We start from the raw sequence: 138,132 nt of genomic DNA on the forward strand, positions 1-138,132 counted from the left end.
ATGTTTTCTTGTGAAAGCTTTCAAGATTGTTATACCCAGATCCGCGTTCACAGCGACTACTTACATGTACAATGTATTAAATTCTTAACACTGTAAGCTTGTATTGTTTGTTGCTTAACGTCCCTCTTGAGATTTTCCCTCATATTACGTCGTTGGATAGCTACACATTTTGTCATATACTCGGCACTAAGGGCTATTGAGTAAGGAGGAATCCTTTTCGAGCCAGCATCTACTGCGACACGAGACCTCAGTTCATACGGTCTCATTCGAACAACCGGTTTCCAAGCCCCACAGTGGGATTGGAACCCGCGACGTAAGGGCGTTAGAGATTATGAAAGTGAAGTCAATTTACAATAGGCCTAGTAAAATTTAAAATCTATAAACATATTAATCGATCCGTTAGTCAGTTGTAACTTGTATGTAACGTATTGCTATTTGTCGATCCATTAAAAAGCGAGTAATCTGTATGTTGCTTTTTGTTATTGGTCGATCCGTTACTTAGACAGTAAGCTGTTTGTTACTTAATGTTATTAAATTATTATTATAATGGTATTTTTTCGATTACTGGAATTACTTACATGGAAATCGCCTACTTTGTTCACGTTAGCAAGTGGCTGTACAATTGATCCTTTTTCCTGCATTTGGCTGTCCATTTGCCGTTCATCCAATGGCAGTTGTAACTGGTCTTTTGGATGCTCAAAAGGATGTTTACGTCGCTCCACCAATAGTTGCTCTACCACATGCTGCTTTTGCTTTATTTCGGGTGTCATGAGTGTTTGTTCTTGTCGAGGTCGCTGTATTGGGATACCACGGGCTTCCTGTAACATAAAGTCCGCCATTTTGATGTTTCGTCCAACGGTGCACGCTATCATCATTAGACTTGTAAGAACTGCTCCTATGTCCATCCTTTTAAAAAACCCAAATATTTCGAAGTTAAAAGTAATAGAAAACATAGAAGTAAAGGTAAACAAATTATGGTAGAATTTCATTTTTTCCCAAAACAGGAAATATTTCTCAACGTAAATATTTATTATTTATTTATACAATCAAATATTATTTAAGAGAATATGTTGATTTACTATTGAAATAATTATTCACTTTATAGCCGTAGAGTCGGATGCTAAACATCATTTAGTCAATCAATTAATAAATGCACATTGACAATCTTTTTTATTCACACAAATATAAAATACTTTGAAGATTACCTTTCAACACAAGTAATGTTTCCATTTTTCAATTTATTTTTTCATTATATAGGCATGATGCATATTTTATTTATACCTCAAAACTTCACTTTTTTAATGAAGATTCTACGAAGCATCATTCGGGAATCGATAATGATTCAATCTAAATAGAAACGCAATATAGAGATAATGAACAGTACTTAAACATGTTAAACTCAAAAGTCAATTTAAACAAGAAACATTAAAAAAAATAACTGAATGTTAGGTTGATTTTGCTGACAAGATAATTTAAATAGTGAAGAGATATGGTGACCTTTAATAATTGATATCCTTGTCGCTTGTCTTGTTTTAAAATTGTTCTTGCAGAGAACATGCTACTGCGTATCGAATCAAGGTTAAATGCCCAAATCTATGGTGTCCTGTTAGGGCTATTTGCTAAAGCTCAATAACGCGTTCAGGAAAATGCGCTGTCGCGCTAACACACAACTCGCTGTCTATCACAACATTGAACAATATGTTCTTACTCTAACACGAGTTCGCACAACACGTTGTCATTCTAACACACAACACGATGTCACGATAACACAAGTTCGCACAACACGCTTTTGCGCTGTTTCAAATCGTGTTGGCGCGATGGAGTATTGTGATAGCGCAACATTCTGTTGTGCTCACTCTTGATAGCGTAACATAATGTTGCGTGTTAGCGCGACGGCGTGTTGTGCGAATTCCTTTTAGCGTGACAACATGCTTCGTGTTTTCGTAAGAGCGTGTTGTTCAGTGTTGTGATAACGCGACGGGTAGTCGTGTGTTGGTGTGACGGCGTGTTTTTCTGCACACGCTGTTCAGCTTTTAGTAAATGGCCGTATCCGGACACCAAATATACTCCATCTGTAGGTGTATGCATAATTTACTAAATATGTAAAAGAAAAATTATGTTTTTTTTGAAAAGTGTACTTTTTGTTTTCCTATTTGTCGATTTTAAAAATCTTTTTCGACCATCATTTGTTTTAAAAAAAAGGATTTGAAATGGTCTTTAAAGAATAAAATACTATTCATTTTCATTCTGCATGAGCTTAAAGAAAAGGAAATATATTATTAGTAGAATGTATTCAATAAAGTTTTAATATTTAGATACACTGAGAAAATTGTAGTCAATTTTATCTTACCTGAATTGTATGATATATCCCTAGAATTAATTGTGTTGTACAGTTCGGTAACAGGAGCTTGTGACTTTTTATATTGTGTGTCTCTGGGAATTTTTTTTTAAAATTACATCAAATATCAATTAGCAAATTTAAATAAATCCAAAAATGAGCCGTATAAAGTAAGGCAATATACAGGAGTCGGGGATATATATTTTGTGTGTGTGTGGAAATTTTTTTTCCAAATGTCCATCAGATGATATCAATCAACAGTTTTTCCCAAGCATAACAAATCTTTTTACTTTTTTTTTATATCTAATTAATTCCACAATTCCAGTTTTTCGCTCATTCGTTTAACGAATGACCTGCGTGTAATTTTTCAAAATTCCTATTTAATCTTATGTAATGTCTTTTTTTTCATTTAGAAAACGATCAAATTAAAATTCCGTCTAATATACCTAATCTGAGGATTTTTTTGTGTGAAAAGGATTTTTTTACAACAGAAATTCATTCCACAAAATATGCATGTAAATAAATTTAAAGCAATATGAACTGCAACTTTAATGTTGGAAAAATATGTTATATTTTTGTAATTTAGTATTACGATATCATGATAAAGAACATATACGAGGGTTTGTCGAAAAGTTCGTGGATGATGACAATCTTCATTATACCGGTCATACTTTGAAGAAATTTTGAATAAGCTCAATATCCTGTGTAAAAATATTTGTTTTGTTGATGTTTAAAGTTTCATTTCATTCGATTCAATAGAAATCTATTTACTTCAATTTAAAATCAACATTTTTGTATCAGCGGCGCACACTTAAAGACAAATGCTAATGGGTATATGTAAATCCCAGGGGAAATGTTATTGATAAAGTTCCGTTGTTTGAAGTAATTAAATTTAAAAATATTTATATTTTTTTTAATCATGGGACACTTATATTTTCAATTTAAATCAACATAAGAATTTACAAACAACTCTTTTTAGCATGTTTTATGGTGGATTGATTGATTGATTGTATACTGTTTAACGTCCCTCTCCAGAATATTTCACTGTTATGGAGACGTCACCATTGCCGGTGAAGGGCTGCAAATTTAGGCCTATGCTCGGCACTTATGGCCTTTGAGCAGGGAGGGATCTTTATCGTGCCACACCTGCTGTGACACTGGGCCTCGGTTTATACGGTCTCATCCGAAAGACCGCCCCATTTAGTCGCCTTTTACGACAAGCAAGGGGGGTACTGAGGACCTATTCTAACCCGGATCCCCACGGGGCTTTTATGGTGGATGATAAAGCCTTATTATGATTACGATAAACCTATATTTTTAAAAAATGAAATGTAGTTTACACGGCTTTCTTTTCATTAAAAAGATTGGATCTTAGGGATGAATGGATCAAGTTGTATTTGGTTGTTACAGGATTTTTATTTTAATTAACACATACACAAACATCTAAAATAATCTTTATTTTAATATTTGAATTTATAGTTTGATATAATACTTTTTGAATGGGTTGATACGGTTTCAAATATTCAAAAATAAATCAATATAACTAATTAAAAATTCTCTCAAAATCCACAACACACATAAAGTTTGGGATATATCACTCTGTTGTTACGAGATTTTTTTAAATTAACACATACACAAACATCTAAAATAATCTTTATTTTAATATTTGGTATTTGTGTGCATGAATATTGTTGTTTTACTCTGTTAAATTGAACAAAGGGATTGTCGAAATGGGGAAAAAGGCTCCACGAGTTGTAATGTATTTTTGCTTCAAAATATGGGAATCATCACTAGCGACATTTTCGTTAATCAATCAGACTTACAGAATAAAGAATGTAGATAAGAGACATCTTAATAGATGGTTTCAGCAAATATTGGTCACTGAAAAATAAATAGGTGAATATAATTTACGTTGTCAAAAAAACCTTAATTTTACTACAAGAAAAAAAAATTAAAAATTCTCTAAAAAACATTGAAAAATCCATATGACGTTATAACACACATAAAGTTTTTAAAATCGGATATTTTAAAAAGTATACATTATATTCTTTTGAATTTTTCAGGTCTGATTTAAATTAAATAAAGCTTTTATCATGTTTAATTTTGTTGCTTTACGTCGATTTGCAGCAATTTTATCAACGTTGTGACATAACTTTTGGACCAACCCTCGTATATGGATTAGGGGACAGATGACAACGGGTAGACTGCTAGCCCGCAAGGCATTCACACCTGTACAAAATAAGCCCCTCCCGCACCTGGAATTTACCACCCGGTAAAAAATCTCTGCCTTTAAGGCCGATGTAACGTCAAAAAATAGCGTCAAAAATGTCTTAAAAGTACTATCCCTGTATATTTGAATAGTTTAGTTTATTAATTATTATTAATTAGTTTATTAATCACTTATTAAACATCATTTTGTCTAACAATTGTTCTCGTCGTACCTTTTTTTTTTTACATTTTATAATTTTTCCTCTTATAATTGATTATTATTTTGGTAATCTTTAATGTTAATTTAGCGCCCTTCAAAACTGGTATGCTTTATAGATCTAGGAGCTGTTTGTAAAGTTGCAAAGTTAAACATCGCAAACGAGCATTGCGAAGAAAAAAGTGACAAATCATCAACGCACATTTGTTGCATTTTTACGTTAATTCAACAGGGTAAATTTTTTTTTTTTTGAAATTATATCAAAAAAATGTTCATTTTGGTGTTCCTAGAGTATTGAAAAATGCATTTAGTTCCTACTGTGTATTCTAACGCGCGGTGACAAGCTTTGCATGTGTTACAGAGATTTGAACGTCGTGGCTTTTAAATGAATAACATAAAGAAAAGTACACTGAATGTAAATATTCTGGATTATAGTTTTGATATTCTTTCAATATTTCCAGATAAACGATTTTTTATGCATCGTATTTCCTTTTAAAATGCTTTAGCAAGATACATGTATAGGTCATGGTGTACAGAAAGTCTGAGAACATATTGACTTCGTCTTTTAATTTATTTCCTCGCCCCTTTTAGTCAGATACTGACATACTTTGTTCATTGAAAATGTTCAGTTAATCTATCGATCCGGGGCGTATATTGTTTTTGTCCTGTTTTTCTGTTTATCTGTCTGTCGCCAACTTTAACCTTCGTAATAACTTTTTAACCTTGAGAGACAGAGACTTCATATTCGGTAGACATACTTCACTGATCAAACAGTTTAAATAGCACCAAGTTCATTGACCCTGCTACCTTGGCTGTGACCTTTTTTCTAAAAGATAGATTTTTTGAACTTTGTCCATAACATTTGAACCATAGGAGATAGAGACTTCGTATTTAATGTGCATACTCCAAGAATTAAGTTCAATCAAATGGCAACAAGGTCAATAACCTTTTGACATTGACTGTGACATATCTGCTTAAAATAGAATTTTTAGAACTTTGTCGCCGGGCGCATAGTGTTTCACAAAAAATCTTGTTAAACTCTAAACTGTCGACGGATTTTTGCGTTATTTCCCGATCCTGACAATAAACACTGGGCGATTGTGACCAGGTGGCAGATGGTTACTTTTTCATGGTACCTGATACGAGCTGTGATGATTCGGAGGTCTTTATTTGCTCTTCTCTTTCTTTACACGATTTGAATGGACTTTTGCAAAAATCAAATCTTGATTGCTTTATGTGTTGTGGATCCGCTTTCAGAAATTGGACTAAGGTTTGGAATAACCTAGAGCATAATTGTTCTTTTACTAGCTCTTGCTCAATACAAATTCTCAAAATTTTCATAGTTGTGGCGTTAAGAAAACACCTATATCTCGGAATATATTTTTACCTGATAAAAGACATATTTTGTATGTATATTTGTTAGTTTGTTTAGCGTTCCCTTCGAGATCTTTTGACTAACCTAGACACTACTAATTGCCGGTGGAGAAGAACAAATTAAGTTCAAGACTATGGCACGCACGGTCAGTGAACAGCGAGGGATCTCATTTCTGCGAGCACATACAGAGCCTAGGTTTATACATGTATAATCACTTCCAAAGAGCCGACTCTCTTGTCCCCTTGTAGGATTCTACTCTACTCCACAATAAAAAGAGCAACTTCGTAAGTCAATAGCAAACTATCTTACAACATGAAATCTGAGAAACTATTGGTTTTGTAAATTAAAACGAATGTTTGTTTAATATTTAAAAAAAAATAATTAAGTCTTGCAAAGATATATCTTCTTTGTTTGTATTTTCACTCTATAATACATCAAACGGCTTTAAATTTTGATTTTCAAATTCTAAGTTTGAATTTTACGAACTTCAAGACAAAATATCATTATACAATATTCATGTACATTTTGTTTTATTAAATATCGTTTCGGTATGCATTGAGACTAGCTTGAAGGAGGGCTTGGCGGTATCTTAACCACTCAAGAAGGAATGTTCTTGTGTCTATTTGTTGCCTTTGTCTTGGTTTTGCAGATCTTATGACGTCAGTTCTGACGTCAGACATCATTGATCTCTGGGTAGATTCCCCGGGAAAGGGAGAGGCTTTGTTGTTTATTACTGCACTCCTCGGTCGGCTTTTTGTTATGAAGTTCTCCAAATCAAGTGTAATTACCTGTCAGAAGTATACATATAACCATAGATTAAATGTCTCTCAATTAACAATAAAGTTAAGCGGCTTTTTATAAACACTAGTTTATTATTATATATTAAGATGAAAAAGGACGAAATGTTTAATCTAGAAAATCGTACATTTAATGTCACTAGGCATTCTAGTACTTTTTTAAATTATTGATAAATTCAGTCTGAATTTGACTGTGTATTTCAAAAATGGAATAAAATGGATGAGATAACAAATATACGAGGGCCCTTCAAAACTTACACTGACTTGTTGCACAGAAAAAATATTTGACGACATTATAGGGCCAAATGTAACACATAATTTAAAAGAATTATTACTTATATGGCATTTAAAATTTCATATCAAAATGTTGTGAATTGGTATCAATTTTGAGTGATTTATCAGGACATATCATTGAGTCACGGAGCAGCAAAATCTTCGACGTCACAGTCAATATAAAATATGATTGAGCTTTCATTTTCTCAACATTTTCCAAGAGTACCTGTACAGTGTGAGCTACCTTATCTACTCAACACAAAATCTACGAAACAAGTAAAGAATATTCTTTTTTTGTTTTAAAGACAAAAACTGCAGGTATTTATGAGATATAGTGTGATATTGGTGACTCTCAATCACGGTCTTTACAGTCCGGATAAAGTTTTCGTCGATAATCTTCTTCCCGTCCTCCCGTAGAGCTTTTTACAGAAGACTAACGGTCTAAAATTTCATTTTGCTATTTGTGGTCGAATGTCACGAATAAAAAGTTTTAAACATGTTTTATTATGCATATTTTGGATCTATGTTGGCGATATCTCGAGCATTACACATAATTCAACAAAAGCGTGGTGCGCCGTCAATTCAGGAGACGTCATTTTCACAGTCGTTTTGACGACAATTGCATCGGAGAAAAATCACTATATTTTTGTTAGTACTTAAAATATCATGTCAAAAAAATCTAAATACATGATTATAGATCAATTTAAAGATATATCTGAGAAAATTGTTGATAAGTATCGCCAATTTTAGAAAACTGATTAGTTAAAGTTTGGACTCCGCATGCTTTTGCTTCAATTTTTTTTTTGTCATGCTCCGTACCTCTCCATCAGCAATATCAACATACCGATAATTTTCGCAGAATTTTTCTAAGATACAGATATTTTGCCCAAAATTTATTTGAATCTTAAAGATACATATTTCTGTGGTTTTCAAACAAATTTTGCCCTGTGAATTTCTAAAAAATGAAACTGGTGTAAAAGTTGAAAGCTTATGCTTTTTAAATAATTTAAATTCAATGCAGAAAAATCATACTAGTCATTTTTCTCACATGTGTTTTTAAATGCTAATTATGAATTCATTAACGTGTATTTTCCCGTATTTTCTTTAAAAGTTGCAGAAGACACCAATTTTCAATGGAATTTTCTTTCAGATAACATTGTCCACAGGCATCGCCTGATCTTGAGATATGTGATTGTTTATTGAATTTTGCACGAAATATCAAATAATTAACGTAGGCGACGGCTGTGAACACTATTTTCTAAACGAAAATTACCCTTGAAATTGGCTTATTTGAGGCTTTTTCTGTAATAAAATACAGACATGCATCAAATTTATGACGTCATATTTGCAGAATGGTAATCCTTTTAGCCATATTCTTTCCTGATTTATCAAAGTCATAAACTTAACTAATATTTAAGACAGTTTCAAAACTTTTTGATGATATTACATTTTTAGGGCACAATAAAGCTAAAACCATACCTTCTTCTTTCATAACTATATGACGTCTGTAAGATTAAATAATAGCACAGTCCGCGTAATTTTTGAACGGCCCTCGTATTGAATATAAAGCATATTTATCTCTATAGAAATAAATTGTGCTTTTAGTTATTTATGAAAACATTCGTTTAAAGGTATCAAAAGTTATTGAATGGCTGAATTGCAGAACTGTTTCATTTAAAAGTCATATTCATATGAAGCCGGTTTTATTCAATATTTTGCATGTGAAGAACACTTACTGTGGTATTTTACCTGACATTTAGATATATTAATTGCGTAATACCCATTACCAATAATTTTGGACACAATCAATTCAAGTGGGCTAGCCTAAAATTAAAGATGCCACATAGTCTAACACATCTGTATCATAATTGAATATTTTACTACAATAATACTTAATGGTAACCAATCAAACAAGCTTTATGACAAAAATGATGACTTTAATTTTTCAATAGTCAACCTCCCTTACCTATGTTGCAATATTTATGTTTCAAATTGTTTTCGTTTTGAAAAAGTTTTGAGAATTAAATTTCTTGATAATTCAACCTGATTGTAAATTTGGGCTGGTAAATGTATAGTGTTTGATATACATGTCAGTCTTAACTGTGTGTATTGTGTTTGACATACGTGTCAGTCTTGTGTGTGACATACGTTTCAGTCTATTGTGTGTATTACATGTATATAATAAAGGAGTTATTGAACTTAAATTGGTGAATATTGGCACTCTTTGGCTGTACAGTTGCACTCGCAAGCCAACTTGTATTCACTAATACAAGTTCAGTAACCCTATAATATATGTATATTAATATAAATGATAATTTGTAAATGATGCTTTTACACCTTTTAGCTTTTCATCCTAGTTTAAAAGTAAGGCGTCAATTGTAAACGTCAACGTTTCTATCAATAATCCAATAGTCAGCGTTCCTTGCAATAGTCTACTAGTCAGCGCTCCTTACAATAACTTACTAGTCAGTGTTCCTTGTAATAGTCCATTAGTCAGCGTTCCTTGCAACAGTCAAATAGTCAGCATTCCTTGCAATAGTCTACTAGTCAGCGCTCCTTGCAATAGTCTACTAGTCGGCGCTCCTTGTAATAGTCCGTTAGGAACTATTAAGACATTTTTTGGATACCTTATTCCATAAGCTTTATTTGGTTTATTTGTATGACCCTAATTTACCTCTTGAGCTCCGATATCATTGTGTCTCGTTTTAGTTATGGTGGCTTCTTCTCCTTGTGCGTATTTTTTCAGCATCTGTCTGATTTCTTCCGTTGCGATATCGTACGTTTTCATCAGGTTCCTGAGTTCCTCATTAACGACTACCTCTGAATAAGGAATTTTAAAACAAATGTTTGTTGCAAAAATTGCTCCTCTTTTCCTCAGCTGAGGTAAGATTAAGCTATTTTAGGGGGGGGGGGCTTAAAAAATGTTTAAGTTTCCATATGCATTAAGCTACCTTAGAGGTGTCTTCTAGAGAAAACTTTCAACATAGTTGTACACAGATCCGCGTTCACAGCGACTAATTACAGTGTATCAATTTCTTAACACTGTATGATTGTATTTTGTATTGTTTAACGTCCCTCTCGAGATTTTCCCTCCCATAATGCGACGTTAGGACGTTAGAAATTATATACACAATAATAGAAGTGATGAAGAAAGTGAAGTCAATTTACGATAGGCCTAGTAAAAGTCAAAATCTATAAACATATTAATCGATCCGTTAGTCATTTTTAGCTTGTATATAACGTATTGTTAATTGTCGATCCATTAAATAGCGAGTAATCTGTATGTTGCTTTTTGTTATTGGTCTATTCATTACTTAGAAAGTAACCTGTTTGTTACTTATTTTCAGTGGTCTATTCGAGAGTTACTTATTGCTACTGGGCAATCCATCAGTTAGACCGTTACCTGCATGTTACATGTACTTGTTTTTATTCGATTATCCGCTAATTTGATGAAATTATTTGTGAATTTGTGATTTTGTTAAATTATTGCATCTCATTTGCTATTTCGATCCGTTTGTTAGTTAAAAACTACCTGTTTTGAAAAGTTAGAAAATGCTATCTTATTCTTTTGATTACTTGGCTTTACCTACTTGGAAATTTCCTACTTTAATCACGTCAGCAAATGGCTGTACAGTTGAACCATGTTGCTGCAGTTGTCTATCCATTTGTGTTGTCTTTAACATAATGTCCGGCATTTGGACGTTTCGTCCAATTTGGCCATTAACCGTGCATGATATCATCAATAAAATTGTAAGAACTGCTCTTCTGTTCATTCTGAAAACAACAAACATTCCGCAGTTAAAATCAATTTAAAAAATAATAAAAGTAAACGTATAGAATATTATGGTAGAATTTTTTTCACAAACATGAGATATTTCTCCGTAGATATTTATCAGATACAACATCAAATATGATGAAGAGAATATGTTGATTTACTTTTGATATTCATTTTATAGACAGAGTTGGATGCTAAACATCATTTAGTCATTAAAATCATATAGGCCAATTGACTCTCTTTTTTTTATTCATACAAATATAAAATAATTGGAGGATTACCTTTCAACACAAGTAATGTTTCCTTTTTTCAATTTATGTTTTATTAAACGGGCATAATACACATTTTATATATCGAATAATAAAAATTTTTAATGAGGATTTTATAGACATAATTCAGGAATCGATAATTATTCAATCTGAATAGGAATACAATATACTGAACAGTACTCAAACTCAAAAGTCAATTTAAACAAGACGAATTAAAAATTTTAACTGAATGTTAGGTTGATTTAATGACAAAATAATTTGATTGGTGAAGAGAAAAAGAAATGATGACCTTCAATACCGTATATCCTTTTTTCGCGTGTTGGAACCTTTGCGAAATGGGGTAGATTTGTAAAGTTTTTTGCGTTTAAAAGTGATTTTTTTACGATTAATGATATTTTTTTGTTTGAAAAATGATAATGTTTTTATGTCATATTATGCTGACATAATATCTGTGTGTTTTATATTTTGCGAATATAAAAATGATCTAAGAAAAAGCGAAAAAAGCATAGCCAGAAAACATGCAAATTCAAAGAATTATAGTTACCTGCTTTCGGTATCTTTCTTTAGATGCAAATTAAGTATATTTATACCTGAAATACGGTCTTCTCACAAAAAATACAACTGTAAAATACGAAATTTGTAGCATCACCTCTTCAAAAGTTTTAATTGCCCTAGCCCTTACCATTAAAAATTCCAAGGTTAAATTTTATTTTATAACTACGAAATTTCCAAGGTTAGGATCAAAAGGTCAAAGTCGTTGGTTTCAAATGATAGATCTTACCACAAATAATACAAATGTGAAATATAAAAGTCCTGATATCTACAATTCAAAAGTTTTGGCCAAGGTTAAAGTATTTAAAAAGTAGGTCAAACTCTTAAGTCAAGTTCAAAGGGTCAAAGTTCTATCCAATGAAAGGTTCAGCCACAAGGATTAAATGTGTTAAGTATAAATGCTCAATGGCCCTGACCCTTCAAAATTAATGATCAAGTAGGTCAAGGTCAACTCTAAAGTCAAGGTCAAAGGGTCAAAGTTCTTTGTATCAGATGAAATGTCTTTTCACAAGAATTACATATGTGAAGTACGAAAGTCCTAGTTTTTACCGTTCAAGAGTTATGGCCAAGGTTAAAGATTTTCATAAAGACGGAAATCTCCAAGGTCCAGGTCAAAAGGTCAGAGTGCTTGTCAACCAATGAAGATCTTGCCACAAAAAATGCATAAATGAAATATGAAAGTCCTAGTGTCTACAGTTCAAAACTTATGGTCAAAGTAAAAGTTCTGAATGTTTGTGTAAAAGTTGGTCAAACTCCAAGGGCAAGATCAAAAGGTCAAATTTGAGGTACCCAAAGAAAGGTCTTGTCAGAAGGATTACACATGTGAAGCATGAAAGCCATAGCTCCACTTAATCAAAAGTTATAGGCAAGGTTAAAGTTTATGTGACGGACGGACAGCTGGACAGACTGACGAACAGACGGAGAGACAGACAGACGAATGAGATTAAATGTCCCCTCGCTTTCGCTAAAGCAGGGGACAAAACACGGATATTCAAAAATTGTTGCTTTTTCTTTATTGTTTTGTTTTAGAATTGTTCTTGCATAAAACATGCTAAATCTTAAAGTGTTCGGATAGGGCCATTTGCTAAAGCTCAACAGTGGGTTTAGAAAAACACGACGTCGCGCAATCAGAAGATTGAAAAATACGCTGTTACTCTAACACGAGTTTGCATAACACGCTTTCGCCCTAACACACAACATGCTGTTGATCACGCTAACACGAGTTCGCACAATACGCTGTTGTTCTAACAAAAAACAAGATGTCACAATAACACAAGTTAGCAATACAGGCCTTTGTGCTGATTCAATGCGAGTTCGCGCGACGGCGTGTTGTGCGAACTCTTGTTCGCGTGACAGCATGTTGTGTGTAAGCGCGACAGTATATTGTGTTAGCACAACAGTGTGTTGAGCAAACTCTTTTAGCGTGACACCATGTTCTGTGTTAGCGTGTCAGCCTGTTGATGGAACTTATATTAGCAAAACAGAGTGTTGTTCAATGTTGTGACAGCAAGTTGTGTGTTAGCGTGACGGCGGGTTTGAAGAACGCGTTGTTGAGCTTTTAGTAAAGGCCCTATCCGGACACCATATGAACTCCAAATGTCATTTTTTTTTCTTATTCGCGCATCGTTTGTTAAAAAAGAGAGGATTTAAGATCTTTTAAGAATAAATTTCTATTCAGTTTCATTCTTCATGAGCTTATAGAAAAGAAAATATTTTAAGATTTAGAAACAATGAGAAAATTGTAGTCAATGTTATCTTACCTGAATTGAATGATATATCCCTGGAAATAATTGTTCAGTACCGTCGGAAAACTGAGCCTTTGACTTTTTATTGTATGTGTCTCTGGGGTTTTTGTTTTCAAATTCCCTTCACATGATATCAATCAACAGTTTTAAATAAAAAAATGAGCCGTATATATTTAGTAAGTAAACAGGAGTCGGTATATTATTTTTGTGGAAATTTTGCTTTCAAATTTCCATCAAATGCTTTCAATCAACAGTTTTGAATAAATTTAACAATGAGCCGTATATAATAAGCAAATAAACAGGAGTCGATGAATATACATTTTGTGTATGTGTGTGGAAATTTTGCTTTCAAATTTTCCTCAAATAATACCAATTAACAGTATTTCCAAACATAACAAATCTTTGTAATTTTCTTTTGGAGATTTTCGCTCATTCATTTAACGAATGAGCTGCAAGTAATTTTTCAAAATTACTCTTTAATCTTATGTACTGTCTCTTTTCGACATTTAGAAAACGGTCAGGTCAAAATTCAGGATGATGTTTGGGGGTTTTTTGTGGGAAAAGGATTTTCTTTTAAGGCAGAAATTCATCCCACAAAATTTGCATTTGAATTAATTTAAAGCAATATGAGCTGCAACTTTGATGCCGGGAATTTTTGTTATAATATTGTTATTTATTATTACAATATCATTAAAAAAGAACATTAATAAATTTTAGTCGTTCCTATACATATTTGCAGTACAAGAACTACTTAAATTCTAAATGAAAGCAAAATTACATTATTAATATTGTCATCATGCACAATATCAATTCCGTATATAAAATATTGTAATATTACATATTCCATTGTAGAGGTTTATTTTCTGCAGAAAAAAATTTATAGTTTGCATCAAAATGTTAAAACCAGTTAATTGTTACAAAACGAATCTGAATTATGTACTTCAGACAATAAAGTCAAGACAAAGGAGAAAATTTGGTGCTTTTCGAACATCAATTTTCCTTAATTTGTTATTTATGTAAAAATAAATGGTAAACTCTTGCGTAAGTGTGATGTTAACGTCTTCCAACCTTTTACTTTCATATAAGAGCTAGCCCTTAATTTGATAATTTTTTATGAGCTGGGTACTGACAGGTAAGTTGAAGTTACAGGGATTTCAACAAACTCAATAAAATTCGAAATGCTTCGTAATAAAAAAAATGGCTTATCATGACTTTCTTGTATTTGAAAAGAAAAAGAGGTATTCTTTATTACAAAAGATTTGACCTATATGTACATGTATAGGGTAGAATCAATTTCCGGAGAAAGTCACATTTGAAGTCAGTTCTTCAGTTGTTTTTCATCGTATTATTGTCTAATTTTTTTTTAAATGCATTTCAACGCAATTTTTCTTTATTTCAATTTTACAACTAACCATCAAAGTTCGTCAAAGCAGCATTTTTGTTCGTTTAATCATTGATTTTTGGTGAATTTGATGGCTTAGAATTCCTTCAGGGCAGGCTTGTCACTTTTTGAAAATACGAATCTTTGATATTTTTGTTTTAAGGAATAAAAAGACTTATTTTAAGGGCACTCCTGCCCTAGGGTCGAAATTCGTTAACAAAAATACAATATTGCGAAAACCTATTTCTATCATATAGGTCTTTGTTTAAGACATAGGTTTCCAGGATCAATATAGCTCAGAAGAATGGTCCACATACTCTTATCATAAAATTTGAGTGTCCTGGTTCGAATCCAACTGTTTGCACACTTCATTTTTTCAAACCGATATCGGTAATACGTGTCAATGCATATAGTTTCCTAGAATTGTTCCTTTTTATGATATATTCTTTTGACCGTCTGGTGCTTCAGTTGATGTCATTGTTGGGGTAGATTTACTTTCCTCTACCTGAAAATGCTTCTGAATAAATTTGAACAATCTCTGTTGTTCTTGAGAAAAAACATACAAAGCATTTTTCATTTGCATTTTTATCGCATATTGTGGGCGCAATATTGTGGGGAAAAAGATTGAGGCGGTCACAAGATAAATTCCTAGGAAAGCTGAAAGAGTTGATACATGTAACAACCAATCAAATAAATCTTTAAGCTTTATTTTGCATTTGTTTATCCAATTTTGAACTAAATAACAAGATCTTAATAAATATATATTAGGACCCATCGTGCATGCTTTATGATATTTTTTTAATGTTTTATATAATAATGAAATGATTTTTATCTTTTGTTTATAATAGGAAATTCATGTATGTATTTAAAACTAGTGACGAATAACGTTTGTGTTTAGCAAATATTTTTTTTTCAAAAGGAAAAAAGTTGTTAATTTTAATTGCGCAGTTCTAGGAATCGTGTAGCAGAACAAAGACTAGATTGCAGGTATTTTATTTGCAACAAATGGCTTGCTAAGCTATACATGTATACAGAGTTGAGGTGAAATGAAGAATGTCATGAACTTATTCCGGTCCGTGGATAAAGGTTTGTTTACATAACACGCATTCGAGGATCTTGTATCATACCGCCATTAACACTTCCAGATAACGTGCGTCGACCATTGAAAGAAGGTCCTCCGCCATTAAAAGTAATCCGTCTGTTTAACGTCGGCCGCCTGGTCAGACTGCTACTCGAGATCGGTAATCGACCTCTGTTTACCAGCTGAGAGTATCTTGATGATAACAATCTCAAACGTCTTAAAATGTCCATTTCCCTGGCTCGTATTCTCAAGAGTTCTTCTCGAAGCAATCCGTATGGCGGGCGCCCGGTAGCAAAGCGATCCGAATCCAAATCATTTCGCATTGAATTTCCCAATTCTCTTCGGGTAGGTTCATTCATTAAACTTCTTCGTTGCAGATCCCGAAGGCGCATTAATAAACGTCTGTTTTCTTCCTCAATACGACGAATATTGTTTTCCATTCTTCTAGAGGGTCCATCGCCTGGGAATGCAGTTTCTTGAAACGGTCGCATTCGGCTGATATCATTCCCAGGCTGTCGAGGGCCAAAATCCCTATCCCCCGGCCGATCTGTGGGTCGCAAATTTCCTTCCATTGGGCCTATAGGTCCATCAGGTCCCGGGACCTCTCTTGGCGGCAGTACTCTCCGGCCTTGAGGTGTCATCCGGCTGATTTCCTGCTGGATCGTCCTGAGGTCTCTCTCTGCCTCTCGTCGCTCCTGTCTGTTTGTGATGGCGTTCTCGTTTCTGGTCATTCTCGTCAGCTGCCCTGTTTAAAGTATAAGAATATAAGTCTTAAAGAAAGATCTTACTACTTTTTTATACATCACAATTTCTCAAACTTTTTATTTTGTAATGTTTACAAAATTGTTTTTTTTTTCAAAGAAATAAATCATCGTATTTATTTTTGATTAATGTTAATTATAATTTAGAGGTTTATACTAATAATGAAAAAAAAACATTTTATTCGTGATCGGTTGCTCGTTCTAGTTTAACTTTCTCTCTCTCTCTCTCTCTCTCTCTCTCTCTCTCTGTCTGTCTGTCTGTCTGTCTGTCTCTCTATGTCTCTCTCTCTCGCAGTCTCCCTCTCTTTCTCTCTTTTCTTTTTAAAACAAATTACCATTTCTGTAAGCACTGTCTAGAGCTAGTAATTGAGCATCGAGATCCATGATCTTCTGCTTCAGAAATGATTCCGCGTCCATTAGCTGCTCCAGCCTCGGTTCTGCTGGGCTGGTGACGTCAGGACCATCTCCTGGTTTTAATAATGGTTCTGGTTGTCCCCCGGGGAGTGGACCGGCGTCAGGGGTTATTATAGGAACCTGCGTGCCTCCAGGTCGATTTGTAAACTGCTCAAAGTCTAAAGTGACTACCTGTCGGAGAAATATAAATTATGATTAAAGTAATAATTGATAAGTTAAACTGCTTGTTTGCTTAATATGTAATAATGATAACACTCATGTGTGCATTCACTTATTTGAACGTTTTATTATTGTTTGGATCTTTAAATCTTAGGGTTAATTTCTTATCTTTAGCCTCAACCTAGATAATTCCTGGATTATTTTTGAGTAATATGAAAATATACTTTTAGCAGTTGGGAAATATGTTTTTGAACGTTTTAAAAAGAGGTAAAACTATACTCTACGATAAGATTAATAATATAAAATACTCTTTTACATTTCTTTTTATGCATATTTTCAGCTCGTGTAACATCCGTTGATCAATGTTTAAAAACTAATGTTTTACGTTTGTCGCAATATATTTAATGTACACACCAGAAAATATATTACTACATGTACTTTGAAATGATTGTAATTAATAGTAAGCAAATCATAAAAATCCTAAATTAAATTCTGTCTTCTTAACTTGTTAAGCGTAAATAAGTTTATTTTATACCTAATGTGTATCACTCAATTTTACTGCTGATTTTACGCAATCACGTGACGTTGTGATCCGCGCCTGTCAACTCCACGTGATACGACCCTTCGGATCAAGTTACTGTTATAATAACATATATTTACCTCCTGAGCCCCTGTGTCGGGATTCCTCCGGGTCTTGGTAATGGTTGCACTCCCCCCTCTTGCGTACATCTCCAGCATCTTCCTGATCTCCTCCACTGTGATGTCATACGTCCTCATCATGTTCCTCAGCTCGTCATTATAAACCACCTGTCAAAATATAATAAGTTTATCAGAGGTGAATGTGTTCTCTTTGAAATAGTTCACACTTATTATACCTGTCCGCTTATCACAACGGTTGGAATTTCATTTTCATTTTGAAAAAGAGGATTTGATTAAAATGATATTTTTCCAATATTGAATTTTTTGCAATTATTGTTTTTAGCAGCCTATGTATTCTTACATGTATATTACCTGCTTTTATAAGTATACAATCTTACCTAAATGTATACTGTTGTTATTGGTCTGTCTGTTGGTAGTACATTTTTACCTTAATGTTTCCTGCTGATATCGGTGTTCCTGATGGTAGTACATTTTTACCTTAATGTTTCCTGCTGATATCGGTGTTCCTGATGGTAGTACATTTTTACCTTAATGTTTCCTGCTGATATCGGTGTGTCTGTTGGTAGTAAATTTTTACCTATAATGTTTCGGTGTGTCTGTTGCTGATACCTGTAAGTTTCCTGCAGTTATCGGTGTGTCTGTTTGTAGTAAATTTTTACCTGTAAGTTTCCTGCTGATATCGGTGTGTCTGTTGGTAGTAAATTTTTACCTGTAAGTTTCCTGCTGATATCGGTGTGTCTGTTGGTAGTACATTTTTACCTGTAAGTTTCTTGCTGATATCGGTGTGTCTGTTGATAGTAAATTTTTACCTATATGTTTCCTGCTGTTATCGGTGTGTCTGTTGGTAGTACATTTTTACCTATATGTTTCCTTCTGTTATCGGTGTGTCTGTTGGTAGTACATTTTTACCTGTAAGTTTCCTGCAGTTATCGGTGTGTCTGTTGGTAGTACATTTTTACCTGTAAGTTTCCTGCTGTTATCGGTGTGTCTGTTGGTAGTACATTTTTACCTGTAAGTTACCTGCGGTTATCGGTGTGTCTGTTGGTAGTACATTTTTTTTACCTGTATGTTTCCTGCTGTTATCGGTGTGTCTGTTGGTAGTACATTTGAGCCTCTTTGCTCTCTACGTTGATTAATCAGTTGTTGCTCTATCAGACGCTGTTGATCTCTTCGCTGTTGTCCTTCCACGATTTGTTGCTGAGCAATTTGTTGTTCCTGAAGCTCTCTCTGCTGATCTATAATCTGTTGTTGCGCTTCTGCTTGTTGTTGCTGCATTATTCGTTGATCCTGCGTTAATTTTTGTATTTGTTGTTGCTGCACCATTTGCTGTTCCTGTTGTATTTGTTGAACTTGTTGTTGCTGTCTTATTTGTTCATCCTGTTGTCTTTGTTGCATTTGTTGTGCTTGTTGTTGCTGCCTTAGTTGTTCATCCTGTTGTCTTTGTTGTATTTGTTGTCTTTGTTGTTGATCAATTATTTGTTGATCCTGTTGTCTAAGCTGTTCTTGTCGTCGTTGTATTTTTTGGACGTCTTCTATCATGATGTCGTTTACGTTTGGTAAGCCTGGCATTTGGTTGTTTTCTCCCACTTGTCCATACACTGAATATGCTAAACTTACCAAAGCTATGAAGAGATGCTTTGGACCCATCCTACAAAAATACATTATAGACTCTAAACGTTTTGTTTATATGTTGTTTACCTTCACTCTCGATAATTTTTCACCCATACGTAGAGGCCATAATTTGATGTTTGAAAGCGGCAAATTATGTCCTATGCTCGGCATTCAAGGCCATTGAGCAGTGTGGAATCTTTTCCGTGCGAGCACATACTGTGACACGGAACCTCGGGTTATACGGTCTCATCACAAGGAACCGTCCTCATGTTCCAAAGTGGGCGATGTAAGAATCAAATCCTTATTTCGTGACTTTAGAGCAGACTCTCTAACCAATGCGCCACAAGACCGACTGTTCTAAAGGTTAAACTGGGCGATTAAATATAAATTTACTGGGAATGGGGTAGAGGGTAGTACAATTTTACAAAATAAAAGAAGATAAGGTCATTTGTGGTTGCATAGAGGGAGTAACTCCAAAATAAATAATTTCTTATTCTTTGTCAGCAAATACAGTTAATGAGTGAATCAAATGCTGATTGAGGTTTTTCATACTGATTGTTAGCCATTATTTACACTCTGAATTTACGACAGATTTTCCCGTTATTTCCTGATCATGACAAGGAACACACGCTGGATATGACCGGTCGGCAGGGGATGCTCATTCCTACATGACACCTGATCCCACCTTTGATGTGTGGAGGACCGTGATTGCTCTGTCCCTGAATTATATTGTTTTATAAACTTTTGAGCTGGAATTCTGTTTGTTGTTTCAATATATTACAGCTTTAATTCGCAATCTGTGCAACCTTCCGATTCCTATCTGGTATATGTAATAGTATTAAATGGTAAATTGAGAATATCTTCTACATGTGCATGCACTTATCTTCTATATATCCTCTCAATATGAAGATTTAAAAGAGAAGTACCTTCAAAAAACCTTTTTCCGTATAAACTCATTTTTGTTTCGAGGCATTTAAACGTGAAATTTACCCAAGAGAAAAAAAAGTCAAACAAAAGTTTACTTTCTTTCTATCAGCATATGTTTGTATTCTACGGAATTTTTTTTTCTAAAAAATTGCCTATATCAGTGCCCTCTTTTTTTTCTTCTCGAAAAAGTTACAATGGAGTTATTTATATCCTGATAGAGTTCTTTTCTTTCTTTATCTATTGGCTAATTTTACAGTTATTGTTTTAGTAGCCCGCGTGGTCCAGTGGTAAAATATTTACTCTAAAGTCGCGGAGGAATGAGTTGACCCTTACGTCACGGGTTGGAATTCCACTGCTGGGCGTGAAAGCCGATATTTCGGACGACTGTTAAAACAGAGGTCCCGCGTAGAAAGTGGTACAACGAAAAAAATCATTTACTTTTCAACTGTCCTGATTTCAGAGAAAATATTTGAATTTGTAGCTCTACGTCGTCAGATGGTGGCGTGTGCATATGAATGAAAAATTGTTGAGAGGGATTTAAAGCAACAAATTAACAAGCAAACAATGATTCTTTTCATATACTGTACTTGTACTAAATTTGGCGTTTTTAAAATTTAGCGGAATCACTAAATATGGAGTTCTTGATGTAATAATTAATTAGCGCTATGCATTATCGTACCATGCATTGTATTTATAAATAAAGATGAAGCTGTATTCATGAATTAGCGCATTAATGTCCACGACAAATCCGCTATAATATGAAGCCCGCTTTTTTAGTGCACATACAATATGTTTAGTTAAATTCGTAAATAAGCAACATATATGGCATGCTTTGTCCAAGAAAGAAAATATAATGAAAAAATACAAATCATATAAACTAATAAAAGTCGCTATCCTCAAACCTTAATGATGTGATAAGTCCCGAAATGAATTGTCCAGTACAATTAATGGACAAGATGTGTTCTATGTGTATTTATTGGGTTTTGTTCACTTTTCAATCATTGATATCAATCAATAGTGTCCCACTACATTCCAAATAGTTCATCATTTGTTAGTTCCGTTCAATTAAATTCCTCTTATTTACGCATTCTTACCATTATGAATGTTAACAGAAAACATGTGTAGACGACAATACTAGTTTGTAAAAAGACTAATACAGAACCTTGTACTAAGATTTTCTTTTTATGATTTTAAGAAATTTCATTTGTTTCTATCTCCGTGTTTCCTTATTTACTTGATTTCGTTCTTTGTATTTTCTTTACTTTCTAATTATACCAGAAAGAAACATTCGACCTCTGAACACATCAATGAATTATAAATTATTTTATATCACGTTACAAGGAGAACTTCCTATGATATATATATAACGTATGATTCAAATTTAAGAAGGGCGAGGTGAATATTTCTTCGAAGATGGCTAAATCATTATATTGACCGAAAAAAACAGCAATAATTGTTTTATTATATGATTCACTGATAAAATGATACAGCTCATTACTTGTTTGCATTTAATTAAGTCCTAGCCAAATACAAGAGAGAAGACTTAAAATATAGATAAACCTAACAGTCGTTCAATTTGAAATGTTTTTTTTTTTTTTTTATCAATTTTAGTTACCATAATATATATATATATATATATATATATATATATATATATATATATATATATATATATATATATATATATATATATATATATATATATATATATATATATATATATATATATATATATTGTCAGTCTTTTTTATAGTATAGATTTTTAAAGAAAGGAGTATTATTAGGGAAAACTGACTGCCAAAAAGCAAAAATTGTTGTTCAGTAAAAGTGTTGGAGGGTGGTCCTGCATCCCGTCTTACCACCCTAATCCGAAAAAATATATTCGCTTATGTTGTGTTCACATGTAAAAAAAAAAAAGTCATAGTCGTTTAAATAGCTTTCCAAAACAATTTGTATCAATTTGGAATTTCCCGATCTATTTTTAGATCAATGTAAAAATAAATCCGTTTATGTCACGTGCAGGTCAATACAAAGTAGTATTTTTCTAACATAGTTTGATCTCAGCCAATCAGAGAGATGGAAATCATTCAATCATATAATAAAACGTATGATTCAAATTTAAGAATGTTCTTATGATATGTTTGGTACAGCGTACGGTATAGACAATTGCAAAACTTTTTTGTCTTTGTCTTGGAAAGTACTAACAGTAAGACTATAATCAAAATGTACTAATGTTTGAATTTCTATTGGCTTCAAAGGAGATTTTTTTTTCATTTTTGTATAATAAGAATAACCGTTTATGCTGCGTTTATGATCTAAAATTAGATGATGATTTTTATCACAAACACAAATAATATGCCCGAAGTTTAATAATGTAGGAGCGAATATATTATTACGTTGATTCAACCATTTACTTATTTGATAATAAAACCCAATGACCTGTGCATACGAAATTTTTCAAATAGGTCATAGATTGTTACAATTTAGAATATTTTTTTTAAACAGAAGGCATTTGACATAGATATTGAGAAAAACATTGTGCCTCTTTATTCTGGAAAATTTTACGTATCGTGTATCTTGTGTCATTTATCATGCATCTTATCAACCCTTTTCCTAATCAAGCATATATTCTGAATATAAAGTAAAGCTCTTAATGAACGAAAGAAGAGTATTTTCCGAATAAGACATAATATTTTGTACATTTGACCTTTAAATCAATAGAAAATTTACAATGATTTTCGTTTTATATATTACTTTAGACTTTGACTTTAAAGCAATTTATTCTTATGATATTGATTGAAATATTTGTTTTAATTTTCCAATATTGTTTTTTTTTCTAAAAATGACTCGGAACATGGACTCGATAAAGGTGATCAGCTTCTGTAGGATATGCATTATTCTATGGTTAAAGATTTTTATAACGGATCTGAGAAAACGTCATTAAATACAGTTTTTGTTGAATATATATGGATTATTAACATTCCCAAATGACTTATTCAGCAAACAGAAAACTAAGCTGACAGGAATTTATCATAAGCAAGAGCAATCCAAAGATTAACATGTGTTTCGAAAGAAGACCTTTACCTACGTTACATTTTTATGTGTTTACCTATATATTTATTAATACATGTACCTATAAAAGTGATTTTTCCTTCTTATTGTACATGTTGTACACTAATCACAGACTGCTTTTGATTGATTTTACCGATATTAAAAAAAATATTCAAGGATTTCTGTGAGAGGGAGGCTTACACTAGGACTTCACTTCCGGCATACAATCTTAATGTGTCATCTCCCGAGGGAGATGACAATAAGAACATGTGTTTGAGAATCGTTTATGTGTTTACTTCTCTAGACTTTTCCCTGATTCTTTTTTAAAAAATATTATCCATCCAAAAAATCGATGCATAACTTTTAAAGTAGAAAGAAACTTCAAAAAATTTATTCAAATCAAAAGTTTTTTTTCAGTTTTTGTAAAAAAAAATTTATACACAATTTACACAACAATTGGACTCCAGAACATTCCCTGATGGCACAAATAAAGTTTATGAACTACATGCACAAATTGTGTTCAATTAATTTAGACTGCGCAAGCGTATGAATACATCAGTGCGTAGTAATCGGTCAAGAGATCTGTCACAATTAGTCCGTATTGGCTGACGTCTCGACAGGTGCGACAGTGCTATTAGAGACAGATTGACATTTTCTGTATTTGCACGGAAGGATCTGTAAGCTAATTAATTATTTCTACTGTAATCGAAAGGCAGTTCTATTTGTGAAGACACACACTCACTTCAGTAATTAGAACAGGCCTGCATTTAACTTGTTTAAGAATGGTTATTTATAAAGCATTTAATTAACTCGAGGTTATTTTAGTTCATCTAAATTCTTCTTTGAAACTTTTATTGAACTCGGATGGACTTAAGTTAACTTATTATTCTATTCTTTTTTTAAACTTAGTTTACTTATTCTAGATCTTTATACTTAAACTTAACTTATTCTAATTAAAAAAAAATAAAATAAGTTAACTTAATAGACCCTATGCTTATAATTATATATGATATGAAGTCCATCCGAGTTCAATAAAAGCTTCAAAGAAGAATTTAAATGAACTTAAATGACCTCGAGCTAATTAAATGCTTTATAAATAACGCTTCTTAAACAAATTAAATGCAGGCCTGTTCTAATTACTACAGTGAGTGTATGTCTTCACAAATAGAACAGCCTTAAAATTACAGTAGAAATAATTAATTCTCATGTAACACTCAAGTTCATCAATAACTATAAAAACATAATGGTCACTATAAAGAAACTGGAAGACGCAGGAAAAAAACGTAAAGGTAACTGAAAAATAATTAAATCGACGCCATTAAATGTCGAGTCAAATGGACATTCAATTCACTTTATTACGTAAGACATATATCTTATTGTATACAATGTAAATTTATAACATGTAAACAGTAAAGCATAGCGCGGGTATTTTTTTTAACAGTCAGCATAATAATTCTACAATCAGTATTATGATGATGGAGAATGTACAAACCATTTTTTAAAATTTGTTTATAAAGCAGTATGACATTCATTACGTAAGTTAAAAGCATGGTACAAATACTTTCCCAAATTACAAAGGTCCTTAACATTATGTGCACATAACAAATGTATAAACAAGGATGGTTTTTCCCAGTAGAATTTTTTAATATATTTTACTCGTAAACCCTTGTATCGTGGAAACTTTAAAACAAAATGGAATTCGTCTTCAATTTCAGAACTACAGACTTCACATATTCGGTTTTCGCGCAAAATATTTCTATGGCGTCCACTTTCAATAGCTATATTATGTGATGACAATCTTATCTTGCTAATTTGATTTTGATGGAATAGGTTTTACCAAATAATATTGCAGTGTGAAGTGGTCAATAATGTACTTAAATAACATACATCTAGATGAACTATTGATATCAGCAAGGAGATTTTGTACATAATTGTCAATAATTCTTTGCTTTATAATTGAGAAATGGCTGTTAAAACTAATTCTTTCTTGGTCCGTCCACATATATTCTAGACCAATTTCGAATAATTTATCTTTAATATTAGAAGCCCAGTTCGTGATCTTGTTCATTGGTTGTTCAATTTCCTCTAACAGTTTCTCATAACATGATCTCAAAATACAGTTCTTACTTTGTAATATTTTGAACCAAAATTTAAAAATTCGGAAAAGTCGTATAGTCTTCATAGGCAGTCTACCTGTTTTGAAATATATCATAGACGTATTTGTGTTTTTTCGAACATATAAAACATTCTTAATGAATTCTAAATGTATCTTCTCAATATCACATGCATTGTGGCTTTCCCAAACTTCACAACCATAGTTCAGTATGCTACTGACATATGTATCAAAAAGTGAGAACATTGTTTCAGTATTTAAACTCAATTGACTAACCTTAGATTTTAGCCAGAACATTGCTTTTCTACCTTGACAGGTCAATTGTTTTTGAGTTACATTAAAATTTCCATTGTAGTTCAATAATAATAAATTCGTCTACAACTTCTATTTGCTCATTATGTATATGCCACTTTTCATTATCATGCACTTTCCCCCTATTTCTAAAAACAACAATTTAAGTTTTATCAAAATTAATGGTCAGGTCCCATTTCGAAGCATAATCATACAAAGTATTCAACATTTGTTGTAGTTCTTGTACAGATTCAGCAAAACAGACCATGTCATCTGCATACATCAAGGTAAAAAGATTCAATTCTTGCAGTTCAAGGGGATCATTACCGTTTTTTATGAACTCAAGCCAGGCCAAAAAACAGGAGGTTGTCGCGCATACTACGACACTGCAAATCAGGCATTGTTTTTTCAATGTCTTTCTGTGTTTTTTCTAAGCTCTGGATATGACACAACACATCCTCGTTGACATTGGTAGAACGTGATCGATCTATATCCTGAACTCGATCTCTGTTTTCAAGCCTTTTGGTACGCATAACAATAGAGTCAATTGTTTGTGCCAGTTTATCTATGTCGACTTTGTGGACTCCAAGTTCAAGGTCAATATCTGCCTTTATTGCCTTAAATTTCTCGTCTATACTAGCTATAAAGTCATTTTTGAATTTATCTAATTTACTTTCAACCATGGATTGCAAGGGATTGTTGACCTACTTGCAGTTTTTGGACGGCCTCCGCAATGACAGTTATTTTGTCCACCATATCATCTAAAGTAGTGTCCGCCATTTTCACAGTCTTTATTGATGGTTTTGGGATATTCCCATCAGAAGATTGTCGACGCTTTCCGTCGGGTTTGTCCGTTTTAGGCATCAATGCAATACAGAGATATTGAAATATCTAAACATACCTGCTTTTCCAAGCTTTACACTTTAAAGTAGTACCAAATTACTCACAAAAATTACTGCTAAAATTCACACGTCCATGTCTACCCACGCAGGCGCAACGAATTTTTCGTAAATTCGACATAAATCTTGACTTAAAAGGTCACTGTAAGGCACATTCCATTAAAAGACTGAATTGTCACTGAACAGCCCGTTATCTTAAGTTTTAAAAAACTTTTTTCATGTGGATATAAAAGTTATTTTAAAAATTCAAAATTTAGAGTTATGATTTAATTCATGATTTCTTTTCTTTTGTTTTGTACATGTAAATAAAATAAATCAATGATCAAATGTACGTCTACATGAACATGTATGAGGTGTGCACGGATCATGGATTTTGAGTTTTAATTTGTTTATGTCCGGAAAAGGTATATTTTCATGTAGAATGATACTTTGATAGTGTGATTGATATTATTGAGATGCCGGAAGTGAAGATGTTTGACTACTTGAGCAATGTGTAAAGTTTCCAAATCAGCTGCGGATATTTAAAAACTCTAGAGAACCATAATACACTTTTAAATCGTGTTTTTGTCAAATATCAATGACATCAAAACTTTCCTTTTTTCTACACTTTAAACATCAATTTCTCAGGATAAATTTAAACTCTAGATTTTTAATATCGTTAATGTTTGCTTATTCAATGAAAAGGGAATTTGGAAATTTTCCTATTTTGTGATTTGTTTTCAACAAATTTGCTTTGTTAAAAGCTATTGAAATTGTAAACAAGGTACCCTGAATGTGAAATAAAAAGGATGCTTAAGTTACTCATTTGAGAACATTTATATCGTCTTCGAACAGACTTTTGATGTTGTGAGGGGACATTGATTGATCTTTTTTATGGGCTGACCCGTTTTTTTTTTAAGGTTCCATTATATAACACTTTATGACAAGGAGCACACGGGAGATATAACCGGTATGCAGGGGATGCTCACTTCTCCATGGCATCTGATCTCACCTCAGATGTTTTGGAGGTCCATGTTTGCTCTGCTCCTATTTTTTATAGTTTTATTGACTTTGATATTGAATACTGATGCTCGTTATATACATATCCTTCATTGATATCTTCGTCAATGCGACCTTCTGATATATCAAGCTATCAATAGATAATAGTTATTTTCATGTTTACATAATCCAAGAGAAGTTGAAATTAAAAACAACATAGATTTCTATTTTGTCACATCTATTTCATACATGTTTTACTGAATATTGACGACGATGGTCTTCCAACAACGAAGTTGACAACAAAATGGATTCTTTCCATTTTCTCCATCTTCAGCTTTCCTAAATCATTTATTTTGTAATATTGCACTATCACCTACTTAGTGTGATTACATGTATGTTTCCAATCTTACTGGCTACTAAAAACCTTGATAATGAGAATAATTAATTTTTGAAGCGAGGCATGTTACACACTGATAAGATGTTGTAGGGAATTCAACAACCTCGTTTAAATCAGCTCTTTGGAAATTCTATGGTCGTTATAACGATTCTGTTAGTAAATATGACCTATCACTGAATCGTATTTTCGCTGTCTTGATTCATTTGAATTATTAGCTAAAATTAAAAGCTGACTTGGGTTTTTCATACCAATTCTTATCGATCATGACAAGGAATACAGAGGGATGTGATTGGTAAGAAGGGAATTCTCACTCCTCCATGGCACCTGACCCCACCTCTGATGTTTCGGAGGTCCGTGTTTGCTCTGCTCTTGTTTTGTATTGTTTTATGGACTTTTAATCTTGAAAACTGTTTGTTTTTCTCCATATGTTTCACCTTGTTTTTTATACTAAAAGTGAAAACGGATTGATCCGTCTGATAATTAGAAAGAACTCAGGGCGGCTGTGAACGGTCAATAGCAGATGTTTTTCTTCTCTAAGGCTCCTGATCCAATCTCTGGAATTCTAGTCATTCGTGTTTTAAGCCTTCTTTACATATTTGAATTTTTTATACATTTTTGAGATCGTTCATTGTCATTTTTAAATCTAACCTCCCACAATATTTAGAACAGATTAAAATGATCAACAAACCGAGCAGTGATCTATGACGTATTTTTTACATGTACTTAATCATGATTCATGATAATTGATGTAAATATTTTAGTACTGTTCACACACAGAACTCAGATTTACTGTTACACTTGAAAGTTTTCCTAAGTTTATTTTCTTAAAATTATGTTGAGCTATAGAAGGGAAGTTATTATTCATATTAGAAGCAATTATATCTCCTCTGGTTTTTAGATTGCTGAGAATTAAGCATTCGCGGTTTATAAAGCGTAAACTGCCCCAAGTTATGTTATATCGTATAACATAAGTTGAAATTAGCTTCATTCCTTATAGAATAATTTCAATTTAGAGAATGAGACAATTTTTTCCATTTTTTCCTCGGAAAAAGGCTTCAAATATAGCATATTTCAAAAGTTAACGTCAAGCGGAGTAATATGTTTTTGACTTAACTCATTGTGACGTAGGCAAGTTATGTCATACAAAATGGATAAAACCAATCATATGACGTGTTACAAATAAAATTAAATTATTTACTAAATAGACATAAAAATGAAAAGAAAATATGTTAAAGGTCACGATACATTGGAACATTGATTCATCTAAAAAAAAAAATCAATAAACAACACATGTTACGAGAGCATGAAACAAGGACTGTCGGAAATTCCAGGGGTAGGGTCAGGTGTTTAGGAATATGAATCTTTAATCAGAAATTTTTTTATTTTAGAAGCATTGTCACAATTCTTTCTTTAACCTAATTGTAACACATGTTAATAAGTGTAAAAAGACAGCACGCGATTCAAAAAAGAAATTCTACAAACTTTTAAAGAACTAGTTTATAAAGTCAATTTTTTGTCAGCTTAGAAAGAAAACATTCAAACAAAAATAAGACATAGTTCTTTATATCTCATTACATTTTTTTCATTTTTCTATCCTAATAAATGTGTACAATGTATTTTATCTTAAGTTTTTTTTTCATATCAGATATAAAACATGTGAAAACACCTTTTGATGTTTTCATGTAAAATCATTTTAACACATAGTTTTTTTTCAAGGAGAACATCTTTCTTAAAAAAAATATTTCTAAAAAAAAAAAAATTCTTGACTCAACTTATTTGCGCAGTCTATTGCACATTGAGGTAATAATTGTGGATATGCTAGACACAAATGCTGCTTCTTTAATGTGTTCAATTGATACAAACATCTATAGTCCACTTAGTAAAGGAATATTACAGACATTTGAAAAATTACACTCTTTATTTCATATAGTTTCTCATATATAGCAAAACAACAAGGTAATTTAAGTCAATAGATAATAAAAAAAAAACGATAAACAATACGAAAAATTACAATATGGATTTTCTATTTGAATAACAACTGAAAATAAACTGGAGTCATTAATGATATTTTTCTATTAGTATCTTCGACACAAAGGTGTATATGTTGGTTCGATATATACTCCAGTATTACATTTGCAAACATTGAAGATTCGTAAGAAGATATTATTGATTATTTTTGTGTTTAAAACTTTGTTATGTGATAAACATCTTCAGTAAGTTGGAAAAATTTTTCTCCTGGACACATACAAGTATGAACAATTGTTTTTCAGCCCATTACAAAGTTTTTTATAGTCTTAACATATCATATTAATAAACAAATACGATGTGTTCTTGATGACGTCACAGTTACTGCTACACGCGTTGCATTGCATTTCCTTAGGAACATCGAGAATATGTCTCAAAATATCAGTAATAAAGTTTTGTAACCACCGTAAACTTGAGCCCATTTCAAGAAACATATAACCTTTTGTCAGTGAAAAAAGATAGTTATATGCAAATTATTCTCTTTTCACAGTATCATCACATGTACAATTAAAATATTCGCGTCGAAAATGAGGTTCTCCTTTGTGGTCTGAAAAACCGTACTGTTCGTCGATTTCCAATATTGCCAACAGGCAGAGTTCTGAATGTTTCTGGGAAATCATCGCTTGGAAAGTTTCTAAAGGAAACAGAACCAAATCCTGTTGCCCCCCTCATGAGTTGAGCAACTTGTCTATTGAAGTCTGGAAAATCTTCATAAGTTTGGGCTACAAATCCTTGGGGTTCTCGTCCTCGATTTCTGATTTCCAGAGACTGTGTGTCACCAACTTGTCCTGGAGGGGCATCGTCATCGAGATCCACTGGTGATGAAGGCAATGGCGTTCTGTCGAATCTAGGAGGTAAACGAGTCCTCAAAAACGAAGAAGTAGTCGTGGAAAATGGTGCTATTTGTCTTGTTCCACGAGGAGATTGCAACAAATTCTGTCTAGCCCGAGATCTATCAATACTCGATTCCCGTAAATCATCAGATATGAATGAGCGTTCTAAAGCATTTGGTTCATTAAAACTCAGGGAAGTAGGTGCACTAGACGGTAATGTATCGACAAAACTATTTCTGAAGTCAATAGACAAAGGAGTCGCCCTTTGTGTGTCACCAACAACAGGCCCGATTCTGGTATTTGTCAAGCTAGATAATCGACGGCGGTTTTGGAATCCAAGAACACGAGGATCTATATCGTCAATTTCGGAGAAAGTATCAGTAGTCACTCTTCTAGGAATTTGTATATTTCTTGTTTGTGAAGATGGAATGGTTCTTCTGGTGTTTTGTTGTCTAAGACGACCTAACCCCAATAAAGGAAAGGAACCATCATCAGTGGATGATCCTATAATACGTCCACCTCCCTCGATAGTTGTTCCCTGTGGAGATCTTAACGGGTTCCTGCCTTCGTTTAATTCAAAGTTTAGCAATCTTCCTGGTAGTCGATTATCATCATCACCGGTGCCTGTAAGTCTTGTGTTTCGAGGCGTTGGAAGGATACCTCGAATATCTCCAATTGATTGAATGTCATCATTACTTAATCTAGAGAGCTGATCTTGTAGCAATTGTCTTTGTGCCAGTAATGCATTCAATTCTTGCTGCTGTGAGGAAGACAGAATACCATCGTTCCGCGTTTGCCGAGATGTATCAGTCATTAAACCTTGCCCCGGCATTATATATGGATCATTCCTCAGTGCTTCTGCAATTCGTGCTGAAGCACTATTTACTTGAGTTCGAGTTGCTATTTCTGTTGAAGGTGGAGGAATCCTAATTCCGTCATCATCCGTAAATCTCTGACGAATATTGTCGGGGGCATTTACTCGTCCGGCTTGCGCAAGCGCATCAAAGATCCGGTTATTTTGTAAACTCTCAGAATCAGTTATGATATCACGACCAACACCAATGCTGTTACCAATGAGTGGGGAGCTAACTGAAGAAATATCGTCAATAGAATTTCCAAATTCATCGAAGAAATTCATCTGTCCTCTTGCAGCGCGGTTGATGTTTCTGAAAGGTGCTCTCCTTGTAGTTAGTGGATTTGGAGCAGGAGAATTCAAAGTAATCTGTTCCTGCTCTCTCAGACGTCGCTGCAGTTCACGCCTCTGCTCTAATAAAGTCGCCAGCCGTTTAGCTTGATCACTGTCAAATCCATCGTCAAGAGAAGTGCCGCTCACAGTCGATATGAACTCGTCTCCTAAATCAGAGGGAGGAGTGTCTACCTGTAAGTTCCCCTCTAAATCACGAATCACGGCTGAAACAGAATTCAGATTATTAGCTGGAGGTAATGTTGGTTGTCTTAGATCTGGTAATTGGGTTTCTGCCGATGTTCTTAGGAAATCTTCCTCTAATGTGTTGAGTTCCTTGTTAAGTTCGGTTGTATCAAATGAAGGAAAATCGGAAAAGGGGGTCTCTGGTGTAGGTTCAATGCTGTTAACAGTTGGAACTGGGACATCGGGACTAGGTATGGGTATGTCTACTATTGGAGCCGAGGCATCGGGAGTAGGTATAGGTGTTTCAGTTAATTGATTTCGTTCCCTATCAGCATTATTCTGAATGCCTTCTAATAACCTATCAATCTGCTGATCTATTGATCCACTCTCTGGCACTCCAAATGTACTGTCTGGTATTTGATTTATCCTTGAATCTGGGACAACGTCTTCAAAAGGAGTTCCAGGATTGGAAGTTGGAGGTATAGGAAGGTTATCCATAAAGGGACCTTCTTTAGCCACTGTGTTTAAGAATTTGTCAAGAAGAGAATTTAGTTTTTCTGGTTCCACATTTGCCAAAGAGCTAAGATCAATGTTACTATCGACAAGTTTTCGTGCAATGAGCTCATTCGGTAAGCCCGGGTCAGCAATAGGCGGTGGAAGCGGTGGGGGTGGTGAATCAATAATTGGATCTTCATCCACGATGATGATAGTTTGGCCCTGTGGAGAAACTATATCAGAAGGAGGGATATCTGTACGAATGTCTGATGGCCTCTCAATTGGCAGGTCAGGTGTATCACAATTAACCGAAAATGCGCACAATACACAAGTCATCAGGAAGAGAAGTTTCATCTTTTAAGCCCTTTCAACCCTTCACCTACAAAACAGAATTCAGAGATATAATATTAATTATCTACATGTATTTATTTTCTTTGGGAAAAAAGAGGACATCTTACAAAATTATGAAATAATTTGCTTAATCCACGGTAAAGTAAAACGTACAAAAACATGCAAATACATCATGTTTTACGAATTTTATCAATAGTTTGATCATTTTACAAAAGAAAAACTAATAATAGAATTTGAAAAGACAATTCATGGGCTCTTTAAAACAATGAAAGAAAAATAAGGAAAGAAAAATGACAGATGCGTCTTTCTTTCACTACATAGCATCTATATTATATCGGGTTTGTATTTCATCAATTGATCCCTAAGCCCGTGCTATTCATACCATTCAATTTATAGTCTTTTTAAGTTCTCAACCTTTAAAATAATGCATAGATATGTCATTTTCTCTTAGTTTTATCAATTATTTATCTCAAAAATGACCAAATGCTAACAATTCGGTTGCGACGACCGTTGCAATATATACAACGATCTATGTAATGCATTCAACTATCACCAAACAGTAACTTCTGTGTCCACTATAAATCCTATGACACCACTAATTTGGGCACTTTTCGCATTACATCACTGTCTCTATTTAGATGGGGACTTCATTAAACATCTAGGATGTTTAAGAAATGACTCTAATTGTTGGTCAAGTTATCGATTAAAACCTGGTTTGGGTCATTTTACGCTTTATAATCTGCGAAGCGGATTATAAAAAAACGTAAACTGACCTAAAACAGGCAATACTCAATAATTTGGCCAAGATTTAGAGTCATTCCTTATAATTTAATTTTGAAATAATTAAACAACTGTATATGTAAAATTGTGTGGCTTTTTATGAGTTCAAATTCTCTGTTCAATAATACAACCGTTGTAACGGAAATGATGGGTAGCGAGGGGAGGTAATAACTGATACGATAAATAACTTTTTATTCGCGAAAACTTTATTTAGCGTAATTACGCGAGACAATGCGTTCGTGAAAATTTAATTCTCGCGTATAAAAGAATTCCTTATGATTATATAGAGGAATAACAACTATTCGTGAAAATTATGTCTCGCTTACAAAGAGTCAATGACAAATCGCAAAAAGTTTACCGATCTACAGTACATACACCTAGCAGCCATGATATTTGTTTACACAAGGTAAGATCGAGCTACTGTTTGAAGTTTAAGATACATTTATTAAATCTGGAATTTTCCATGAATCCGGAGGACTGGGAATGAGGGGATTGATGGATACGGATGATTAAAGTACAATGATACTCTGATAAGAGAGATAACTCTTAATGACACAAATATCTATTATTCCTTTATAAATTTGTCAAGTTTAAGTGCCTTTTTGTCAAATTTTGCCTCGCAAGCCATGCTATAATTGTTTGTATTTTATTCAGCATATACATTTCCTTTGAAAAATCATAAAAGTTAAAGAAAAATTTCATATGAGTGAGCAGAGGGTTTATGAACCTTAAGCTAGTTGTCAAGGAGATATGTCCCCATATCAAACCAGATTATACACAACGATCTCTATTAATGTATCTACAATACCTGGCCATAATTCGGTCATAAAAATGGCTGCCGAAATACAAAACTCAGGAAAAAAGCTTTTTTTTCATTTGCATCGGAAAATAAATCACTCTAGACTTGCCACTATTGCAAAGTTCCTTTCCTAAGAGTCAATACATTTATTTAATGACGTCATTTTATGAAAGTTATATTTTATCTGTCAAAGTAGAAAGAATGTAAACAAATGGTAACCCTATAAAAAAAATAACTATGTCTGAGAGTGGAGGGGATATACGAAGCTAGACATTGCTTTTATTTTTTCCGTAAACCATTATGGGATTTCTAACTTTCTTAAGCAATACAAGACTTGCAGATTCAGTTACCATTCCACTGTGGAATTCGAACCTGCGATATAAGGATCAACGCCTTGCTTTGCGCTAACTACTGAACCATGCAATCGACGTTTGTATTGCTGGTATGAACTTATTTTTTTGAATACCGTTTTTTTTTTCCACTCTTGAGGCATTCCATCCTTAATAGCAACAGATTTAATGAAATGTGTAGGTGTTGAAGTAAACTTCAGTATATTTAGACATATTTTCCATTTATTACTTTTATCACGTAAGGGTGGGGATGTATCCTAATTTGTGACCTTGAATTTTGGGACAAGTTATATCCCTGTGTCTTAATGAATAAAAAAAATCTAAATTTTTCAATCGTCATTCTATTTTGTTTAAATGCATCATTTCAACCGTCTTTTAATGATATTCTTATCATCTGAATTTTTATATTTGAAAAATCACTTTTCCCTATACGCTCAATTGCAATCTTTGTTACTTATCTACTGCTTAGTTTAATACATTTTTAAAACTTCCTTTCTGTTGATCTTTTTCTATTATAAAATGCTTTACCTTTAATATCAGAGTATAATGTATTTAATTGATATATTAGAATAGAGTGTTTGACCCTGTAAGAATGAATAGCATGCCATACTTATTAAATGTTGCGCCACACCTAATGATGCATTAATGTTATATACACACACTCATCTTAAATTTTCTTTCTAACCTAGCGTCTAAAAGTGCTCGCAATGCAGCTAAAGTACCCATCAGACAAAAGAAGATTTAAATAGATCTGTAGGGCAAATATTAGGTATGATGAAAGTCCATGGAATTAAAAAATATGTTTTAAAGATAAACCAATTCATCATTACACATTTTAGCCTTAATTATACTTATTCGTCTTTGTTCTAAGATAAATTACACACATCTTAAATAAAGAAGTCAATGTTTACATACAATGAATCATTTATGCTTGGCTTATTTTCATCATTTTTGAGATTTTCGGGAATATTCTGTCTGTTTTGATCACTTAACATTTTAGATATTTTATTTCTTAATTAGGATTGGTAGTTTTAACCTTACGCTTGTTGTTTAACAATCTAGTTTTTGAATACTGTATAGCACTTTTAAAAAAATAAGAGAAAGTCTGCATCTCTCTCTCTCTCTCTCTCTGTCTCTCTCTCTCTCTCTCTCTCTCTCTCTCTCTTCTAGGCTATGGTAATCAGTGACCATAATTTGATATTAGTTGACTGATGTAAAAGATGGCCAGTCAGAATTAATTTACAATTGTAATGATGTCTTTTTTAAAAAATGAATAATCCCTTTTTATCGTCTTATAGTATAAAATATTAAACAAGAGGCATAGTTAGATTAGGAAAAGTTGTTTTCACTAGTTTTTTTTTCATAATAATAACAAAATCTTAAAACAACAAATATTTATGATTTGTTTGCTCAAAAATTATTTTATATTTAAAAATTTACAATTTGAAAACTATTTTTTACCATTTTTTTTTATTTATAAAAACATTTGAACATTCTGACATATATGTATTCCATAAAATTTTCATATATTACGCAACCTTTTATTCAAAATGATAATTTGTTTTCATCTGCCTCTCTTTGTTCATTCCTTAAAAAGCTAAATAAGCTTAACATGTATTTCGCATGGTCCAGTTTCATTTGGAATGTTTGTATTAGTTTGTACCAGCGCGATAAAATGGTTAAAAAGGTAGGATCAAAGGGGAAGATTCAAACTTTATGGATATAAATCTTATGTATATGGGGAGACATTCTTTGATTGGAATTGCATAAATAGAAGATTCCTGTCGATAGAATTGCTGCGACATGTCTTTTACTGTACAGTGAAAAGAAGATGGGAGTAATACTTAACTGTTCAGTGAACGAAGAAGAAGTGAGTACAGTTTTCACCCTCCAGTAAAAATTTTTCAAAATAGACGTTAAGCCAAAAATTAATAAAAAAAAACTATAACAAAAGTTGTTGAATTGAAAACAAACAAAAGTTAACGAATTACAAACAAGAAGACTTAAACTTTTTTCAAACAAACAAACGTTTTAACGTTTCACAATATAACAAATGAGCTCTATTGTATTATATGATATGAAATTTTAAAAAGGAACACCTTCGAGAACATGTTAATGCCAGATTTGAAGCAGTTAATTTTTTTTCTTGCTTTTATTTTGAATTAATGTATAACATTTTTATTTTATCTCCTTACTACCTAATATATTCTTTAAAAGTACTTAAAAAATAATGTATAAAATGATTTTTTTTAAAATAACTTACTTAAAACAAATAGAAGTCCCTTTAGAATGTGCACAGAAATGAAAAAGAAAACGGAAATGTAATGTTTTAATTGAGTACTTTAATGGGTTCTTATAAATACATACGCAAGCCCCCATCATCCATCATTAACTTGTTTTATAAAGAGACGCCAAGCCCCACTGAATCCGGAAAAAGGCATTGTCATGTAGACTGCTTTTGTAAAAAAAAAAAGTTCTTCTAAAGAAAGCTTTTTCTGACTCAATTACATGTAAATGCAGTGTAAAACTTGCAAGACTGTAGAAAACAGTTCAAACAGACTCTTCTTCATAAACAGAGAACAGATTTCAGTCAAGATTTCAAACCAAATTAACTTTTGAAATAATTTTAGAACGAAATAAAATTTTCAGCATATCAATTGAATTCAAATGTCATACATTACAAAAACATATTAAAAATAAAAAAAAATGATAATTGAGTATGTTAAGTATTTGATCAGTTTATGATCTTGGGGTCAGATTTCATAGTCGTTTATTATACAGTTTATTTACATGTTACAGTATTTAACTTGACCATGAACGCTGATAAAAATTACCGGCATTTTTTATGCAAGCAAATTTTATCCGCATAATATGATGAAGATATTCTTCAATTATTTGGAGTGCGCTAAAAACATGTACGCATACGAACTGGGCAAATGCTAAAAGCTGCTTTGTTTATTTTATTCTTAAAATGTACAGATTTTCTTTTTTTTTTATTTTCTGCTTTGACCTGAATCAAAACGACTGTTACTACAAATTTTCTTAGCAATGCAGAAGAAAACATTAATTTTACAAGTTGCAGCTCCAAAATTACATCTTTTATGAAAGTCAAGTTTAAAATAAAGGTTCAGCCTAATAAAGGAAAAATATGAATAAAAAGTGGCGCCGAGATACAGGAGAAATATCAACAATAAGGGGATTTTAAAAATACAGGAATATAATTTGGAGTTCAAAGAAAGTCTTCAAAAATTCACAAGAAGGGTTATACGAAACAACGGTAAAATTTACATTAAGTTTCGCCAAAAGTACAAGAGAAGTATTTGAAATAAGTGCTTTTAGAACACAGGATAAATATTGACAATTAGGTTGTCCAAAAATTTCATGAGAAAGAAATTACAGTAAGGATTGTTGTAATTACAAGAGTGAAATTGGAATTACAAGAGTGAAATTCAAAAGGGTCATTATGATAGCGGTATTTAGCGTGAGAAATGCATGCCTCTGGTATTTTTTTCCCAAAAGGATTCAGTAGAAATGGAGGAGTAAATACGAAGAAATTAGATATACAGAAGTTGGCCACACATCTGCAAAAAGAAAATGTGTAAAACTAAAACGGGGCCTCTAGAAATAAAGATAAGAAATATACAAAAAAAACTTTCACTAATTATTACACGATTTTAATTTGCAGGAAGTTTTCCTACAATTACAACAACACATATTAGAAGAAGGATAGTAAAAATTTCTAGAATTACAAGAACACAGATTACAATTAGGATAGTGAAAGTTTCTAGAATTACAACAAGATGATAAAGAGAAGGGTAGTAAAAATTTCTAGAGTTAGAAGAACACAGATTACAGTTAGGATAGTGAAAGTTTCTAGAATTACAACAAGATGATAAAAAGAAGGATAGTAAAAATTTCTAGAATTGCAAGAACACAGATTACAATTAGGATAGTGAAAGTTTCTAGAATTACAACAAGATGATATAAAAATTTCAAATTTAAAGTAACAGATTACAATTAGGATAGTGAAAGGAATTACAACAAATGATAAAGAGAAGGGTGGTAAAAAAAAGAATTGCGAACACAGATTACAATTAGGATAGTGAAAAAATTACAACAAGATGATAAAGAGAAGGGGATTTTAAAAATACAGGAATATAATTTGGAGTTCAAGAAACAGACAGGATAGTGAAAGTTTCTAGAATTCAAAAATTCACAACAAGGAGGTGTACAAAAGAAAGGTAAAATTTAGAACACAGATTACAAAGATATGAAAGTTTCTAGAAAAACGAGAACACAGAAGGTATTTCTAGAATTACAACAAGATGATAAAGAGAAGTGCTTCTAGTATTACAGTTAGGATAAATATTGACAATTAGGTTGTCAAAAAATATCATGAGAAAAAATTACAATAAGGGTTGTTGGAATATTAAGAGTGAAATTGGAATTACAAGAGCGAAATTCAAAAGGGTCATTATGATACATGTAGCAGTATTTAGTGTGGTAAATGCATGAACACAGATTACAATTAGGATAGTGAAAGTTTTTTACCAAAAGGATTAGAGTAGAAATGGAGGAGTAAATAAAGAGAAGGGTGGTAAATACGAAAAAATTAGATATACAGAAGTTGGATTAACAAGAAACATAAAAAAAAAACAGGAAAAAATGTATTCGAAAGAGTAGATATTTAAATTTTCTATGTAAAACTAAAATTGCAGGGATACAATTTATAAATAGCGTCTCTAAAAATAAAGGTAAGAAATATACAAAAATTACTTTTGCTAATTATTACACTATTTTAATTTGAAGGAAGTTTTTCTACAGTTACAACAACACATATTAAAAGAAGGATAGTAAAAATTTCTAGAATTACAACAAGATTATGATAAGAAGGATAGTAAAAATTACTAGAATTACAACAGACATTACATTTGGAATAGTGAATGTTTGTAGAATTACAACAAGATTGTAACGAGAAGGATAGTAAAAGTTTCTACAATTACAACAAGATTAGTAAAAGAAGAATAGTAAAAATTTCTAGAATTACAAGAACACAGATTACAATTAGGATAGTGAAAGTTTCTAGAATTACAACAAGATGATAAAGAGAAGGGTGGTAAAAATTTCTAGAATTGCAAGAACACAGATTACAATTAGGATAGTGAAAGTTTCTAGAATTACAACAAGATGATAAAGAGAAGGGTGGTAAAAATTTCTAGAATTACAACAAGATGATAAAAAGGATAGTAAAAATTCTTTTCCCACAAAATACTGACTTCCTCTGACGTTCTTCCTTCCTTTAATATTTCCAAAAATATCTTTACCATGTCACTGTCATTTATAAATAATTTTTTCTGTTATCTATCATTCTTACGATACTGGGTCTTTAATTAAAGGTGTTTATATTTTTGTATCTGAACTGATTTGTGACAAATGATTTTATAATATATACAGTCTTTCATTTGTTCTCATTTGAATTGCATTTGACACAGCTCCTTCATTCAATGACCTAATTATAAAACGATCAATTAACTATTTGGGACTTGTCTCGCTGTATCCTTTAAAAGGAACTTGTTGAACAGTATTTCACTTGGTCACCAAACCTTTCAAATTTTCAAATTCATCCCTAGCCACGTGCGAGGGTTGCCCGTAAACTTCATGGACAAGCTGAAATTCAGAAATAGTTCATGTAACATATCAGTTATATCAAAATATTATCTGTTTTATACAAACAAACAGTTTTCAACACGTCTTGTTCTATAACATCCAGTGCAAGAAGTAAATGCTCCATTTATCTAAGGAAGACAACAATATTTAGATAGATTTTAGCATTTAACATTTCTATTTTTAGTTTCTAGAATAGCCACTTAAACCTATAATTGTTTGATAAACACAATGATATTTCTGATGCTTTAAATTTGGTGTTTAATTTCCTAGTGCTAAATCATGAAAACATATTATACATATAACATTATTTTCTGTTTTTGTGTTCGATTTTTTTTTCAATATTCCGAACAAAAGGAATTAATATTGAATGTTAAACGTTTATTGTAATATTGTTAAATGCAATTTGAAGAACATTTCCATCTCTTATGAAAATAAAAATACTAGAGAATCAACACAGTTTTCATCTACCATCTTGCAGGTAAAAGGAAGCATGAACCGTTAGCAAGCTCAGGCATTGATTGTAACATTGACTTTATGGAGATACTGTACAGTAATGAAGATCAACAGTCGATTAAACAATACAAAACACAGACCTCCAAAACATCAGAGATAGGGCTAGGTGTCATGAAGAAGTAAGCATCTCTTGTCGACCTGTCAAATTTCTGTGTACTTCTTGTTATGATCGGGGAAATAACGGGATATTCCGTCGTCAATTCAGTGTATATATAATAGACAAATAATTAGTACAATGTACAAACATCAGTTGGCATTTGACTTAATGAAGTATTGTATTTCCTGAGAGGTTATATGTATCGACCATAGAACTTAAAAAATGAAGATTTTAACGGGGACTGCTGATTTTCCTCATTCATTGACTTAAGATGCTCAAAATTATACAACTTTGTTAGTTACAATAATCTGTAAGACATCGTTAATGTGGTTTTTAATTAGAATTTTGTTTTAAAACTTAAATACAGATGTTGTTACATGTAATTGTACTGTGTTAGGCAATTATTTAAACAGAAAAATCTCGACGGATTTTCCCGTTTTTTTTTCGGATCATGACAAGGAGCTCCAGGCGGGTGTGACCGGCCAGAGGGGATCCTCCCACCTATCAGCAGAGGATCCTCCCACCTATTTGGCACTTGATCCCACCTCTGATGTTTAAGAGGTCAATGTTTGCTCTGCTGCTATTGTGTATTGTTATATGGACTTTGGGGCTTGGAAAGTATTCGTTATCTGTATATATTACAGTACAAGGAAATACTGTGTAGTCTGTGGAGTATAGCAAAAACGTCAACGACATCACTGACAGCTTAGAAACAAGGGATAATTTATGCATAACAACCATTTCCAGTTATTGTTTAGGCACTGATATACCCCATAAATATAATTCTTTAGTAACCAAGCTCAGGGCAAACAAGGGCCATAAAAATATCATAGGCTTGAGCAGAGAAGCATATGTTTTCAAAAGCACTCTTCTTTATAGTTTAATGAGTTAAATTCGTCTAACAGAGGTTGTATGTCTATGATAAAATAACTTTCATGGCTCAAATAAAAGATTCTTAAAGAAATACATATAACATCACTTTGAATCACCATGTACTATAAAAGGATACAGTGTGTATGTGTCTCAATTTATTTAAACAACATGGCAGCCATTATCCAATTTATTTTATTTCATTTTATTGCCTGATTTGATAATGAGTACAAAAGCTTGTATCAAATTGTAAATTGTGAAATATTTTTTTAATGAATTCATATTTTTGGATGTTGTCGGTCTTATAACACACGTGGCCAAACCGACTAATTGAATACTGCACGTTAGCGCTGCATGATAATTTGTTTCAATGTACTTCTGACAAGTTTGTATAATATATAATGTATATATAATGTCTAGCGCGCAGTTCCTGCACTGCTAGGAGACAGATTCCGAAGGTCGAGAGTACAACCCCGGGCTGGGGCGGAAGTGGGTATCCATGTAAAAGTGAATTTCTTTGTTCTTTCTATATTAATATTTCTTCACTTAGGGCAGTTATGTTAGTTTAAGAGTTGTTGTAAAATGTGCTTTATAAATAATAATTAGTTTCATTACAACATGTATTGGTAACAATCCTCTGTTAAAACTAATGTCCAAATAACTGTATCTCACTTCTATTCTCAATGACCGTGTAGTGTAGGGCAGCGCGGCGAGAATTCCATCGGCATCGAAAGCAAGTTTTTAGACTTGCCTAGATAGCCGAGCGGTCTAGCGCGCTGTTCCTGCACTGCTAGGAGACAGATTCCGAAGGTCGAGAGTTCAACCCCGGGCTGGGGCGGAAGTGGGTATCCATGTAAAAGTGAATTTCTTTGTGCTTTCTATATTAATATTTCTTCACTTAGGGCAGTTATGTTAGTTTAAGAGTTGTTGTAAAATGTGCTTTATAAATAATAATTAATTTCATTACAACATGTATTGGTAACAATCCTCTGTTAAAACTAATGTCCAAATAACTGTATCTCACTTCTATTCTCAATGACCGTGTAGTGTAGGGCAGTGCCGCGAGAATTCCATCGGCATCGAAAGCAAGTTTTTAGACTTGCCTAGATAGCCGAGCGGTCTAGCGCGCTGTTCCTGCACTGCTAGGAGACAGATTCCGAAGGTCGAGAGTTCAACCCCGGGCTGGGGCGGAAGTGGGTATCCATGTAAAAGTGAATTTCTTTGTGCTTTCTATATATATATATATATATATATATATATATATATATATATGTTCTTTTAACCCATGTACCGTACCTACCGTGTTTTGAGTGAATAAAATGAACTTGAACTTTTAGGCACGGCCAGGTGTGTTACATGTACATGATGTATATGACCGACTACATCCAAAAATACGAATTAAACGTTATATTTACTTTCTCTTATTTTCCAACTTTATAATTGTTTATTTCGTTAATCTTTATTGTGAATTTAGCTACCTTCAAAACTGGTGTGCTTAATAGACGTAAGAGTCGTTTGTGACGTAACAAAGTTAAATATTGCAAACAAATATTGCGAGGGAAAAAATAACAAACTAATTTTGAACGCACCTTTGTTGTAATTACACATCAGTTTAACAGGGTTATATTTTTTCATGAAATTTAGTCAAACAATGTACATTTTGGTGTTCCTAGAGTATTGGAAATGCATATAGTTCTTCCTATATATTCTAATGCGCGTTTCGAGTGTGTTATGAAGATTTGAACGTCGAAGATTTCTAACCGATTTCATAAAGAAAATAACACTGAATGTATTTAATATTTTTTATTGTGAAAATCAAATTAATTCCTAGTCATAAAGAAACCTTTTTATCTCTCTCTCTCTCTCTCTCTCTCTCTCTCTCTCTCTCTCTCTCTCTCTCTCTCTCTCTCTCTCTCTCTCTCTCTCTCTCTCTCTCTCTCTCTCTCTCTCTCTCTCTCTCTGAAATAGCACACAGACTAGAAATTTTATAATCATTCACTGAATGACTAAAATAGATGAAATAACAATGGAGTCAAGATTAATGAATCTTCTTACACCGGAATGTCCCCACATAATCCACCAATAATCTGTTTTAAAGCTCATTACAAATGATGAATGGCTCTTTATTGATTGAAACGCAATTCGGAAACGTATCCCAAATTAGGTCATTCCAGGTAAAATAAAGGTGTTTGTGTTAACACTATGAACCTTAAAAATTAACAGTCTAAGATTTATGGTTTTATTGACTCCTTTTCTATGGCTTGGTTGTTTGTTTGTTGGTCTCTGGATAGTAAATCAACGAGGTAACTAAAGAAGATTAACACGGTAATCCTCAAAAATAGTCGGTAAAACTCGGTGTTACTCGGTAGTACTCGGTAAATCACGAAGATTTGTTAGCTCTATAACTAAAGTAGAAAATGTTGGTCTATTACTGGGTTTCATTTTCCAGCATGATTTCATAATATCATAAAACCTGCAAAAAGAAAATTAAAATAATTAATTAAAAAAAAAAGCTTCCCAGACAATTTTTTTTTACAGATTTGTAAAGTATTTTATAAAAGGTAACACCACAAAATTTAAAGAAAAGAAATTGATGTGTCGATTGTCATGATCAATGCAGCCTGTCCAGGTAAAACTGTATGCATGTATTTTTTCAGTATGAAATATATTTTGAAAAAATCAACAAAAGCCATTAGGTAATTATAAGGATAAGTATATCTTTTTTCTTTTCTTTTTACAAACAATATATTAACAGACCGATGCATTTACGCTAAATATCAAGGTTTTCTATATATGAAAAATGCTAATGTCAGAAGATAAAAAAATAAATGGATTTTTTGTATAAAAATATTGAGAAAACAAAAAGTGTGCAGGTAAACTTCTTCATTTGAACTACAAAAAATTAATGAAGCAGATTATTTTTTAATATTTTTTTCAGGATCAGCACCGTAATGATTAATGATTTTGATGGAGACATCACCAAGTACTATAATTTTAAATTGTTCAAATTATGTCCTATGAAATTTAGTGGATCAATTTCCATACGTAAGTTTAGAATAAAAAAATCAAATATATTGAGATAACGAACAGCTAACGATCGGTATCTAATCTCAAAAGTCCATTAAACATTACAAAAAAAGGAGCAGAACTCGGACCTCCAAAACGTTAGACAATCAAATTATCTTCTCATAAAGAACAACAAAATTCCTACAATTAGTTTCATACATACAGACGCAGGATACGCAGTGTAAATTCATATCATATCTCCTGACCACTCAGTCTTTAGCACTGGTACATATATAGGTAACATACGTGTGAATATTCCCTCTAAAATAGTAGAGATGATACTTGTCATATATGTGAGATATTATCTTCAGGTCTTGTTGATTCAGATGTGTTAACGCCAAATGGAAAATGGGTACATTGCCGGATATAACACTGGTAACTTAAAACTAAATTTGTTCAACGTATTACGCCTGGTGTAGTGGGACGGGGTCACAATGAGCTTCCATGTCCCTCCCGAGATAAGTGGGGGATCTCTTCTCAATAATCAAATTGACGACGGATTTTCCATTATTTCCTGATCATGACAAGGAGCACATGGCGGGTACGAACAGTCAGCAGGGGATGCTTACTCCTCCCTGGCACCTGATCCCACCTCTGATGTTTTGGAGGTCCGTGTTTGTTCTTGTCTTATTTTGTATTGATTTATAGACTTTGAGATTGAATACTGTCCGTTATCAATATTTCTTTGCTTTTGATTTTAGACAAAGTGGTTGAAGGATGTGGCCTAACTACGTCTCCTTTTCTTTATAAGACGATTTTACCTGGAATCAGCGTATGTCGGCTTACGCAGACGAAACCCTTCTTTTAACAAGTCTATTAATTCTCTGTTGTTGTAGTTAATGTAAGGTAGATCACCTATAAATGAAGACAAACAATGATCACTAATGAATAAAAAAAAACAATGAAATGTACATTGAAGGTTCAAGGTAACAAAGAGAGAAAATTACCTTGAATAAAAACTTCAAAACAATCCCTTTTTATTTATGTTTATCTAAGTCAGATCACTTTTAATTACAAGTAAACGTAAAAAAATAATCAAATTTAAAAAAAAAAAGTAATAGTCTCAAAAATCTTCGATTTTTTCACCGTTTTATCGCAATCTTAACACTACTAATAGATATAATTATGGGCATATAAAAAACATAAAATAAGGGAAATGAAATAAATTGATGACTTGTTACGTTCAATTCACTTGTAAATCTGTGGGATTTGGAGACCTTTCCGTCAGATTAGAAAAGCAAGGTCCCTTGTTGCATTAGGTACTATCACGAAAAAGATCACTGAATGTCAAGCAAAGGCCTTATTTATCAGCTCCCCTCCAGCAAGAGGTGGTGTCTCCATATAATAATAAAGCGCGAGGGACGTTAAACAATAAACCAACAAATAAACAAAATCTACACAAGAACACAGTAATCAAACCAGACATACCTAATGTAAATATCTCCCATACAGTCACCCCAAACGACCACACATCGCTTTCAGTAGAATACGTATTCATCTCAGCAAGACTCTCAGGAGCAAACCACTGGATAGGCATTCTCTCCTGTGGATAGAAACCGTCAAAAAATTAGCATCGGCAGTCCCTAAAATCCTTTATAAATAATTTGAATTAAGTTTGAGATGGATACAAAAGCGCATTACTAAGACAGATAGGGTCATCATTCTCTTCAAATATCAATACCTCATCAGGATTTTGATTGAGATGGATAAAAAGACTTAAAAAAAAAAGCACGATCAACACAAAAGTAGGTCTAATGCAGATCAACAGAACAGATAATGACAAACAGGTTATTGAAATATTTGGAGAAATAAAAAGTATTCAAACAAGAATTACAATCAGAAACAAGGTTTTTTTTTATATTGCTTGGAGAAAATAAGAAACATTTTATTCCTAAGTTTTTTTATAACGTCCTTGGTTCCAGCATTCTACAGACTTATATAAATTAAGTAAAAAATAAATACTAAGTAGGCCATTCAGAGCTTTTAAATTCAGATATATACATTTTGTATAATTTCTAATGGAAACTAGCATAGAGAAAAGATCAGTAGGTTAATATGATAGTTGCTTTACAGAAAACAAAATCTAATTTTTCTAAGAATGTTACCCTTTGAAAATGATGAGAAATTTTGTCTTTGTGTCTTGGTCCAAAACATCCGACCTTTGCTTGTAAGACGCTGTTTAACAGCACATTTCTAGCAGCTAGGCGTTTATGTACTATCTGCATCATCAAAAGTGTTAATAATAAATCAATTATCCATAAATGGTTACCTTTAAAATTAATGAATGCAATCAATTAAATTTTTGTTTGCAATCCAGTACCCTAGAAGCATTTGATAATTGCACATTCCTTTGATATTATATAAATGTTACTAGCATATTCGTATACCATTTGAATTTTTGAAGAAAAACAAGAGGCCCATGGGCCACATCGCTCACCTGAGAAGCTTTGACCATTCTGTTCTTTACTAGATTTCCCCCATGTAATACATATTGTGACCCCACCCTACCCCACTGATCATAATTAAGACAATTTGAAATCTACCCTACCTCAGGATGCTTCCACATAAGTTTCAGCTTTTCTGGGCCAGTGGTTCTTGGGAAGAAGATTTTCAAAGATATTTCCTATACATTTCTATGTAAAACTTTGATTCCCCATTGAGGCCCCGCCCAATCCCCGGGGGTCATGATTTGAACAATTTAAAATCTACACTACCCAAGGATGCTTTCACAAAAGTTTCAGCTTTTCTGGCCCAGTGGTTATTAAGAAGAAGATTTTCAAAGATTTTTCCTATATATTTCTATTTAAAACTTTGATTCCCCATTGTTGCCCGCCCAATCCCCGGGGGTCATGATTTGAACAATTTAGAATCTACACTACCCAAGGATGCTTTCACATAAGTTTCAGCTTTTCTGGCCCAGTGGTTCTTGAGAAGAAGATTTTCAAAGATTTTTCCTATATATTTCTATGTAAAACTTTGATTCCCCATTGTGGCCCCGCCCAATCCCCGGGGGTCATGATTTGAACAATTTAGAATTTACACTACCACAGAATGCTTTCACTTAAGTTTCAGCTTTTCTGGCACAGTGGGTCTTGAGAAGAAGATTTTTAAAGATTTTTCCTATATATATCTATGTAAAACTTTGATTCCCCATTGTAGCCCCGCCCAATCCCCGGGGGTCATGATTTTAACAATTTAAAATCTACAATACCCCAGGATGCTTCCACATAAGTTTCAGCTTTTCTGGCCCAGTGGTTCTTGAGAAGAAGATTTTTTAATGACCCCACCCTATTTTTGTCTTTTCTTGATTATCTCCCCTTGTGAAGGGATTTGGCCCTTCATTTTAACAATTTAAATTTCCCTTTACCCAAGCATGCTTTGTACCAAGTTTGGTCAAAACTGGCCCAGTGGTTCTTGAGAGGAAGTCGAAAATGTGAAAAGTTTACGGACGGACAGACGGACGGACGGACGGACGGACGGACGGACGACGGACACAATGTGATCAGAAAAGCTCACTTGAGCCTTCGGCTCAGGTGAGCTAAAAAAAGATTACGATGCGGGTGCCATTTCACTATTATAGGAAAAAATATATTATTTTAAAGGTATTTTCCTGATCAGTAAGTAAAAAGTAACTTGCTTTTTGGTCAGAGAGATACCTCATCCCCTTCGCTATTTGGAGAGGAAATTCAGTCATCTGTAACAGGGTGTCCTTGTTCAGTGGAGCACGGCAATCCTCCAACCATTCCCTGACTGATCGTCGACAGAGTTCAAAAAGCATGCACGGTCCATCTAACAATAAACCAGAATCTTATTATAGATGTATGAAACCCTGAAAACCATTCTATAGCTATCGTCGACATGACTCAACAGGCATGCATGGGCCATCTAAATTTTAACCAGCATCTTATTATAGATATATAAAACATTCTTTAAAAGATCGACGATATAGCTCAAAAGGCATGCACGGTCCATCTTAAAATTAATCAGTATCTTATCACCTTGGAAATCATTCTCCAAAATATTGTGAATATATCTCAAAGAGCATGCTCGGTTCATTTTTAAGCCAGTATATTATCACTGATGCACATGTAAGAGACCTGTATATTTTAAAGTCAACAGGTACAAAAAATAAGTCTTTCACTTAAAGAGCGCAGTGATCAAAACTAACAGTGACTATTTTAGGGAAGGGAACCCACAAAGTAAACCTACATTTTTCATCATCCTTTATCGCACCTATGAATTTGACAACGTTCGGGTGATCCAGCTTCCTTGTTGAGAAGAAGCGAATCTTGGCATTCATCAGACGATAATCTTTATCGGAGACACCTTCTAAAAGAGAGAAAGAGAGAAGTTTAGGGTGCTGACTTAAAATTTAAATGTTTATTCATAAAAGCCATGATACTCTAACTGTTGGATTAAACAACGTTTTTTTTTTTTAAAAAAACCCTACATTTTTGCCTACAATCAATTTACTACTGCGGCTAGTCAACAACGGATGCTTTTTCCTCTTAGGCATCCGATCTTGACTAAGTTTCAGAGAGTCTATGTTTTATACTCTTCATACGTACATGTAGTTTTGTCTTGTTTTCAGTTTTAATAAGAACTATACTGTTGTTATATTGACCTTTGTTTTTTTTTTCCATTTCATGTTTGTCTTAAAATAAAAACAAATGGGGGTTAATTTTTATACTTAAATACACCAAATATTGTACGACTTGAACAGAGGATTCAGCTAAAAAAAAAAAGGCTAAATGAAACATATGGAGACAACGAACAGTATTCAAGATCAAAAGTCTATTAAATAATACAAAATAGGAGCAGAGCAAACACGTACCTCCAAATCATCAGAGGTGGGATCAGGTGCCATATATTAAATATACAATTGTCTTAATTTTTCTTGATTTTTTAATTTATATTCTTACTTACTTAGTATATCTAATTTCATCTATTTCTAATATTAGTACATACCAGAATGTTCATGTAATATGATTTATTAACAACTTCTAGAAAATTGTAGATTTATAATAATGTATAAATACCCTGTAAAGTGCAAGCATAAAAGAACATTGGCGTATATCATTTGGTTTACAAGTAAGACTGGCGTACAAAGAGAGCGGAATAGGATTCTCTCACTGGGACATAGTGTGCAGTAATTTACACTGTTTTCTTGCTGTAAGTTTGTACTTTTTAATTCGTATATGTTACTGTAAATAAATTATTGTTAAAGCTGCTTCATCCGAAACAGGCACATATTATCTTAAACAATAAAAGTATGTCATTACATAGATAATATATAAAAATTAATTATAAGATTGATTTAACAGTTTATTACAACAATCCTTACATGGAAAACATAGACTAAAAACCTTGTTCCTGACGGGAAGTTAAGATCTGTTTTGAAGTCACCTTTGAAAATAATACTTTTATCGGTTATATCTAATTATGAAGAGAATTCAAACCCGAGTATTTTTTTTTCCATTAGTAGAATCCTAAGTCATGATATATCTTCTTTTAAAAATCAAGAAATTAATTGAATATTATCCACAGTAATTTTTATATTGTTATGCATATTTACAGAATAAAGGAAAATCAGATATTTTTAAAGATTTTTTAAAAAGGGAGTATAGTAACGAGAGAGAATATTGCCCGTGTACACTTTGTTTTGGAAAAAATGCTCGGGTTTGTTCTTCATGAGTTATACATGTAAGCGATAAATTTAATTTTTCGAAGGTGATTTCACGCAATGTTAACAAATGTCAACAAAGGATTATTTTTTCTGTGACCTAACAAAAATTATTTTTTTAACTTTTGAATTTTGATATCTTTAAAAAGAAAAAGACTTTGGGGATATAATTTGACAAAAGCTGAAATAATTTATGGACAATTATTTTTCAAAAAGAAAAACGAATATATATTCTTAGAGATTAGAATCGGACGAACGGCTTTAAGTTTTAATTGTGAGATTAATCTTTGCTGGCATTTTGGGTTATTTTGACCCATAACAGAATAATTTGAAAAACTTCACCAGAAACTAAATAAAGTCTAAAAACAATGCAATATGAAAATGACATAGAACACGTATCTCCCGGAACACCCAAGCAATTGCATGTAATGTAAAATCAAAAATTTTCTTTGCGTAAAATTTATGTGGTTTGAGGGAAAAAAAATGTGATCGTGGTTATTTGATTTCTTGGATGAAGAATTATTGAGTAGCAATTTCTGTGAAAAATTACATTTCATAATGGACATAAATTCGTTGGTCTCTGCACACCTCAAAAACCACGAAAATCAACCCCAAATGAAAAGTAATGATTTCATAGTATATTACAATATTTACATGCCTTGAAGCATTTTCAGAGCGACAATCTTGGACACTCCCTCGTCCACAAGTCTAGCCTTGAAGACCCGGACTGTTCTCCCGATCTCGATGAGTTGTCCTATCTTGACGTCTTTCATTGACACCTCACTTTGTACCAGACGTTTTATAATAGACATGGGATCCATGTTGATTTGTCCGAGGGTGCCCCACTATAAAAAGTTTTATGTTTCTAATTAGTTATTGAACTGTATTTGTACACAGGCGGATTAAGAGCCCCAACCCCCCAACCCCCTTTGTGTCCAAAATATATATTCGATTTAATAAATCAATAGTTTTGGTATGGTACTCGGTCCCTACCCAGTTGCAAACCCAACTGCCCCCTCTCCTTTTTATGATTCATTGATCCGCCACTGTTGTATGCATGTCTTTCTTTCAGATTTTCGTTCTATTATTTTTATACCCGCACTTTCGAAAGAAAGTTCGGGTATATTGTTGTTACTCATGTCCGTCCGTCCGTCCGTCCGTCTGTCACACTTTTCTTCCCTGAACTCCTCCTACATTTTTCACAGTAGCTTAATCATCCTTTGGGAGATGGTAGGTGGTGTCATGTAGATGTGCAGTAAGGTTTCGGAATCTTTATTTTGCCCCGGGGGATCAAATGGGGGTCGAAAAATGACGTTTTTTTTATACAAAAAGCCCCTTCTTCCCTGAACTCCTCCTACATTTTTCACAGTAGCTTAATCATCCTTTGGGAGATGGTTGGGGGTGTCATGTAGATGTGCAGTAAGGTTTCGGAATTTTTATTTTGCCCCGGGGGATCAAATGGGGGTCGAAAAATGACGTTTTTTATACAAAAAGCCCTTTCTTCCCTGAACTCCTCCTACATTTTTCACAGTAGCTTAATCATCCTTTGGGAGATGGTTGGGGGTGTCATGTAGATGTGCAGTAAGGTTTCGGAATTTTGATTTTGCCCCGGGGGATCAAATGGGGGTCGAAAAATGACGTTTTTTATACAAAAAGCCCCTTCTTCCCTGAACTCCTCCTACATTTTTCACAGTAGCTTTATCATCCTTTGGGAGATGGTTGGGGGTGTCATGTAGATGTGCAGTAAGGTTTCGGAATTTTGATTTTGCCCCGGGGGATCAAATGGGGGTCGAAAAATGACGTTTTTTATACAAAAAGCCCCTTCTTCCCTGAACTCCTTCTACATTTTACTCAGCAGCCTAATCATCTTTTGAGAGATGGTAGGTGGTGTCATGTAGATGTGCAGTAATGTTTCGGAATTTTGATTTTGCCCCGGTGGATCAAATGGGGGTCGAAAAATGACGTTTTTTATACAAAAAGCCCCTTCTTCCCTGTACTCCTTCTACATTTTACTCAGCAGCCTAATCCTCTTTTGAGAGATGGTTGGTGATTTCATGTAGATGTGCAGTAAGGTTTCGGAATTTTGATTTTGCCCCGGGGGATCAAATGGGGGTCGAAAAATGATGTTTTTTATACAAAAAGCCCCTTCTTCCCTGAACTCCTTCTACATTTTACTCAGCAGCCTAATCATCTTTTGAGAGATGGTTGGGGGTGTCATGTAGATGTGCAGTAATGTTTCGGAATTTTGATTTTGCCCCGGGGGATCCAATGGGGGTCGAAAAATGACGTTTTTTATACAAAAAGCCCCTTCTTCCCTGAACTCCTTCTACATTTTACTCAGCAGCCTAATCCTCTTTTGAGAGATGGTTGGTGGTGTCATGTAGATGTGCAGTAAGGTTTCGGAATTTTGATTTTGCCCCGGGGGATCAAATGGGGGTCGAAAAATGATGTTTTTTATACAAAAAGCCCCTTCTTCCCTGAACTCCTTCTACATTTTACTCAGCAGCCTAATCATCTTTTGAGAGATGGTTGGGGGTGTCATGTAGATGTGCAGTAATGTTTCGGAATTTTGATTTTGCCCCGGGGGATCAAATGGGGGTCGAAAAATGACGTTTTTTATACAAAAAGCCCCTTCTTCCCTGAACTCCTTCTATATTTTACTCAGCAGCCTTATCATCTTTTGAGAGATGGTTGGTGGTGTCATGTAGATGTGCAGTAAGGTTTGGGAATTTTGATTTTGCCACGGGGGATCAAATGGGGGAATGGTTTTTTATACAAAAAGGATCTACATTTTACTCAGCAGCCTTATCATCTTTTAAGAGATGGTTGGTGGTGTTTTTATATATTTTTTTTTTTTACGAGGTAGAATTTTTATATATTTTTTTTTTACATATATTTGACATGTTTAATCACCCTGATTTCAAGAACTTCCCTAATATCTTATGCTGCAATAGCTTTAAACCATGATCATTTAGAAAATGATTGGTTTGTTTTGTGTATGTGTAAAATGGTTTCAAAATTTGAATTTTCATATGGATGGCAAAAAGGGGCTGGAAAAATATGGCACCTCCCTAACCCTGGTGGTCATGATTTGTACAAACTTGAATCTACACCTCTTGAGAATATTTCCATATTAATCATGCTCTTGGTGTTCCTGAAAAGAAGAACTTTAAAGATGTGTTTCCTTTTATTCCTAAAATGATTTGTACAAATTTGAATCTACACTACCTGAAGATGCTTCCATATAAATATGATGAATTATGGATTTGTCATTCTTGAGAAGAAGATTTTTAAAGATTTTTCCTATATATTTCTATGTAAAACTTTGGTCAGCCATTTTGGCCCCGCCCTAACCCCAGGGTCATGATTTGAACAAACTTGAATCTACACTATCTGAGGATGTTACTCCATAAGTTTCATCTTTCCTGGCACAGTGGTTCTTGAGAAGAAGATTTTTAAAGAATTTTCCAATATATTTCTATATAAAACTTTGGTCGGCCATTTTGGCCCTGCCCTATCCCCGGGGGTCATGATTTGAACACATTTGAATATTCACTACCTGAGGATGTTACAGTGGCTGGAACGTTATTGTTGACAACTTACACGAACGATCACGTTCATCGATTAACGCACGATTAAACCTGTTACACGCATCTTTCAGTGATTCTACACGTTACACGATCTTGCACGATTGTTAACGTAAACGCACGTTTCTTCCCTCAAAATAGTTCAAAATATTTAGGAATTGATATTTTCAAAACGAAATAAAGCTTAATACTTATTTAAGATTTCAAAGAATTATCAATATTATTTCATAGACTTTGAAAAAAAAATGGAAAATGATATTTCTGTAACTAAATATATGCAAGACTTAATATTTCAGATTAAGAATAATTATTTCTAAGGTAATTCCCCAAAGAAAACGGATTTTGTTCACCCAAGGATGTACATTATGTGGGTCTTATAATTTGATTGAATTGGATATCATGATATGCAGAAGAAGATTCCACAAAAAAATTGAATGACTTAAATTAAAATTACAAATTTGATCCTTATGTTTCCATTTATTCGATGTCTGATAAACTTGCTAATTATTCAACTTTTTTATTTGCAGAAATTTTAAATTAATTCGTTACAAATAAATTCAAGAGATAAACACAGATAACCAAAACTCCCGAAAATCATGCCGTGTGCATGTATATTTGTCGACTAACTGCAATGTAGCTATGTAAACACTAAAAACTAAAAAAAAATTTTTTTTGTGTGATTTAAAGTTTGATGTAAATAATAATTAAATCAGATTTTTAAACAGTTTTTTTATCAGAATTGAAATTTAAAATATAAATAAATTGCTTGTTTGGATATAGTTCGTTCTGTATTCTATTATGTAAATCGCTTTTTCAAATTATGATTTTAATAAATTTAGAAAAACATAAAAATGTTTTAAATTATTTCGATAAAAACTTACAAAACGAAATTTACACGATTCTAAAAATACATATTAAAAACGCACACGAGGGAGGTCAAGGTCACGTTAAAGGATCATGTGCAAGATCTAAGTTTTTGATGCAGCCACTGTAACCCATAAGTTTCATCTCCTGGCACACTGAGAAGAAGATTTTTACATGCCACCAAATTTTCATTAAGCTTATTATGTTTGATAAAAATATCTTCACCCAAGAATGATTGTGGCAATGAAATGGCCCAGTGGTTCTTAGACCCTCAAAAATGTGAAAAGTTTACAGACAGCTAAAGAGAAGTCAAAGGAAAGGTTGTGGTAAAAACTAAAATTTGTATTTGTGTATAAAGTTTGATGAAAATATCTTAAACAGTTTTTTTTGAATTGAAACTAAAATATAAATAAATTTTGATAAAAATATAATTAATGTATAAGTGCATGTTAAACATAAAAACACATTATTTTTAAAAAGCAAAATTCATATTAAAGAGAAAATTCAAGGAATGTGCAAAATGAAGTTTTTAATGCAATAATAGCTCTCATCAATACATATTAGCATATTATGTTTGATTAATATATCTTGAACTGTTTATTCAAAACTGATTTAGTCTAAGAGAAGTCAAAGGTAAACAAGTCAAAATGTGTTTGTGAAAGCTTACATCAGTGTGAATTTACTATTATCATATGAATTTTGATAAAAATATAATTAATGGTTTAAAAAATAAACACATTTTTAAAAAGTATTGGTCAAAGAAAATTCAAGGTCACAAGGTCAATGCAATAATAGCTCTCATTTGAATAGAAGTTTAATAATATATCTTGAACTGTTTATTCAAAACTGAAGTCTAAGACAGTGATAAACTATGGTTTTAAAAGTTATGGCCAAAAGTGTAAAAAGCTATTTTTAGCATATAGGTCACAGTCAAGGTCAAGGTTGACCATGGTGTCATTTGAAAGAATTTAATCAGTGGAGTATGCATCCTAAATATGAAGTTCCTATCTCCTATGGTTAAAAAGTAATGGCAAAAAGTGTAAAAAGCTATTTTTAGCATCTAGGTCACAGTCAAGGTCACAAGGTCATTGACCATGGTGTCATTTGAAAGAACTTAATCAGTGGAGTATGCATCCCAAATATGAGGTTCCTATCTCTTATGGTTAAAAAGTTATGGCAAAAAGTGTAAAAAGCTATTTTTAGCATCTAGGTCACAGTCAAGGTCACAAGATCATTGACCTTGTTGTCAACTGAAAGGGCTTTATTAAAGGAGTATGCATACCAAATATCAAGTCCGTATCTCCTATGGTTAAAAAGGTATGACAAACAGTGGAAAAAGCTATTTTTAGCACATAGGTCACAGTCAAGGTCACAAGGTCATTGACCTTGATGTCATTTGAAAGGACTTTAATAGTGGAGTATGCATACCAAATATGAAGTCTCTATCTCTTATTGTTCAAAAGTTATGGCCAAGGTTAAAGTTGACAACAGACAAACAGACAAACAGATAAACAGACAAACAGACAGACAGACAGGACAAAAACAATATATGCCCGGGATCTATCAATCCGGGCGCATAAAAAATATTGCCACAGTTGGATAGTTTACATCAGTATATGCATCAGCATATGAACTTTGATAAAATATCTAGAAAGTAATTTCTTTGAGCTCGATGGAAAGACAGATGGAAGGGTGGAGGACGGACATGACAAAAACTAATACATGTATTCCTAATCATGGTGTAGCATAAAAAACTTGAATATACATTATATGAGGATGTTTCCATATCAAGATTATACATGCAAATTCAAAGAATTGTGGTCCTTTGCTTTCTGTGTTTAAGTGAATGGGATGCCATAATTTATGGCAGATTGTGTATCAAATATGCATCCCTATCATATGTCACTTTATGAAAATTAGGTCAAAGGGGGGAAATCATCGCATTCTCGAAATATTTTGTTGCAGGTAAAATACATGTCAAATATGAAAGACCCATCTCTTTTCAATCAAAAGTTATATATATATATAAATATATAATAAAATATTTTTGAAAAGTAGGTTAAACTTCTAGGTCAAGATCAGAAAGTCAAAAGTCATGATATATTTAAAAAAGTCTTTTCACAAGTAATATACATGTATAATTTAAATGCCATATCTTTTCTCTTTCAAAATGATTAATTTATTAAAATGTTATTTTTTGGAAAGTAGGTAAAATTTTGTGGTCAAGGTCTCACTTGGGTTAAAAAATCATAGTACATTTAGAAAGTTTTGTGGTAATGTACATGTGAAATATGAAAGCCCTATCTCATATTATTCAAAAGTTATGATCAAGGTTAAATCTATTGTGACAGATGCACATACTGTCAAAGATGGCCAGACTGACAGACAAATAAGATTTAATGTTCCCTCCCTTTCCCCCAAAACGGGGGACAATAATGCCCTTGCTGTTCTTGAGAAGAAGATTTATGATGGAAAAAATCCCCTGCATATTTCTTAACGCAAATCAATATTGTGTTTTTATGTCATTTAATTGTTTGTTTGTTGTTAAACATCCCTCTCAGGAATTTTTCACTCAAATGGAGACACCCCCACTTGAAAAATAATGGGGACAAGTCGGATTTGAGGTCAACATTCATTTTAGGAGTTTTCAACCATTAAGACGTAAAGAGACAGGAACTCGATCCTTCCCCTCACCCCATCCCAGACCCCTGTTTATATTCATTACATGTATGCAAACTACTGCTTGTTTTACATTTTTAAAAAAATATGTTAATAGCCTATATACAAATACTTTAATGTGGTCCATCTCTTTGAATGATTTTCATTCCTAATTCTAGGAGGATAGGTAGTGAATGAAATGTCAAGCAATCTTATCATTGATGCACTTTTATTTCATTTAATGCAGTCATATTGTGAACATTTCCAGTTAGAATCATTAGGAGAGTGGGGATGACCTCCAGGGGGTTCAAAACCTTTATACCATTAAATTTACATAACATAATAACACAAAAAGCGCAAAATTATGTATGGTCTAATGGAAAAAGTTTCCCACTATTTAGGAGTCACATGATCATTTGCCATTACTGTTTACAGGGACTGGAAGTGTATCTTGAGATCGAGATCCCCCCCCCCGAATTTGCAGGACTATAATATAAAAAAGACTTTGGATGCCCTCCACCCTAGAAAACAGACACCACCATAACTTCTCCTTTTATTTGCTTCTCAGGAAATTCTTGTCTGGAAGTCCCCCCTCCCTCTCAGAAAAAAATTCTGTATTTTGTAACTGAATGTAACGTCGATAACGGGCGATAACTCTTTAGAATGTGAAATTCGTCTTATTGCAGCATCGGATGACCTTTGATCCTTTAAACTTTAACCTAACCAGTTGCATTTCAGACTATTTTACCCAAATCTATACCAAAACGTGTACTTACCGACTGCCATAGCTCCAACTTCATGAAATATAATCCAATTAAACACAAAATAATTCCAACTGACATACATGCAATGATGTGTACACAACACTAGGCCTAGTACTGCACGTGCAGTGCTATCTAAAAATGATAATGGTAAAACTAGTACTTAAGTTACGTACGTGACGCAAGCCCAATGTGATGCAGGTCTTCAGATACATTTACAGTATAAGAACAAATTTAAAATTATTATTTACAAAAGATGTTTTATCTTAACTTTGCCATCTAGGCCTATTTCCAAAAACAGGAAAATAGGGTGTGTTTGCGTGTGTGTGTGTTGATGGGAGAAGGGTGGGGGTTGACTAAATTGATTGGGTATACATGGTATATGGCAGTTTTCAAGGTGTTTCTGCATAATCAAGTATAAAAAAGTTTGTACATTTTGGAAAAAATCATCAAAAACGCTTTAAACTAATTTGAATAATATTTGTTGTTGATCTATATGAGAAAATAGATTTAAAAAGTTCCAATTATGGGCCAAAAATTTACCCCCCCCCCCTTGTTTCAAACCTAATTTACATCATTAATTGAATTCTGTTGTTTAATTTCAGACTGGTAATGAATTATGAATATGAAATACATGTACCTATAAGATCGAGGCCCATGAATCACATGTTCACTTGAGAATATTAAGCTCAATTTGATGAATACATGGAGGCCCTATTATGTTAATTATTAAATTATATTGACTTTTTCTTTGGTAAAGCCTAATTTTAGAGGAGTGTGCATTTAGAGGCAAACACCTTAGTGCGGGTATTACTGTCTCATGACAGCATTTAGTTTTTTTTGTTAGTGCAGGATATTTTTACTGCAGTATGAGATAATGAGAATGTAATATTGACAGAATTTTAAAGTATACAATAAAGTATAATACTTTGTTTAATGTTTGGCGTTAAATTGTACTACAGTGTGAATTATAGCTTTATAATTTCGTGCTAAATAATGTCGTAAGACGAATTTAAATATAAAGTTTAACATACACTCAGTTGGATGTTATGCATTTTATTACTCATAGCGCAAACTTTTCCACCTGTGAATATTCACACAAAAACCAAAACAAAATGAAATACAAAAACAAATAAATAAGAAAAATACTTTAGAATTCTTGAAACGTTCGGCTTTATACAATATCTCTATAACCGGACCGAGTTCATATAAAATTATTTACTGTAGACTCCTAAATATACTCATGGAATTAATTATCGCGTATTTCCTCGAGACGAACCACTCGCAAATTAAGATTACTCTCCTTTATTCTTATGGTGCTGAAATCTATGTACAATTTCCTAATCAACCGTCTATTTGCGAATAACTATCTCACAATTTGACGTTGAAGAGCCTAGTTGCAATAATAGTTACTTGTGAAATGTCAAACTCACCTGAACTTGGGGCTCTTCAGCATTTTCAATCTCAAATGTTGAGTCATTTGCAATAATTTTTATGTTTTCTCTCCAGATGCGAAATTTCTTCCAGGCATACAGCAATGGCACAAACAATATATAACACACAACTGTAACAAGATTTTGTTTCTAAAAACTTATCTTCTAGCATTAATATTTAAAACTTCGTGTCTATTTACATGTTACAGAAATATAGGTGTTTCCAAAATGTGTGATATATTTTTTTTTTCGTTTTGTTAAAGATGAATAAGTTACAATTACATTTACATTTAAATGTTTAGATAACACCAAAAGACAATAAATTATTAATATTTTTAGAATAAATATCTTTAAAAAGTGGCCATACTTGTACATACCTATTATTACACCAAGCTTTTCCGTTGGCGTTATGTTATCGTCTGGGTCTATAAAATTGAGATTAAAAAATACATTTAGTTAATTAGGCATCTTTAATTCTTTATGAATACAATCATAAGTGAATTCTGCATTTAGAACAATTTCAATTAAAAGACGTTGACGAGTAATAAATTGACCTTATTAATATTATTTTAAACTTGCTGACCCTGTTTGTATCGATAACAACACAGAATGAAAAATGTTAATGTAAAAGACAAAAAAAAAAAAACACTTGATACTATGCTCCGTACACAAAAAAGGGAGTAAAAACAGTTATTATATCAAGGAATCTACAACTACTGTCAAATCACTAATTTCCGTGGGTTAATTTTCGTCGTTTTCAAGGTATGCAGAGAATCAGGAAGTTACCGGGTATGTCCACCACGAAATGCAATTTTTCACATAATTTATATTACTACTTAAAAAATTTTCAACCACGAAATTAAATTCTCATGAACCGATATATATTTTCCTCAAAACCACGAAAATTTGACCCCTAAAAAATATGTGATTTTACAGTCATAGAAACCTTTTACCAGGCCTAGAACAGGAGCCCCGGAAATCCCAGAGTTAGCCCAGAGGGAGAAACATCTAATTACAATACAGACAACTCGTTATCTCTATGTATTGATTCCACAGAAACGCTGCTTCGCGATTTTTCTTTGCGTGTACCATATTCATTATGACTGATCTTATCATAAAAAAAATGTTCATTTATAGAGCTAAATAATTTTGAATTGTGATATTTCACAGAAAAGAGTAATCTAAGAGTTATTCAAACAATATCAATCTTTTTTCAATCTTAAGACAGCAACTGTTCTCTCAAGACATAAAATTAGGTAAGGACTCGTTCTGGTCATCTTTAAAATAATGTTTGCTTGCCCTCTCCCGACTAAGTGTAAAATTATTGGGTCGGAAGGTGGGTATGAAAAGTTTTTTTTCAGAAAACTTTGACATATTTTTGACGTGATGAGAAGAATAATCAGAAAAAATACTGTGTCCTGGAATGTAAAAAAAAAAGGATTTGAGTCGGGCCATTTTAGTCCGTAGGTCGGAAGAGGACAACCAAACAATCTGTAAAGGTGGCCTCATCATGAAATATTGTCTGGATTGATAAATTATTATTTGAATACATGTATAAATCCTTTGTATGTTGATCTTTTTCTTTTCTTACCTCTTGTAATGTTAAACTTATTCACTTCAGTGGTTGTGAACATGCTGTGTATCTGAGAATAAACAATTTACATTTTGAATAGAAACAGGAAAATAAATGTTATCATTTTCTATAAATTAAGATTTGATACATGTATCGGTTGAGACTAGAAGTGAAGGACGATTGTGACAAGAACATTTACAAAGATACCAAACGACAAGTATCCTCGGAGACACACTGTCTACCAGCAGAGATAATGTTCGGTGGTTAAAAATGATGGATATGGAGATAAAGAACAGTGTTCAAAATCAAAGTCATAAAACAATACTGAATAGGAGTAGAGAAAACACGGACTCCCAAAACATTAGACGCGGGATCAGGTGCCATGGAGGAGTGAACAACCCACGCCTACCGGTCACATCCACCGTGTGCTCCTTGTCATAATCGGGAAGTAAATACTTGATCCCACCTCTTATGTTTTGAAGGTCTGTGTTTGCTCAGCTTGTCATTTGTATTTTCTAATTAGATGTTTGAGCTTTACTGTATTTTGTTAGCACCATTATTTACTATAAATAGTATGAAAAAATATTAATATTTACTAATAAAAAGTTAAATTAATGCAATGCTGAGAAAAGCAAGTAAAATATGTTATTTTTGTCAATGACTTTTATCATTATCATTATATAACGAGAAGCAAAATATTAATTAAATACTTAGATGTAATTCAATGTAGCACTGAACTTTATCGCTATAATGCACCATGTCGGAGAGAAATACTTTCCATTTTACATATTATCAAATCCTTAGAAATATAATAGGTTGATGTAGGAAAACAGGTCCAACATTACTAAGTAGTTCTTCATGACACCTGAGAAACTTCAGCTCTCTCTTGAGGGGTTCAGACAAAATATTAATATCAACCGATATAAAAATATTATCCATGAAAATTAATTAGGTAATTTTATTGAATGTGTACATCAGCACGACCAGGGAATTATCCTTAAACAATAATTAATTATCGATAAAATGCTTTGAGAGGATAGAGCGACCACAGATTCAATCATCTCGCAAATGATGCCTTAAGCTTTTAACTCTGAAAATGAATCGCTGGTATCGTGTGCAATTTTTTATATCTTTCCTTTTTTGCAATGTTTTATCAAAAATTCATTTTGACCGATATCTCGTTTCGGATTCACATTTTCGTAGAAGAGAACTTGAAGACATAACTAAAGACAATGCTATTACGATTTATAAGGACATCAGTACGCTAAGTGAATGTGCTTTAAGGTCTTTATCAAACCGAGCTCCAGCTTTTTACTACAATAAGAATGAAAAACGATGCATACTGATAAAGAATTCGAACTTTCCACATGGTGAAAACATACCAGGATATAATCGATATATTTCAGATGGTAAAGGTAATGCTCAAAACTAAATATAATAATTCTTTCAAGTGGTAACAAATATAAATATCACACTTTTTGTTTGTAGTTCATACTTTTATTTTTTTAAAAATCATTAAAATTTTATCTATTTTGATGTTAATAAAATTGTTTCTTCAAGCATCTGAACTTATTTTGTCATTATATTTTCCCAAGTCTTTATATGAACATCACATGATCAAATATTCCTTAAAATATTAATTATGATTATACTTTATGAATGTATCCACGTCTCATTTGTTTGATGAATCATAAGTAACTTATTGTAAGAAATTGTAATCCATGAGTTTAACATCTATTTCCCATATAAAGCATGTTAAAGAGGCCTGGGGGGGGATCAACAAATTAACCACAAATTAACCATCAGATTTAACTTTTATATATATATACGGTATCTTAAGCTGTCAACTATCATTTGGCATAGGAAAAATTCATACATTTTAGTTTTAAAATTTGATCATTTTTGTATATTTGCATATCCACTGCTCTCTCCCACTATGAACATGCAGTTATCAACTGCGTTCATAGGACTATAGACGCAACTGCTCCTGCTATGAATGCAATTGCTCTATCACACTCGTGTAGAACAAGCTCTCCCACACTTTTAAACAGTAGAAAGTATATATATATATTTTTAAAAATAAGTTTTTAGTAATATTCTTTGGAAAAAAAGAAATTCAGAATATCTAAAATTGCTGATTTATATCTTTAAAAATTTAATTTTGGTCAATGTATTTAATTGTATCATAAAACTTTTTAAAAATTGAGAGAACTGCCAAATTTTAATTTTTTTCTCTCTCTCTCTCTCTCTCTCTCTCTCTCTCTCTCTCTCTCTCTCTCTCTCTCTCTCTCTCTCTCAGACATTATTTCAGCTATTAAAAAAATAAATAGAGAAACTAAAAAAAATCATAGAAAAGCATTCTGGAGTAATAATCATTATAAAAGCATTATCATTTTTCATCATAGTGTTAAATTATTGATTTTTGTCTGTAACGTTGATTGATGACGTCACAACTGTATCAAAACAAAAATTAAGAGAATGTGATGACGGCGCTTGTATCCAGATAATATAGGAAAATACTTTATAAATTGTTTGTGATTTATTTGAGAAAAAATTGATCAGGTGTACTGATTTCAAAGCCGTATGTTTTTCTTTACTGAAGACAAGAAGCCGTGTCCTTATGTAAGTCAGGATTTCCTCTGATATTCTTGAAAAAAAAATCAAAGTATGCAAATATAAGTAATAATTTAATTATTCACTTGAACATGGCATTATGAATAGCAATAGCTCTGCTGGCATATTTTCCATGATGCGCTAGCGCGCATCATGGAATATGTCAGCAGAGCAATTGCTATTCATAACGCCATGTTCACTGAATAACGTTGTTTATTTCTTAAATATTTTTATATGGAGCTCTTCTTTTAAAGGAGATCGAAATTGTCTGAAAATAGCCCCCCCCCCCAGCCCCTTTAAAAAGAAACATTATTTATTTTTTATGATTGTTCCTTTTCAGAAAGAAGTCCAAAACGATGCTTTTACAAACTATTGGATAAAAGTGAGAGTTATTTTACCGAGGCAAAGGTACATGTACGCTCTCTCTCTCTCTCTCTCTCTCTCTCTCTCTCTCTCTCTCTCTCTCTCTCTCTCTCTCTCACACACACACACACACACACACATCTCTCCCCGTGGGGATTTGGGTTAGAATAGGTCCTCAGTACCCCCGTGCTTGTCGTAAAAGGCGAAATGGGGCGGTTTGATCCGTATAAACCGAGGCCCCGTGTCACAGCAGGTGTGGCACGATAAAGATCCCTCCCTGCTCAAAGGCCGTAAATGCCTAAATTTTCAGCCCTTCACCGGCAATGGTGACGTCTCCATATCAGTGAAATATTCTGGAGAGGGACGTTAAACAGTATACAATCAATCAATCAATCTCTTACATCTCCTACTTATAAAAACCAAGAAATCAAGTTCAAAAGATATATTAAATGTATTTAAAAAATGAAATTGCTACGATTTCTTCAAATATAATATGAAAAGCAAAAACAATGTGGAATACATGAAATATATGAAAATAATAATGACCAGTATTCAAGCTAAAAAGTCCATTAAACAATAAAAGAAAAATTTGCTGCTAGACAAAATTCAAGTATATAGAAATTTGTCATTTTTTGCCGGTAAATTTGATTATTATATGTAAATGAATTATGCCTTAAATATTAAAGACTGCTTTATTGTGGTTATATAAATTTAATTTGTAAGCGGAAGTGTGAAATCCAAGGAGGATATGTTCTAAAAATAAACTCGGAACAAGAAGCTGAATTTGTGAAAGAAATGTTTCAAGGTAAGCATTATTATTTGGGATATTACGCCAAGTTTTTAAAGTTGAAATGTTATCTTAAATGGCATTTTTTCGAATATTTTCTACAAGTGGAAGTTTATGTCATAGTGCCAAACAAAGACGAGGGCCCTATGAGTTATTATTTAATTTTAAGATATCTGGTGAATGTGATCAACTGATGAGGAATCATCAATGCAAAAGGCGTTATATTTACTTTAAATTTCTAACATGTCTAATGCACAGTCGAATATAAAATATTTATATGAATAAATTTCATCGAAATTTGCAGGTTTCACAATTTTGGTCGGAGACGAGGTACAAAATATTACTTACCCTATGGGTCAGCAGAGTGACCTACAGCAGTATGACGGGGATTACTATGAGTCGGCCGTGGCCCCGTCCTCTCTCCACGATAACTGTGTAAACCTCACCACAAACGGAAGGATAAGTCAGCACTGCGGAGTACTTCCTTTTCATGTTCTTTGTGAATTCGACAAATGCATTTATTAATTCCGGATGACAAACATACAAGTGGAGGTGTACTAATATATATATATAACAATAATGTACATGTAAGTGTAGAAATTAATGGAAAGGTAAAAAAACAAACACAATGTCAAGAGAAGAACGTTTTTGTTCCAAGCAAAAAAAAAAATAGACTTTTACGAAAAATTGTTTAAAACAGCTTTTCACATACCATCAAGAGGCAGGCGCGTAGCCAGCATTGAAATGAAGTGTACGCAGAAAATGGTCGGGGGCCTGGGGGCCACCCTGAAGCCCCCAGTAGGTCCAGGGCGAAGCCCTGGTGGGGAGCCAGGGGGCGAAGCATCCGGAAGCTCCTGGATTTTACGAAATGTTTCAGTCATTTTTCTTTAAAAGAAATCACGCTACAGCTCTTTTCTCAAGCAAACACTTAGCTAAGTTATACTTCCATGGATACTTCAGGAAGAGAAGGATAATTTAATCAAATTAATTTACGAATATATTGGTGTTAGAAAAAAAGTTTCCAAGTGTGACAAGATTAAACAGAGAAGTTATTTAATAAGTTATCATTGGCGTTAAAGTATTTCAAAATATAAACGGGGGTTTGGATCTTTTGATAACCTTTATATAGCTTAAACAGTGTGAGAGTAGTTAAATTCTATAAACTGGTAACATCAGTAAAATAAGATATTCATAAATGATTTATATTTACTTTGTTCAATAATTTGAATTTTTTTTTTTTGTTTATCGGTATTTATTCATTACTTCAACAGTTATTCTTGTGTAGTCGTCCAAAATCCTTGTAACTTTTTCTTTAAATCAATGTCACTTAGATCGCTTTCCTTCATCAAATACATGCATTTCTCCGGAGAATCAGGATTACGCGGATTTACAGTTGAAATTTTGATACAACAATATTTTCTTACTCAAGAATTTTGGAATTCAATTTATAAAAGACTTGATTATAACAATATATTCTGAACAAAATTTGAATAGAAACAATAAGACGTAAAATAATTTGAAAGACAGATAGTGCCTCTTTTTCTCCGAATAAATCTTTCTCTTTTATTCTGTTTTCTTTCTTTCTTTTCTTTTTTTTTTTTTGAAAATGATGTGTACGCACTTGCGTACTTGCGTATAGGCAGCTACGCGCCTGAGAGGTAAACAGGTATTGTGTAAGATTTGATTACTAAGAGGTATTTGTACATGACAATCTCTTTTGATTCTTATTTTTACTTCTTTTTATATTTATAATTACATGTATTTTGTTAAATGAAGTTTCTATATTTATCTCGAAAACATTGATGATATGATTTCTTACTGACTGCAATTTCATAAAGAAGGGTTGAAAGAAGGGTTGGTTTTTTTTCTTATTTAATGTTTTTCTCGAGAATTTTTCACTCAAATGGAGACGCAACCAATTGCCTGAGAAGTGCTGTCCTATACTCAGTAATTACGGCCATTGAGCAGCGAATGATCTTTTTTCGTGCCAGAACCTACGGCGTCTCCTTCGAAGGTTCCGCAGCGGGATCCTATTTCTTGACGTAAGGATCAACTCCTTCCTCTGCGACTCTAGAGTAGACCAAATAACCACTTCGCCAGACTAAATAAATTGCTATCTATCTTTTCTATCATGAAACATATGGAAAAAGCAGGCAGTATTCAAGCTAAAAAGTTCATTAAACAAAACAGAATAGCAGCAAAGCAAACACGGATCTCCAAAACATCAGAGGTGGGATCAGGTGTAATGGAGGAGAGTGCATACCCTTCCGCTTGATCACATGCTTCGTGTGCTCCTTCTTATAAACAATTCAGTGTGTAAATAATGGTCTAACAATTTGTTTAGAAACGACAGTGAACTTTTGACATAGAGATAAATTGTGTTTGCTGACAAAGGCTTTCTATTGACCATAAAACTTAAGAAATGTTTACTTTTAACAAAACTTTTGATATTCTTGTTTCAGCAATTTATTTGTCAAAACTTTACCTTATTTGCCTCAAATCATTTATTCTTCCAGAATAAATATCTTACGTTGAAACTCTATAGGTAAAAAGGACCTGTGTTCAATTCACATTTGCTATCTCTAAAACGTAAACGACCTTTATGAATTTCACAAATTAGTGCTATCTGGGATAAAACAATGTTGTTAGTTAACTGAAAGTATGCCTTATTCATCGACAAAGAATTCAGTAAATAATCTTGTAGATCGAGGGTCATTGTGTACATTTTTTTCATTCCATCATTATTCCTTGGAGGAATGTCATTTTAAATTTTGTCAGTCATTATTTAAATTAACTGGGATTATCAAAATCATCAAAATTGAAGATTAAACCATCGTAATAATTATGTTTTATTTAACTTTCATAAAACCAGGGGAATAAGTAGTAAACAACTACAAGTAGTAATAGAAGCATCTATGTATAACACATCGATCTGTTTAATGATAACTAGATTGAAAGCATCAAAGTATTTCTTCAGGCTGATTGATCTAGATTAGCAGGAAACTTTGATGAAAAACTGTTTGTCTATGAGTCAGGTTTCATTAAGTTCTAAAAACAAATTAACTAAATCTGAATATTAAAAATAACGTTGTGGGAAATCTCTTCATTATGAAAAGTAAACATATTAACAACGTCTCATATCCATTGAACGCCTTTTACATGATGGATAAAAACTACCTGTTGTAATTTAAACAAAATGCAGTATCTAAGATAAACTGTTGTGCAGTAACTGAAGTTCTTCGACATAATGCAGTATCTGATAATCTACATAACCTTAAACATGGTGTTACATCAATCATGTCTCTATGAAGTTTATTCTCACCGAATTAGGACAGCTCTTTACGTTCGTATTCCTTCACGTGCCGAGGCCGAAGACGATGAGTACCGTCTGCTCTTTCCTCCACACATTTATAATGACGTCACCAGCGTCACCGATTGCGCAATAAGATCACTATCAATATCTGCGGCCTCTTTTTTGTACAATTTGGAGGAGAAACAGTGTGACCCTGCAGCATCGCCTTCACACGGAGTAAACACAGGATTTTATCATTACACTAAACAGGAGACAGGTAATGTACAGGTTACTTAAATGTTTAGGAATTATCAATTCACTTCATTTAAAATGAATGGAATCTAAATGTTGCTAAAAATACAAACCATCTTGTACTTTAATGTGCACCTTGATAAGCATATTATATACCTTGAATTTCTGTGCGAAAATCACACCGAGTACATGTTTATACTCAAAACTTTTGCATTTTTTATGTGTGTTTCTTACAGAAAATTTCTTCAAAGCCTGTAGATATCAACTCTCAAAGAGAAAAACTTCTTTTCAAGAGGCAAAGGTAAAGATTATTCATTTAGTTTAGATGTTTTTTGCCAAAAAAAAATAATAATAATAAAACTATCCAATAGTAGTCTTTAAGCTAGTTTAAAAGTTTGATGCTGCTTAATTTTTATTCCAATCAAATCTATTTTGAACAGAAAAGATGTGAGACAGAGGATGGATACCTGCTAAAAATAGAAACTAAAGACGAAAATGATTTTATAAAGAAACTGTTTCCAGGTATTGTTGTTTCTGAAACTAAAACCTTGATATCTTCATATCTTCATGTCATTCAAATTGACTTGCTAACTAAATTTTTATTTCGTCAAATTGATACTATATACAGGGTTATATTTCACTTGATTTATTTTTGCCCTTTCACCTTTGCAAACAATTTTGCCCTGTTTTAAATTCGCCCAGTACCAATTTTGTTAAAGAAAATATACTGTGTCCTTTGAATTCACCCTATTTTAAATACGTTTCTACGTACTGTAGTAAGTATAAAATGATTTTTAAGACCCTTTGAATGGGGTAACAATACTATTTAAACAACTAAACGTACTGTTAATTCTGTGGTCACTTATTGATACCCCCGCCTCCCATACGGTTCTTATGGCAAAGTCTGTGTTTTGTTGGCAGAGATCCGATATTAGTGTTAGAACTAAAACTTTAATTAGAGGTGCACGATAAAATTATGTATTAGAGATTGTGTAAGTCACATTCATTTAAAATCAGAGGTAAAGAGGGGTTGTGGATAAGATATAAGTATCGTAAAGCGTCATAAACGGACGTACATACAGAACGACGGACGGACATACAGCGAGACGGACAGACAGACAGATGGACGGAAGGTCATACAAGCTAGACGGACGGAAAGACGAAATGACACCATCATCACGAAACATCCCACTTCTTCAGCCGGGAGTTATAAAAACTGATTCTGACCCTGAGTGGTTTACTTATCTTATGAGGAGTAGCAGACGATGTATAGAACCTGTTAAGTTTGTAAAAATATAATTAAAGGAGGAAATATCTCTATTTCTAATGCCTATATGCTATTAATCATACAAATACCTTTCCATTGTGTAAACCACTATTTATGAATAAATTCTTATTAATTTACTTCATATCGTTCACATAATTTAAAAATTAAGCATTGTACACGCACGACTACGTGGTTTGACAAACGACATCTTATGACCAATATCTCATGATGGTTACTTTCAAATCACATATTTTCATGGCGTCAAAGATTAAACCCCCAACGAATTTTGGTGGTTTCACAGTAGTTGATTTTTATTTTTTTTAATACACCTTACATTTCCTACATGTAATTTAAAAAGTTAAATATAAGATTGGACATTTAAGATTAACAATTTGTAAAGACGAAAATTTATTCAGCAGATATGTTTTATCATTACGATTTTTTGTCTTTGGTACTATTTTAGGTAAATCTTTATGGCTGGGAGCTACAGTATCAAACAGTGGCATCACGTGGGGCGATGGTCAAGATGTACAATTCACAGACTTCGTCGCCAATGACCCTGTATTAAATGATTTTAATTTACTTAAGGTGTCTAGATGTATCATATTAACTCATGATGGTTGGAAAACTGAAAGTTGTGCAATTTTTTTCAACAATCATTTTGTGTGTGAATTTGATCAATGTATTCAATAACTTAAGTGACCTTTGTCATTACAGTGTAATATTTCTTTGTTATTCTGTTGTGCCTCTTGATTTAATGGAACTAAGCAATTATTAATGAATATGGATGCTATGATCCTTGGGATAAGTGTTCTAATGTTAATGAGGGGCTCTATTGAGTTTTTAGCTAAAATGCACTCATACCTTGAATTTTTTCTTCTCTTCTTCCAAGTATTGAAATATCTCACCAAGTTTATATATACAGTACCTGGCCATAGGCCTGTCATAAAAAATGCCGAAATATCAAAATTCAGAAAGTCATTTTTTTCTTCTTTAGCGTTGGTTAATAAATCACTCTAAACAAGCTGCTGTTAAATAGTTCTCTTTTATAGAGTGTATACAATAATTTAATGACGTCATTTTATAAAAGTGACGTATTATTTGTCAAATATTTAGCAACTGACAAGATGGCTACTAAAGGTTACCAAATGTCTATTTTCCCTATGAAACCTGAGTGTCTTGGTGTCCGTGGAAACGGAAAGTACTCGAAAAGTTTGGGGGTGTATCACTTATGAAGGAGTCGGAACATTTACATAAAAGGATGGCAATATTAATTCCTAAAAATACATAAACATTTTGGATACAAATTTGTGACCTGTTATTTTACGTCATTTCTAAAATGGTGACTATTTATTCCAGGATGATATTGCACCGTTTCACTCTAACTTCACGAAATTATGGAAAAACGGAATTAAATGTCTTACTTGACCATCACTATCTCTCGATATCAATGTAATTGAAAATGTATTGAGAACTCATGAAAATATCTCTTCGGTGGCAGAAAAACAATAAATATAATCGCGAAGACCTCAAGTTGAAAGTATTGGAAATATGGCGGTCATTGCCTCAGCATTACATTCAGAGTCTGTACGCCTCAATTCCAGGGCGAAGTCTACAAGTTATTAAATCTAAGTGTCATGCAACTAAATTCTAGAGATTGAAGGATAAGTTCTTAAAATTTTGGATTTTTTTTCATTCTGGATTTTTACATTCACGCTGTTCACGTTACATTACGGCCATTTTATGACAAACTTATGGCCAGGTACTGTAGTTATGATAAACAACTTCTGAAATTGTGAAATTCATGGCCATTTTGGTCAGAAGTGTGAATATTAAAATAAATAAATAAACAGTATTCAATCTAAAAAGTCCATAAAACATTACAAAATAGACGCAGAGGAAACATGAACCTCTAAAACATCAGAGGTGGGATCAGGTGCCATGAAGGAGTGGTATAAGGGCGGGGCTTGTTTGATATTATATACTCAAGTGTCCGTTAAAACACTTGCGACTAGCGTTTTTGGTTTCATATATACTCTTTGAATATTTACAGTTTTACGATATCTGTTTCCTTTTGTGTTCAACTTTTGTATTTTGATTTACTAAGTTCATAATTTTGTACATCGGTTCACAGTGATACTTTGATTTTCAATGACATTTTTATTTTATCTAGCTATTGTACTTTCGTAGATAATTTGTCTTTCAAGTTCTTTTTGATATTTTATTTAATTAATACTTTACTTATTTTATTTCCTGATTTGAAAATTTACATTGAACTTTAATTTGGTTTACTTTGATACTTCAGTGTATTAAATACCAAGGAATGTTTCGGTTTATTTTTAAGAGTTGTTGTCCCTACTGTATCGTATTTTGTAAACATTTTTTTCATAATTTTTGGCCTTAGTATACCGTTGAGGGATTCTGATTGAATAAAGTTAAAATTCGCACATGTATGTGCTTGTTAAATGTTGTACATATGCTTGTATATTATAATTGTAAGTAAGCACGGTAACCGTTATGATCTTCGGGAGTATTTAAATTGGTTTTTAACTAACAACGTATATTTCTGCATAAAATTTTTTTTTACCTTGTCTAACCTTATCTCTTGGGTTCGTGATTTGGTGCAACCTTGAAATTGCTTCGTGTGAGAAGGCTTTCAAAAATGTCGTGTGCCTTTTCTAGCCCAGTCGCTCTAGAAGGTTCTCTTATCACTAAAAAACTAATATCACCCTCACTTTATCTTATTGATCTTTTAAAAGAAATTTTGGTCCTTCGTTACGAATTCAATTTCCGTTAACGAAAGATATTCTGTTGCAGTTGAAGCGAAATCCAAAAAAAAGTTTCAATTTTTCAGATTGATGGACTTTCCAATGGAAGGCGGACCTCAAAAACACCAATTCGTTCAGTTTGAGGTTTGTGCAAACTAAGAATACAATCCTTCAACATAAATATCACAATGTTGGAGCTATTATAATGACTTTTGTCGAACCTTACATTAAGATAATATTATATTGTATATTTCTCTACTCCTAAAGATCAATCAGCATTGTGAGAATATTTACATGCATTGTAGATGACCATAAGTTATCGAGGATACTTTTAACAGGCCTTAAGGTCATGTAAGCAAGAAACTGCTGTAAAGCCAAGGTCGTGTCTACCGTATATCTTTGTTACCGTCTATGCCAAGGTTAGGTAAATTTCGGAGGGGGAGAGGGGTCTTGTTCATCTTTTCTCCGCTCGAGTACAGAAAAGAAGATTGACTGATTGTTATGTCATTCACAAAATACTTCACTCATAGACAGACGTCACCGTTTACACTTAAAAGTGAGAATTACTTGGCTATTTTTATCGAATTAAACCTAACACTTTCAAGAACTGTACATTTGCATGTGCCATACAAAGCAAAAATCTTTGTCTTTTTCCTATAATTTTGCTTCAAAGTGAATCTTTTATAGATGTGCATTAAAGCCAAACCTCAATATGTCGAGCAGCCAAGTCGCTAGAGCGGCTCATTCAGTGATCGTAAAGTCGTTTGTTCGAATCACAACAGCGACTGTCAAAAGTCGATAAAAAACGAGGAAGCAACTGCTCCTTCGCCAAGCGCTGGACACTTTAAAATAAAAACTGTGGGTTTTTTTGGAGAGATACCTTAAAAACGAAACCCCGTGTCACGGAAGGCGTTGGCACGATAAAAAAAAACCGACATCGCCATGATACTGATTGGTGAGTTGTCACCGCTCTAATCGGTATAGGATGGTCTCTACATGGATGAAAAATTCTGGGATGGGACGTAAAACATCAATTTATATGCCGACTTACAGAAAATTGAGGTACCAGTTGCAGACAATAAAAAAAACATATACCACTACAAAGTATTGTCATAGATTTAATAAAAGAAAATTTCGAGATCATATGAATTTTGAAAAAAAAACAGATAACAAAATGTTACAAAACATGACATCAAAATACAGACAAAATTAACATCATTTAAATATATTCAAAAATAGACAACATCAAGAGATATTTTCATACTTTTTTTTCTAAATTTTCTAATTTCTAAATTTCTAAATTTTTTCTAAAACGAAAACATCAACAAAAATTTTAATAATTTTTTCTAAATTCAAAAACAATATTTTAATTGATGCAAATGATTTTGTAATTTTCACTCCAAAGAAGCAGTCATATTTTTAAGGTTGCTCAGCAAATACAAGATCAAACCGACACATAAAGATATGAAGACAATACACAAATGTTCATATTAACTAGTATTGCCTTTGTATGTTGTGTAAAGAAAAAGAGTTCAGTTTGTATTTTTTTTATCAGATTTTCAGCTTGAATTTGGCGCACAATCAAACAATATTTATTGAAGTATGCACTTAATCATTAATTAAAACACGGTTATGGTTATTTCTTGGGTAACACTTCAATATTTTGGATAATACTCATGATGTAGAAATTTACAAGACATTAAAATCTTTTTGACATAAAGAAAGTAAGACTGAGGCATCATTAAAGAGAATGTCTGCAATAGATACGGAATCGGTCTTTCAGACAAAAAAAAAAAAAACATGCAGTTCGTTTAACATCCGGAATTTTTCTCATTTCCGGGTCATTTCTGTGTATCGTAGTAGTACAAGTCCCCGGATGATTGACGAAACAGAGATTCAATCTGTTTGTTGATTTCCGAAAAAGATGGCCTCGCAGCCGGCTCCATAGCCCAACATTTTTTCATGATCTCATAATGCCTAAAAGAAAAAAATAAAATAATCAAAACAATTATCTCTTGAAAAGATAGACTCAGACTTGGAAAATGTAAACAATAAAGTCTTCTAAATTCGATTGTTTAATAAACGATATGCCAGATATGTATCGTGTTTATATATACATGTAGAGTAAAACAAAAAGCCAAAAAAAAAGAATAATCAAAACGTTTAGACTTAAATGTAAACGGTAAAATTTTCTAATTTCGAGTATCATTGTGTTTATATACACAGTATGAAGAGTTAAAAATAAAGTAGAATTGGAACGCAAACTGATTTGTCCTTTGAGAAAACCAATAAATGATGCCCAATTATTTTTTTGATTATAGATCTGATTGCTTTAAAGAAAACCAGATTGTTAAAGTAATGTATGGGCATGTGAAAGACATTTGAAATCATTTTATATTTACTAACTACCACAAAAATCATTTTCCAAAAAAATTCAATTTATATAAGACAGTTATAATCTCCTACGTAAACTGCGAAACTTTAAATGTTTATGACTAAATATATTCTTTTGATTTGACAACCTTATGAAGAAACAGGACTTGTGACTATGATTGAGATTTCGCAAATGCAAGTCAAACTTCAAAGGTCAAAGTTAAAAGATCAAAATTGTTAGCATCCACGGAAAGTTCTTGTAAAAAGGAATAAATCTGTGAAATACATGCACGAAAACCTTTGTACTAAGTGTTCAAAAGTTATGGCAAAGATTAAAGTATTTCAAAACTTGGTCGGGGTCAAAGGTAAAAAAAAATATTTATAACCTCTAAAAGTTTTTGTTTCAATGAATACAAATGTAGCGCATGAAGGCCTTAGCACCTACTGTTCAAAAGTTATGGCCCTCATTAAAACTAAATCAAGGTCAAGGGGACAAATTTTATTGTACTTTTAAAAAAGATCTTGTCACAGGGAATAAACCTGTGGAATATGAAAGTTATAACCCTTTTCTCTCAAAACGGACCAGAAAAAAGTTTTTGCGAAAAACAGAAACAGTCGGACGAACATGGCAAAAGCTATAGACACCCCAGAGTTTTTTTGATTACGGGTTATAAAAATTAACATTTATATCATGCTAAATGAAACTTGAGGAGTTTTGAAAAGGTGAAACTTTAACGTACAAATCATCCGAATATTCCGGTTTACTTAGTCGGTTCCCTTGCTTCAGCCATTTTGGAAGGTCTTTACTACGTACGTTGTCATATGGGCTTCCACCTGAAAAGAGATTTGAAATATGATTTCGCCGCGTCAAGGTAAAATTACTTTATGTACGATTTCAGTTAAATTTTGGGAGCAGTCGAAATTCAAAGAATAATTATGGTTGATTTAAAATATTTTACATGGTACGTGATGAATGATAAAAAATTCTCTAGAATTCAGGATATAAAGATTTAGTTTTATACGCAAGTTTCTATTTTCGGAAAATCTTCATATTTTAATGAGAGTTTTTCATCTTTTTTTAGGATCTAGTTCACTCAGTATTTTTCATTAAAAATCGCTCAGAAAATGTTCTGAACACCTTCTGAACGCCAATGTGGTTAAATTGAGAAAAAAAGCACACTTTGTAGATTTCCCATTAGATCACTGTAATAAATGATACAAATATTAATGATGAAGATTTCTGTGTGATTCCGTGTGATTGTGATTTGCCACAATACCAGTTTTTATATTTAACCATGGTAAAGACTTCCAATACAGAGATACCATATGACAATTCCAGTTTATATATTTACCCATGGTAAAGGTATTCCATGCAGTGATACAATATATGATCTAGATTTACCCATGGTAAAGACTTCCCATACAGTGATTCCATATGACCAGACGTCACTTTTCTCGGATGCAGTGCCAGACTTATTCAAACATTCGGGAGCCATCCATTTCACTGGTATTCTTTCCTATAAATGAGTTAAAATCTTTTTTTGTGTTTCGTTTAGATGTAATACGCTTCGGGTGATAGACCAAGGCAAAAGTGGCTAAGTACATGTTCTGAATTTTAATTTGAACCAAGATATTATAATTATTTTCCATATGTCTGAATCCAAAGCACGTATTTCCACATTCAAATTAAAAAGTACATATTTAAAGACGATATTATTAAATTATCCTACAAGTAGTACATTTTTTTTTTGAATTTGAAATTTTAAAATACGTTTAATATTCCTAGTTTTTCAACCTGTTACAAATTCATTCATATGAAATTAGAAAAATTGAAACAAAGGTACTTCGAGAAACGGTGGATCACATACGGTAGTTGATTACAAAAAAGCCATAGAAGTTAAGGTGAGTTTAGAAGTGATAATAGTGAAAAAGAGATGTTTACATATTCATTCTGACCTTTCTAGATGACTCGTCCTCTTCGTCGCCTTGTCGTGGTCCAAAGCCTGCTACCTTAGCACTCAGGTTCTTACTGAGAAACACGTTCCTAGCTGCAAGTCTCATGTGAATAATCTGAGGATGTACAAGGTTATCGTTATATATTGACGATCGATAGATGTACAATGATATCGTTATATATGGATGATTTATGGATGTACAATAATATTGTTATATGTGCATGTTCTATAGATTTATAATGTCATCTTTATACGTGGATGATTCATACATGTTCAATTTTATTGTGATGTGTTGATGATCTATTGATGTACAATGATATCGTTATACGTGGATGTACAGTTTTATCGTTATATATATGTTGATGATCTATGGATGTTCAATGTTTACGTTATATGTGGATGATCCATAGATGTATAATGTTAGAGTTATATGTGTATAATCTACAAACATTCAAAGTTATCATTATATATGGATAATTTATAGATGTACAATCATATCGTTACATATGGATGATGTATTGGTTATGAATTTTATAATTATATATGTAGAAGATCTATGGATGTACAATGTAATCGTTATATGTGGAGGATTTTTGAATGTACCACGTTGTGTGCAGAGTATCTATACGACTATAGATGGACAATGATATAATACAATGTGGATGATCTATCGATGTACAATGTTATCCTTATATGTGGATGATCTGTGTATGTACAATGTTATTGTAATGTGGATGATATATTGGTGATCAATGCTTTCTTTATGTGTGGATGTTATAGTTATATAGCATTATCGTTATGTATGGATAGATATCATCAATATATCAGGTTTGATAATTAGAGAGGTTTAGCAAGCTCACTTGTACGTGTACATGTACGTGTAAACTACAAGTTAGAGTTACACGCACACGTCAACATTTTTTTCTTGTTTAGCAAAGTATAATATACTTGCTAAGTTTTTAAATGTAAAAGTGGTTTACATTTAAAAATCATCCGCAAAAGCAATAATTTTAATTTATGTTCTACATAAATATATGCATACTTATGAGAAAAAGATTGTACAGAGTTCTTATATTTTTAATCGGTCAAAGTCTTTTTCGAAAATCTAGATGTTGTAATTTTAACTCCTTATAAATTAATATTTTTCAATACTGACGTTCAGTTCTTATATCAGTATTTGCATTAAATATTCAGGTTTCAGAAAAACGCACACTTTTTGTAAAATTTAAAGAATTATAAGCTACAAGAACTTACGTGTATTTGGCAATGTGCACGTAATTTGCGTAAGAAGATACGTGTAGAAATTCGTCATTAGCAAAAGTGATGACGTAATGCGCAGATTTCTGGTGCTACACGTACACGTACGCGTACACGTTGGTTTGCTAAACCTCTCTATTAATTGGAATTTAACTTGTAAGAAATATATAAATTTTTATGTTATATCGGGAACCACCTTTTCATAATGTTAATTATTCTCTCCCAACTCAATATTTTTTTTAAAAAGAGAATTTGTTTTAGGAGATTATTTTTACTTCAAAATCACTCGCAGATGAAAAGATAGAATAGTTTTATTGAGATGAGAAAACTTCTGAATAGAGAAAAAATATATAAGGGAGGTTATTACATGCTTGTGTTGGGCCATGTTTTGTCAATCGTTTGGGAAGTGACAAACAAACATATATCGTAAATGAGAAAAGAAAAAAAAACCCTCTTTGTTTATTACCTCTTTACTTGCTAAGAACATCATCCCTCTAGATATGTCGTAGGAAAACCGGAAGAGATTCTCAATGACGTCATCAGAGACCGAACTCTGTCGATCCACCAACCAGTCCTTCAGAGTCCCATTCTCACAATATTCCAAAAGCATAAATGGGCCAACTAAAAAATAGTTTAATTCAAATATAACTTTTACTTTTTTTGTCCTTTTTCATTTTCTAAGAAATCTATATGTTTACTTAAGACAACCATCTTTTCTCCGCGATTCATGATTCTGTGGGATAACAATTTCGGTTTATTTTTTTTAGTAATGATGTACTGGTATACGTGGATTTTTTGGACGATATAAAATTAAAATGCACCTTATGAACGCTATGACAAATTCCTGACTGCATGTTAGTAATATAATAGCTCCAATGCATTATATTACTAGACTGGCCTTTCTGAAATTTTAAGGTTTCTCTATACAAGTTTTATATCTTACTAGACTGCTCTGCTGTCACTGCTCCTATAAACCCGAGGATACACGGATGATCCCCAACCTTTGTTCCGAAAAAATTAATCTTCGCCATCATCAGCACTTTGTCCTCGTCAGTGTAACCATCTGTCAAAACATTCTTAAAATGCGTCAACTAATTATGTTATATTATTTTAAAAAAATATCTTGCTCAATAAACTCACATTGAAAATTGTAAACAAACCACGTGATGATTTACTGGGAAGTTATTGGTTTCTTACAGTAGAAATGTTTATTTTGGAAGAAAACAATTTCATTTTTAATTTTATGCCATTAAGAATATCCGAGTGCTTGAAATCAAAACTACATGAACTATTCTTTAAATTAAAATATATTTAGAACAAAAAAGACAAATTGAAAACAATATTAAACCTTTAAGTGTTTTTGCTACGCATTCCTTTGGTTTTCCATTCTTGTACACCGTGGCTTTATAAATCATGGCGAACCTCCCGGTCTTAAGCAGGGCACCTAACGACACGTCCTCCATCTTATAATGCCAGTCTGGCTCCTTCTCAAACGTGAGTCCCCCGTATAAATAAATGTCCTCCTCTTCATATCCCCCCGTCTAATTAATGTAATCATGTTATTAATGTAATCATATAATAAATGTAATAAAGTTATTAATGTTAGTATCTAATTATTGTAATATTACTATCTCTATCTTGTAGAGCCAGTCTGACTCCTTCCCAACGTGAGTCCCCCATATAAATAAATGTCTTCCTCTTCATATCCCCAAGTCTAATTAATATAATAATGTAATGAATATTTGTATATAATTATTGTAATCATGTTATTACTGTAATCATGTGACTTTTTTTAAGTATCGTATTAATGTAGTCATATAATTTATGTTAGCATGTATTAAATGTTATCATGTAATTAATGTTAATATCTAATTACCATACTAATATAATCTCTATCTTGAAGTGTCAGTCTGGTTCCTTCTGAAAAGTTAGTCCCCCGTATGAATTAATGGCCTCCTCTTTATATCATTAGGTCTTATTAGTGTAATTAATGTAATTGTGTAATTTATGTACTCGTCAATGAAATGTTATCATGCTATCAATGATATCATATAATTAATGTTATAATGTTTAATTATTAAAACATATGTAAAAAATACAATCATGTGTTTAATATAATCATGTAAATAAATGTACTGGTGTACATCAATGTAAATATGTAATAAATGGTTTCCTTTCGTTCATGTTATTGTTTGAGAAATGTTATCAAGTTTACAATTCTTTCGTGTAATATAAATTCATAAAATTATAGTAGCTGTGAAAATAAAGCAACTGTGTTTTGTTTTTACTCTGTTTCTTATTATTATTATTTTTTTTTTCTTCTTCTTCCTGGGAAAATCTTTTCCGCGAGTGATCTAATTGTGTTGTGTAATTATTAAGTATCATATAATTAATATGATATGATTTAAAAAATATATTTTTTATATAATAAATCCAATCGTGTAATTATTCTAAACTTAAAATTAACTCACCCATGGAATTGATGTATTTTAACGCTACTACTAAATACAAGAAATCATATTCCCTTAAGGCCAGTTAATGCAGTTAATATATCCGTTTGTAATTAGTGTAATTTCTGCTATTGAAACAATACGAAAAAAATTCCAGTAAAAATGATAAAGTTTTGTTTTCATGTATACATGATGATAATGCATTCTTTTAATTGATACTGTTAAGTAATTAATGACATTGTGTAATTGAAACAATAAAAATAAAACACAGTTCGTTGTCAATCAATTGATATTGAGATCAAAAAATCTTTCAACAATATAATCGGTAAATCTTACTTAACATTAAATGATGGTAAAAGACATTACAAAAACTTTATTTCTTATGAATATATTGTTTTACTGCATTTAGGGATGCACGAATTTATTAAATAAAACAGTAAAACATATTTGATTTCAATTTCTTTATTTGACAATAGTAAGAAAATGTAGAGAGGGAAATTCTTATAAAATTGTATTAAGCTATAATAATATTATCATCAAAGGGAACGTTAAGAGTAACGATACAAATGATGTAAAGTTATTTTGGTCTATTAGATATCCATCCATATTACTTATATTTATATTTATAAAGCAAATAAAATTATCCAATAACATGAAAGGATTATAAGAAAGTATTTCCTTCGTGGAGAACACACCAATCAATGTAAACTTACATTATACTGCTGGTACCCGATCGCTCCGGCGCCATCTTTGTGTCGCCTTATAGTGTTCCTGATTGGTGCAATGATGACTTCTGCTTTGCGAAGACGACCAGTTTTATACAACACCAGTACGAAAATCACGAACAACAGCAGAAGACAAATGGCTGCGAAAAAAAGTAAAACCCAAGATTAAACGAATGAAGGGATGAATGGGTCAGTCATGAAGTAAGGAAAGAAATAATCACACTTTCTGGAAGTCTCTTCCTTTAATCATTTTTGTGCGTTTAAAATTTTTAATTTTACAGACACCCCCCTTCCTACCCTCCTCAAAAATAAAATGTTTTACCGACAACAATTCCGGATATTCCGCCCGCGGATAGTCCGGTCTGTCCAACAGGTCCAGCTGTAAACAAAAACATAATACAGGACACTTGGAAACTAAATCAAGTTTGATTTTTGATGTCCATATATAGTGGGTTTTTTTTTTATTTCTATTCTCCATTTTTTCATCCTTTACTATTGCTTTGTCTTTTATCATTTACGGATACCATTTATTAAATCCTTTATATATTTATGCCTCTATATGGTATATTGTTCTTGTCCTGTCTTTCTGTTTTCAGTTTTAACCTAGTCCATATTGACCATAATTATTGCGTAATCAAGGGTAAGTGCTTCATTCCACCATTAGTGACATAGTATTTTACAAACATATAACGTTACTTTTTGCAACTGCATTACACTTACAAGTCGTCGTGAAGACGAAAAACAAAGGGTCGCTTATATCACCGCCATCATATTCTATGGTGAAGCTGACGTTATACCGGGTGAGTGGTTTCAAGCCTCGGAGGTCGAATCTTCTGACCCTTGCGTTCACTAGCTTTCTATGCTTTTCCCCGTCATTGTATTCTAAAATGATGTTCTGGCGGCTATAGCAAGTGTCTGTCAGATTCCACCCAAATCGAACCCCACTTCCGGTGTTGTCGAGTAGAATTACGGATTTCACGGTTTGATCTGTTAATGCCAAAACATACCACTGAAATCTTGGTTTCATCTCTCTGAACATGAAATGTCCTAATAATCGAAAGACTTTGCAAGAGAGCAGAATGTGTACTGCATGTGCATTGAAAAAAAGATTATTATGGCATTGTATATTTCTTAATGATACGTAATTATGACACTTTCTTTGTAAATTAATAAATTAATTAATTTTTTTTTTACTTTTTGGTTTTATTTATTTATATATTTAACATATATATTTTACTTTACAAATAAAATTAGGATACAAAGACTGCATTAACTTACATTCTCCGATTCCATTAAATTCTCCTAGATTGACCTCAACTGTCGTCTGATTTAGCATCATGGCGCCATTATAGGCCGTGACCTCTACAGCAAACTGATCAGACGCCTGTCTCTCTTTCGGAACTCGGAACCAACAATTGTTTATCTCCAGTTCTTGTTGGTAAAAATAGAATAAATCCCGAACCTTGTACGACTCATCGGGGTTACCTCTTGCCTAAAAAGAAAAAATAATAAACAAAAAATCAATACTTTGAAATCTGTCATTGACAATTTATCTTTGAGTTCTTTAAAATTGTGAATGTAATGTGCACAACTAAGTAGGTTCTCATTTTGATACACCAGGGGGTTAAATTAGGAACCTACCGGCTTTCGTACTTAGGCAGTATATTGTTCAAATAAATACAGAAGTTTTTTATTTGAAAATAAATTGAGAAACAAAATATTTTAAAATACATATGTAAAAAAAATACAATCTATAATTAAATTTGTTGAGATTGTTGCAGTATCTACGAGTCTGACATATACCGGTATGTATTATTGTTTGGAAACTTACAGAAAATCCTATTAAATTCAGACTTCTTCGTTCCGCGCCATATTATATAGGACGCGGATCTAAGAAGTCAGTAAATAGGATACTTTTACTTGTAGAGATACTGATGTTTTGAGATTCTCACAAATAATGAGATACACGTACTCTAAACTGTTGAACAAATGTATTTTAAGCTGTTGAGATGCAGCTCTTGAGTTGTTAACAGTGCTGAAAAGTTGACAATTCGTGAGATACTAAATGTTGTTGAAAATCTTACATTCATTAAGAACTGATAAATGTTTAGATATTGATAGCTATTGAGATACGGAGAGTTGAGATACTTATAGTTGTTGAAATACTAAAAGATATTAAAATAACTCACATGTCCAGTTTTTTAGAAACTTAGTACTTAAATATATACTTACATGTACTATCTATTATTGAGATAAATGTAGTCCTTGTAACTGAGATATGTACTAACCGTTGTAGAACTGTTGACTCTAACAGTACCGTTTTCTGCTACAGAACTGTTGGATTTATTTATTATGCGGAAGTATATCTGAGAAATACCACTGTGTTCATCCGCAGCTCGGAACCAAAGTCTAAAATATTCACCATCCATAACACATAGCACGTACATTTTTATTTGAAATAAATGGAAGATATCTTAAAGCTTTACATTATAAAAATTGTCGGTACTAATTCAAAATAGTTCATGATTTTAAATAATGACACACAAATGTGTCCTAGAGTAATATGTGTTTTTAGGTGCCAACAAACAATGTTAACCATGCAGTCGTGCATTTACTATAGAAAACTTAGATACTAAAGTTCTTTTAAATATATTAAGTATGGTTTAAAAATAGCGAAAGAAATAACAATTTACATAGTTTGGAGTTTATTATAAGCATCAATTTGGAAATTATTTTGCGCTAATTTCTTCCTGTATATATACAATACTGCATTCTGGGACACAGGAAAAAAAATAGCACAGAATAAGTTTCAAAGTGATTCTTATAACAGATGTAATGTAAAGATGGTGACCCTCCTGGCTCCTTATAATACATTAATATTTATTGTACTCACTTGCTGCCGTATGTATATTTCGATCCCATGTTCTTCATAAAGCTTGCCTTATACAGTAAAGGCCCAGAAGCATCAAAACCCAACTGAATGAGGGAGACATTCCTGTTCCCCATGGCATCCTCCGCTCTGACCCACAGCTTTACCGAATCTCCCTCCCTGACCACGCTACTGAGGGAGCGGGAAAATGTTGTAGTTAAACTCTGGTCACCCCAGCCAGCAGGTGAATTAACATCAATAGTTTGTTCTCCTGTCTCGTCAAAATATGTTTCAAATCTGCCAAATAATCATGTTAATCAAGGTTCAAAAAAATGTATATAAAGACCGATATGATTAGGCTGAATTTGATTAGGATAAAATCAATAACACTTTTAAAGCAAGGAAAGAATTTTCTACTCATGCTGATGATGAAAAAAAAATTTACCCAAAGGTAATAAACAGGATGTATTGATATTGTGGTTATAACGAGAAGATATATGAAACATTTTCAGTTATCTCTAGTAATTAGCTTTAACCGTGTTTTACTTTATCAACAAATTATGCTCTGCTAGGTTTCAAATAGTAATATATAGATGATCTCTGACTTGCCTCGTTATTCCGAGTTTGTTCGGAATCTGTTCTTGTGGTCGTGCGTCTGTCCCTGATTCTTTGTACTTGGAGCTAACAGTTTTGGGGAACACACCAGGATCCGCGCTTTCGTCCTCCAGCTGCGGCTGGTAATCTTCGATTCTGTTAAGAAACCCTCCCTCGTGATGAAGACGATTTATGAAATGCCCCTCCCACGAGAATTCCACACGAACATTACTTTGTGATGGCGCCGACAATATCTGCCATTTATAGCTAGCGTTTGGTGAACCTGATAGAGCCTTAATGTCATTATCCCCTTTTTGTATATCTATACCTGATGAACTTGGATCGTAAACTACATAGCGAGCTACGTATTCAGAATTGTTTGCCCTGTCTGAGGCCTCTAAGATCATTGCGTAAGCACCCGGTCTCTGTGGTGAATACGTCCTCACTTTCTCAGCATCAGAATGGTTGTACTTCATACTAGATATTGGGTCCAAGAAAGCATTACAGGAATCTCCGAACTGAGGATTGATACAATTCTCTTTGGTTCTTTTTACGTATCGCAGAATTCCGCTTTGATTTTGAAGTTCAAAGATTTCCCAGTTGTAACTCTCCATTCCAGAAAGTGTATCATTCCATCCTGACCAACGAGTTTCAATGGCTCTCTGTGAAAGTTAATAAAAAATACATATACGTACCTGGCATGTTTTTATATATTTCTTACGTCCTTAAACAGAAAAAAACATTTCCATCACCAAAACAAATCTTTGAGGAATCTTTGTCCCCCAAAAGAAAAATGAAAAGCATATATAAAACAAACAGCTAAATAAACATAAAATTCAATGAACGTCATGTTTATTTGGCTTTATCACTAAAGAGTACAGAGTTTAATTCATCTGTTACAATAACTTTGAATTTTGAATTAAAGAACTTCAGAGCAGACGCTCTGAACACTGCGTCACGCGAGTAACAGAACGGTTAATGTCATATTGGTATCTGAACTACAAACTTACTTTTGCGTAATTTATAACCAAGATATTCTCAAGTATGAACATGTGTGTGCAGTGCAGAGATGGGTCAATTATTTTACAAGGTAATTCATTAAATAACAATTACTTTGAATTTTTTTTTTAATTAAATTACTGGCTTTCTAAGATACGTAATTGATTAAATTACAATAACTTCATATTTAAGAAAATCACAGGGCAATATTTATTCTGTAACCGTACCTTGTTCTTTCATTCATATAATTTTGTTAAAAGGTTAATATACTTATCAAATTAAAAGAAAATTTTCTTTTCGCAAACTAGCGGAGCATTTTTAATTAACATAATTATTTCCTTTGGCTTTGTCCTTTGAAAAATCATGGTTTGTTTCAATGCAATATACCTCTTTATATGACTTGATTTGTTTTATTTGCAATTTACTGCAGCTGCTGTGATCTAAGAAGATGGGCAATTATCATAAACAAAAAAAAATCAAAGAACTTTATTCAGTAGTAACCAATAATTAGAGAGAACTTTCGGAGTAAAATTAATTTTGACCCATCCATTCTTTTTCTCTTATTTTGACACACACATTCTTAGAAAAATTAAAAATTCATCAATCACACAACAGAGATGTGTGAATAAAATATATTAAAAATGTGTGTTTGAACACACAGCTGTCTATAAATAAAATAGTTGAAATTTTGTCCATTTTGTCCTTTTTCTGAAAAATAATACAAAATCCGCCGAGTTTGTGACGTCATAAATAAAAATAATTGTTAATAAACTTTCTATAATATGTTTTGATAAACATAAAACAAAAAAAGTCAAATTTATACAATCATTAAAAAAAGATGATGATGATGATGATTATTATATGATCTGCCTCCTGTGTAATTATAGGATTGGGGATGTGTTGTTTTGCAGTAAAATAAATGACAATCAAATTGGGAGTTAGTGGTATTTATGAAGTACAATGTAATTGAATGTAATTGAAAAAGTAATTGAAATTACATAGGTTTTTTTTTCAATATAATTGATTAAATTATATTTACCAATAATTGAAAAAATGTTCAATTACAAATTACTTCCTATTACTTCAGAAAAAGTTATTAATTACAGTCAATTACAATTACTTTTTTCAATTAGTACCCGTGGTAAAGAGAAGTTCGAAAGACTTTTTCTTACTTTTGTAAAAGATTCCAGCACTCTAAATGCTGTGCTGGTATTGGGAACGGGTTTATCTAGGTCTATTCTATAAGTAACAGATGCTGTAGAGTTTGTTTGCTGTCTAAAAGGAAGTCGAACTCCATCAGACAGAACCTCGTATCCCCCGTTCTCAACTGTAAACCTCAATGTGAATCTGGGAAATATAAAATCTTAAAACTTAACACAGATGTATATAAAGGCTCTTCGTTTAATAGGAATGTTCAAAGATATTGATTTTGCAATTTGAAATTCAATTAATCAACTATTTAGAGGAAGTCATTTTGTTTGGTATATGAAATTTAAACTTCTTAAAACAGAGGAGTTTTTTTACGTTTAAAAAAAATAATGTTTAAAGTTATTACTATTTTAAGTATTTTTACCAAAAATTAGTGTATTCTAGCAGCAGTAACAAAATAAGATTGATTATTTATTGTAATATGTTTTCTTAAAACTGCATTTACTAGAACTTTAATAGATTAATAGCTTTTTGCACATATTTGCTCATTTGGTTTATACACATACAACTATCTATTGTTAAAAAATGCAGTTTAAGCTGCCGATATTGATTTTTTGCCTTTCAGGTTTGATACTACAGAGCACTGAAAATTTAGTGAACGACATGATTAGGGAAGAATCAACAACTAATGATTTATAGAATAAAGTAAACTTTATTAACACTGCTAAAAATCACAAAACAAACAATATGGCGTCAAAGGGAAGAGAAAATATCCGTATTTCCAGCCCGATAACAAATCAGTCACACAGTCAACACCTGAGGCCTGTTCAAAAAAGTGAACGTTCGCGATCTCTCGCCAAAATTCCGTATACCTCCTAAAGAAATGTTGCGAGCGTTTGCACTTTTGAACAGACCTCTGTGTTGGCGCAATGTGCCTAGCATTCTATAAATCAAAGTGTTCACTTACACATCACCGCTGTCGCTAGCCAGTGGGTTGAAAAACTCCACCCGACATTCCTGTAAGGTACTGTCTGGGCTGTTCTCGGAAACTTCAAGACAGGTGCTGGAATTACCCCCCACTCTTTCTGGGACCCCGTCTAAACAGTAAGTATAATCCAAATCATTTATACTATCGAATCTAGAGAGAAAACAGATGTTATCATGCATGCTTTTCATGAAATACAGTAAAGTATAATTAACAAGTACACATGTATACTGTCAAATTATTTCGACGAAAGAGGTACAATTATGTTCATCAAATTAGAAAAATCTATGCATATATTTCACTCAAATTCAAGAACTTTTTTTTCTTACAGGAGGTCAATTGTATTAGAAAATGTTAACTATAATCTAGATACCAGGTCTGTACAACCTTGAATACATACTCACAGTAAGATGTTAATATTGTAAGAAAAAAAAATCACCCTTGCAACAGTAAAAACGTTTTGCAAGAATTCTGCATCACAAGCAAAAATTTATGTGTGTACGGATATCAACTTTTGTCACAATTCTCACTGAATCATCTGTTAGTCAGAAAATCTTGATAACGTGTAGCCTTATTTGTTACAAAGTTATAACCAAAGGAAATTAATCACATTGTTCCTATTTTTTATAAAAAAAACTCTATATGTAAACGATTTCTAGTGGTTCGTGGTGTGATATGTCATATAATTTACCAAACTGCCATTGCCATTTAACCCTTCTTACTTTTAAGTTTTTGTAGTTCCCATTCCATTACTGCTTTAGTCACGCCTATTCTGGACTCAGAAACGTAGCTTGGTCGGGCTGAAAGCTGATCATCTAGACCAAATACTGCAGAGAAACTCGCCCGGATTTCATTAAATCTCTTAAAGTTTGCCCAGATTGACGCACTAGGGACACTTCCGGTTCCGAGTGTGGTGGCATCAGTGGTGAAGTTATAGATGTCCATGAGTTTAGTCGGATGGTGGTACGCCAAAACAGCTGAGGCCAGAGTGATTGTAGGAGACTGTGTAACTAAAATGTGAATTATATATGATTGCGCCCATGAGAAAAGGGTCCTTATGGCAATTTTACACATTTTGAGTTCTTCATGAATTTTGATAGAACAAGGTTAGGAGTTGTCAAATATGAATTTTTATGGCTCTAATCCATCTCTAAGTATGTTTTTTCTTCGTTTATATCAGTGATACTTTTATTTTTTTAACAGTGGAATCATGACGTCAGGTTGACGTTACGTCAAACATTGACTATAATTTTTTGTAACGTTCCTAATATGATTGTAAAGAATCATTTTTTTTTAAATAGTTGTTATAAGTAGTATCCATCAAAGGTAGAGAATCTTTTTTCTCTCAATTTTTTTTTATAATTAATTGTTATAAACATTATCTATCAATGCATGGTATGTGCGTTGATTGTAATACACTTCTCTCATGCTGGACGACAGAAAATTTACAACTCAGAAGGTGCAACTTCCGGGCAAGAATTGTTTTGTAAGTATACAGGATGAGTTCAAAAGTTATTTTATTTTAAATTTTATATTTCAATTTCATTTTAAATAAAGCAACAATTTTGTTGCTTGATTGTATAAATCTGATACATCTTTCCAAATCCGAAAATAAAAAAAATGTCTCTGGGAACGAGAATATACCAGAATCTACCCAGTAATGTAGAATAGTTTTTTTTCTTTTTCTATATATATAAATATGATGAAGACAATTAACATTTGAAATGCAATTATTTACGAAAATACAAAAAATTGATACACTATAGATAGATTACACATTTAGCAATATTCCATAGAATGTTTGTGAAAACATTTGGAAGGAACTCTGTCTTGCATTGGTAATAAAATCTTTATCTTAATTGAAACAATACATCCTTTTTCAATTCCAATATTGAACTTTTTTTTATCATATACTCATAAAATATGCTGCTTAAATAATTTAAAACTCAAATGCATGAAATAAATAAGGCAGGGTCAGTTCCAGGAATTCCGGTGGTAATTATTTCGGGATGATTTCAGTTGGATGGGGGTAGGCGTTTAATAGGTAAATGACATACTTATACATGTACGAGTATAGCTAATATGAGCTTAACCCTCCCCCCCCCCCACCCCCCACCTCACACACACAACTAAATACACAACCCAGTTAGACTATAATATTGGGAAATTATTCTTTAATTTTATTTTTTAAATATTAATTTTAAACCCACAATGTTGTTTTCCTAAGCAATCAGCGATCAATTATTGGGAAACACATGCCCGGAACTATAGAAACTTGACTGACCACTATCAACGAGTGAAATGGCACCGAAGCGTAACCTCTATAATGTAATAATATAATTCCGGGCATTTTGGTTATGATAAAAACAATTTCAAACCGAATTTCGTTAAATTGTGAAATTGATTTCTCGATCTATCCATTTATTTTAATCAAATATTGTAGTAAATAAATCGCGCGTGATAAGAAATAGTTTTATGTGTTGTTTTAATAAATCGCGCTGTTTAATTTATAGAAAAGATTTATTCAATTGGAAATCAGACTTATATGTTAATGTCACAGACACTTGTTTCGGAAATTAATTTTTAAACCATAGTATAATATATATACTATATGGGTTAAAAATTAATTTCCAGAACAAGATTAGTGCCTGTGGTTCGTCTCCAGTTATGCGTCTGCTACATATACGTAATATCCTCTGATTGGCCGAATTCTGAAATGACAAATTTTTGCAAAGTGGTACATATAGCTAGGTCTGTTGTTTAGTTATGATGTCATTTTTTTTTTATTTCAACACTTACCCCCTACCCACCCCCACCCTTTATACTTTCTTTTGTGTACGAAATTCTAATATGCAAGCTTTTTTTTTTTTTTTTTTTTTTTATTATTATTTAACTTATTTTACTGAATAAAACATTTCAAAAAAGTTTTAAATCATTACTTTATGGATAAAAAAAAGTCTTCGCAGAATTGGTACATGTATGGCAAAACTGCTTTGAAGGCCTTTCGCTTGAAGCAATGCTGTATGGAAATCTTGCCAATTTTATATTCCACTTTCATTTTTTTCTGACTTTTGTTGTAATTCTCCTTCCGGTCTGAAAAGAACTCATATAATGTGTCATTACTGGCAGATTTTAATATGTAACTGTATTGATCTGTAATTGCCCATAGATTTATTAATAAAATGTAGCGGCGGTAATGATCACCCGAAATTTCGAAGAAAGTTTTACACCGGTAAGAGTTAGGTTTTGGTAAATCAAAAGCCTCAACCCCCCCCCCCCCCCCCCCCCCATATATCTGTAGCCAAAATAAGAATCTTGCAAGCATAATATTCATGTTTTGTGCAGTGTATTTGTTTTATTTTATAGCATGTAAAAATAAAACCCGAAATAATTAATTCATAAAGAATTATTTTTACCAAAAAACAAAAAACAAAACAAAACAAAAACAAAAACAAAACAAAAATGGATATAAATTGATTTCAATGCACTCTCTCTCCCTCTCTTATAAGTTTTAAAACCTGGCTATCTATCAAATAAAGAGAAAAATATTTTAAATATGCTGAAATTACTGAATGATCAGTGCAATGTGAACTATTAAAATCTTGCTATTTTATTTTTTTTTTTTTTTTTTTTTTGATTTATTTAATTAGATAGTTTTATTATTTGTTGTTGTTGTTGTTGTTGTTGTCATATCGTATGTATTATTAAAGTTAAATTAAAAAAAAAACAAAACATGAAGATTAGTTCAAATTTATAGAGGATTGAAAAGGAATTTTTATTTAATAATGATGAGGATTAAAACGTGCTTAAGCTGCTGTTAATTAATATATTTTTTTTCATATTAAATCCTTAGCAAAGCCATGCGAGACGATTGTTAAGAAATTAAACCTGATCGAATGAGGAAAAAAACGTACACTTGAATCGAAATTCCCTCTCTGGTACCTCTCATGTACCTCGAGTTATCTCTCTTATTTTTAGTCATAGAAAATCTATCACATTCTTCTTGTGTATTCTTCTCAAATTGTGAAGCCTTCAGAAAAATTATACTTTAAAAATTAATTTCTTTTTTGAGAAGAAGTTAACAGAGCTTCATTTTTATACCAAATATATGTACATCGCATAAAAACAAAATGTACAAAAGTTAGCCTGCACCGGTGATTCAATGTTTACATGTTGTGATAGTGGAGCGGATCAAAATCCTTTTGCGATATTATATTTATTTCCGTGTCTAGTACAATACATGTACGTAATCTCAAACTGGTCCACATATATCAAAATACGAATTCATTCGTCCATGTATTCAACAAGCCAGTTAATCCATTGTCTGAAGTTTTTGACAAAAAATTAATGAATATATTAACTGTGGAATAAAATTCTGTCATTTTTTTTTCATTAAAACTATTGGACAAAAGGATTTGGACACAGATTAAATATGTGAATGAAATTCTTTTATTATTATCAATATTCAGACCTACAACAAAAGTTAGTGTCAAAAACGTAAACACGTGGTAAAAAAAAAATCTGCGTTGACACTCGCCGTCGATCTGCAACGTCACGTCTTTATGACGTTATTTCTCTGTTTTAGTGAAAATGTCATAAGGACCCTTTTCTCATGGGCGCAATCATATATGAACGTTTATTCAGTTGACGGAGAAAATCTACCAAATATGGAATTTTGGAAGAAGCACTGACTTTTATAGTTGACAAATTAAACCTTGGACAGAATTACAGAAGAAGGATATGGAGCTGACGAAGAGTATTCAATATCAAAGTGCATAAAACAATACAAAATAGGAGCAGAGCATACACGGACCTCCGAAGATTCAGAGGTGGGATCAGGTGCCATGGAGGAGTGAGCATCCCCTGCTGACCGAATAGATACGAAACCATTTCTAATGGTCATAGAAATGATGTTAGGGGCACTAACCAGTGGAGCTGAGGGTAGGTTAGTTGTCTTATTCCTCAAGGACAACTTATATGTGCTATGAATAACCCATAATTTTCACTAAATTAAATGTTAAGCTAAATATTTATATCGTTAACTAGCTTCTGCACATTGTTCTAATGTAAAAGTATGCCATCAACAGTAAAAGTCAACGTCCTCGCAAAAGTCTTACATGAAAATTAGATTGAAGAATATCGAGTGTCTGTAAATAATATACAGCTCACGATTTTCTTTTAACCTCACATGTTTTTTTTTTACACAAATTAAGGTCACATTGTTATAATACAAAATTATAAGACGTGAAAACAAAATATACATTTGTATTTTAAAAATAATTTATACAACTTAATTCTGATCATATTCCATTACTTGAAACATAATCCACACATAATAATTGGTAGGATTTCCATATGCTCTTGGATGATATATTGTGAGAGTTTCCAAATGGATCTTTCATGGTTTTTCTTCAAATGCAACCGTCTTTGTATCCGTTCATTTTAAAGCATGCTTTTGCCTTGCCTTAATACAAGAACAGTTAGTTAATGTAGCTTCTGTATTTTCTGTACATTAATATGACACTTATGCGCAAGATGATAGAAGTATTTCCCATTTGTTAGACTGCTTTCCATGTTTAAAAGATGGCATTTATTTTCTCAGGTTAGCTTCCTGAAATCTAGCATCACGAAAGATGCCTTCGAGCACAAGATTTCACAGTTTCAGACCATAAATGTAAAAGTATTTTCTTTTCAATATTTACAATTTACTTTGTTGAAAGATAAACAATACTTTATTATCCTATACTTTCACATGATTTCGTTATGCAGTTTTGTCATTTTTCGGCGCTGCATTTCGACAAAATCAAGATAAGTACGGAAAATGTGCAACCTACTTAGAAACGTTCTCATCTGAAAGAATTTAGTTTGAACATTTCAACTAAATAGTATCAAAAAAAAAGTTCGATTAATCAATTTGTAAATACCTATGATAGAATCATACACATTTAACATCATACAATTTATAAATAATTCCCTTTTAGAACATAGACGTTTAAAACTTGATATAATGATTTTAGAGAATATGCACCTTTAACATGAATATGTAATAATATAAGGGTTATGTCTCGTGCTGAAACTCAATAATTTTAAGTTTAATTGCAAGAAAAATTTGACTTTAATTTGTGCAAAAAACCAAGTGAGTTTTAAAGGTGCCTTGAGCTGTATGCGTCCACAATTGTGGAATCATCAATGTTCGCGGGGACCAATTGTTAACTGATTTCGTGGGTCATCCTTATCTACGAATTTAAATCCCCATGAACCATTATTTGGTCAACATATCTATTCATTGAATATTCTGCACTATAAAAGTAACCCTCGAAATAACTTCTCCACGAATCAGATAAATTTTAACTTGCTTATAAACATTGAGGCCCCACGAATTAAACTCATTATCAAATATTTAGGATAATTCAGGCTCCAATAAATGTTTTCAAGCAATGAAGTAACTATTACTTATAAACCAAACAAAATTGATCCATACAATTCAATAACGACATTGTAGCAGTGTTATTGAGACTAACTTGTTGACATTGTAGCAGTGTTATCAAAAAATTTTGGTTCAATATCAATATCATTACATCTTAGTTGTGTCCGTGTTTGAAAATTTCTCTGTAAAATTGTGGTAATGTTAAATGTGCATATGACCTATTTAAACAACCTTTGCTAATTATAAAATCATTTAATACTATATCCTCAGGTAACATTGAATTGTACTCCTCCATCTTGCTTTTGTATTACTAAACATCCTTCTAACCCAACCAAGTTTTAATGATTTTATTTGTGCTTCAAAATTAGGAACTTCTAATCCACCCTTATTAATTTTTTGACACGATACTGAACTTTTAACTTTTGGCTTTTCATTATTCCATATGAATTTATTCAGTTCTTTAGACACTTCCTTTATCATTTGTGGGGGAAGTGGAAGTACTTGTGCATGATATACTATTTTAGATATTGCTAAAGTTTTTACTATGAGAATTTTGCCAATAAGTGTTAAGTTCCTCATTTTCCATAAATTCAAAGTTGCTTTTAGTTCATCTAATTTTCTATTTAAGTTTTTTGCAAGGACTTTTTGTTCCCCACTTGAACTAAATCAAATACCAAGGGTAAAAAATTCACCTTTTGACCATTTTACAGGCAAGATTCCTGGTTTGAAATTTTTATTCCTTCCTATTCAAATTGCTTCAGTTTTATTCAAATTAATTTTCAGTCCAGAACAATGCTTAAAATTTTGAATAACATTTAATATTTCAACTCCAGATTTTTCATCACTTAAAAAACATGTAGTGTCATCTGCTAACTGGCTTATCTTAAATTCATTCTCCCCTATTTTTATGCCGAGTATATTTTTATTTGCTCTTATAGCTATTGCAAGCAGTTCAAAACATGAAATAAACAAGTACGCTGGTAAACGGCATTGTAAATTGTAGTAGTGTTATTGAGGCTTCCTTTACGACATTGTAGCAGTGTTATTGATACTTACTTGATGACATTGTAGCAGTGTTATTGATACTTACTTGATGACATTGTAGCAGTGTTATTGATACTTACTTGATGACATTGTAGCAGTGTTATTGAGACTTACTTGATGACATTGTAGCAGTGTTATTGATACTTACTTGATGACATTGTAGCAGTGTTATTGATACTTACTTGATGACATTGTAGCAGTGTTATTGATACTTACTTGATGACATTGTAGCAGTGTTATTGATACTTACTTGATGACATTGTAGCAGTGTTATTGATACTTACTTGATGACATTGTAGCAGTGTTATTGATACTTACTTGATGACATTGTAGCAGTGTTATTGATACTTACTTGATGACATTGTAGCAGTGTTATTGATACTTACTTGATGACATTGTAGCAGTGTTATTGATACTTACTTGATGACATTGTAGCAGTGCTATTGAGACTTATTTGACGACATTGTAGCAGTGTTATTGATACTTACTTGATGACATTGTAGCAGTGTTATTGATACTTACTTGATGACATTGTAGCAGTGTTATTGATACTTACTTGATGACATTGTAGCAGTGTTATTGATACTTACTTGATGACATTGTAGCAGTGTTACTGATACTTACTTGATGACATTGTAGCAGTGTTACTGATACTTACTTGATGACATTGTAGCAGTGTTACTGATACTTACTTGATGACATTGTAGCAGTGCTATTGAGGCTTATTTGTGGAGCTATTGAGACTTACTTGTGGTGACACGTGAAGTAGAACAGTACAGTTATTGATACTTACCGGGGTGATGACAGTGATAGAACAGTGTTATGAAAAAAACACACACATATAAACGTATACTAGATATTTTGTACATTGCATGTAAGTTAGTTTGGTTTATTCTTAATGTTAAGGAAGTATATCAATTCAGAGGTATTTTTCGTCGAAAAAATAAACTTTGTAATTAAGGCCTAGATCAATCTAGATGGTAAACTTTTTTTGAAATTTCGCAATTTGGTGACTTTTTTTTACAATAACTTTCATATAATTGACTGAAAAAGAAATCTCTAGGGCCAAAATACAAAAAATATGGAAAAAAGTGATAATTTTGCGCTATTTCAGCAAATTCCCATGGGGTCTAATAGTAAAATTTGACAATTTTTGATATGGCCCCCTAAGAAATCGGGGTGATAAACATTAGATTTTTTAATCTTAAAATCATAAATATAACAGTAAAAATTTACTAACGAAAAATTATCAAAATCCCTAGGGTAGAAATAATTAGACTCGGCCTCGTTAAATATTCTTTACAATTTTATACGTTTTATGAAAATTAAGTCATTGTCATTATAAATCAACTGGTTAGATATATGAATATTATAACTTAACACAATTCTGATGGTTTTTTTTTTAATTTCAATTTATTCATATTTGTACATTTTAAATTGATTTCTTTATACATTTGCACATCTCATCTCTAATTTACTTTTATCATTTATTCATTTTTTTATTTATATATTTATGTTTTCATTCATTTATTTATTTATTTTGGACTAACAGATAACCTATTTTTCTACCGATTACAATCATGCTAACTGCTGTTCAAACCGGTTAAGAAGTACTATTCCTACAAATAAAATACTTTAAACCACTTCAAATACATAGAAAAAGTTGGGTTCTTCCTTCCTTGATGGTATCTAGTTATTAGGGTCTTCCGTCTTCAGCGGAAGACCCTTCTATTATTCTTCGGTTTCTTTTTCCCCTTTATTATTATTTTTATTCTTTTTTCTTCTTACAAAATTTGTGCAGAGGATTTGTAGCAGTGTTACCGATTTTATCCAAATTTTCATGGTTGATGCATTGATTGAAGTTAATTCCGGCAAGTCCTTTTGAGGAAATTCCTTTTGTCGAGAGTTATCGCCCTTTGAGAAATTTAGAGGACCTTCTTGTCTGTCACGTTACTCAAAAACGGCTCAAGCTAGAAAGCTGAATTTTTCAGGGATGATAGAGGACATGTTGCCATGTTGCACCTGGGTCATGATATTTTCCGGAAGTGCCTAAGAAAAAAAAAACACACATATAGGACACGAATCATGACTGATTTTTTTAAGACATTTTGCATCATATCTTTTAAAGTATAATTTGAACAAAATTTGTGCAGAATTCTTAATATGGTATAAGAAAAAAATGTATATCACATTAGGGGCCAAAAGGGTCTAAAAGTCTTTTATCGATAACTCTTTAACAGTCAATATTTTGTTATAAATTAGTGAAGCAAAAATATTTATCTCGAAAATCTACAACTGATAATTATGATTTTTATGTCATATGTTACATAATTAGGGGCCACAAGGGGCTAAAATGCTAAATCTTTTACAATAATTTCAAAATAATTATTTTAAAAAGAAATCTCTAGGAACAAAAATGTTCAAAAAATCATGGAAAAAATGCAACCTTTAATTTTCGCTAAACGTCCCCATTAAGGAGTTGAAGGGTTGGCCCCTAAATATTTCTTTTGCAAATAACTCGAAAACAAAAAAGAATCCCTGAATAGTTGTTGAACAAAAAGTGTTCAAAATCTTGAGGGCTTTAAGATGAGATCAAGAAAAAGGGACTGGGCATCGAGAGATAAACTTTAATCCATTTTTTAATCAGTCAATATTTTGTTATACATTACTGAAGCAAAAATGTTTATCTCAACAAACTACAAATATATATTATGATTTGAATGTCCTATGGTGTATAATAAAGGGCCATAAGGGGCCAAAATGCTAAATCTGTGACGCTTTATATCTCAAAAGTGGGAAATATTTTATACGTTGAACAAAAGATGAAAATATAGTTCTGAACAATATGCAACCTTTCATTTTTATAAATGTCACCATTAAGGATATATGAATATTCAAATAACTTAAAGAGAATTCTGAATAGTTGTTTTTTTTTTAATTTCAATTAAAAGTGGGCATATTGTACATTTTCGATAACTCTTTAGCAGTCAATATTTTGTTATACATTACTGAAGCAATGATGTTTATCTCAACAATCTAAAACTATTTATTATGTTTTGAACTTTTATCATTTATTCAAAAGTGGGAAATATTTTTTATTTATATATTCAAAATATGTTTTCAATATGCAACCTTTATTTTTTAAATGTCCCCATTAAGGAGTTGAAACAGATATTTCTTTTTCAAATTCGAAAACGAAAGAGAATCTCTGAATAGTTGTTGAACAAAAAGTGTTCAAAATGAGAGCTTTAACTGCTGATTAATATTAGCGGCCATGAGGGGCCAAAAGTCGAATTTTTAAGTCTTAATGTTCAATGTCTGTTTACAGATTATGGAGGCAAAATCGGTCTTCTTCACAATCTTTACCATTATTTTAGAATGAAATTATCAATCAAAATCTTATCTTATCAAGAATCGGACGGAAGACCCACTCGTTGCTCGCAACGAGATCGTATCTAGTTAATATTATATTCTTGTAAAATTGTTCACGAATCGTTAAAGATATGATCCATTGTATGTTTTTAACGTCCCTCTCGAGAATGTTTCACTCATACGGAGATGCCACTCAAGATATATAAAAATATAGGTTATTTTTGGCAAAATCATTTTCCTCAAGATTTTTCGATACAATTCCATAGACCAGATCTCAGGACTGATAAAGTATCAATCGCATGCTCCATTTTTTGTATGGAAATGAAAAGAGGCGAGCATAATTTTTATTTAAGGTTCATAAACCCTCTGCTCGCTTATATAAAATGTTGCTTGAACCTTAATGATTTTCCAAAAAAAAATGTATTCCATAAGTAAAATTCAAACAATTATACATAGGCTGCGAGGCAAAATTGGACAAAAATACACTTCAACTTGGCAAATCTATATTGGAATAATAGACATTTATGTCTTTAAGAGTTATCTCTCTTATGAGAGAATCAATAGACCTTAAAATCTAATTTTATAAAATCTTACTGTTATCACACTGTGGCCCAGAGTACCCCGAGTCACACCTACACGTGTTTGGAGCTACACATGTCCCTACGTTGTTACAGCCCGATCTGTCTGTCTGTCCGAAGCACACAGCTGTAACAAATATAGATTCAAACATTATTAAAATCAATGTTTTCTATTCCTCGCCATAATCAAGATCTATGATTTATGAACTAATTTTTTTTGTTAGATACTCAAAAAAAAAAATAGAGAAATTGATAAATTCCCGACAAAGAGCACACGGGGGATGTGACTGGTCGGCAGGGGATGCTAACTCCTCCATGGCACCTGATCCCACCTCTGATGTTTTGGTTGTCCTTGTTTGCTCTGCTCCTGATTTGTATTGGTTAATGGACTTTTGAGCTTGGTGACTGTACGTTATCTCCTTATAATATAATATATATTGTAATTATTACAACTTTTGGTTGTTGAATCTCTGCTGATGTACTTACGAATACACCTGTTGGCGACATTTTTATATCCAGAACAGCAATAGCTTACTCTTCTATAGGCACACTTGAGCACGTATCGGTAATAACAACAGCTAAAAAATCAAATAGAATTTTATGTGTCTGAACATACTTAACTTGAAAGTAATACATAAGTACAAAAAAATTCAGTCTTAGTTTAATCATAAAACAAACCATCAACTCAATGAGGAATATATTACTATTGGACAATCACATGAATATCATTAAAACCAAATGAACAAAAAATGAACAAATTCTATCAAATTATTTTGTTTTTTGACAAATGTATTGTGTAAAACTATTTTATAAAACATTATTAGTATGAAATAAAGGTCAATTTTCAAAAGTCTGAACTTAGGAAAATGAAGATACTGGCCCCAGGATCATGAAACAGACTTAGACTTACGTCAACATTTCAAACATCTATAAAATATCTAAATATTGTTAAATGGCACTCTTAATTCGCATATGGCAGCAGACTGCTGATACAGAATTGGAAATCATTTTCTTCTTAGACTGTGTAACTTTAAAATAATTTCTGAACCAGTAACATCTTTTTACTTAAGCTTAAAATGCTTCGTGATCCTGAGACCTGGTCTCTGTATATTACAGACGGAGAAATAAGAAAAATTTTCAAGTTTCCAAAAATATATTAGGGACATCAGATAATGTAGTTTTTTTTATCATATTAAGACATGATTTTTTGAAGTCGTTAAATGATGAGACCTGGTCTCTGTATATTACAGATGGAGAAATAAGAGAAATTTTCAAGTTTCCAAAAATATATTAAGGACATCAGATATTGTAGTTTTATTTTATCTTATTAAGACATGATTTTTTGAAGTCGTTAAATGATGTCGGCAGATTATGTCATTCTTTCCTATTTGGCTAAAATTTCCTGTTTACAGTATTAAAAAAAAAGCAAAACGACGTATAACTTGTCACATCTTACGGAAAATGCTTATTTAGGATGTTCATACAGAAAAGCGTCAGAGAATATTTTGAAAAAATTGTGAAGAAAAAAAAACATTTATTGAGACAAGAGATGCAGAAAGTATAAGTATTTTTGTCTTCAATCAATTGTTGCAAAAAAATAGTTTATCATTTTTCAAATCATTTTACACAAATATCAGTCTTCGTTTTCAAAAAATGAGACAAAAAAAACTCACCTGAGCCATGTTCTGTATGCACACACTCTTCGTCTCTGATAAACAGTTTCTGTCCGTTGGCAAACACTGTAGAAAATATAAAACACATCAAAAGAAGCCAAGATTAATATAAACAAACACTGTAGAAAATAAAACACATTAAATGAAGCCAAGATAAATAAAAGCTAACGCTGTAGAAAATATAAAACACAAAACAAATGAAGCCAAGACAGATAAAAACAAATGCTGTAGAAAATATAACACATCAAATGAAGCCAAGATAAATAAAAGCAAACATTGTAGAAAATATAAAACACATATCAAATGAAGCCAAGACAAATAAAAGCTAACACTGTAGAAAATATAAAACACAAAACAAATGAAGCCAAGACAAATGAAAACAAACGCTGTAGAAAATAAAACACATTAAATGAAGCCAAGATAAATAAAAACAAACGCTGTAGAAAATATAAAACACAAAACAAATGAAGCCAACAGTATATAAACAAAAACTGTAGAAAATATAAAACACAAAACAAATGAAGCCAACAGTATATAAACAAAAACTGTAGAAAATAAAACACAATACAAATGAAGCTAAGAAAAATAATAAAACACTGTAGAATATATAAAACACAAAACAAATGAAACGAACATAAATGATAGAAAAAGTTGTAGAAAATAAAACATAAAACAAATTATGCAATTGTGAATAAAAACAAGATCTGTAGAAAAAAAAAACACAAAACCAATTAAGCTAACAGGAAAATAAACAAACACTGTTGAAGATAAAACATTAAACATGTGCAGCTACATGTAACAGGGAAAAAACAAACAGTGTAGAAAATAAAACAAAAAACAAATGAAACCAGCATAACTAAAAACAGGCACTGTAGAAAATACGAATAAAACCCAAAATTGATGAAGTCAACATAAATAAAAACAAACTTTAGAAAATAAAAACACAAAACAAATGAAGCCAGCATCAATAAAAACAAGCAGTAAATCACTGTAGAAAATACAAAAATGAAGCCAACGTAAGTAAAGACTATCACTGTAGAAAGCAAAAAAAAAACACAAAACAGATGAAGCCAGCACGAATAAAAACAAACAATATAGAAAATAAAAACAAAAAACTAATAAAGCCAACGGTAACAAAAGGAAACACTATGAAAAATGAGAAAAAAAACACAAAACAAATTAAGCCAATATAAAAACAAGATTAAAAAAATGCAATGCAGAAAAATAAGTAAACAAATAAAGCCAACATCAGTAAATACAAACACTGTAAAAAATAAATCACAATACAAATGGAGCCCAAAAAATTCATGTAAAAACAAGCACTGCAGAAAGCAAAAAAACAAATGAAACCAAGAAAAATAAAAACAAGACGCGAAATAAATGAAGCCAGCATAAATAAAGACAAACAAAGGAAAAAACACAAAACAAATAAAGACAACGAAAATATAAACAAACATTGAAGAAAATAAAACACGAAACAAATGCAGCCAACATAAATGAAAACAAATACTGTAGAATACAGGAAACAAAAAATTAAAGAAAGCTATTTAAAACATACTTGCATTGAATGAAAATATGTTTGTTTTCATTTTAAATTCTAGTATTTAAAATGACAACAGTAACAATTTATACCGAAGGTTCATAACAAATAGACCTGAATTAATTTTGTATACTAGTATTAGAGGAGTAACAAACAGTAATTAATTGTTATTGTTAATAACCTAGTCGACATATTTTGGAGTTAAAAACGTTTCGTGACCGGTTATGAAAGTGTCTTTTTTGAGACCAAAAGGGTTGTATTCCGTAATACTGAGCACCATTTAACATCGAATAGAAATTAAATTTATGACAACAAATTGTTTTTTAATTGTAATTAAAAAATAGTAAATGTTTACGAAAACAGAAGTCTTTCTTGAAATGACAAATCATTTATCATGTTTTACTTAGTATACGTTTTCTCTTCGAAGTAAACTAGTTTCTGTCACGATCATTTTTTATCACGACGGCGAAAAAATTGAGAAAGACCCTAAATTGATGAGAAAAAAAATTCTGAAAACAGAGTGATTAATCAATTAATAATTAAGTAATTTCTTCTTCGATCATTGAGACAATAAACACACATCGTTATTATTCCATAAGTGGATGGCACTTCAGATGAAGTTCGTTAATAAATGTCATGTGGCGATACACCTAGCTCTCGTTTTCCTCTTTGGCCTTCACACTTCCTTATTAGAACAGGAAATGAGCAACTCATTCTCACCAGTAGAGCACTGAAGAGTTAGGTATTTAACTGAAATCATTAGAATGACTTTGAGGAGACCGTCGTTTTAACACTACAGAGATGATCAGACTATAAACACGTGTGATTTTTCAGGGGGAAAACGAAGATAGTGGATGTCTTCTAGTCTTTAAACCATAATTACAGATTTTCTATATCATAATCGTACAAAAGTCATACTTGCAGTGATTTCTTGTGAAATTTCAAGTTCAGTTACATGTATGTCCCTCTAATTCATTTTGTCATTACGATTATATTAGCAAAAAACTAAAAAAATTGCTACGACTTTTCCTTTCCTTTAAAGGAAACATGTTAACATGTTACATGTTTATGATTATTCATGAGGCAGTTCAAAAAGAAATATTCCTATCCAAAAAATTGTTTATGCCTTGAATGACATATTATGATAAAAACATGTATATTTTCCTGACCACGGAAATTCATGTTAATTTTCCTAAAAGGAAATTTATGCTTGAGACGATACTTAAACATAAACGGCATTAATTTTTTAGCTATATTTTTTTCAAAATCATATATGAAAGAATCTTTGAAGACAATTGAAAAAAATCTCCTCTCTCGGACACATCTAACGTAAGATACTGTCATTTATTCCTCTATCTAACAAATGGGGATATGCAACAACAAGCGGGGCATGTCAAGTCCTAAGATCAAGTATTTTACTTCTCTTTATCTCCGACAATCATAATGATAATGGAGATTTTATTAGATTTTCACGTGTTACATGTTTATGATAATTCATGAGGCAATTCAAATGTGAATTCCCATCCAAAATCGTGTATGCCTTGAATGACATAATATGATATAAACATGTATATTTTCCTATCAACGCAAATTCATGTAAATTTTCCTCAATGGAAATTTATGCTTGTGTCAACACTTAGACATAAAAGGCAATAAATTTTTAGTCATCATTTTTTTAGATTCATTTATAAAAGAATCTTTGAAGACAATTGACAAAAATATATACCCTCTCTTAGATACATCTAACGTACGATACTGTCATTTATTCCTCTATCTAACAAATGGGGACATGCAAAAACAAGCGGAGCATGACAAGTCCTAAGTTTCAGGTTTTACTGCATGATCCAAACTAATTTTCTCACATCACAGAAAAGGTAAAGAACAGAAAGAAATTTCAAAAGGAGACTTTATCCCATGCCTTTCTTAAACGGAAAGACTTAAACATATGTTACTGTCCTAGTTTTGAACGTTTCACAGACATATGATATAAAAATAAGAAGAAAAGATTTTGAAACAAAAACTTACTTTGGACCAGTTTGTGCTGCTATTCCAACGATACATGCCGCAAAAAACGCCGTGGCAACTAACAGTCTGGATACCTCCATCTCGTCAAAAATTGACTATGTTTGGAAAACGATAGGAGGAAGTTGTTTGTTTTCTATAAAGTTAAAATTTCCTATCCAATGATACATTCCCGGCGTGTTGTCAGTGATGTCACGAGAAATGGTCAAACACTTATTTTTAAAACATTCGTTTTACGTAATCTAAAGAGATTGGGGGAATATCCTAGATTTCAGGAGGTTGTATATGGGCGAGGGGTACTCACCTGATCTCTAAATTCTAAATATGTCTTCAAACATGTTTAGAAAGTTAACCTACAGGCTACAAATAAGAATAGAAAAATAGGCATTTGGCACAAACGACATTCGTCAATATAATACTAAAATTAAAACTCAGAAATTGTAAAAACAAAACCATCAAAAACTCTGCAACAAACAAACTGCAATTGATAATTGTTCTTGTATTTTATTGTTGTTAACATTAAGCCGCCTGAGAACTGATTATAAAACACTTGATGTGATGAAGTGAGAAGATAAGTGGGCCTGGATTGTAATGGTCATTAAATACTGGAGTGTTTCTCCTTATTGACGTATCGTACTACGGCATGAAGAGAGATATATGAATTGACGATGGAATTTCCCGATCATGACTTGAAGCACACATCGGATTTGACCGGTCAGCAGGGGTTGCTTAATCCTCCATTGTACCTGACCCCTCCTTTGGGGGGTTAATGTTTTGATCTGCTCCTATTTTGTTTTTGTTTAATTTCTGGGGGGGACAATTGATCTTGAACATTGTTCGTTTTCTCCATATGTTTTATGTATGTTTTCAAATCTACAACATACCGGTATCTCTGAGAAGTACATATACATGCATGTGATTATACTATTAATATAAATAAAAGAGGAAAATTCCAAAACGGATATTGATTAGAATATGATTGAAATAAAACACAAATTAAACGATGACTCATGAATATTCTAGAGGTAAAATCAATGACTTTTAGGAAGAATAATTTTTAAACGGAAATTCATTTCTTTATCATTGAATTCTGTTGATCGAGGATAATATAAGGCGATATGTGAATTCTAACCTCTGAAGTACTGTACTAATGAATATTCAAGAAGTGGTAAACATTAAACATGGATTCCGAAAACTAAAAAAATACTTTATGAAAAGTTCAATGTCATATTTTTTTTCCAAAATTCAGTAACATTTAATATAATATTTTTTTACTATCTATACAACCATGCTTTCCAATGAAGAAAATTTTGCTATGGTTTCATTTAACATATCGGTGACATTTTATCAATAAGCAATAATTACTATTTTTTATTATTAACATTATTTATACACTAAATTGACGACGGATTTTTCCGTTATTTCCTGATCATGACAAGGAGCACACGGCAGGTGTGACTGGTCGGCAGGGGATGCTCACTCCTCCATGGCACCTGATCCCACCTCTGATGTTTCGTGTTTGCTCTGCTCTTATTTTGTATTGTTTTATGGACTTTGAGATTGAATACTGTTCGTTAACTCCATATCCTTCTCCTTACTACGATTCATTTTTCTTTTGATATACGTCTGTTAACAGGAAAGAAGGGTTAAATAGTATCTTGAACTTGTGTTTCATACTTAGATGTTTACCTGACTACAGACAAAATGGCCAGCATGAAACATACTGAATGAAGAACGAAAAGACACTTGTCAACTTTTTTTCTTCTTTATTGTAGAGACATTCCATTACATCTACAAATGGAACTTGTGTATTCCAAATAATTACAACCACAGGAAAATTCTCTCTGAGCACGTTTTAAGACAGGCTGTTGACAAATAATTGATGTCACAGGGATTTCAACAACTTTCAATAAAGCCAGCATTTGGAAAATTCTCCAATCGTTAATAAAACCTTGTTTTGGTAATCAAACCTTTTATTGGTGTTATCTTTTTTCTGACTTGTGTTTGTCATACAGTGTATTTTCTTGCATTAGTTTACTTCCACTGTTAGACCATCGATGTTATATGAAACATATGGAGATAACAACAAGTATTCAAGATCAAAAGACCATGAAACAATACAAAACAGGAGCAGAGCAAACACACGCTTTCAAAACATCAGAGGTGGGATCAGGTGCTATGGAGGAGTGAGCATCCTCTGCCGACTGGTCACACGCGCCATATATGAAATATAACAATAAATTATTCCGTTAACTTGATCAATACATTTGGCTTACAGCTGGTAAGACAGTTTTTTCATGAGATGTGTACTTCACCAAAAGCAAAGAGCCAACCTGTTTAATTCCCAGGGTTTGTGTTTTATGTCCTGCTTTGTCAGTAGGTTTCTTTTTTATATAGATCACTGTTATTTTTAACTTTATCATGTGATACTAGTAGTTTAAAATGATGTGAAAAAAATACAATATGAATCCAAAACAACGATACATTTCATTCTAAAATATTATTAGATATGTACGAGTATGTCATATTTCTTTTTCCTTCAAATTTATACTGTATACAGGGAAATTTTTTAACCCGTATTATTTCCGCCCCTTTCGCCCTAGCCTTGGTTGGGCAAGTTTTTAACGGGACGAATTCAAATAATATAGTATAATATCTTAAACAAAACTGTGATCGGGCAAATATAAGACGGGTCAAAATTGTTTGCAAGTGTGAAAGAGCGAAAATAAAGCCGGGCAAAAATAACACTCTATACAGTACTTTTTTAGTATTTATTCTATAAACAATGTATAAACAGTTTTAAATAGGTAAGAGACAAGAAAATGTCATTATCTGTTTTCAAATCCGGAAGTAAAATGACGTTAAAATTTAGAGATAGATCTTGAGATGAGATTTAATGTTTATAAACATTTTTACAGTTTTAGGTCCTTCATTTTGCGTCATGGTTTCCTGAAAGGAAATATAATACTCAACTGTACTCTAGAATGTGTTAAAAACACTTCCATCAGGTTTAGCAGAAATTGATAGTAAAGTATATATATATTTAAAGTCACAGGCCAAAACTAAAACTTCGGTTGTAGAAAGTGTGCATAAAAATAGTGTCTACTGTCTGTCGATTTCTATTTTATATTACAACGTCATTTTATTTCCCGGTTTGAAAACAAATTTTGGCGTTTTGTCGCCTATCTAATTTAAGCTGTTTATACTACCAGATTAAATGCTGAAGAGGTATAACACATGTTTTACGCATTCTGTTTTTCAAAGTTGAATTATAAATAGATTTTAAAAATTAAGGAGACCAGCTGATTTTTCTTAATGAAATTCAAATTACAATATATATGGCAAAATGAATGGGAAACTTCAGTTAAAACTTGTCATAGTTTTGCTAAAGGTCATTTGCTTTATTAACTATGAAATTATGATACATATAAAGACATTATAGTGCCTGCAATAATCTGTTATAATTATTATGAATTATGTCATTATATCTATTCATAACATTCTATTCTAAAGTGAATTACGTACACTTATAATGGTAATTACATTTAAGATAAACATACAATTATCAAATATTATTTACGATATCATTATTAATATATTCTATTATAGTCTATTCTAACGTGAATTACATGAACGTAATGACTATTACATCATAAATACTTTAAAACACTTCATCATTTAATCATTTCCTTGTGCAATAACATTTCATTATTTTGTATCAAAATTTAACAAACATTGCAGTTTTGTAATAGTTGTCTAAATATTTTTTCAATATGTTTCAGAAGTATAAGATTTTATTTAGTGGTTATCTACCTTTTCTTTGGATTCAAGTGAAGTTACATGAATATTTCTGTGATTAATTTCAAAGTGGCAACTTTGTAATTTCGGATCAATTCTAGAGGACCATCACCAACAGTTAAAAAACATCAGGCAATAAGAGCAAAGAGGGAAGTAAGGCTTTAAGTTAAATAATTTATTTCTTTATGACTTCACATGTATTCATTGAAGATTGCATAAAAAAAAAAAAAGCACATCTTACAGATTAAAGTCATGTAGATTATTTTTTATTTTTTTTTAATAATTTTTAAAAATTTGGCTTAATTAGGAATTGACTTAGGTCTGTCTGTAGTTTACAATGTAATCTGATTTGTATCTAGGCTTATTAGTTTAAAAGTATTTATAGAGATGTATTTGACTGTATGAAACTATCATCATCATCATCATCATCATCATCATCATCATCTTATTGATAATTCATTAATTAGTAGGAAAATTTAAGTTTGAAGAGAGAAAAATCACAACTATGAATTGAAGATTAGATATTGTGGGATCTGTTATGCTGTAAGGTAAGACAAGGTATATTTTACTTTATATGCTACACAATGCTCAGAAAACAACGTCAAAGTCGCGGTATTGAAAACACGGAAGTAATTTTTGTTGACTGCATTTTGTAAACAAGAAATAAAATTGAATTTCAAAGTGTAACAAAAATTTGAAGCTTGATGCGGACATTTTTTTAATAGGTATATGATATGATTACAATTTAGTACGTAAATTTATTCATAATTTTGTTTAAATATTTAACTTGATGCTGATATACGGGACATTGGACATGCACAAATTGCTAGCTCTGGAACAGCGATTAAAACGATATCTATGCATTACGAAATTGAAGATGCTGTTTTTTTTTTTTGTTTTCTGGGCAATTTACAAATACTTTAATTTGAATTCATGTTAAGAAGTCTCAATATCAAAGGTATATTCCATGTACTAGACTAGTATATTTTTGTCAGAGAGAGAGAGAGAGAGAGAGAGAGAGAGAGAGAAGAGCGAGCGAGAGGTCTATGCACATATAGTAATTACCGTTTTTATAAGAGCTACTTTTTCCCTGAAAATATATGTTTTACCATAATGTAATAATGTAAAACATACAGAATGTATTTATTCATTTTAATTTTAATCCATAGTTAATTACACTGATGTACCCCGATAGCCAGCCTTCGATGAACTGTCGATTTTAAATTTTTTTAAAGGGGGGGGGGGGTAAGAATACAAGCCAAACAAAAATCTCCGGATAAAAAGACCGGTAAATGTTAAGCTAAGAAACATAATCCCTCTTTTATTAGATAAAGATACTGGTAACATGGGAGATCCAAACCTACATCAACAGTAAATAACTTACTTTTAGTTTTAATAACTTACCTTTTACTAAATTAACAGTAATAGAGAATGATAAAGGGAAAAAAATACGTATGATAGGGATGTCACAATTTTGTTAAATTAAATTTTGTTTCAAATACTTATCTAAAATGATCAAATAAATACATTCAAAGGAATTGTATGGTAGAAATTATTTTTGTTTCAAATTTCTGAAATTGTTCCGATGAAATGATTGAATGAAAATCAACTTGAGCCTATTTTGCAATATGTTAAGAAATTAAATACAGCTACTGTAGACTTTTCCCAAAAGCATTATACCCAATGTTGAAGAAATGAACAATATTACATCGACAATGATAATATGAATGAGGAACCAAAAGGAAAAATAAAACTATAGATTAAGCAAAAAGACGTACGAATTTCCGGATATCATATATATGGCTACATCTCTTGAGAATACATTCACCGAAAGAGCAAAAAGTATGTAACAAATTATAATTTCCAAAAGTTATGAACATTTTTAAAATCTTTAAAAACTTTAATGAGCGTGAAATATTATTATATAACTGACTGTTAAATTCTTGATATGAAATAAATAAACCACATTTTGCGTTGAAATCTTCAACTCTGATACATGTATCAAAATACCCCGCAAATCTTGACATTAATTTCTTAAAGTTCCGTTGAAATCGAGATAAGACTTTATATCGTAATCCTCACATGACCCTACGGAAAGTAATTAATAAAGAAACACAATTTTTTCTTCTTTTAAAGAAAATATTGATCATTACAATCGCAGCAAGTAGCAACGGGGGTAGGGGGTGGAGTTTACATTGAAAGTCCCTCCCCCCCACACCACCACCACCATACACACACATACACACTCTTTGTTGTAGTATAGTCAAATTCGTGCACTATAGGGCTAAAGAATAAGGCAGTGTTTTATGTTTGATTAAGAAAATTTGATACTAAAAGAAGTTTGAACCTACCCACCCCCCTTTCTGCCCAACGGCGAAATTGGATTCGAGTTTCGACACCCCCCCCTTTTTTTAAGGTAAATTTATTTATTTTTTCTGGCTGAACCATCCCCCAAATTTTTCAAAGGAGTTAGTGTGGGGACAGGCGAAGGTACGAGTCAAATGTTTTTATTTTGGGATATGTTTGTTATGTTCTGAATGTAACAACTAGGAAAAAATGGTCTGCCTAAGTCAATATTTCAGCGAAAGAGAGTCAGATTAGAGCGGTATAATATTTACCTAATTAACAGCATCGCCTCAGACAAAAAGCATTAAGGTATGTTGTACATAATAGTTCATCATTGGATAAGACAATCGCATCGAAATTTTGAAAAGCTTATATCAAGTTAATTAGCCATTCACGGAGGAAAATGAATACTAAGTAGATGACCGTTCGTGGCCGTGAAAAATTGTTTCGCTTGTCAAGGAAAATTTGGTGATTGAAAGTGCCTACATGTACAACTGAAAAAAAAATATAGCTCCCCCAACTGAAATGGCTTCCTAAGGGCCAGCCGTTCTTGCGTAAAAATACAGTGGACCTTCAGATATCCGGAAGCCAGATATCCGGATGTATCCGAACGATTTTTCATCGGGACGAAAGTTTTATTAACTGGTAATTCCGGTATCCGGACGCTTCACATACCCGGGCAAATTGACTTGGAATCAAAGCATCCGGATAAATGAGGCTCCACTAAGTATACATTCAGTTTCAGTTTCAAATAGATTTCGTCAAAATTTTAATATGGAAATGTAATTTCGCACAGAAAAGTCAAGACCGTTTAGTGTAAATATAATAAAAAGAGACAAGAACAGCACAATTGCCATCTTTTTTATTAAATTATACAATATTATACATAGATATTTTTTTGAGATCATAGAAGCGGCCCTTGTAAGAAATATACAAATGTTGTGTTTATGTGAAACAGGGTACAGGTGCCACAAAATATATTTTAAAAAAAGGTAAATGAGCAGAAATATTTGTAACCGATTTTTATTGTGATTTAATTTTAAAAAAAAATAAGTTAAAAGACGGTTTAAATTTGAGGCATAAATTCAAAGAAAGTTTCAATTTTAGGTATACGGTATATAAATAATTCATTTGTCCTTTATTTGCCAATTTACTACCACGTTTCTCTACTCCATAACTAAGACAGGCGACGAAAATGAATTGTATACACAGTGGAAACCTAGAGCTTTAAACATTTTAATTTTTAAATAAAATGTTCAAAAACGTAAAAAAAAAATTAAAATCCGCTTGCATGGAAGAAGGGAACTTATATATATTTTTTCATGAATGTTTATAAAGCAATAAACGTTTTTAAAAACAAGTTTACATATCCAAGCGTATCTGCATTTATTTCTCAATTGAATTTTTAGTGATACAGAAAATTCATGGTGTTTTTTTTTTTTATTATAGTAACAGAAGAAAGTTACTTGCGTGTGTGATTGTGAGTGAATGCTGTCTCACAAGTTTTTTTTATTATCGGGATCGATGTTCTTTTTGCGAGGGGTGCCCCTATTTGCTCGTGGTGTCCTTCTGCATGGGATTATATATCTATGTATATATTTCTTTTAATCTTTAAGTGTTACAAATTCTTTATATATTTTATAAATTGAATTAGATTATTTGATATAAAAAGAATGATTTTTATGGATTTAAACAAATATTATTTCCCTACTGATTATGTTATAAACCGTTCCTACATTCTGTCTGGACCCCCCTCCCCCTCCCTTTTACGAATTACTAGATCTGCTCTAAAATTAGCATGGAAATAGTAATAACATACGAAATCCCTCAGGAATAGTTAAATACTAGTCGATTGGAGGAAAAAAATAAATACTTCCTCATATTTTAAATGCTCAAAACGATTGAGGTTATTTAAATAACACGTGATTTTAAGATTTTTTGAAAATTGAATAAGACGCAGGCGACGTCATTACGTTTTCAGTGAGTAATGTCAAAGTTATTTTTGAAGCGCCTCACTAAAATGCTCATAAAATATCGAAAAAGTGAGATATTTTCAAAATTTATGTATATTTGCATTCAGAAAGAGTCCGGCTATCAAAATTTACCAGAAAGTCAATATGTGAAAATTTGACCTTAAGGGCCCTTTTCTCGTGACGGCAGTCATTTATTAATTTCTTTTTCCCTTTAAAATTCATTGCAGGGCTTAACCTTTTGTAAGTATTGATATCTCCAATTCTTAATTTTAAGTTTTATTTTGTTTTCGAATTTTACTGATTCTGAAGATCTTTTTGATAGTACTAAGCAAGATAATGCCATCAGGCGACTCAAACAATAAAAGACTTACGTTAACATTTCGTGCATTGTCTTGAAATGGTGTAGAAGTCTAAATTTCCGAGAAAAATGCACCAAAGTGTGTGTCAAAAGAAGACCTTTGCTGCCTGCAACCTTTCTCTTTTAGATTCTTGCTTGACGTCATGGCGTCAGGCACAACTAAGGATCAATATTTCCTAGGTGCGAAGCTAAGAGGTCACAGTTAGCCAGCAAAATTTTGTGCATGCTGATTATCATCGGATTTTGTTACCTGCGTTTCAACAACAATAGTAGAAGAAAAATAACCATATTACTGATACAATATCATTTGATGCATTTATTTCCGTTAATTTTTTGCATGCAGCTATTTATTTCATGCGAGTTCCTAAAGGGACATGTCCGCTTGACCTTTTTGCTGCGTTTCTATACTACTGCATTAGTCCATTTGTCTTCTAGGTAAGGGGTGACACAATCATTTCGCGCCAAAAGGTCACATGTAAGTTTTTGCGCCCTTTTCCTGGACTATTCTATTGAATGGAAATGAAAAGTGCATGAATTATATAAAGTGCGCTTTTTCTTTTCTTTCTTTCTTTTTTTTTTTTTTTTTTTTTTTTTGGCGAAATCTTAATCGAGCTTTGGAAAACATTTGGGTGATTTTGTGAAGTGAGAAGTTGCATCATTTAAAGTAATAAAAACGAAACGAACAAAATCTTCTTAAGAGGATGAACTGGCCAAATATACATCTTATCAACCCCCCCCCCCCCTACAGAGGTTTCCTTCTACAAAAACAGAATATAGACTTAGGAAAATGCCTCCTCTTATTTCAGGATTGAGGGAGTTTATTAATTTTTTTCTCTTACAGATACTTATAATGTGGAAACCCCCCTCTCCCATCTCTGGAAAAAACTAGTCTTCCTGAATCCGCGCCTGTCGCCATTCATATATCACCGTTAAGTTTGTTTGGTAATTATGCATAAAGGCCTTTATTTATCCCATGTTTCCACCAATCGTTGATGCTCTGGCATACCCAAAAAACTAGTAAACATATTCCCAGTTTCTTATAGATATCATATTTTTAGCTGTCTTCCTCATAGCCTATGCTGTATGCAGTTGAATCTAATTTGTGTAACCTTTACATACATAGCCAAGACTTTCCAGCATAAATCAATTACATTACTTTATTTCCCTTATTGATTTCATCCTCTGCAACCATTTTTAGACTCGCGGAGTGAGGTGTTCATCTTTACGTCGCGGGTTCGAATCCACAGCGAAACGTGGAGATCGATCCTTCGGATGAGACCGATAGATTCTATAGATATTGATCATGATGGCATTAGTCAGGCAAGCTTTTTGAAAAGCTGTTACTTGTAGCAGATATACTTTTACCCAGTCCACAGCCTGAGTAGTGTGGCGGTAAACCGCGTACCCAATCAATTTGTGTCTAACGTATTATAACTTGATAGAAAAAAATCTCTCTTTCCGTCTGGCATATCCGTAGTTATTTCTAGATTAATAGTTAACTTAACTGATTGAAACAATGATTAACCTGGTTGTAAATTTGGGAGAAAACGAGTGTTTATTAGTAATTTAACTGAAAAGGTTAACAATAAATAGTTTTAGGTTCTCTAGAAGTCATTAATGAACGTGATTTCAAAACATCCTTCTTCAAGCTCTTGGCTTTAACTAGGAAAGTTAGCGAAAACATGAATATTAATATCAATGTCTTATAGAGCCACACAATTAGGCATGATTGATATTTACCTTATTATGTATCAAAGAATAAAAAAGGAAGTTAATTACTTTTACTTGATATTCCATGGAATAATATTTCTTAGGGAGATATGACAAGAAAGATAACTGAATTTATCTCCAGTAATGCATGCTTTGTTTTAATTTATTTGCTGTGTGGAGACACAATCCGATCGCTCTTATTTTTATCTCCATTTTCTGCTAGAATTGTCATGAATTCAGAAAAAAAAAATATGTCCAGATGAGGAGCCAGTGCGTTGGCCTTTAAATGTGAGCTCACATCTGAGGCACAATCGGTAACTTTATCAAATTTTTTCCCCAACACAAAACAATTGAAACCGTGGATTGCAGAGAGGCATGAACCTCAGATTTTATGTCTCTGTAGAACCTACACATGCAATAATTACAGATTAAAGCAGATACAGTGTTCAGGTGATTACGAATAATTACAACTTTTAAATGTAATGTCGATAAATAGTATCCTACGGGGGAACCATTGAGGTTTCTTCTGATATGATCGGCACTGACATCCATTTAATAATCATAATGATATCTTTAATGTTAATATTAAGGAAATAAATAAACACATATAATGCTTGTTCAATGTATAAGAGAGGCATGTCTAAATCTATGACGTCTGTTACCTGGGTATATAATAACTATCCTTTCTACGTGATTTTTACTTTCTTTTGATAGTTGAAGACAGATATTAAATGCCATAAGATGAATAAAAGCAAAATATTTCCGTAACATACATGTTTAATCAACATCATTAATTTTATCAATAGTGTTTTGAAAAGGATTGTAAAGGAAAGTATGACACAATAAAGGAATGTTCAACCTAACCGATTTATTTTTCAAAACAGCACATATTAAATAAAAGTATCAGTGCCATACACAAGCAAATTTAACGAAATGGAAAATATTTGGTCAATACTGCTGTCAAGATGGCAAGTGGCCGTACTTTCAGACTTATAAAAATAAAGTTTAATTTGCGAATTTAAGTATTTTGAAGATTTAATTATTGAAATATATTAGTATCATTAATAATAAATATTAGTTCTGAATATTAAAATATATGAAATCAAGAGGAACAAAACAAAATGATTAGAACTTTATTATCATTAATATATTCTTTATTGGTAACCATGAAAAAGTATTGAATAAATATCACAAAATTAATGTATTTTTTTCAAACTAAAAACATCAAATTACATAGAAATCTAATGGCTTCTAGCATATCTAGCAGAGCTATCAGAGTAAACAAAGCACAAAATCCCAATCAATATCAAAAATCGAACTCGGGAGTTTTGGGATAAGGTTCAATCTCGGTCTTAAATATGTTCATTTTTCGCGGACTCTCAAAAACAGGAACATGTCTGGGATTCGGGTTCTTAGCTGCAAACCTTTTCTTCATTTCCACCACACTCATTGTGGACAGCGGAATCCTGCTGCTCCCAATATACTGGGCAACAATGCCTTCATTTTCTTCTACCGGATATGCTTTTTCGCGCAGGCGCTCTCTGATTTCCTCCGAGTCTTGGGCTATGGGAATTAAAGCGGCCTGTATCGTCCTCTTCTCTTTTTTCTCCGTCTCTAACATCTTTTCAAGCTCTTCACACTGATCCTGTACGTCATTCGTGAAGTGGATGATGTTTGTCTTGACCTCCAGTTCCACCTGCATGTCATTGTGTACGATGGTTTTATGGTAGTTCAGAGTCCCCAGCTGTCTCTCCATTGCAAAAAGCTGCAGCTTGTTCCTCTCCAACATCGTCTGCAGGGCTTTGGCCTCCCCTGTCTTCTTTTCTTTGATCATGTTGTTTAACTTTGTCGTTAACTCTTCTTTCTCGTTTTCCAGCTTCTGAATGTAATCTTTCAAGTCTCTTTCCCGATTCTCATAGCCATGTAGTGTCATTTCTAATTCGTTAGTTCTCTCCTCCCGTTTTAAGAGCTTTTGTAGTTCGTTTGTTTCTTTTTCTAGTTTTCTCTCATGTTTCTGGATGTCTGTAGAAAGCATCTTCAACCTCCTGGATAATTGATCTTCCAGGGACACAAGTTTGGCAAGCCTTTCTTTTAGATCTTTTGTTTTCTTGTCGTCAATTTCCAACCACTTTCTGGCTAGCCATGCACAGATTTGGAATTTAACAAGAATATCAGGAATCAATCGCATAAGATAATAAGTACGAGAGTTCTTAACTTTAAGGTGGTTCACTACCCTTTCGCTATCCTGACTGAAGAGAGCCTGATTAATGGCGTCTTCGTTATCAATGAGATAGTCAAGCTGCTCTTTAATTAATGCTAGCCTTTGAGCCGTTTTCTCCAGCTCCGTCGTGTCGTATAAATTCTTCACATCTCGTAGCTCTCGTCCTAACAGTTGGAGAGCAGCTTTCGAGATCATGTGTTTTCGAGCACTCTGAATATCGCCATCTCCCGAAGCTTGGCTTTCAGAATCCGAAAATCGGAGAGAGCTCCAACCGGATATACCCGTGATGCCACTGTCAAAAGAGCGATGGGAGGCGACACTGAGATTGGACATCGACATGGCGGAGTCAGTCGACCGTTCTCGATCCGGCCCTCCGTGAGAAATATTATAAAAGTACTTAAACAAAGGATTAAAAATACGACTGGCAAAATTGTTCCTTAGTTCTCGTAAATACGACAGATTTTTGAAAAACCAGTTGAAATATTCCATAACGTCATCATTTTCTGTGCCCATGTCCTCTGAAAGAGGAAGTCGTTTGTTCCTCTTGCGCATGCGTAGTTTACGAATTTCTTGATTGATGGCTTGTCGAATTCCTCCTATGGTGTAAATGTCCTGGGATCCTTTGCATCTTCTGGCAAGTTCACGGAACATTTTCAGCATCATGTCCACGTTAAAGTTGTCGTAGGAGGTGTACACTTTCTCCTCGAACGCCTTAATCTGTTGATGTAACAAGTGACTTCTGTATTTTTCATCCAGTGTGACCAAGCGCACCTATAAATAGATTTAAAAAAGGAACAATAATGACGTCATTCAAAACAAAAACCTAGAATGGTATATGGGAGACTATCTTAGGCAGATATGTATTAAAATTAATTTAGAAAGTAATGGCATAAACTTAATTTAACAATTTCTAAACTGAACACAATTTGCTTTAAAGTGGGGAGATTAAAATGCGTCTATGAAAGTTTTATTTCCGTTCTTTGAATAGAAATACCTGTAATTTTTCTCCTGCATATTGACTGTGGGCATGAGGGTCAAACGGGTTGGTTCCAGAGGCCCTTAAAAAGGAACAATTGATAATTAATTAATCAATTATTTACAAGATTCACGTGTGAGTGGTCAATGTATCATCACTTCAATGATAACTTATGACAAATTCAATAAAGACTAAAACCGCGGCAGATGATTAATTCATATTCCCGCGGTTAAAACTTTAAAAGTCTGTGTAGAATGCAGTCAAATTGTAATTTGATATTTTAACAAAACATAACGATATACCGTTATTTCAAATTAAAGCTTTCACTTAAAGTCCAAAGCAAAAGCAAATGGATGTTTAAAGCATTTACATGTTTGAACTCTAAAGGAAGGTCTTATTGATTATATATAAAAAAAATAAAATTGATATTTGTCTTCAAGTTAGCCAATAACTGGGAGACAATATTTTAATCAAAATCAAAAGTCAATATGATATTTGTAATCATGTTACTACAGTAAACAATTATTGTCAGTTGTCAAATTGAAATATTCAAAAAAATATTTTAAGTTTATGCGTAAAACAAAAAAAATCGCAAAGCGGAGCGTTCCCTCTCAAAAAAAGTATATTCATCAATCAAGGCAGCTAGCATTCGATAATGTACGCACATAACGTATCACGTACGAGGTGATGAGGAAAGAACCAAAGAAAAACACTGTAAGATAAACATGGACTCTGACCAATTACCAGCTTCTCCTTACTAATTATTTTTATCAAATAAATTAAACACGCTCATTCCAAAACATCAGATCATATGTATAATTATCAACGATCGAGCAAAACCTGGTATATATGCATTTTAAGAATTTAAGCGACATAAAATCGTTCGATCCTCTTACGCAGTCTTCCCTTTAATATCGCTTTAATTCCAGATGATTGTTGTAGTTAAATAAAAGTTCATTGTCAAATTAACATTTTATGCAGCTCTGTAAATCATTTTCACAAAATGCACAAAATACCGCTTTCACCACTTTTTTTTTCTTTTCAGAAATTAATTCCACTTCTTTAAATTAGGAATTATAACTTTTAAAAAAAATTACCTAGTTATTACAATTTGGGGTAAGGACCCCCTTTTCCTGTTAGAATTAGGTAAATCTTCCAAAATATTCATGACAGCTTACTCGTTACAGAGATTACCAACAGCAAACCTTAACTTAAAGACATTCCCACAGCAGACTGAACAGTGATGTGTATTTAAACATAAAATGCCTATCAATTTAAAAACTCAAAATTCAGACATGTGGTTTTATATACCTAGGACCTTTTTCTCATCCAGTCTAGTTCAACCGAGTAATTTCTCGTCAATATATTTACAAATTAAAAGACGTTCATCTAAACTTTCATAATATTTAAATATTTGAGAAATACTTCTTTTAATGCCGATCACAAAAACGTCTGAATTAGTGGAGATAGATCTATACATTTCATTATCTAGCTATTGAATACTGATCAATTTCACAAAGTAAACACGTTTTCCTCTCCGATGATTTTAATTTCTTTAAGCTTTTTAAGACACCAATGAATATGAAATAATAAAATTCCCTTTTAGTAAAGAAGAAGTACATTTATTTGATAACCCAAAAAAGCGCCTTCCTGTAACTTCTTTTATTCTACATATATTGCCACTCAATACTTTTTGTAGGCTTAATGTAAAACATAAATTTTATTTACGTAAGATTCGATGTCACTCTTTTAAACTTTCAATTTTAAATCATAAATTTGCCCATAAAAGATGAAATCTTTAACGTACCTCGTTTCAATTATATCAAACGTACATGTATTTAATGCACTATACAATTGTGGTACTTATATAAGTTTTAAATGTCTCCAAATGCATCTGTGTAAAACATAAATCTTTCTATCACTTGACGTAAGATTTTCTGTTATCATTTTTATAAACAAAAATTCCTATTTTAAATATATGTAACTTCGGTCGTCAGCCGTTATAAATGTAAATTCTCTGAGGGAAAAAAGAATTTTGTATGTTGAGAAACTTTAAACTTGTCAATCTCCAAATCAAAAAAAAATGGATGAAATGTTATGTAATTGTTTGCTTAAGTTTTTATTAAAGATACAAAATACAATATTACACCTTTTAATTTAAATGCTATAAAATGCATTAAAATTTTTAAAACTACATATGCATTGATATTTGTTTTTTTTTTTTTTTTTTTTTGTTCGCACATCAATGATATACATGTAAGTATATTTAAGTTTTTAGTTTCGCCATATAAAGGAACATTTACATGTAGTTTCAAAAATTAAAACTCGCAAAAATATTTCAGATTTCCATTAACTACTTAATGGAAGGATAGCGAAATCATTAGCTTGTTCTTACAATGTAATACTTAATACTTCAATAAAATAACAAATATGGTCAAATCATACTCAGTAAAGGTTTACAGACGAAAACAAATTTCAGAATGTAGTAAAAGTGTAATAAACTTTACAAAAGTATATCAAGTCAGGTAAATTTTTTTAGGAAACGCAAAATAGTAAAATAAATTAGTGAAATCACATAAGCTGATTTTTAGTATTTCTGCATTTCCTCATAGAATTCACATGGCTATATTTTTGTAAAAATACTACATGTATTCTGAAATGTTTTCATCTGTCAAATTTTACTGAGTATGATTTGACCATATTTGTTATTTAATTGAAGTATTAACTAATATTTTTCTACATTAACCTTTTCTTTTTATTTTAGGAATTTTCTAAGCCTGTGAGATGATATGAAGTCTCCTCCCAAAAATGTTTTATCATCTGTCCTTATATACGTTTCGTGGTCTGCATGTTTATTTTTCAAACTCTTACAATTAATTTATTGTTAATTTACTAGGACTATAACAAGCAACGAATATCGCTGGAAAACAATTTTCAAAATCCTTGCTTTCCACAATACAGTGGTGTCATTGGCTGGTGTTACTTAATGATTCTTCAGTGTTATGACTTTTTAAAGATGTCATTTTTACCTTACCCGGATATTTTTTTTTAAAACCTTCATTTACTTTGGAATGTGAGTTAAGATATATTATGTTCAAAGGTGAAAATGGCAACCTTCCATCGACAAGACCTTATTACGCGTCACCAATTGTCAATTGTCAAAATAGTGACCTTGTCAGCAAATACAATTTATCATTGAGTCAAATGCTGACTGATGTTTTTCATACTAAAAGTTAGTCCATTATTTATACACTGAATTGACGACGGATTTTTCTGTTCTTTCCCGATCATGACAAGGAGCACACGGCGGGTGTGACCGGTCAGCAGGGGATGCTGACTCCTCCATGGCACTTGATCCCACCTCTGATTTTTCGGAGGTCCGTGTTTGCTCTGCTCCTATTTTGTATTGTTTTGTGAACTTTGATATTGAATACTGTTCGTTATCTCTATATCCTTCTCAAAAAGTCATAGTTAAAATTTAGGGATTCATTCTAAAAGATATTTTGAGGAAAATTCTAACGTTCTAATACTTAATTGAAAAAGCCAAAAGATTTTGCACATCCTCTGAACATCGACATCATTTCCCATTACCCTTTTTTGACCTAATTTTTATTTAACGTTTCCATGGTCGTTGCATTGCTGTTACACGTGATTTACCCAAGTATGGGAAATCGCAGCCTTTTGCTTCATACTGAATGCTTATTGAGAGTTGGAAAAGCGAGAAAGAAAATTAATTGAATGTATTTACTCAGGAAAAAAATATTCTTATAAATCTATCTTTTCTTTTATAATGTAAATATTTGAACAACTGTATAGAAAGAAGCAATAGAATCGCCTGTGAAATCAAGATCACGATCCTTCTCAACTGTTCAGAAGTAATATAATAACCCAAAATGTTCAACATTTCTCGACCCAAAATGTTCTACATTTCTCGGATTAAAGAAAATGAAATTACATTAAAATCATATTTACCAGAAAGAACTTTACGGTCTGAAAAAACTTTAAGATGTAAAGCTTTAAATTGTGTTCCGAGTTCGAGAAATAAAATATTTACTTTCCTGTATATTTTACATGCATTTTCTTTTTCATTTTCTGATGATTAAGCCTTGAGGTACTGTGGGCAGTGAATCCACTAAATGTTACCCGCCTCCCATATGATTATAATGACAAAGTCTATATTTTGCTCTAGGAGAACTCAAATAGGTGTCAGAACAAAAAGTGAAATAGGAGGTGCACAATGGCACTATGTAAAAAGGAATCTGTGAACGTTTTATCAAATTCCATTCAGAAGGGGGTGCGGAATAGAGATGGGTTACCAAAAGCGTAACAGACAAACGTACAGACAGACAGACATCCTGATTACTATATACCCTCCAAGTTTTCAAGCGGAGGCATAATAATGTAAAACCATTGTAAAATTATTGGCATACATGTCATGTAAATAGTAAAAATTGAATTTTTTTAATCGTAAAGCAGGGAAAATCTCAAAGGTGCTCATTTATATCAACAAAAACCGTCAAAATCGCTTGTTATGACATGCTGATTATTTGTCTATGCACTTTACCGTCAAAGAAAACACATCCCTTTATCAATACCAGGTTTGTGCTATCCAGTAAAACTACTGATTAGATGGGTTATGTTAACACACTAACATAGAGTATGAATGGCCTTTTCATCAATTGATCAATTTATACAAGAGGACGTCATCAAGGCTCTTTGAAACCTCAATTTATCTTTGGCAAATTTCATTAAAATCATGCTCTCTATATTTTTTAACAAACATGTATATGCTCATCAATTTTTGCAACATTTTGAAAACACAAGTGATTAATGTAGAATATATAGGGGAAGAAACATGAAATATGGGTGTTGATTGGTATGATTTGGGTTTAATGTACGATTAGCGCTCCATTCAGTAAAATTGTAGAGCTGCAGCTTTTGGCTTGTAAGGAATGGTGTGCAACGATTATATTAACCGCGTAAAATCAACCGTTTTTCAATGCTTGTATTTCTTGTTAAAATAAAGTTTTAAAATTTAAAAGCAAAGTAATGTGACGAATGAACTATCTAAATGATAACCCTGCCTCCGAAATTACTATAATGACAAAGTCCATGCATTCCTATGGGAAACCAAAAATAAGTGTCAGAACAAAAATGGAGGAGTTGCGGATAAGAGATGTATACTCGTCAATACTACAGAAAAAATGGCAGTCAGTGTCACTGTATTGCTAAGGGGAAAATCAAACTATGATACCGATATCGATCAAATAGTAAAATAGGAAGTGCACAAAGGCACAATATGTGAAAGTCTAATTAAATTTCATTCAGTGGTATAATAGGAGTTACGAAGAAGAAATGGGTTACCCATGCAAAGTGTAACAGACCTATGTGCAGACGTACAGACAGACAAAAGAACGGACACCCAGATAACTATATACATGTACCCTACCACTTTTCAAGCAGGGATATAATAAAATGAAAGAAAATCAAGGCGGTAATATGAAACCATTTTGTAAAACTACTTTGCATCTAATCTCTTAAAGCATCCTCGATCTTGTAATAAAAAAACATTACCAAGCCATACATAATTTATATAATTTATTAAGAAAATTTCAACATAAGGCAACATATTAGCCCCACAAGGGGATTTTCCTCAAAACTGCAAACTCATTTCAATTGTAAGGAAGCTCGTTTAGTAAGTTGTTGTCGGTATTCAATATTTACTCAGACAGAAAAAAAGATCATTTAAATATTCTGTGTTTCTTAATAGGTGTCCTGTTAGATTATATGTGTCTATGGGCTGTCATTTATTTAAAAAGCAGCAAATCATGTTAATTATATTACTTTAAAAAGACACGACAAAGTAGAATTAATGTCATCACAATCAGTATTTAAACGGCATCAAAAATGCTTTTCACTCTTTCAGCCTTAATACCATTCAATATAATTTTTTTTAATTTCAGCATTCGATGAACAGTTAAAGCTCCCCTCATACATGTAAACACATATATACACATCTAAAGTGGTTAAAATGCACATTTTTTATGCCAAGATTTACAAAAAGGGCGAAACTTTATTCGCAACTGGAAATAGTTTAACAGAATTTTGAGAATTGTAATTTATTTACAACGTTTACTCAGTACATCCTTTCCCATGCACATTTGCTTCAATCAATATGAAATCTTTTAAAGTACAGATTCTTAAGTTCATCTTTTTGGCCGGGGGGAGGGGAGTGGGGATTCAAATGGTTGCAATTCATAAAATAAAAAAGTTAATTGTCTCATTAAATCCCTTCATTTGTCAGTACATTTCTACTAAATAATTGGATTTTTTACTGATAATTTACCCAAGCAATATTTTCCAGGATCATGATCAAATATGGAGAAACCAGATAGATATGAAGGTCATAAGTCCTTTGAAACTATACAATGAAACATATGGAGATAACGAACAGTATTCAAGATTAACAGTCTAAACAGTACAAAATTGGAGCAGAGAAAACACGGACCTCTGAAACATCAGAGGTGGGATCAGATGCCATGGAGTGAGCATCCCCTGCTGACCGGTCACACCCGCCGTGTGCTCCTTGTCATGATCAGAAAATAACGGAAAAATCTGTCTCGCCAATTTAGTGTATAAATAAAAGAGTAACAATTAGTATGATAAACGTCAGTCAGCATTTGACTAAATGATAAATTTGATATTTTTTAACTGATGATACTATCATATATCATAAAATAGTGAGAAATAAAGACATGCACAACCCCATTGTCTTTCCATCATGATTTTACGAAAAAAACTTAAATAATGTTTTTCATTATGATTTGCTAAGAACAAAGAAAAATTGTTGTCATTTGCACTTGATTTTATAATCAATATTATAAGTATTTCATAAAAAAAAAAGTTGAAAATAGCTGGAAAAAATCGTAGTTTTGACTTAGAAGTTACTTGTACTCGTTTTCTTTTACTGCAATTTTTATCTATTTGGATTTTATGTCTTTAATGTCTGTACATTTCTGCGCTGACGTGCACTAAATGAAATTTATTACATTCAAAGTAGTGTCTTCAAATATTCATATTTTAAAATTAACAACCTGAAAAGTAATATAAAGTGAATTGATTCCGCCTTGTGAACTCCTTTACATTTAATGCCACCGACAACATGAAGAAATCAATCACCAGTGATCGATAACTTCTAAGGGTACCCTTAAGGTTGGATCAATATTCTACTTCAGTCGGATCTCACGAAGATATGGCTAGCTTTAGATTCAAATCAGTCGTAACTTTAGAAAAATCTTACCATTTGACATTTTCAATATTAATTTTTTATTATGCAAACAAAATCCTTGAAAAATTAATTAAAAGCACGATTCACCTTGAGCATATAGCATATGAATATATATGAAGGGGAAATGTTTACGCAAACATACATGTTTGTCGTAGTCTTTTTGATAAGAAATTTTAAACCTGCATCATTCTATATTTGGTACAATTTTGTGAAACTTGACAAACATACCGTAAAACAGATAACTTTAGATATTTAGAAATATTATTAGACATTATAGTAATAAAAACTGTAATTGAATTCAATCCCTTCAGGATTTTAAGCTTCTTTCTTTCCAAGTCTATTGAACGAAATTCTACAGACACGAAAGGTTTATCCTGATCATTCAGACACACCTCCAGATGATGTAGAAGTCGGTAGGGGATGCTCACTCCTCCATGACACCTGACCCCACCTCTGATGCTTTGGAGGTCGATCCGCGTTTGCTCTGCTCCTATTTTGTATTCTTTTATGAAATTTTCATCTTGAACACTGTTTGTTGTCTCAATATGTTTCATGATATAGAAGTTATTTAACTTGAAATTCATAACGACAAGAAAATGTGTTTTTTATAGCAATATACATGTTATAAAAAATGCATAGCCTACATGTAAATCGTTTGAAAATCATCTTCTTTACAGTAAACATATCCAAAATACCCATTCATTCAGATGCACCATAAAATTGTACTTTCATAATGGTGTCAGAAGGTATTTGACATTTTTTGTTTAATTAAAACTCTTTTCACAAGTAATTTTTTGACTTTTTAAAATCTTTTTTTTTGGGGGGGGGGGGGTCTCTCTTTGATTTCGAAAAACAAAATAGATAAAGTTTATAACACAAAGTGTCGATTAATTATAAAAAAAAAAAAGATTATTTAAATGTTTACCTCGTAATTACAATTCTAGGTAGGGGCCCCATTTTAGTCCTTTTAAAAGGTTCATCTACAACACTGATAATACTCCGGACTGTTTGCCATATCAAATATTAAAGAATTCCAATACATGCCAGCAAAGTTTATTTAGATGTAAAATGTCTATGAATCTTAATGCAAGGGTCCTTTTCATAACATTCGATCAAGCAAATGAATTTAGAATTTAATAAGACGCGCTCGTTTAATCTTTTTTTCCTATATTCTAAAAATAGGTCTTTAAATACCGTATAAGTAGAATTTTTAGCGAGGATTTAATTTTGGTATTATTAGCGAGGGTGCCAAAATCGCTAAAATTGAATATCGCTAAAAATTAATTGCGTTCTATTTGTAGTCACTTCTTTACTTTGCATTTTAAAATCGCTAAAATTACATTTCGCTTAAAATTAATTACCAGTTTTTAAGGACAAATCGCTAAATTTGCGTCTCGCTAAAATTTCCACTCATACTGTATTGAATATTTCGAAGATATAGTTTTACATTTTATCATCTGTCTACATGCATACTGATCAATGTCAAAACTTCAAAGTACATGTACACTCGTTTTCCTTTCCAAAATGTTTTTGTTCGGGGGGGGGGGGGGGGGGGGGGGGAGGGGGAGGGGATACGTTCTTAAGGTTTATTTTTGGATTACTCAGACATATGTTTTATCTTACTGTCATTAACGCTTTTTAACCAACATCTTACGAAATTTTTTCCTGTAGTCACTTTTAATCTAGCACTTTCTTATATCTATAATAATTCTGGGTTATTGAATAGAGACATTGATTCATCCCTGAACAATTCGGCTTTCAATTTTTCATTGAGATAATGTTCGATTTTAATAATTATTAAATGTTTGTGGTATTATTTTCTATGGACATTTATGATAAATGTGAAATAATTGCCAAAGTACGATGACACTGGTGTATAATTTATGACAATTAATTTAATATACAATCTAGGTCCAACATAGAAATTTTCACTGCACAAAATCACTCTGTGTGCAGTTGCATGTAGAAAAAGGAACCCAAACTTAACATTATTGAAATCTTTAGAAAGATAATAATTGAATTTTTATACCCCCCGCTTGAAAAGTGGGAGGGTATATAGTAATCGGGATTTCCGCCGTCTGTACGTCCGTCCGTCCGTCCGTCTGTTACGCTTTATCTCTTATCCGCAACTCCTCTTATACTACTGAGTGAAATTTAATGAAACTTTCACAGAATCTTTATTACATATTGCCATTGTGCACCTCTTATTTTACTTTTTTATTCTACACGTATTCTAGGTTTCCCATAGCAAAACATGGACATTGCCATTATATGTTGACTATTACGTCACATATAGAAGCTTCTAGATAACATTTCATAGGACGAGTTATTCCTGTTATTACACATTATCGTAAAACAATATATAGCAACACATGGACATTATGGGAGGCGGAGGGTATCATTTAGTGAGCTCATTGCTCACAGTACCTCTAGTTCCTTCTAAAAATCCTTCCGCAACACAATATTGTTCATCACAATAATTTTTTTCGGTATGTAATTTTATCATGGGTTTTTATAATTGAATACATTTTAATTGGCATTAATTGTAGATTCAAAATTTCTTGTATGACCTTAAATATTATATAGAATATTTTAGATACAGTCCAAAGCTAAAATCTTATCAAAAGCTGAGGAGCGAACCTCGTTAATTAACTAATTAGGTTATATTTTTCTTAAAAGTGGTATATATACATAGCCTGCGTGTGAAGATAACAGAATGAACTAGAGGTGCTGTGAGCAAGGACCTCACTAAATGATACTCCCGCCTCCCATATGAATATAATGGCAGTGCCCATGTTTTGCTCTGGAAAATCCAAAATATATGTCAGATCAAAAAGTAAAATAGGAGGTGCACAATGGTAATATCTAATAAAGATTCTGTGAAAGTTTCATTAAATTTCCTTCAGTGGTATGAGAGGAGTTGCGGATAAGAGATGGGTACCCCAAAGCGTAACAGACGGACGGACGGACGGACGGACGGACGAACGGACATACCGATTACTATATACCCTCCCGCTTTTCAAGCGGGGGTATAAATATATCTACATGAATAAATAAGTAGGGCGCGCAATATGGGTATGAGTGGTTAACAAGGGATGTTTACTTCTCCATGGCACAAGATCCCAGTCTTGGAATTTTCTGAGGTCTGTGTCTTATGCCTTTTTACAGATTGGTTCACACTTTACTACATTGTATCTTCAACATTTTTTAATTAACTAGAGGTACTGTGAGCGATGAGCTCACTAAATGATACCCCCCGCCTCCCATATGGTTATAACTGGTGAAAAAGTCCATGTTTTCCTGTGGCCGGGAAACCCAAAATATGTGTCGGATCAAAAAGTAAAATAGGAGGTGCACAATGGCAATATGTAATAAAGATTCTGTGAAAGTTTCATCAAATTTCATTCAGTGGTATGAGAGGAGTTGCGGATAAATGATGGGTACCCCAAAGCGTAACAGACGGACGGACAGACAGACGGACAGACGTACAGACGGACGGAATTAACGATTACTATATACCCTCCCGCTTTTCAAGCGGGGGGTATAATAACAACATACGTGTATTATGATTATACTAGTACTTTAAAGGTATAATTAAATGAATTCAAAAAAACATAATTGAAAGACAAGGAATAAAAAAGTATATGTTCTGGGACTGAACAAGAAAAATATAAATATAATCTTAGTATGAATACCTGTAAGCTTTTTTCTCACAGAACTTTTTTCTCATGGTTAGATTCTAACATTATTGGCATATGCGTATTGTAAACAGTAAATTTACATGCACTAGCTAGGACGGTCCCTTTTAATTACGAACCAGGGAAAATCTCAAAAATAAATTTTTCTCATAAAATAAACATATGCATCATTAATACAAACAGAATATCATTAAATATACACAAAATATCCATTTTCCATAAGTTATTACAGGTTTGATATTTGTCTGTGCACTTTAACTTGTATGGATTGACATCAATAAATAATCGGTTTATTCCTATTTGCAGAGAAACTACTTATTAGATAGACTTCCTGTAAACAAACCAACACAGAATTTACATTCCTTTGATGGAAGAAATCGTCGCCTAACATGGCACCTGAAGAACACATTTTTCTTTATATTGTTTTTTTTTTTCTCTCTATAAATTGTGCTCTCTGTTCAAGCATACATCATTGATGCAATGTAGGAATTTAATTTACCTCTATATGCGAAAAATGTTGATATGAAAACATTATGCAGGGGAAAATTTAAGATCCATCACTCTAAAAAAAGTTTTACTTAGTAATTTATATTTACTTAAATTTGTGTATGTAAGTAATAACATATTACTTGGTTTTTACTTACAGTTTACCACTAATTACTAGCTATTACTAAAATATTTTAAAATTGCTATATTTAATTGTTTTACTTAAAACAATAAATTATTTACTGCATCAAGGAGGATTCAGAGCAGCTGCAGAACAAATTACTTAAATCTGGTAGTCTAATCACTATATATATACTATAATGAAAGAAAAAAAAAGATATCAGAATTTTATTTTAATTCCTATATATAAATAATATTTTTTGCCCCCGTAAACGAAGTTTCGGGGCCATATAGTTTTTGTCGTGTCCATCTGTCTGTCTCTCTGTCTGTCTGTTTCTCTGTTCTTCTGTTTGTCCGCAAAAACTTTAACCTTGCCCATAACTTTTGATTTAGCGGAACTATGACTTGCATATTTCATATGTCCATTCCTTTTGACAAGACCTATCTTTGAGTATCGCCAAATTTGACCTTGACCTTGGAGTTTGACCCATTTTTACAAATTCTAAACTGTTTCTTTAGCCAAATCTTTTTAACAGTAAATACCAGGACATTAATACTTCACATATATACTCTTTGTTGAAAGACCTTTCTTTGGATACCAACAACCATGACCATTTGACCTTGACCTTGGAGATTTCAATCCTTGTGAAAAAACTTTAACCTTGGCTATTACTTTTGAACGATAAGGGATAGGGCATTCATACTTACATATATGTAATTCCTGTGAGAAGACCATTCATTATATACCAAGAACTTTGACCCTTTGGCATTGACCTTAGAGTTTGACCCACTTTTAAAACCTTGACTTTAACTTTACAAAGGTTGGGGTTAGTGCATTCATACTTTACATATTTCATTTTTGTGACAATACCTTTCTTTGGGTACCACCAAATCTGACCCTTTGTCCTTGACCTTGGAGTTTGATCTACATTTCAAAGTTGGTAAACTTGACCATAACTTCTGAAGGGTTGGGGCTAGTGCTTTCATATTTCAGATATGTATTTTTTGTGGCAGGACCTTTCATTAGATACCAATAACATTGACCACTTGACCTTGACCTTTGAGATATCAAGAAATACCAGTATATTGAATTTGCATATAAGAAAAGTTAAACCTTTGCTATGTTGCCATATGGGGGGGCATTAGTGTTTCACAAACACATCTTGTTTAAATTGTATTCAATTGATTCACTTAAAACAATAATTTATTTACTGAATCAAGGAGAATTCAGAGCAGCTGCAATACAAATAATTACTTAAAAATGGTAGTCTAATTACTATCAGGATTGAATTCTTAAATTGTCATATTAATTGTCTGTGAGGAGGAGTTATCTTTCTTCTAAATACTAGTATTCCTTCATGTAAAAAAAAAATTATACTAATTAAAATGCTATATTAAGTACTTGAAACTTTAAACCATTTTTAAAATGGTCCTTAAAAATATACAAATTATTCAATTTAGAAGGCTTTTGAAGTTGGAATTAAATATTTTATTGCTAAATATAATAAAACAATTACAAAGAAATAATGTCGATTTTAGTAAATATGATAAGCATTTCATTTACTTAGTATTCTCCTAAGTAATAATATTCTAGATTTTAACTAATTTCAGAATTACATTTACTTAGTAATAATTCACAAAACCTAGTAAATAGAAAGCATATTATCTCTAAATTAAGTAATAATGATTTACTAAAAATGAGTAGTTCATTTACTAAGTAATATAATTCCTATTAAGTATTGATACTTAGTAAATCATTTTATAAGTAAATGAATTCATGCTTATTACTAATTATGTTTACAATTACTAACGATGATAGTCATTTACTTGCTATTCTGACTAAATGGATTACTAATAATTACTAGTTTTTCTTAATGTAATATCTTATTTTAAAAGCAACAAGTAAAACTTTTTTAGAGTGATAAAAGAGGACAAAAATGTCCGTAAATAGTGAGAATAGCTAGGATCTCTTCTAAATGTAGAGGACAAAGCCCCTATATAGAGAAACAACTAAGATTTCATCAAAGTGGACGACAAATTAAGCCACTATATATAGGAGAAAGAGCTTAGATCTAACCAAAATGAGGACAAAAAAGTCCGTAAACAGAGGGATAGGCTAAAACACCTTATAATGATGGACGAACAAGGTTGTATACAAGGCAAAACTAAGATCTCTTATAAAAATGGACAAGCAAGGGGGAAAAGATTAAATCCTTCATAAAAGTGGATGAAAAAGCCTGTTTACATACAACTGGGGAAAATTAAGATCTCTTATAAAAGTGGATGACAAAGTCTTTATACAGAGGAAAAGTTAAGATCTGTTATGAAAGTGGATCATAAAAAGGGGAAAAAGCAAAGATCCTTTATTGAAGTGAACGGCCACGCCCGTATACAGAGGGAAAAGCTATATATAACATCTCTAAAAATATGGGATGACGAAACCTCTATGCAGGAGAAAATATAAGATCTCTTTTAAGTCGACCACAGGCACTTGGGGTATGGACCCCCCCTCCCTCTTTCCATTTTTCTTTTTAAATCCAGTCACCTTTTCCCTATTTTTGTATTCTAATATACACTATATATATGTTATCAATAATGAAACTCTTTTTGTCTCTACAAGCTGTTTTTAAATATATCGTTTTCGACAGATTTATCTCTTATTATGTATCAGTATGTTTGTGTGTGTGTGTGTGTGGGGGGGGGGGGGGGTCCATACCCCAAGTGCCTGCGAAGTCGACAACCAAGCCGGTATACTGGGTGGGGGACAAACATGTAAGATCTCCTCTCATAGTGAATGAAAATGTCCCTACACAAGGGGAAAGGCTAAGATTTCCACCAAAAGTGGACATAAATACCCATCTACACTGGAAAATTAGATCTTCTGTAGAGAAAGAAGTTGTATTCATTCCATAAAGAAAATGGATACTAGTAATAAAATGTGGCTCATAAAATTAATGTAGTTGGGTTATTTATTTATTTATTTATTTATTTACACTTATACATATTGTATGTCACTGAGCAGTAGACTTTTTATCATTCGTTGACAATTAAAGATTGTTAAATAATTTGGAAAAACACACATCAGAACTTTCTGTATGGGGAACTAAACATTAACATTAAATTATACCCTTTAAATCAGAATGAAAAACCTATACACTAGACTTTAAGATAAACCAATAAAAGCCTTTTACAGTTTGCGTTATCGGGAGTTCCTTTAAATATAACAACATAAAAAAAATGTTCTTCATGACTTCTAGGTGAATGTCACCAGGAATAAGCATTTTATTACTCTAAACAAGATCGAACTTATTATTATTATGTCAGTCAATAAAGTACGTATGTACGTAAACTGGCTTTACATAATAAGATATTGATTAAAAAATATAGTACATATATTTTTTTTATTTTTAGTCTAAACTTCCATTTTTATTATAAACCCTTTTAAAGCGGGAGGGTATATGATGATCGGGATGTCCCTCCGTCCGTCTGTCTATACGTCTAGCTGTCCGTCCGTCTGTTACTCTCTTATCTACAACTCCTCTCATACCAATAAAATTTGATGAGACTTTCACAGAATCTTTATTACATATTGCCATTGTGCTCCTCCTATTTTACTTTTTGATCCGACACCAATAGCAAAACATAGATACTGCCATTACATTCATATGGGAGGCGGGGGTTTTATTTAGTGAGTTCATTGCTCAGAACCTTTAGTTTGTTATAGTTTCAAGCTTGATTGCTGATCCCATTTCAATAAATTACTATATATGCTTATTATGTTTTACTGAGTAACTCTTGGAAAAGGGTGTACTTTTGGAGTTTTATGAAGAGACTTACTTTTACAATTGACGACTGAATTCTACAATCCAAACAGAGAAAACTCCAATTACTAAAATGTAAAAGTCAGCTGTCGAATATAAAAGTAAATCCCTTCATAAAACTCCATTAATTATGTTTTATCATGAATATTGTATCTTATTTCCATACAGTTCATTCCATTTTAAAACATATAAACTGAATTGGCATAATCAAAATTTTATACATGTATCTTCTCAGTCTTTAAACATGTTAAAGAGACCCCCAAGCTTGCGTTGTTAAAAACCATTATTTGTATAGTCCATGAAGATAAACCCACTAAAAGGCAGAAAATCAGACCCAGGCAAGGTGAGATATGTTTACAAAATGCAACTCATTTCGATTCTCTGAAAACAATATTATATAAACTCTTTAGCAAGTCGTTAGCCGGCATTTAATATTTACTTAGACTGAAAAAAAGAAAAGGGATTTCATTTTTATTTTCCTTAATAGGATTTCACACAATGCTCAAATTCTATAGTTTGTAATATATTTTAAAGATCAGCACATCGTGTTAATTATATTGCTTTAAATGGACACGGCACGGTAAAAATCACCCCCTTCTTACCAGCCCAATCGCTATTGAAACAGCATCAAGAAGGCTATTCACTTGTTTGACCTTAATACTACTCAAGATAATTTTTCGTTATGGTTTTCGTTAAGCAAACACAGTTCCCGCCAACAACTCAACCCCCCCCCCCACCACCACCACCACCACCACCCCCCACTAGCACACACTCACACATATACATTAATCGCTAAAAGGACACTTCATTTTCATGTGGTCACGTGTGAGACAGAAAGTAAGACATTCTTTGCCAGCAATGAAATTGCGTGTATTCAACAATGTTACGAGAATTGCTATATCATTGCTTTGGCACCAGTACATGTTCACTTACATGTAAATTGCATCAAAATAAAACATTTTAATAGTGCAATTGCATTGGCGTACTTATCGTATTAATATTGAATTAATTAAAAATACACGTAATAAAAGTGATTTACAAATTGTCATTTTATTACATGTAGACGTTGATGTTGGACAGGCAGGCCGGTCAATAGTGAAATTGTTATACTGATGTAATAAACATTTCTTTTGTTGGACTTTTTATTAGTAATAAATATATAGAAAGCTATTTATAAGGGTATAACAAACTGAAATATCAAATTCAAATAGAGTACAATTTGATCATTCAGAATTCTTGAATGATGAAAAGCGCGCCAATTTGCTCCGTGGAATCTTTATTCATTGACAATTTCTGGTTCGACGAGAAAACACCCAATAGATGAGTCGTAAGAGAAGCCCTAAATTTTCTCAGACTGAAATCGAAATACTGCTTGATGAGGTATAGAAACACAGAGCCATTTTAATTTCAATTTTTCCTCCTTATCTACAAATTCTTCAAAGAAAAAAAGCATTGTAGGCAATATATGTATGAGAAAATTAACCAAGCAAATAACATCTACCACTGTAGGACGGTAGAAGAAGTGAAGAAGAAATGGTCCTGTTACACGACTGAAACGAAATAGAAAGCAGTACAAAATCGGAGGGAAGCATGGAAAACTGGAGGAGGCTCTCCCATGCAATCCCACCCAAAGACTAAATCTTACGCAGGAAAAAATTGTGGGAATAACTGGATGTACTCCAATTTTAAAATAAAAATTAAAAATTGAAAAATCGCTAAAATTTGTACGTTTTAAAAATGTTGTATGACTGTAATGCGGCCATTTTTGATTCAGATAGACTTAAGATATATCAAAAGCTGTCGCAACTTTAAGATTATTCTTAAGAACTTTCCTTAGTTGGGTTACTTTCGAAAACTCCACTTAGTCCTAAGAAATGTCGTAAATATATCTTATGACATTTCTTAGTCTTAAGATAGCTTCGTAAACATGCCTGCAGGTCGATTTAAAATTGTGACCGCTGCCAACGATCAATGACTTCATTACAAGTGATCGATAAGCTATCAAATCGATGGAACACGAACAGAGAAAGATTAAATCCCTCCGCAGTCAACCCTTATACACTGAACAGGTTGAAATAGAGTAATTATATTTTTTTTCGAAGTCATTTATTTTGACACAGGTGTCAGTTTGAAGACAAGTGTGTATAAGTACAGTTACATTTCTATATTAAATTTCGAGATAAATAAAACATTCCGCAATTGTAAAATTAATGGAGTTGAATCTTGGTATTAAATCGCTGTAGGTTGGAAAATATCTTTCTTCACATCTACCCAAAAACCTCATCTTTTAAAAGAAAAATCAGTGGCGGGTTCAGGAATCTTTAAAGGGGGCCAGTTTGGGGTAAGGCCAGACCTTAAAAAAATTATTACATCTTATGCATATTTTGGATACAAAAAGGAGGACCCGGGAACCCTCCCCTTCTCTAAATCCTACATTGAATATGTTATCTTTTGAATTATACTACACATGTATTTTAGTTTTTATGTATCGATGTTCTCATATTGCTTCATCTGACCTTGAAATAAAATAAGACTACATTAAATTCTCATGTCAAAATACAGTGTAGGACTTGAATGCATGAGAAAGTCGTGTACATATTAAATCTATAAGTCCCTGGCCTTGTCCTAACACTTCATTCCCTATGTAGCTGAGTGCGTAATAAATCTATGACCATTCCTCAACATCAGAGATAAAAATTAATCCCCCGATGAATATCTAGAGACGCCAAAGAAACATATAAAGTTATAACCATTCAAGGACAGGGTTTTCTACTTCATCAATAAATATAAATAAGCCAACCTTATATCATACATGATATACGTAATTTGTATCATGGGTGGAAGTTGTTGATCAATGACATAATTATCATTCCATAACCATGTTTAATGCACAGGTACTTGTGGACAGGACACAACTCCCCCCCCCCCCCCCCCCCGATTTTCAACCCCGGGGCTTATGAGAAATTTTTTTCACAAATTATATTTATTGTACAATAGGAAAAAATCGTAAAATCTCCAAGATAATTGCCTCACAAAAAATACCCTGCCAATACCATACATTATAAATATGGTATTTTTTGTGGAGCAATTATTTTGGGTTTTTTACGAGCTTTTCTACTGCACACATGATGAATACGTGTAATGAATATAATTTGTGAAAAAATGTCTAATAAGCCCCGGGGTTGAATATCGGGGGGGGGGGGGGGGTAATTGTTCCTGTCCACAATTTTAGTACCTGTGGTTTAATGGTTAAAAACCGTCCACGAATTCGAATTCTTTTATATTTATTGCTAAAGTTATTTTTTAAAAATCAGTAATTAACTCCACTGGCTGATTAAGAGGGGACGGGGGGTCCTTTAATGTTCAAAATATATATACAGTAAAACTCGATTATAACGAAGTCACTGGGACCTATAGAATTACTTTGTTAATTTATAAAATCATATACCTGGGAATCTAAGATAACTTCGTCATATCCGTGAATTCGCAATGTCCGTGTTCTTACTAAGCATGTTTTGCTGACTTGCTGTACATACTAGTACATAAGATAAAATAAACCATTTTTGTGATTTTGGGCCCCTAACCATGCTAACCCGACTCCAAACAAACCTGGGGCCTTTTTCAAAATTCCTGGATCCGCCATGGTACAGACGACTATTTGTCTGGAGCAGATTTCGAATTACTCGATGATTCCTAACAGAAACTTTATGTCACCTTTGAGTTTTCTGATATCGTCACTGGCGTTTACGTTGTAAGTCTGTCATCTTGATATTTATTGTATAGACCGCACGCAATATATACCTTTTTCTCCTTAAGGATATCAATTTATCGCTTATCTTAATCTCTCCAGCGTTTTGTGAAAGTCTCCTTAAAATACCTTTTTGAATGGTAAATACGTCTATTTATGCCACTTAAGTTTCTTCGTGCACTCTGCTGT

At 32.4% G+C, this 138,132-nt stretch overlaps 10 protein-coding genes across 10 annotated transcripts in view; 2 read left to right on the forward strand and 8 right to left on the reverse strand.

Annotated features, from left to right (window-relative positions):
• The window catches only part of LOC134229704 (uncharacterized), an 11,893-nt gene extending 9,468 nt beyond the window's left edge, over positions 1 to 2,425 (reverse strand). Inside the window, exons 1-2 of the mRNA XM_062711475.1 lie at positions 2,351 to 2,425; positions 579 to 906 (exon numbers count right to left, since the gene is read on the reverse strand). Coding sequence (XP_062567459.1) covers positions 579 to 905 — 327 coding nt within the window. The 5' untranslated portion in view covers position 906; positions 2,351 to 2,425. The remainder of the gene's footprint in view (positions 1 to 578; positions 907 to 2,350) is intronic.
• Positions 2,426 to 6,651: 4,226 nt separating this feature from the next.
• Positions 6,652 to 13,646, reverse strand: LOC134229695 (uncharacterized). Its single transcript, XM_062711463.1, has 4 exons — positions 13,565 to 13,646; positions 10,795 to 10,982; positions 9,883 to 10,022; positions 6,652 to 6,926 (listed from the first exon to the last, which is right to left on the reverse strand). Exons 2-4 carry the CDS (start codon positions 10,979 to 10,981, stop codon positions 6,672 to 6,674), a joined length of 582 nt encoding a protein of 193 aa, XP_062567447.1. The 5' UTR covers position 10,982; positions 13,565 to 13,646; the 3' UTR covers positions 6,652 to 6,671.
• Positions 13,647 to 15,907: 2,261 nt separating this feature from the next.
• Positions 15,908 to 21,486, reverse strand: LOC134229697 (transcription factor SPT20 homolog). Its single transcript, XM_062711464.1, has 5 exons — positions 21,446 to 21,486; positions 19,068 to 19,653; positions 18,006 to 18,152; positions 17,108 to 17,357; positions 15,908 to 16,756 (listed from the first exon to the last, which is right to left on the reverse strand). The coding sequence occupies exons 2-5, from the start codon at positions 19,650 to 19,652 to the stop codon at positions 16,023 to 16,025; spliced, it is 1,716 nt and encodes a 571-aa protein (XP_062567448.1). The 5' UTR covers position 19,653; positions 21,446 to 21,486; the 3' UTR covers positions 15,908 to 16,022.
• An 8,685-nt stretch (positions 21,487 to 30,171) lies between these two features.
• On the reverse strand, positions 30,172 to 37,600 carry LOC134229698 (uncharacterized). The gene is made up of 2 exons (XM_062711465.1): positions 37,538 to 37,600; positions 30,172 to 33,373 (listed from the first exon to the last, which is right to left on the reverse strand). The coding sequence occupies exon 2, from the start codon at positions 33,346 to 33,348 to the stop codon at positions 30,805 to 30,807; it is 2,544 nt and encodes an 847-aa protein (XP_062567449.1). The 5' UTR covers positions 33,349 to 33,373; positions 37,538 to 37,600; the 3' UTR covers positions 30,172 to 30,804.
• Positions 37,601 to 44,266: 6,666 nt separating this feature from the next.
• LOC134229682 (fibroblast growth factor receptor 3-like) lies at positions 44,267 to 66,273 on the reverse strand. Its single transcript, XM_062711449.1, has 11 exons — positions 66,158 to 66,273; positions 62,065 to 62,116; positions 60,851 to 60,898; positions 60,474 to 60,604; positions 51,829 to 52,015; positions 49,697 to 49,816; positions 49,121 to 49,276; positions 47,593 to 47,702; positions 46,916 to 47,030; positions 46,249 to 46,342; positions 44,267 to 44,894 (listed from the first exon to the last, which is right to left on the reverse strand). The coding sequence occupies exons 2-11, from the start codon at positions 62,105 to 62,107 to the stop codon at positions 44,780 to 44,782; spliced, it is 1,119 nt and encodes a 372-aa protein (XP_062567433.1). The 5' UTR covers positions 62,108 to 62,116; positions 66,158 to 66,273; the 3' UTR covers positions 44,267 to 44,779.
• Positions 63,101 to 66,525, forward strand: LOC134229684 (uncharacterized). Its single transcript, XM_062711451.1, has 4 exons — positions 63,101 to 63,461; positions 65,000 to 65,067; positions 65,746 to 65,827; positions 66,114 to 66,525. Exons 1-4 carry the CDS (start codon positions 63,143 to 63,145, stop codon positions 66,332 to 66,334), a joined length of 690 nt encoding a protein of 229 aa, XP_062567435.1. The 5' UTR covers positions 63,101 to 63,142; the 3' UTR covers positions 66,335 to 66,525.
• Positions 66,526 to 68,944: 2,419 nt separating this feature from the next.
• LOC134229683 (uncharacterized) lies at positions 68,945 to 71,644 on the forward strand. Its single transcript, XM_062711450.1, has 4 exons — positions 68,945 to 69,378; positions 69,590 to 69,654; positions 69,794 to 69,875; positions 71,084 to 71,644. Exons 1-4 carry the CDS (start codon positions 69,057 to 69,059, stop codon positions 71,311 to 71,313), a joined length of 699 nt encoding a protein of 232 aa, XP_062567434.1. The 5' UTR covers positions 68,945 to 69,056; the 3' UTR covers positions 71,314 to 71,644.
• A 3,065-nt stretch (positions 71,645 to 74,709) lies between these two features.
• Positions 74,710 to 89,768, reverse strand: LOC134229699 (uncharacterized). The gene is made up of 17 exons (XM_062711466.1): positions 89,467 to 89,768; positions 88,727 to 88,856; positions 87,783 to 87,957; positions 85,627 to 86,273; positions 85,042 to 85,314; positions 84,437 to 84,557; positions 83,427 to 83,640; positions 82,869 to 83,135; positions 82,471 to 82,527; positions 82,137 to 82,288; positions 80,322 to 80,514; positions 79,917 to 80,036; positions 79,440 to 79,594; positions 77,718 to 77,831; positions 77,164 to 77,278; positions 76,502 to 76,595; positions 74,710 to 75,365 (listed from the first exon to the last, which is right to left on the reverse strand). The coding sequence occupies exons 1-17, from the start codon at positions 89,687 to 89,689 to the stop codon at positions 75,230 to 75,232; spliced, it is 3,186 nt and encodes a 1,061-aa protein (XP_062567450.1). The 5' UTR covers positions 89,690 to 89,768; the 3' UTR covers positions 74,710 to 75,229.
• A 10,396-nt stretch (positions 89,769 to 100,164) lies between these two features.
• LOC134229700 (multiple epidermal growth factor-like domains protein 10) lies at positions 100,165 to 105,759 on the reverse strand. Its single transcript, XM_062711468.1, has 4 exons — positions 105,404 to 105,759; positions 101,839 to 101,904; positions 100,652 to 100,743; positions 100,165 to 100,292 (listed from the first exon to the last, which is right to left on the reverse strand). Exons 1-4 carry the CDS (start codon positions 105,481 to 105,483, stop codon positions 100,168 to 100,170), a joined length of 363 nt encoding a protein of 120 aa, XP_062567452.1. The 5' UTR covers positions 105,484 to 105,759; the 3' UTR covers positions 100,165 to 100,167.
• A 10,958-nt stretch (positions 105,760 to 116,717) lies between these two features.
• On the reverse strand, positions 116,718 to 120,025 carry LOC134229685 (uncharacterized). Its single transcript, XM_062711452.1, has 3 exons — positions 119,880 to 120,025; positions 118,801 to 118,864; positions 116,718 to 118,577 (listed from the first exon to the last, which is right to left on the reverse strand). Exons 1-3 carry the CDS (start codon positions 119,948 to 119,950, stop codon positions 116,892 to 116,894), a joined length of 1,821 nt encoding a protein of 606 aa, XP_062567436.1. The 5' UTR covers positions 119,951 to 120,025; the 3' UTR covers positions 116,718 to 116,891.
• Positions 120,026 to 138,132: the final 18,107 nt, after the last annotated feature.

The sequence above is a fragment of the Saccostrea cucullata genome, unplaced genomic scaffold (genome assembly GCF_032062105.1).
Source record: "Saccostrea cucullata isolate Sc308-1 unplaced genomic scaffold, CSIRO_AGI_Scuc_v1 ctg208, whole genome shotgun sequence".
NCBI classification, from domain to species: Eukaryota; Metazoa; Mollusca; class Bivalvia; order Ostreida; family Ostreidae; genus Saccostrea; species Saccostrea cuccullata.

Bases quoted from the DNA above. Each gene is read 5' to 3' on its own strand.
- LOC134229695 (XM_062711463.1), bottom strand. From the start codon at position 10,981: ATGAACAGAAGAGCAGTTCTTACAATTTTATTGATGATATCATGCACG. The intron at 10,023-10,794 runs GTAAAGCCAAGT...ATTCAGAGGTAG, and splicing joins AGTAGGAAATTTCCAAGTAG to TCGTTAATGAGGAACTCAGG. The intron at 6,927-9,882 runs GTAAATTAGGGT...TACTTCTGACAG, and splicing joins ATGATATCGGAGCTCAAGAG to GTAATTACACTTGATTTGGA.
- LOC134229683 (XM_062711450.1), top strand. From the start codon at position 69,057: ATGCAGTATCTGATAATCTACATAACCTTAAACATGGTGTTACATCAA. The intron at 69,379-69,589 runs GTAATGTACAGG...TGTTTCTTACAG, and splicing joins TTACACTAAACAGGAGACAG to AAAATTTCTTCAAAGCCTGT. The intron at 69,655-69,793 runs GTAAAGATTATT...TATTTTGAACAG, and splicing joins CTTCTTTTCAAGAGGCAAAG to AAAAGATGTGAGACAGAGGA.
- LOC134229699 (XM_062711466.1), bottom strand. From the start codon at position 89,689: ATGGACATCTATAACTTCACCACTGATGCCACCACACTCGGAACCGGA. The intron at 88,857-89,466 runs GTAAGAAGGGTT...CTTACTGTTTAG, and splicing joins GGAACTACAAAAACTTAAAA to ACGGGGTCCCAGAAAGAGTG. The intron at 76,596-77,163 runs GTAAATCTAGAT...ATCTCTTTTCAG, and splicing joins ATGGGAAGTCTTTACCATGG to GTGGAAGCCCATATGACAAC.
- LOC134229684 (XM_062711451.1), top strand. From the start codon at position 63,143: ATGAATCGCTGGTATCGTGTGCAATTTTTTATATCTTTCCTTTTTTGC. The intron at 63,462-64,999 runs GTAATGCTCAAA...GTTCCTTTTCAG, and splicing joins ATATATTTCAGATGGTAAAG to AAAGAAGTCCAAAACGATGC. The intron at 65,068-65,745 runs GTACATGTACGC...TTAATTTGTAAG, and splicing joins GTTATTTTACCGAGGCAAAG to CGGAAGTGTGAAATCCAAGG.
- LOC134229682 (XM_062711449.1), bottom strand. From the start codon at position 62,107: ATGTTCACAACCACTGAAGTGAATAAGTTTAACATTACAAGAG. The intron at 52,016-60,473 runs GTGAGTTTGACA...AACTTTTTATAG, and splicing joins CTGAAGAGCCCCAAGTTCAG to TGGGGCACCCTCGGACAAAT. The intron at 46,343-46,915 runs GTATGTCTGGTT...CTTCATTTATAG, and splicing joins ATGGGAGATATTTACATTAG to GTGATCTACCTTACATTAAC.
- LOC134229697 (XM_062711464.1), bottom strand. From the start codon at position 19,652: ATGGGTCCAAAGCATCTCTTCATAGCTTTGGTAAGTTTAGCATATTCA. The intron at 18,153-19,067 runs GTAAAAAAAATG...ATATTTTGACAG, and splicing joins TAACAGCAGGAAACATACAG to GTGGTTTATAATGACGAGCT. The intron at 16,757-17,107 runs GTAATTTGTTTT...TACTTTAAACAG, and splicing joins AGACAGTGCTTACAGAAATG to GGCAGCTGACGAGAATGACC.
- LOC134229698 (XM_062711465.1), bottom strand. From the start codon at position 33,348: ATGAAACTTCTCTTCCTGATGACTTGTGTATTGTGCGCATTTTCGGTT.
- LOC134229685 (XM_062711452.1), bottom strand. From the start codon at position 119,950: ATGAATATTTTGGAAGATTTACCTAATTCTAACAGGAAAAGGGGGTCC. The intron at 118,865-119,879 runs GTAATTTTTTTT...TTCCTTTTTAAG, and splicing joins CCCCAAATTGTAATAACTAG to GGCCTCTGGAACCAACCCGT. The intron at 118,578-118,800 runs GTATTTCTATTC...ATCTATTTATAG, and splicing joins ATGCAGGAGAAAAATTACAG to GTGCGCTTGGTCACACTGGA.
- LOC134229700 (XM_062711468.1), bottom strand. From the start codon at position 105,483: ATGGAGGTATCCAGACTGTTAGTTGCCACGGCGTTTTTTGCGGCATGT. The intron at 101,905-105,403 runs GTAAGTTTTTGT...TATTTTCTACAG, and splicing joins GCAGCACAAACTGGTCCAAA to TGTTTGCCAACGGACAGAAA. The intron at 100,744-101,838 runs GTGAGTTTTTTT...TTGATTTTTTAG, and splicing joins GCATACAGAACATGGCTCAG to CTGTTGTTATTACCGATACG.